We start from the raw sequence: 138556 nt of genomic DNA, 5'->3' as shown, positions 1-138556 counted from the left end.
TAACCTTATTTTCAATTTGCATAGTGAAAAATATTATGTCATTAATGAACAACTTTAATTTAAAAATTTACTTAGCTGGAGCTTAGTCAGTAAATTTTCGTTAGGAAAAGAAATTGTGTGAGGTTTTAGCTAGAAAAAATTGAACTTGAGGGAATGAAATCATATTTTCATTAAATATTACGACGTACCAACAAAAAACTGCATGCAATAAAATGTGGCACCATCAAAATGCAAACGTGATATAATTCGCTTCTCATATATGCATATCGGTCGGTCGGTGAACCGTGTGAGAAAAATACATGACAAAATGGTCAATCATCTTTTGAAATCACTGTACTAAAAATCCCCGTCTAGCATCTTCTAGGCCCTGTTTAGGCATTAGACGCTTGATCACCGTCTCAATTAATGTTTAGACATTTAAAAATTAAGAAATGACGTCTAAACCTACTGAGGCGCCCGCCTAGATCGCCTAGGCATCCGCCTAGCCTATCGAGACCCGCCTAGATTGTGACTCACTTAGACATAAAGTAAGCTTTTATTTTGCATTTAATTTTTTTAATAAATTGTAAGAGACTTGTTGAATATTTAAAGGAACATACATTATATACTTGTTCTCCATGTTTTCATTATATTTCAATATCTCATAATATATATGTTATTCCATTTTGTAGATGAAATTATATATATTTTAAGTATAAACAGATATTTATTTACACGAAATATAATAGATTTAATCAAATCCACCTAGTCCGTCTAGACGCCCGCGTAGACCCCGCCTAACTGCCTAGGTGCTAGACCTCAACCCGCCGTCTGCCTAGCGGCTAGCGTCTTTTAAATATAACAACTTTATATTACACACACATGTATACAGCTGACGTTAGACCAAGAATTATTGTTTTGAACCTACGACTTCATTTAAGAAAGTAAAAACTAACGTCACTAAATCTAGAGATTTGTCAGTGTATTCGAAACACGGGGTAGAACACTCTGTGCCATTATAATTTAGAGAATATTTTTTTATGTGTTCCTCCAATTATATATAATTACATGTGGTATTTTCGCCAGCGTGTTCGGTGACATTGATAAATATCTCCAATAAACCAAATAATCAAGACAATTACAATTATGATTAAATATACGGAGTTTGGAAGACACAAAAGTGCCGTCTTAATTGAAAAATGTTGGTCCAACCTAGGTGGCCGGTGGTGAATATGAATATATGACAGCTCCTTACAATTTGTGCGAGCTCAAGTCAGCATCAATCCATAGACAAAGAATTGAATTCTGGGTTCAAGAAAGGCTGTTAAGACGTTTAGTGATGGATACCCAGTGCTAACTTTGTGAAGATGGCAGGTTTTAATGCCAAATATAATGTTTGAATGGCTGGTGGGTTTAACAAGAATTATTATACACCAATTAGCCTTATAAGCTTATTGTGCTACTCGGTTAATTTACTTCATGGTTTTTTTTTTTTTTTGAATAAACGATATTATCTAGACTAAAGAGAATGAGATGAGCTTAGCCGCATAATAGACTAGTAATAATGTGATTCAAATTCACGATAATCAAATCTAAGACCTCTCACTTACAAGTGAAGAGAAATATCACTATATTATATTATTAAGTGGCAGTTACTTACATGGTTAGCCATTCACTAATAGCATTAGAAACTATTTAGAGCTCAGTACATAACACCACAAAACCCTTGCTACAAGCCTAAAACCGGCGCCGAACAAATCGATGTAAAAGGTCGCCATGAAACGGAGAGAGAGGGCTTGATTCCACTATTCATGAGTTCACCCTAATGAGACGATATCATTTACTATAAAATTTGCTCCTCGCATGACATACTTAAACATAGCTCAGCCGTCGAATTAGAAAACAATCAACTTTTCCTTTTGGTAATAATAATTGAATAGATTACAAATATCGAAAAGGGAATAGTGTTTTTTTTTTTTTTTAACAAACAATATTATCTACACTAAAAGAAGAGGATGTGATTAGCATCACAATGAGTTAGCAATAATGTGGTTCAAATTCGCCTTTGGCGAGAATCGAATCTAAGACATCTCACTTATAAATGAAGAATAATACCACTAAACTGTAGTACTTAGTGACCGAAAAGAAAATAGTTTGATCCTCTATTTGAAGTTCATTCTATATTAACCTCAATTGCTAACCTCTCTTTTTTTTTTTTTTTTTTTTTTGAAAACTATTGCTAACTTTTCTTGTATTACCCTCAATTGTTAACTTTTCAACACTTCACCTACAATCATTTTGAATTAATAGCACATAATAAAGCTACTTTAATTTAATTTAATTTTTTAAAACTATTGCTAACTTTTTTTGTATTACCGTCAATTGTTAACTTTTCAACGCTACACCTACAATTTTTGAATTAATAGCACATAATAAAGCTACTTTAATTTTCTTCTTTGGGATTTACTTTAATGATGCAGGCATCCTTGGTATTTTCTTCTCTGGGATTACTTTAATTATGCAGGCATCCTTGGTTGCATTGCCTTAAAAATGCATGCAATCCCGGACGCGTAACAAAGTTGCTCACTTTGATGAGCAATTTTCCCTAAAAAAAAAATTGAGTGCATCACAGTCAGAGATCATGGCCCAGAAATTATAAAATAGTTACGAAAAACTACAAAAGTAAGTGCCCCCACAGCGACATCCCACATGTGCATGCATGTCAGCTAGAAAGAAATTTGATCATCCTTCAACCTCAACTCTCAGCGGCTGGGGGCCATACCTTTCCCAATAAACAACAAAAGTTTTCTGGAAACTATGTCATCACCTTCATATCTGCAGAAAGCAGCCAACTTAGGTGATAAGTGCGGTTCCTGATATGTTCAACACAAAAAACAAACACAATTTTCTCATGGCACCCCAACCCATCGATTGTCAGTCCCTGTGGATTTCAGTTACATGCATTACATAACATGCCACTGTGTGCTACTGCTACCTAGTTAACATATATACCTATTTGTTTCTGTAAAGCAAGATTCGTATATGTATGAAATTAAAAAACATGTGGTTCTTATCCTACAATTCCTATTTCCTTTCTCTTAGTTATGAATTCCTCATTTCTAAGTATGTAAATATGCTATATATTGTGGTATGGTTACTTGTATGGAATGAGCAGTGGAAATTTATTCCGGTTCTTGATTTTCATCATTTTCTAAAATATATATGGGAGTCGTTTAAACTATGGACTCTGTCTATATTTAGAAACACATATAAAATAAAGTAAGGTGTGAATTCAGATTTTTTTTTTTTTTAAATTTGTAATTTAGGGATGGTTTGGTATTGCTGTGCTTTGAAAAAAAACAGTTTCTGCTGTGCTGTGAGAATAAGCAGTAGAGCGTTTGGTAAACTTTTTTGTAAAAGTGCTTTTGAAAAGAAAAAAAACAGTATTATAGTGTTTGATAAACTATTATGTAAAACAGATGTGAAAAAGCTGGTTTTTCAAAGCTGGGTTTTGCAGTTTTGTGTTTTTGACTTTTTTTTCACCCAAAACTGTGAAAAAAACCTGAAGCTGAATGTTTACTAAACATAAAAAAGCTCCCAGCTTTTTTTTATAGCTATTTTTTTTTTTCAGAATCACCTCAGTACTAAACTAAGGCTTAATATAACTGAAAAAATCATGAATCAGATCAACTAAATTTTGGGACGATTAAAGAATATTTGGGATGGTCAAAGCCTCAAACAGAAAGTAGTTAATCTTAAAATAAATATTTGAATATGCGCATGTTTAAAGAATATAACTGAAAAAAAATTCATGAATAAGATCAACTAAGGTTTCTCGCTCCATGACTTCTCATACTTAATATGTCACCAATGAAGGTGACGGAGGAGACGATCAAATAATATTTGGGAGGCTCAAATCTTCAAATCTTCAAATAGTTAATCTAAAATAAATATTTGAAATAGGCGCATGTTTAAAGAATATTTGGGGTGCTCAAAGCAAAGCTTCAAACTCAAAGTAGTAGTGAATCTTAGAATAAATATTGGATATTATTAAATACCCAGAAATTATCATCATGGCATATTAATAAATATTGGGATAAAGAATATTTGGGATGTTGAAACCCTCAAACTTAAGACTGTATTTTTACTCAATATCCTTAGGTGATGGTAATGTTCATCATCCTATTTTATCATTTGATGAGTTTAAATTTTGAGATTTAGATCTACCAACTACATTGATTTACAAAATTTAAACTCATATAATAGTGATAAATAAAATGATGAGCAACACCATCATCTAAGGGTGGTAAGCAAAAATATTTCCCGAACTGAAAGTAGTAAATCTTATAATGAATGTTTGAATAGGTGCACGATTAAAGAATATTTAGAGTGCTGAAAGCAAAAGCCTCAACTCAAAGTAGCAGTGAAGAAGATATTGGGGATATTAATAAAAACCCAAAAATATTATCATCATGGCATATTAATAAGGTGGAATGCTAATGAGACTTTCTTAAAATAAGACTCTTCATAGATTTTCTGTCACGTCATATTTTAACATCAATTTCAGTACCAACATTATAAAATATTGTACAAAAAACATAAGATGACAGAAAGTCCAAATAGAATCTCACTTTCGAGAAAATTTCCGTTAATAAATATTGGGCTAAAGAATATTTGGGATGCGCAAAGCCTAATACTAAAAGTAGTAAATCTTATCTGAATAGGTCCATGATTGATGAACATTAAACATTTGGGTGGTGAAAGCAAAGCCTTAAATTCAAAGTAGCAGTGGATCTTAGAATAAATAATGGGATATTACTAAAATCCCAGAAACATTATCATGATGGCATCAGAGTCACATTCAATATTCTGATCAGAAATCCGGTAATCCACCACAACCACCCATGAGACCCAACACCACCTAAAGAACTCACTATATGAAGTGCAAACAAACAAATCTCTCTCTCTCTCTCTCTCTCTCTCTCTCTCTCATTAACAAATGGAATGTCTATTCATAATCTAACGTTTCCTTGCCTGATGAGATCCCCATCATGATATCATCAATAACCACAAAACCATGTCAATAATAATGATAATAATATTCTTTTTATCAACAAACATATTCTTTATCTCAAATCACACACACATGACTCCACAAAACATGTACATTATTTCATATACAAATAATATAGTTTGAAAAACTAAAAACTAATATATATATGTATATATATATATATATATATAAATGGAGCGCACCAAAATAATGAAGCTTTCAATATCCCAAAGTATCCTTCCTTAATTAGAATTATTTTAATTCAAAAAAAAAAATCCAAACTAAAAGAAAATAAATATTATAAATAAATATTAAAAAATATGAGTAAAAGATCAATTGTCACACGTATGAACGTAATGCAAGAAACAAATAATAAATAAAGCATTGCACAAATTTTTTTTTTCGTCAAAGCATTACACAAGATGGATTTTGTCTAATTGGCTAGAATAATGTGTATTCCTCTTCACTCAAGTTTAAATTATTTTTATAATTGAAATGGATTTAAAAAGTAAATTATCGCTTCTATTAAAAAATAAACTAAATAAACACATTTTCTATTGTCATTTAGTACCACGGTCTAGTAACATTCATCTTTATATATAATTGAGAGATATTAAGTTCAATTCTTGTTAAAAATGAATTTAAACCATATTATTGTTAGCTCAATTTGAAACTTAGACCACTCCATAAATAATATTGTGCGCCCAAAAAAAAAAAAAAAAAACACATTTTCTGTTTTCGTAAAGGAGAAAGTACACAATTTAATTTGGTTATTTTTTTGCCCGACACTTCCTCATTTAATTTGGCAGCAATATAAAGCAATTTCTCTCATTTTGATCCCCCACTGCCATCCTTCTCCTTCTCCGTCCAGCTTTCTCAATCGACAGTATATAAAGACCATCTCCCTTGCTAAGTTGGCATGTAGTGTTTAAAAAACTATATAATATAAAAGAGACGAAAACAAAACCCCTTACGAAGACTCTTTTTCTTCTCTCTCGACTCCTACGCGTTAAAACCCTCAGCTTTCTCTCAATTCTCATCGCCATTAACGTCTTCTCTCTGAATTTCAGTGTAAAATCTTTGTGGGTTTTGTCCAATTTTGCGTTGAGAGAGAGAGAGAGAGAGAGAGAGAGAGAGAGAGAGAGAGGCGGAGCTTGTTGGGCGACCTCCATAGCAGGCTTGCCTCAGCACAAACCTTCATCGGTTCACGCCATTAAATCAAAATTTTCAGGCAAGTTTTCATTTTTTTTTTTGGTATTTTCCCATTGAAAGTTTTCGATTTTTCGTGCATCGTCTTTGTCCCCTTGTGTCTTTTTCTCTCTCTTTTCGAATTCTGTGTTGATAAAAATCTGTATCTGTTTGTTTCCACGTGCAATGTGTCTCTGCAGAAGTTTTATTTGAAAACCCAGATGGTGAAATGCCCTTCTCTGTCAAACGAATCCATCTCTTCTCCTCCTCTCACTTAGCAGCTCACCATCGACTCACTCTTTTCAATCGAATCCTGCACAGTTCCGCTACATCCAATTATGGGTCCCACTATCCTCCTCCATGGAGGCATCCCTTCGTCTTCTCCAGCAGCTCAGCAATCCTCAATTACCCTTTTGACAGCTCTGCAGGGTTTGCCTGTTTTGGAGCTCGCTTCAATTCTCATCAATTTGGTACTCTTTGTTGGGTTCCTCTGCATCCTCTTAGCTCGCCGAGTGTTTAGTTGTCTGAGTCGGATTAGAATCCTCAAGGATGATTCGGATTCGAATTCGAGCTCAATTCAGCGTAATAGTGCTGTGGATGGAGGAACTCATGAGGTTAGAGTTGGCAGAGACTTTAAATTTTCGGTCTTTTGTTGCTTCTATGTGTTGTTTGTGCAAGTTTTGGTGTTGGGTTTTGATGGGGTTGGTCTGATAAGGGAGAGAAGTAATGGAAATGTTGTGGATTGGTCTGTGATGGTCTTGCCTGCTGCACAAGCTTTGGCTTGGTTCGTGCTGAGCTTTTCGGCTCTGCATTGTAAGTTCAAGAAATGTGAGAAATTCCCACTGCTTTTGAGGGTCTGGTGGTCTGTGTCATTTCTGATTTGCTTGTGCACTTTATATGTTGATGGGAGAGCTTTTGCAATCGAAGGATCGAAACACATGAGTTCTCATGTTGTGGCAAATCTCGCTGTGACACCGGCCCTAGCGTTTCTTTGTTTCGTTGCATGTAGGGGTGTTACTGGTATTCAAGTTTCTGGACAATCTGATCTTCAAGAGCCATTGCTTGAAGAAGAAGCAGGGTGTCTTAAGGTTAGCCCTTATCATGATGCTGGGCTTTTCAGCTTAGCCACACTGTCTTGGATGAACCCGCTTCTTTCAATTGGGGCAAAGAGACCGCTTGAGATCAAGGACATTCCCCTTCTTGCACCACAAGATCGAGCCAAAACTAATTATAAGATCTTGAATTCAAATTGGGAGAAAGTGAAGGCTGAAAACCGTTCAGGACAGCCTTCTTTAGCCTGGGCAATTCTCCGGTCCTTTTGGAAGGAGGCAGCTTGTAATGCTGTATTTGCTGGATTAAATACTCTTGTTTCATATGTGGGTCCGTTTATGATTAGCTATTTTGTTGATTATTTGGGGGGGATAGAGACTTTCCCTCATGAAGGGTATATCCTTGCCGGTACTTTCTTTGCAGCAAAGCTTGTTGAGACCTTAACAACCCGGCAGTGGTATCTTGGGGTAGACATTTTGGGTATGCATGTAAGATCAGCTCTAACGGCAATGGTATACCGAAAGGGACTCAGACTTTCCAGCTCGGCCAAGCAAAGTCACACTAGTGGAGAGATTGTTAACTACATGGCTGTTGATGTGCAAAGGATAGGGGACTACTCTTGGTATCTCCAGGACATGTGGATGCTTCCTATGCAAATTATTCTCGCCCTTGCAATTTTGTACAAGAATGTTGGAATCGCTTCTGTTGCGACATTGATTGCCACCATTATCTCCATTGTTCTTACTGTTCCGGTGGCAAAGATACAAGAAGAATATCAAGACAAGTTGATGACTGCCAAGGATGAAAGAATGAGGAAGACTTCAGAGTGCCTGCGAAACATGAGGATTCTCAAGTTGCAAGCTTGGGAGGACCGGTACCGATTGCAGTTAGAGGAGATGCGTGGTGTGGAGTTCAAGTGGCTACGCAAAGCTCTCTACTCTCAAGCTTTTATTACATTCATGTTCTGGAGCTCTCCTATATTTGTTTCAGCCGTAACTTTTGGCACCTCTATATTCTTGGGTCACCAGCTGACTGCGGGTGGTGTTCTTTCTGCTCTAGCGACTTTCAGGATACTCCAAGAACCACTCAGGAATTTCCCTGACCTTGTATCAATGATGGCACAGACAAAAGTTTCCCTTGATCGAATTTCTGGATTCCTGCAGGAGGAAGAGTTGCAGGAGGACGCAACAATTGTCCTGCCACGAGGCATCTCAACCACGTCAATAGAAATTGAAGATGGTGTCTTTTGCTGGGACCCTTCCTCTCCCAGGCCAACATTATCAGGAATAAAGATGAAAGTGGAAAGAGGGATGCGTGTGGCTGTTTGTGGAATGGTTGGTGCTGGCAAGTCAAGCTTTCTCTCTTGCATCCTTGGTGAGATCCCGAAAATCTCCGGTGAAGTAAGTTGGTATTTTTGAACTTCGTTCTGTTTTACATCTCACGTTTCCTTTCCTTTCAAGGTTGTTTTTTTTTCCTAGGATGATTATTAAGTGATAATATTCCCAATACTTGTTTTTTGCCATATCATTTCAGGTAAGGCTATGTGGTACTGCTGCTTATGTTCCTCAGTCAGCATGGATACAGTCTGGAAATATTGAAGAAAATATTCTTTTTGGTAGCCCAATGGATAAACCAAAGTACAAGAAGGTTATCCATGCTTGTTCACTGAAAAAGGATTTGGAACTTTTCTCACATGGAGACCAGACCATAATCGGTGATAGGGGTATAAATCTGAGTGGTGGCCAGAAGCAACGTGTGCAGCTCGCAAGGGCACTGTATCAAGATGCTGACATTTATTTACTTGATGACCCCTTTAGTGCAGTTGATGCACACACTGGTTCAGAGTTGTTTAAGGTTAGTATTGCTGATAGTATCACTGATATCACAATTCAATTGAAGTGATACATATTTATTTTTGGTTGATGGCTAAGTATATTTTATGGGGGTGATGCAGGAATACATATTGACAGCATTAGAAGATAAAACTGTGGTCTTTGTGACCCATCAAGTTGAATTTCTGCCCGCTGCTGATTTGATACTGGTACAGTCTTTTAAAAAAACCTTTAATATATTATTTCTGAGATGAAAGGTCCATATTGGCATCTATAGTCTGTAGCTTATGTGTATAAGGCGAGTCACACATTAGCAGTTGCACCGTGACTGTTGGTCTTGGAGAATCTTTACTTATGTTGTTTCTTTTGTTTATTTCAACACTTCGTATTTTCTTTTACCTTCTCTCTTCCGCACTTTCTACTTCCCTTTCCATTTATTCCAAATTTAGTTTGCTATATTTGACTTTGTATGTTCTATTTTGTGTGCTTTTGAGAAGAAGTCTGTAACCTTCATTTTCTGTATCTGTAGGTTCTTAAAGGAGGGCGCATCATACAGGCAGGAAAATATGATGATCTTTTACAGGCAGGAACTGATTTCAAATCACTAGTCTCAGCTCACCATGAAGCAATTGAAGCTATGGATATTCCCAGTAACTCATCGGGAGATTCAAATCAAAGCTTGTGTCTGGATACTGGGCTCCGAAAAAATTGTGATAAACCTAGCAGTAGTGTTGACTGTTTGGCAAAGGAAGTGCAAGAAGGTGTGTCAGCTTCAGAGCAGAAAGCAATTAAAGAGAAAAAGAAAGCAAAGCGCTCAAGAAAAAAGCAGCTTGTCCAAGAAGAGGAAAGGGTAAGAGGAAGGGTCAGCATGAAAGTCTACTTTTCGTATATGGCTGCAGCGTATAAAGGATTGCTGATTCCACCCATAATCATTGCACAAACAGTATTTCAGTTTCTTCAAATTGCTAGTAGTTGGTGGATGGCTTGGGCAAATCCCCAAACAGAAGTAGACCAACCGAAAGTGAGTTCGATGGTCCTTCTTTGTGTTTACATGGCCCTTGCATTCGGAAGCTCTTGGTTTATATTTGTTAGGGCTGTTTTGGTAGCTACGTTTGGTCTAGCGGCTGCTCAGAAATTGTTTGTGAAGATGCTTAGAAGTGTGTTCCGGGCACCAATGTCTTTCTTTGACTCTACTCCTGCTGGACGGATCTTGAATCGTGTAAGTCTCTCATTTTCCGGAATTCAAGTGATTTTTTGTTTGTGAAAAATACCTAATTCACTACCTTCCGTTTGCATATATAATTATTGAATTGTTTGTTTTCTATAGGTATCAATTGATCAAAGTGTGGTGGATCTTGATATTCCTTTTAGACTTGGTGGGTTCGCTTCAACGACAATACAACTTATTGGTATTGTTGGTGTGATGACAACAGTTACCTGGCAAGTTTTGCTGCTTGTTATTCCTATGGCCATTGCTTGTTTGTGGATGCAGGTACTTAAATTTTTTGCTCTGAATTTGTTGTTTTAATAATTTAGAAAACTGAAGATAAAAATATAAAGGATGTTGCTCACTGTTAATTTCGCATACGATTACATATATATTTTTGTTTCAAATTCTGTAATATTTATATAACTATACATTAGCTGAGTACTATTTTCCATCTTTTGGTTGCTACTGGAAAAGCGTTTAAATCGTGGTGGTCAATTTCATCACTTTGAGAAACCTTATTGTTTGTCTTTTTGTCATGTTGTGTATATACATCTTTGAGCTAATTACTTTATGATATTAAACCTACTTTATTGTACCTGAATGTGAGCATTCTTTGATACAGAAATACTACATGGCTTCATCAAGGGAACTGGTCCGAATTGTTAGCATCCAGAAGTCTCCAATTATCCATCTTTTTGGCGAGTCAATTGCTGGAGCTGCCACTATAAGAGGATTTGGACAAGAAAAAAGGTTCATGAAGAGGAACCTTTATCTTCTTGATTGTTTTGCTCGCCCTTTCTTCTGCAGTATTGCAGCTATTGAATGGCTCTGTCTGCGCATGGAATTACTCTCAACTTTTGTATTCGCTTTCTGCATGATTCTACTTGTGAGCTTTCCACATGGGAGTATCGATCCAAGTAAGTTCGTGTCCTATACTATTATCTGTATGTTGTCATGAAATCTGAGTCCTGTTAAAACATGACTTGAATATGAAATAGCATTGCCATTCTTAAGGCAAGTCGTATATTTGCTTGGTCTGAATGATTGCTTCCATTTTGAAGCGTACAAAATATTTGAAAATTCTTTGACTTGGTTTATGTGGGAGTGGGAGTATCTATGACATGGTATCTCTTACATGTTAACCTGATTGAATCTCTGAGCTCATAATTTTCAACCATCATATGTTATACGATTTATTTTGGTTTCGCATTTAGCAGTGTGCTTTGATGTGCATAAAGCATTGTAATTTAAAAAAAAAAGAAAAAAGAAAAAAAAAAGTACCCTTTCTGCTAGCTTAAGAACATTAAGCAGGTCTGAGAACTGGATTAGTGTTGATGTAGTCTAAATTTTAGTCGCACAACATAATTTGGATGATTAAATGGCTTGATGGGACAATGACAAAGGAGTAGAATTTTCAGATTATGACAAAATGCCACATCTAATTGTAATTCGTTTTTCCATGTAGGCATGGCTGGCCTCGCTGTCACATATGGTCTGAATTTAAATGCACGCCTATCACGATGGATACTTAGCTTTTGCAAGCTTGAAAACAAAATTATTTCTATTGAAAGGATATATCAGTACAGTCAAATCCCAAGTGAAGCTCCATCCGTTATTGAGGATTCTCAACCTCCATCTACATGGCCAGAGAATGGAGCAATTGACATAATTGATTTAAAGGTATGTTGCCTGCAGTTCACAGGTTTTATTATGCTTATGCTTAATTTTGCGAACAATGTGCAAGTTCAATATAAATCAAGTATTGCAATTAGATTATGCAATGATAACAGTTTTGCTTCCTCCTTGTTTCCTTTGAAGGTTCGCTACAAGGAAAATCTTCCTGTTGTCCTTCATGGGGTTACTTGTAGTTTTCCCGGTGGAAAGAATATTGGAATTGTTGGGCGTACTGGAAGTGGTAAATCTACTTTGATCCAGGCATTATTTCGACTAATTGAACCATCAGCTGGGAGGATCCTTATAGACAATGTTGATATTTCGACAATTGGTCTTCATGATCTCCGAAGTCGTCTCAGTATCATTCCCCAGGATCCTACCTTATTTGAAGGGACCATTAGGCTCAATCTTGATCCCCTTGAAGAGCATTTGGATCATGAAATTTGGCAGGTTTGATTACGGTTGCATATCCTATCTTTTTCATTTTGGAATATGACTACATCCTCTGGGACTCAAACAATTTTTTTATTACCTAAGCCAGCGTTTTTCAAGAATTTGTACATGCGTGTATTATACACATAGTTCGTAACTAGGGTTACTTTATTTGGTACAGGCACTTGACAAGTCTCAGCTTGGAGACATAATCCGTGAAAAGGAGCAAAAGCTTGATGCACCAGGTATGAGTTAAATCTCTTACACATCCGACCCTCTAAACAAAGAAAACTAGAATGTCTTGGTTTGGGTATGGCTACCAATGAGTCGGATTTTTGTGTTAAAATTGCAGTACTGGAAAATGGAGATAATTGGAGTGTGGGTCAGCGGCAACTGGTTTCTCTCGGAAGAGCATTGCTTAAGCAGGCAAAAATATTGGTGCTTGATGAAGCGACAGCATCGGTTGATACAGCTACAGACAATCTTATCCAGAAAATTATTCGAACAGAGTTTAAGAACTGTACTGTGTGCACGATTGCACATCGTATCCCAACCGTCATTGATAGTGATCTAGTGCTGGTACTCAGTGATGGTAAGTAAAATGATTCGTTATGAATTCCATACACTCCTATTCATCAATAGAAGAAAAATGTTCGAGTTTTCATATGGTCCTTTGCATGTAACTGCATTGAACTAGATATTATGTGACATGATTCTGCTTTTCTTTTGGGAAAGGTTATGTTTGGTGCTTTTGGGAGGTTTTATGAGGACCCATAGAATGCTTATTAACCTAGATATTTGATGTTTTTGCAGGTCGAGTGGCAGAGTTTGATACTCCGATACGACTATTAGAAGATAAGTCATCCATGTTTCTAAAATTGGTAACAGAGTATTCATCTAGGTCGAGTGGCATACCAGAATTTTGATTCAGATGTCATGGCTGAGAACCTTTGATTCAAAGGCAGCAGCAAGAGCAGATGATACAAAACAAGACAGTTGATGCCGCGTTCCTTGCTGGTGCTGCTGCATTCGGAAAGTTTAAAGATAAATGGGAAAGGACAAAGGTGCGTGCCATTTTTATCAATCCAAACCCCCATTTGAGGAAAGCTGTTTCTGATTCATCCCCAAGCCAAAACGGGGAATTCTTTCACGGTCGTCAGACAAATAAGTTGGGTTGGTGAGAGCTGTAATAAAATACGCGGAAGAGGCAACGACACGAGTAGATTTGTGCTTAATCATGTTCAATAATGTAGTTAGGGAATAGGTGCAGCTGGGTTAGTCAATGTTTTTGGTCTCAAGGGAAGATGGGTCAATGTTTGTTCCACAATTTTTGATGTCAAAAGAGCAATCCTAATGCTAGAAACTTAATCCCACATTTTTGTTCTTGTTTCTTCACATACTACTCTGTTTTGATACATGACACTGTGACTATGGATCATGAAGATTACATGTTCAAATTAAATAAATTGTTGACATTATCAACTTGGTATGTTATGTTAAACTACCGTATGCTCCACCGGAAATTAAATCGCTTATTCAAATTAACAGTCTGACAATATAACATGTTAAACCATTACACGTGTACTTCCTTATGCTTTTTGAGTTGAAAATGCCAATTCTTAAATAGTCAAAGTAATGATGGAGTACATAGGTTTCATAGCACCAATATGTATGATCCTAACCATGTACCATTACCAGTAGAAAACCGATGCTGTGTTAAAATATAAACACAATTGAGCGAAAATTAAATCAGTTATTTAAATTGACAGTCTGACAACATAATATGTTAAAATTTTTACAAGAGAAATTCTATCGTGAAGTGATCGTGATTCCATGTTCAAACCGATGGATGTTTAACATTATCAAGTTGGTATGTTATGCAAAACTATTGTACACAGTAGTGAAAATTAAATCACTTGTCTAGATTAACAGTCTGACAACATAACATGTTTAAACTATTTGACAAAACAAAGTCCATTCGATTCAGTTATTCAAATTGACATCTTGACAACATATAATGGTAACGTGGGTGTATTTTCTTATGCTTTCGAGATTAAACCCGCTTCTATAGAATTCAAAGTATAATGTCACTTTTTAATTTAATTCAGAAAAACAAAATTTAAAAAAAAAAGAAAAAAGAAGAAGAAGAAGAAGAAGAAGTGGGCCATATGTAGAGAGCCCAAAGTTTATCATGGCCCAAACCAAAGTAAGCATATGCCCGACTCCCAACCGATCCTACCCATCTTCTTCATCCAACAGGTCTCTCTCTCTCTCCTTTCTCTCTCTAGCTCTCTCTGAAGAACCTGCAGCTGAGAGCACGATGCAGGCCGTCTCGAAGCGCGTTGGGCGCCAGTATCTGACCCAATCATCTTCCATCTCGTCGCTCAAGTCAATCTATCCCCTTTCCGATCACTGTAAAAATCCTCATTTCTCTCCATTTCTAGGGTTTGATTTTCAAATTCCCCCTAATTTGGTGGTCTCAATTTGTCAATTTTGTAGATTATGGAGCTGATCGTCCAAAATACGGATCTACCCTCGCCACCAAGGGAGTGGGGCACCTTGTGCGCAAGGGCACAGGTGGAAGATCATCTGTTAGGTAGCCCTCCAATTTTTCATTTCTCGTTACGCGTCAATCAGTCTGGAAAGTTGAAGCGTTTTGTTGTTACTCCATTTGTTTTCTTAGAAAATGTAGGAAAAGTTAGAACATTTTGTCGAAATTGATTTTACTGCATTGAATATTATTGAAAGAGTTAGAATGTTTAATTGTTGTTGTTACGTTAGTTTTCGGGGAAAATGTAGGAAAAGTAAACCTTTTGTCGAAGTTATTTCTTTTATCGAATGTATGAACTATTTGAGCCCATTAGGGTAGGATAGATTTCTTATATTTTTCTCAGTAAGTAAAGTTGTCATTGGAGATGGAATGCAACTTTTAAGAAGCTAATAACCAGCTGAATTCTTGAGAAAACAAAAATGTTTTATGAATGTGCCGCGTGAAGAGTGAAGGTAATGTGCTAATAATGCTTTAACTATACGGATAGAGAAAACCCAGCAAACATAGATATCGAAACTCGGTTGTACGTGTTTCACATGAATGTGTTGTTTATGTTATTTGGAAAATAATCTGTCTTTTTTCAGTGGCATTGTTGCTGCAGTCTTTGGATCTACGGGGTTCCTTGGGCGTTATCTTGTGCAACAACTTGGTGAGCCAACTGTCAAAAAATGCTTTTAATTGGAATTCCATTGAATTGCGTGTATGCATTGTTTCAGACTGTGATTGTTATGATTGAGAACATTTCTAGTAGGTGATTGTTGGACTGAACTTGATCTGGGGAAGTGTGATTTTGTATTTTATACTTGAAAAAATGACAGAAGTATAATGGGTTGTTTGGCATTTACCTTGAGGATAATTTATGGTTTTCAAAAATCGGATTCAAGAAGAATACCAAACATCCCTTAAGTGTTTATAGTATGTGTCATGCGTGCTCGTGCTGATTCTTTACTTCTCTTCCAGCCAAAATGGGAAGTCAGGTGTTAGTTCCTTTCCGTGGTTCTGAAGACTCCCATCGTCACCTCAAGTTAATGGGGGATTTGGGACAGGTAGGGTAATCTTTGCTGTTTCTTAGTTAATGTTCCTTCTTGACTGGGGAAGTAATTTTTCTCCATTCTTCAATTATTATGTTTCTGATGTTCTCACATTTCACTTACTCAGATTGTACCAATGAAATACAATCCGCGAGATGAAGATTCAATTAAGGCAGTCATGGCAAAAGCAAACGTGGTTATCAATCTCATAGGTATGCATTCTTGAGTCGTGACTTTATATATTAAAGATACTTTAATCTTTGGATTCAATGAAGGAACACTTTGTAGCTTGGCAGGGAGGGATTATGAGACAAGAAACTTTAGCTTTGAGGAAGTGAATCATTCCATGGCGCAACAACTGGCAACGGTAGGTATCCTGCATTGACATTCTTGACATTATTTTCATTCCTGTGCTGCTTCTGATCCTACTGCCATCTACTTCTCTTAAAAGTTGGTTCCCAAAGCATCATCCTTAACAAAAATAGTACCCTTAACAAAAATAGTAAAAAAGTGTTTATCAAGATTATTTTGCCACAGTTACGATAGTTTGTTGTGTATAATACACTTCTACACACAAGTTGCAGTCTACGATGCAGCTATTTAGCCTGCTTGCAATTGGACTTTTCTTTCAAGATAGATAGAAGTGTCTTTTGGGATCTGAAATTCTGTTCAATATCCAGTTAGTGGAGATATAAAAGTTGGATGTCATTTATTCAGGTTTTGTTGTTAGACACATATCAGTCTTCTTTTTAATCTCTATATTTCTGTAGATTTCCAAAGAACATGGGGGTATCATGAGATTTATTCAAGTTTCTTGCTTGGGGGCATCTTCCTCGTCTCCCTCCAGATTCCTAAGGACTAAAGCTGCTGCAGAGGAAGCTGTTTTAAGTGAATTGCCTGAGGTAGAGTTATTTCCTTTCCTTCTTGTATGTTGGCATGCTTATTTAAGGAGCAGTGTCTAACATTCACTTTCATCAATAGGCCACCATTTTGAGACCTGCTGTGATGGTTGGTACTGAGGATCGGATTTTGAATCGCTGGGCCTTTTTTGCAAAAAAATATGGCTTTCTTCCACTTGTTGGGGATGGATCTACTAAGTATGTCTTCAATCTATCAATTGAATGCCAATTTATTTTAATTTTTCAAATTTTGTAATTTAACAACGTTGCTCATGCGCATATCTTTTTCTTAACCTTCATTGGTGTTTTGTTTGCAATAACTTCCACGCAGATTCCAACCCGTGTATGTTGTTGATGTTGCTGGGGCAATCGTGGCAGCCTTGAAAGATGATGGTACCAGCATGGGAAAAATTTATGAACTTGGTGGGCCTGAGGTCTTTACAATGCATCAATTGGTAATTTCCCATCTGTAAGTTGTTTTGCATTGACATGAAATTTCTTTTACTAAGCACCCAAGGACTGCAGGCAGAGCTTATGTTTGATACAATCCGTGAATGGCCTCGCTACGTGAAGGTTCCCCTCCCAATTGCAAAGGTAAACAGTTAATCTTGATAATGCAAGTGTGTTTGGTTGCCAAGAGTAATCAGTAATCGGTCGTAAGAGCCCAGCCCAACCCTTCCCCCCACACCAAAATAAATGTGATGGAGTTACTTCATTGTTGTTTAATGATCATTTTTTGTGTATATGTTTATAACCACGTCAGTTGCCTGGTCTCAATATCCTAGGTGCATGCCTCTGTATGCCTTTATTATTTTATCAACTTGACCTCCAATGTTTATGATTTGATCGTTCCAGGCAATAGGTGCTCCACGAGAAATATTGCTTAACAAAGTTCCGTTTCCATTACCTAATCCTGAAATCTTCAACCGAGATCAAATCCTTGCCCAAGCTACAGATACACTCGTGTCAGAAAATGGTAAGTTCGATAAATTTTAGGATGTGGTAGTTCCTTCTTCCCCTTTTTTTTGACCTATGATTGGTAAGTTTTCTCATTTTCTCAATTTCGCAATTTTGTGGTGCGCCTTGTAGCTTTGACATTCAGTGATCTTGGACTTGTGCCCCATAAGCTGAAGGGTTACCCTATTGAGTTTCTTATCCAATTTCGCAAGGGTGGCCCAAATTACGGTTCTACAGTCAGTGAAAGAGTGTCTCCAGATGCTTGGCCATGAGTCTCTCAGGCTTTCTAATTTCCAAATGCTTTTCAAGTCCGCAGTGCAACCCACTTGCAAACTTGTAATCAGGTTAGGGTTGCAGGACGTATGCTTCATCTTTCTTTCTGTTTTTTCTCTCTTTCCCGATCCAAACTTCTGTTTCCTTTCGTTGTGGTATTCCAGTATAATTGTATTAATAGTACGATTGTCAACGATTTGTATGACAGGTTTTCAGAGTGGGTTGCTTCTTAGAGAAATAGTAGGAAGAAATAAAAGATATGGAGAGTTATTCTTTTCTAGCTTCGTATCTGTCACCATCGACCGAATTTCGACCATTTGTAATTCCAGCACATCTGGCATCATTTTGTTGTGCTTGTTCATAAGCCCTGAGCCATGAAGGGAATTTGATGCATCTTTTTATCTGTTTTCGCTTGACATGCGTCCTCAAGTAGTGGGATGGGGAAAATGATGAGGGTTTTGTTGTCTTTAAATATTACCCTTCATAATTTAAAATTTATAGATTCTGTTTCATAGTTTTCTTTGCATCTCAATTAATTAAATAAAACAATCGATGCATAATAAAACATGAGAAAATTATATAAAAATGAACTATGATGAAAGTATGCGGAATGCTTTATAATCTAATTTCGCAGAATTAGCGGTATTTTTGTGATCTATAACACTTTCTAATGAAAATTTGGGTTGCGGTTAGTTGGTCAGGTTCGTGTGCCTGCTCTCTTGCACTAAATACCAGATCTCGATTGAAATAAATATTGCATTGTAAAAGAAAATAGCACTATTTAGTGTGAAATGAAATGCAATTCGCTTCTTAAAATTCTAGTTAGGCTTAAAGTCGTTCAACAAGGAATAATTGGCTTTTCTTGGAAAGTCTATATACCAAACTCATAATGCAAGCAAAGGAAGCAAGAGCCAAGGAGCAGGATTTGGAATTATATAGTCTGGAAAATAGCTTGACGGAGCCACAAAACACGTTATGGAACCAGATGCAGACCGTGGCTTCTTCGAACGCATCAACTTGGAAGGGAAGAACACCGGCGCATCATTTTCCATACGTCCGGGCATCGGAGCTGAATCGCACTCGAGTGTCTGTTGCTGCATCAACATTTATATAAACAACAATGTTCAGGGAGCCAACAGTTCAGTTTTGCACGGGAGTTGTGTGAAAATGAAGGATCCGGGAGTTTACTTGTTCTTTGGGGACGTCAAGTTCTCTAAGTCGTTTCTATTAAGAACAAACAAGGCGAAGAGAAAGAGGAAGAAGAGAAAGGAAACCCTATCTGGTTCAAAGCAGCTAGGGTTTTGGCCCACGTTTTTATTTGTATTTATTCCATTCCTCTATTTCTTTCATTGTTTTGTCCATAACTGTTTGAGATTTTAGTGCTAATTCTTTTGTTTGTGGGAATTTAATCTTTTGCCGACATACAAATAATACGTCCAAAATTTAAAAGGCAAGAAAAAATATGCGGTAGTTCTCAAGTTGTGAAGGATACAGGAACTCGATAACTCAGTGATTGGTGCTCACTGAAGACTCCAGGATATTGCATGTAAAGTTCTACGTTAGTCGGCAAGCTAATATTGTAAAGTACTCCTGTGCAGATCGTACTTTTACTTGATTGCTTATTTGTGTGGTTGGAGCATGTGGATTCCTTTTTCCTCTTCACCGACGAATTTTTCGATTACTTTCACTCGGGTAAGTTTTTTTTTTTTTTTTTTTCAGAAATCCTCCTCTATGGACACTAAAATTTAATTCACTTTGTAGACTTACATGTTTATATATCTGTTGAAAGGTCATTTTCCTCGTCCAGATCATTCGATATTTTATTATAAAAGTCAAAATGTTAGACATCTGGAAACATTTGAGCTCAGAATATCTCACTTGTCCAGATCATTAGATCCATCGAGAATATAACAATCGATCAGTACACGGATACTAAGTCATAAAATGAATAAGAGCTTCCTTACATAGTGGGATGCAATTGCATATAGCTTTAGCCAGCTGCTTGAATAAACAATGCACCTCAACACTTACATATATAATAAAGGATATGAAGCATATTTCCCCACCAGTCTTTTTTTCTTTTTCTTTTTTTCCTGGTGAGAAAAATATGCAGTGAGTACTTGTCAATTTGCTCGATTAGTCCTTGTAGTTCTAGAATTGTCGAGCCCTCTTATTCATTGGAGGAAACAATAAGTTATCAAACCTAACAAAATATATCATGTTCATGTAAGGACATATCATGTGTGGTTTATAAATTAAAGAATGGACCACCATGCTTCATAGCATTCACATTGTTATGAGATTAAATTCGGATTGGATTCGTATAAATGAAGTTCCTCACAAATAAGCTTCTCAAAACGAATGCTAAAAAAATACTTCCAAGAGCCGTTTCGATTTAAAAAATAAAAAAAATAAAAAATAAAAAAATAAAAAACTTTGGAATTAACTTTTTTTATCACTGTTACTGCATTATAAGGATGAGCGAATTTACATAAAGACTTGGATGGTCCTGGAATGTGCATTATAAGGATGAGCGAATTTACATAGAGACTTGGATGGTCCTGGAATGTGACATCCCACATCGCCCAGGGGAGTGATCCTTAAATGTATATTCCCATCCCTACCTAGCACGAGGCCTTTTGGGAACTCATGAGCAACTTCCCAGTGGGTCACCCATCATGGGATTGCTCTAGCCCCCTTCTCGCTTAACTTCGGAGTTCCTACGGAACCTAAAGCCAGTGAGCTCCCAAAAGGCCTCGTGCTAGGTAGGGATGATAATATACATTTAAGGATCACTCCCCTGGGCGATGTGAGATGTCACAATCCACCCCCCTTAGGGGCCCGACGTCCTCGTCGGCACATCACGACCAGGGTTAGGCTCTGATACCAAATTGTCACATCTCGGCCCGGGGCGGATCACTTCCCGGGCCCGCTCCACCACCGTAGTACGTAAGTCTGCCAAAAGAGGAACACGACTAGCGTATAACGCATTGATACGACCTTGAGACTTCCTGCTAAGTGCATCAGCCACTACGTTTGCACGACCAGGGTGATAATCAATCGTGCAGTCGTAATCGCTGAGCAACTCCATCCATCTCTGTTGACGAAGATTAAGCTCCTTCTGAGTAAAAAGATACTGAAGACTCTTGTGATCTGTAAAGATCCTACATTTCTCTCCATAAAGGTAGTGTCTCCACAACTTCAACGCAAAGATAATGGCGGCCAACTCCAAATCATGTGTAGGGTAATTCAACTCATGAGGTTTCAACTGTCGCGAAGCATAAGCAATCACCCTACCATGCTGCATCAACACACATCCCAGACCATTCAAGGAAGCATCACTATAGACCTCGAAATCACCACTATCGTCCGGGAGTGCCAACACAGGTGCATGAGTGAGACAATGCTTCAACTGCTGGAAACTCTCTCTGGACTCAACTCTCTGCCACCACACACATACATATACACATGCTTGACCATCATCAAACTCGCCATCTCAACGGATACCAGCCGACATATGTGCTTCATCGAGAATTTCTTTCTTCAAATCCACATTATTAGGCACGAACATTCTACCATCTTGCATCAACATGCCATCCGAATCACTGGCTTTGGGTTCCGTAGGAACTCCGAAGTTAAGCGAGAAGGGGGCTAGAGCAATCCCATGATGGGTGACCCACTGGGAAGTTGCTCGTGAGTTCCCAAAAACAAAACCGTGAGTGAATGGTAAGCCCAAAGCGGACAATATCATGCTACGGTGGTGGAGCGGGCCCGGGAAGTGGTGCCGCCCGGGCCGGGATGTGACAATTTGGTATTAGAGCCTAACCCTGGTCGTGATGTGCCGACGAGGACGTCGGGCCCCTAAGGGGGGTGGATTGTGACATCCCACATCGCCCAGGGGAGTGATCCTTAAATGTATATTCCCATCCCTACCTAGCACGAGGCCTTTTGGGAGCTCACTGGCTTTGGGTTCCGTAGGAACTCCAAAGTTAAGCGAGAAGGGGGCTAGAGCAATCCCATGATGGGTGACCCACTGGGAAGTTGCTCGTGAGTTCCCAAAAACAAAATCGTGAGGGAATGGTAAGCCCAAAGCGGACAATATCGTGTTACGGTGGTGGAGTGGGCCCGGGAAGTGGTGCCGCCCGGGCCGGGATGTGACATGGAACCCTTCAAAAGTCGAAAAAATGCATGTAAAGGTCCTTCAAATGTTTGATACGAGACTTTTTGTGCCTATCAAGTATTTGATACACTCCATTCTATAATTCAGTAGCATTTGGCAAGACATGACGATAATAGTACTCGACATGAGGTCTTGACATTACTCACATATTACTTTGGCATTTGTTGATATAAACACGGATGACAATAGGTCCATCAAATACTTGATAAACCCTAAATGTTTTACAATCACCCCCAAAATTAGATTCTTGAATTCGTCACTGGCTATAAACAATGAATATCATGTTGTTTGATTTAGAGTATTTCTCACTAATATAATAAGTTTTCTTATGGTGACTACTAATTAAATAACAAATTAAAGGGGTTTCCTCAATAATCAAAAAAGGTATATTGCTAAAGGCACATTAGTGTAGGTAATCACATATTTTATTGTTTTAATAGAATAAAAAGGCTTCTGAGTAAATTATTATCCTTTCCTTGCTCCCATCAATTGTGCAACACTAAAGCTAAATTAATTAATTAAATATTGCTGCGTTTACTATAGTCATTGCACCAAACATGTGATGAGCATCTGAAAATCATTAAAAGAAAGATAATATTTGTATATTTTTACGAGGAATGTGCATGTTCTACTCTTTTGCTAATAACATATTTTCATTGTATAAATTCAACAATTAGAATCGTTCAAGTTCTTAATTACTCTTTGCAAATAACATATTTTCATTGTATAAATTCTACAATTAGAACCGTTCAAGTTCTTAATCTCCTTTTGAAAATCATCCTTACATAAAAATTTCAATTTTTTTGTCAAACATAAGATCCATTGATGGAAGGAAATGTTACAAGTGATAAACTTAAATAAACGCTACTAGTAGGCCTAGGGAAGAAAAAGTCCTAAGCAAAGCACATGAAGGTCCAATAAGACTTTGTTATTGATGCAAGTAGTCATCACCACAACCACCATGTACATCACCAATTCGCCATTCAGATCAGCTGATACACGGTCAGCACTACCAAAACACAAGGGACCAAAATACTAAAAAATGCACAATGAAAACATAAATTTGCCTCTAAAAAGCTTAACAAAAGATAAAATCAGTCAAAGCCAACAAAGCAAGAAGACTATTCACCATCAAAACCATAGAAAGAGGTGGCGCAGAGACCAAATCAGCTACAAAGCGGTTTTGCACACCTTCATTTGAGTGAGCGACTACTCGCTCTCGAGGTGGGTAGCAGCACCGTGGCCAGTAGAGGTTTCTCGACCAAAAGTAAGCATACTCGTAAAGCCGATTTGTTCCATATTTTTTTATGCATTCACGATCTTCGATTTAGATAATTTTTTTTCAGAGAAAATTGAACAATTCTAACAATAAAGTTTATATGATGAAGATACATTATTCATAAATGAGTGAGAAATGCAATTATCATCCTTAATAAATAATGTAGTACATAAATTCACTGTTTGGAAATGTGTCAAATTACCATGCATGATTCTTTTCTTTGATTGGGCAGTAGAGTGTGGAGCCAGCCATGATTTACTTTTGATAATCCAAAATTAAGCTTCCTGATTAGATGGATCCTGCTCCTCTCACATGCACATGCACATCAGGAGAGAAGCTTTGGGGTACAACCATATAAGATTTCAGTTCGATCCAACCTCGATTTAGACGGTGCCATCTTCTCCATATATATACCACTCTTTATTCAGATTTCTGTATTGATATAATATTAGAATTACATTGTTAAATCAGTTTCAATATGTTATGTTAAAACATTGTAGAAGTTTTAACGAAGCTGTAGGATAATTTAAATGATTATAATCATAATGCACATGTAAATTCAAGCAATTAGAATTAGATAATACCTAACTGCATTAAACACATGTATCCATAAATAAAGCAATAAAAAAAAAAGTGAAGACTAATCCGGCTTGTGATATCAAGAGAGGCGTGTGGTCATTGTCCTAAAGCCGTAGATGCGCGCCTCTCTACGTGTAGCTTATAACGGCTACCTACAACTCCAAGATACAACTCTTGAATATCAAAGAGTGTCTAATCCATATGCACGATTACGATAGACATGATGCCAAGACATTGATGATGGAGATAAGTAGGAGGATAATAGGGAATGTACAAAAATACAATAGTAGAAAGCGAAAGGAAATATTTGGACGTATATGTTCTGTTTTAGGAGTTCTCTGTCTATAAAACTCTATATACTTGATCTTAACCAAAAGGCCGAGAAAGATTAAAACTCTCTATACTCTTTAGTAAAAGACATGACCTATCCTTTTTTTTTTCTTTTTAAGAGACAATATTATCTACACTAAGGAGGTGGAGAAGGGAGCTATGCCTCATAATGGGCTAACAATAATGTGGTTTAAGTTGGCATTTGGTGAGAATCGAACCTAAAATCTTTCATTTACATGTGAAGAAGAATACCACAAAATCGTAATACTAAATGACATGACTTACCTTATTAAACATGGCTTTTCCTATTTATTAGAATAATATTATATAAAGTTTTAAATCTTTAATTAATAACTTTATATAAATCTTTAATTAATAAAATAAAGTAACTAACCAACATAAACATATACTCTTATGATATTTTCGTTTATATTTGAATCGACGGTTTTGATGATTTACATTATGGTTAGGTTGAATATGTACATCAAAATATATGGTAAACTGGGTTTCCTTATTTAGGGAATGCTAATTGGCTCTGTTCTCTCTCTCTCTCTCTCTCTCTCTCTCTCGCCCTCCCCTCATAAGAGATATTGATAGGCACGTTTAATTAACGTTTTTTATTCTTAATGGAAATCAGCTATATTTAGCAAATGAAATGGTTGATAGTTCTCATGATCCCCACTTTTCTTAGTTCTTTATGGGGTAAACGTTCAAAATCAAATTGATTTTTGATGAAATCTAAGACATCAAATTTGGAAACAATGATTTATGCTAAAATTTGCTCATATTCATTAATGTTAAGGGGAAAAAAAAAAAACAAGAACCTTTGGCAAATCTGATCACAATGACAAAAAGAGAAAACCTTTTTTTTGTTATTTTCCTTAAAAATAGTAGGGAGCCATTCGTTGTTTCGGTTTTTACCACCTTTGGATTAAGTCCCTATTTTGACATCATACAATTAACTCTAGTTTGCAGATTTGGTTACAATATTATTTACATATATTTAAAGCAAACACGATCTGTGTAGTCAGATAATGGTTGTATTAGATACATATTATTCACATGAATTATATCCGATTGTTAAATGGTAAGCCAAAATAAAAAATAACTCTAATTTTAACCCCATGTTTTGGGATACACCCAGCTCACAATGTTACCCACTCACTGATGTGTGCCCCTTAACATTATTCTCTTTTTGCAAGTGGTCTTCTACTACAATGGTGGAGACGAGTGTTGTCCTTACACTATGATATGGGTTCAAACCTCATCGGCTTCCCAATATAACATCTAATCTAATAAATCCATTGTCTGACAAAAAAAAAATTATTCTCTGTTTTCCTTTATCAAATCTAAACATCTTCATAGACACGTGGTCAAATTTGTTGAAACTGTATACTCTCTGAATGACACTTCAATAAAAGAGAAACCCTAAACTCCAAATCAACGAGAACATTCCTCACTCACAAATATGAGTTTTTTTTTTTTTTTGAACAAACGATATTATTTACACTAAAAAGTAAGAGAATGATCTAAACTTCAAAATAAGCTAGCAATACTATAGTTTAAATTTGCCTTTAGCGAGAATCAAACTTAATACATCTCACGTACAAATGAAAAAAAAATAGGGATTTTTGAACATTAGTCCTTGCAAAAGTTAAAATTTTAAAAAAAAATCTGGTGCTAGATTACATATTCATTTAAATCCTGTGAAGTGTACTTTTATCAAAATTTATCTTCAATATTTGTTATTTAACGTGTATTTTTATTTAACCTCTCCACATTAACTTTTAATTTTATTAATATGCACATATTTAGTTCTTTAATTATAAATGAACATAAATGAGAACATATTAAAAGAAATTTGTGATACAAAAATATAATATAAATACATAAGTGTGACATCCCACATCGCCCAGGGGAGTGATCCTTATATGTATATTCTCATATGTACCTAGCACGAGGCCTTTTGGGAGCTCACTGACTTCGGGTTCCATCGGAACTCTGAAGTTAAGCGTGTAGCGCGCGAGAGCATTCCCAGGATGGGAGACCCATCGGGAAGTTCTCGTGTGAGTTCCCAAAAACAAAACCGTGAGGGCGTGGTTGGGGGCCAAAGCGGACAATATCGTGCTACGATGCAGTCAGGTCTGGAAAGTGGTCCCGCCTGGGCCGGGATGTGACAATTTGGTATCAAAGCCTAACTCTGGTCGTGGTGTGCCGACAAGGACGTTGGGCCCCTAAGAGCAACTCTAGCGTTAGAGCCCTCCCCCCAGGCTATTCATTATTCAATCCACCTTATGAACAGTAACTGCCCTTAATGAACAGTAATAGCCCTGGCAATAGCCTTTGCATCTCCACCGTTACACTTCAATAGCCTTGGCAATAGGCAATAAAATATTAGTATTTTTTTTATTTATAAAATAATACAAAATAATTTTAATTGTAATTTCGAATAAGATTTTTAATCGTTCTCGTTGCGCCACGTGTCATATCCGAAGTATTATTAAATAATACAAAATAATTTTATTTGTAATTTCGGATAAGATTTTTAATCGTTCTCGTTGCGCCACTTGTCATAAAATCCGAAAAGACAATTATTGGCGATGGATTTCCGATAAATTTTTTAATCGTACTCGTTTATGCCACGTGTCATTATCCGAAAATACAATTATTGGTGATGGATAGAAAAGTAAGGTAGATGATAATGAGAAAATATGAAATTGTTGTGTAAGGTAGATAATAATGAGAAGGTATTTATAGAAAAGTAAAAACAATTTTTTTAAAAAAAATTTCAGATTTTTTTTTGAATTTTTTACAATTTTTTTTAAATTTTTATTCAACTAATTAATCTCTGCCGTTGGATATAAAAAAATTTGAATTCCAACACTCCAGATTGTGCCACGTGTCACAACGGTAACTTTTCTTAATTTTAAAACTATTTTTTCTTTTATTTTTTTATTTATAAAGCATATTAATATCCACGGTTGATCTCAGATCGAACGGTGGATATTAAATAAGACTTTTTTTTTTTACCGTTGAGATCGAACGGTCCAAATTAAAGATCCATTGAGATCGAACGGACCGTGGGAAGCCACGTGGCCTCCCAATGGTAACTGAAAAAGCACTTTTTTTTTCTTCTGATTTTGTGTCAGCGAGGTGCCCCCACGCGTGAGTGGGGTGCACACGCCTGACAAAAAAAAATTAAAAATGGCCTGACGTCAGCGTTGGCGTCACATCCACTCGAGCTCTCAGGCTGGCAATTCTCCACGGGCCCAGAGCTCGGGCCTCCACCTCCACTCGGGCTCTCCAAAGCTGGAGCCGGTCCACAGGGCCTCGGTCCCCTTTTCTCTGATCTGTCCCCCGAGCACCCAGCAACGCTGGGCTTGCTCTAAGAGGGTGGATTGTGACATCCCACATTGCCCAGGGGAGTGATCCTTATATGTATATTCCCATCTCTACCTAGCACGAGGCCTTTTGAGAGCTCACTGGCTTCAGGTTCCATCATAACTCCGAAGTTAAGCGAGTAGTGCGCGAGAGCATTTCCAGGATGGGTGACCCATCGGGAAGTTCTCGTGTGAGTTCCCAAAAACAAAATCGTGAGGGCGTGGTTGGGGCCCAAAAAGGACAATATCGTGCTACGGTGGAGTCAGGCTCGAGAAGTGGTCCTGCCCTGGCCGGGATGTGACAATAAGTGTATAGAAATGACTGTGCCGAAATATATAAAATTGATTTTTTTTTTGTACCGAAAGTTTTGTACCTACATGATTGTACCGAAATATATTATAATAAACCTAAATGTATGTACCGAAATATATTCTATTGAAACAATGTACCTAAATGTCAATATTGAAATGTATGTACCGAAATATAGTATATTGAATTAATGTACCTAAAATTCATTACTCAAATTGGTGTACCAAAATGTACATACCAAAATGCATTATATCGAATTAGTGTACATAGATGTTTGTATTGATGGATATACTGAAATATTCAAATGTATTAATGTACCTAAATGAAGAACATACAAAATTGTTGTCAAAATATATATTATAAAAAAAAAACTAGTTGCCTAAACGTAGATATTAAAATATATTATGATGAATTAAATAAAAATTAAATTTAAATATAATTTTATACATTAAAATAAAAATAAAATGATAACTAAAATATCAAAATATAACTAATAAATGAGATGATTAAATATATTAAGAACTAAAATTAGATTTTAATTTTACACAAAGTTATAATCTAAAACTCATCTTTTTAAAAAATTAAAATGAAATTTTTTAAAAAAAATTCTTCTTAAACTGTAATATTAAATGATACTCACAAATACTAGTTGGACTATGAACAAAAAGAGAGTGGGATTTTGTTTGGAGAGAAAATAGTGGGAATTTTTTAATTTATTTTTCGGTCACAAAAGGAAATGAGTGGGATTTTCAACTCTCATGCAACGTAATTTAAGGGAGTGGGGTGACATCACGCTCCTCAACAAGGCACGTCCTCCCTCATTCCACGCGGCAAGATCATATCGGCTACCGACACGAAACAACCGTCGGTTCACGTTGCTAACGTGCGCCCCCTTTCGCCTCCAACGCGCGCGAGCTCAGAGTCATATTATATTCACTTTCATTTCTCTTTCCTCTCTCTCTAAATCTCGGCACAAAATATAAAAATTCTCGAACTTTCTCGGCAAATCGAAACCTCTGTAAGTCTCTCTGTCTTCCTTCTTTCGATTCGTTCCTTGGTTTTAAAGTTTGCTAATTTTCTGTATTTTTAGCTGTTAACAGACTGTAAATTTCTGTATTTTTTATGTTCAGGTCCGAAGCAGGCGCAACTGGCGGAACCAACTCAGTCATTTCTTCTGAATCGTTGACTGGAGAACTGGTTTGTCCTAGATTTTTTCGATTTCAGTTTGTTAAGGTTGCATCTGTTTACTGTTTTCTTGTTCCTCAAACACTCTATCTTTCAGCTGAAAAAAAGTTCTCCGCTTTGCATTTTGTAGCTCAAAATATAAGCTTTAGAGTTACTTGTGTTGAAATTAGGGTTAGGTTTTTTGTTTTGCTATATTGTTTATTGGTTTAAGTATTGAGATTTGAGATTTGGGTTTTTGTGGGAAATTGGTGATTGATTGAGTTGATTTGGGATTTGGGTTTTTGTGGGAATTTGGTGATTGAGTTGATTTGGGATTTTTTGGGGTTTTGTGGGAAATTGGTGATTGATGGGGGGGATTTGGGGATTTGGGATTGTGTGAATTTGGTGAATGGTTATGGGTGCGGGGTTTTCGGTTCGGATAGGAAGGTTGCTTGATTGAGTGGATTATGAATCCAATGAGACGCCGCTCTCCGACGAGTGTACCTGTGGAGCCAATGGAGAAGGGGACAGGAAAGAATCAGAATACAAGGATTTGTTTCTTGGCCTCTTTGTCTGTGTTCTTCTGGATGTTGTTGTTGTACTTCCATTTCATTGTGCTGGGAGGTAGTACCGTGAATGAATCTTTCAATTTACAAGCTGGTCGTGTTTACTCCAAAGTGAAGCCTACCCTTGTAACTAATGATCTTCAGAGGGACAGCCAGAGCACTGAATCAACACCTAGCCCTGTAGCCCCTGCGAAAAACAACCAGATCAATGAAGCAGAGAAGTATCCATTCATGAGAGCATTGAGAACTGTCGAAAACAAGAGTGATCCATGTGGTGGGAAGTATATTTATGTGCATGATCTTCCCTCGAGGTTTAACGAGGATATGTTAAAGGAATGTAGGAGTTTAAGCCGTTGGACAAATATGTGCAAGTTCACAACTAATGCTGGGCTTGGGCCTCCACTTGAGAATGCAGAGGGTGTGTTTGGGGATACGGGTTGGTATGCCACGAATCAGTTTGCTGTGGATGTCATATTTAATAATCGGATGAAGCAATATGAGTGTTTGACAAATGATTCGTCTCTTGCTGCTGCTATTTTTGTTCCCTTTTATGCTGGGTTTGACATTGCCCGGTACCTTTGGGGTTTCAACATATCAAGGAGGGATGCGGCTTCACTCGATCTGGTTGATTGGCTTATGAAGAGGCCAGAATGGAGCATTATGGGTGGCAAAGACCACTTTCTTGTTGCAGGAAGGATAACTTGGGATTTCAGGAGACTTTCAGAGGAAGAATCGGATTGGGGTAACAAGCTTCTCTTTCTGCCAGCTGCTAAGAATATGTCTATGCTTGTGGTAGAATCAAGCCCGTGGAATGCTAATGATTTTGGTATTCCATATCCCACGTATTTCCATCCAGCAAAAGATGCCGATGTGTTCATTTGGCAGGAACGAATGAGAAGATTAAAGCGTGAGTTCCTTTTCTCTTTTGCTGGTGCCCCCCGTCCTGACAATCCCAAGTCAATCAGGGGGCAGATCATTGATCAGTGCCGGAGTTCAAAGGTTGGTAAGCTGTTGGAATGTGATTTTGGGGAAAGCAAGTGTCATTCTCCAAGCAGTATAATGCATATGTTTCAGAGATCTCTTTTCTGCCTGCAACCACAAGGCGATTCATACACACGAAGATCTGCTTTTGATTCAATGTTGGCTGGTTGCATACCTGTCTTCTTCCATCCTGGGTCAGCATACACGCAATATACTTGGCATTTACCAAAAGATTATACAAGGTATTCAGTGTTCATCCCAGAGGATGATATTCGCAAGAGGAACGTTAGCATAGAGGAAACACTTGGTCGAATTACTCCCAAGCAGGTGAAGAAAATGAGGGAGGAGGTCATAAGCCTTATTCCAAGTCTGATATATGCCGATCCCCGTTCTAAGTTGGGGATTTTTAGAGATGCCTTTGATGTTTCTGTACAGGCCGTCATTGACAAAGTTACAAAGTTGAGGAAGGACATAATCGAGGGTCATACAGATGATAACTTCATCGAAGAAAACAGTTGGAAGTATGCTTTGTTGGAGGAGGGACAACGTGAGGTAGGAGCTCACGAATGGGATCCTTTCTTCTCGAAGCCAAAGGATGGTAATGGTGATTCTGTTGATACATCTGCCGAAGCTGCGAAAAACTCGTGGCATAATGAACAACGACATCAATCATCGGTCAAATAACAGCACAACAATAAGGATTTCACCAGTAGCTAATGCATGAAGACAATGAGCGGCTGAGCGTTCCTGCATTGAGTTGCGGCAGGTATTGTCACGAACGCTCATCACAGAACTCACCTTGAAAATATCCAGGCTCAAATCCAAAACATAGACCCATATGTTCTGCTTGTAGTGCATGTTTTTCGAAAAGTTTTTGTTTCTGCATTATGTAATTTTGTCTAGTAATTCTTTGTCATGTAAGCTAGCTGAGTTTTTGGTGTTCTTATTTACTTACAGGAAATAAAAATGAGTAAATGATTAGTCCTCTACCATACAGACGCCTGTGTACGATGTTGCATACATACAATTTCCAGGAGCTATAGCTTCTGCTTCAGCACAAAATTAGCTTTTTCTTCTTTTGTTTTGTTGGCCGTGAATTTAGGGGTGTAATCAATTTGGATTTCAGAGGATTTTAATAGACATTTTTTAAGTGACAAATTTTAAAGGATTTTAATAGATTTTATAATTCTATGTGGATTTTGATAGATTTATATGGATTTCCATTATAGATTTTCATGGATTTGTATCGACTCCTTTCATAGACTTCTTAGGATTTTACCCTTGCAATGTATAAAGTGAATTTCTTTCCTAGTACGAAAGAAACATAAAAACTTAGCAGATGGAATCTCGGTGTGGAAATTGTAATTTCTAACGTAAGAGAATTTCTTGTTGGGGTTTTCTCACCAAATATCAATATGCTAAAAATTACATTTCAAAGAAGAGACCTGATTGGAGTAAAGCTCCAACCTTTGATCACCAATCAAAAGCTTCACAATGCCTCCTTACTCCTGAAACCAATATACACCACAAAGACTACACCGTGCATAAACTTCCAAAAGCCTAATCACTAGTGAGAGGAACTGACGTCTATGTGAGATAATATTACTTTCGCGTAATTACTAGTTAAAAGAAAGAGAGATTTATATGTAGTGCCAAATGCATGAAATAATTAATATGCCTTTCTGAGGGATGATTAGTAGGCCTAGCCTTAATCATAGACCGGGAGACATCAAATCTAAATAGGATTGCTATCTGGTACTTCATTCTCATAACAAAGTGTAAGAAGGTCACGCACTAATCTAGAATCAAATAACAATGAAACACAAATTCATTTGAGAAAAGAACGAAAAACACTGATATAGAAACCTAAGAAAAAGTGGAGTGTTCCACGAACACTACAATCAAGTAGAGTTCGGCTTTCCTCAATTGGGGGAAGCCGAGCAGCCTTTTCCTCTAACAACAACCAAAATTCAACAGAGCTAAATCCTACGTTCTCACATAATATCGTTAATTAAATTAAACACATCATTCATTAAAAATAATCCAACATAATCCAGTTAAAAAAAGTATGAATAAGCCAATTAAACATAATCCAAAATAAAACGAACAAATAAAAACTAATGTATCATAAGTCAAATCACATATCATTTCAAATTATAGCATATCCAATTTGACTGCTCTTTCGGTGACATCTTCAAAAATGCATCCTTTTTTGTTTTAGTATCGAGCAAAGCGACCGCTTGATAGCGAGCAGGTTCATCCAAATTTGGGGTTTCCTTGATGGCATCCCATATAGAATTTTGTCTCTCTATCCTTATCCATTTTCTCCAATATATTATGGACTCCTCGGAAGTCGGTGGCAATTGAATCGAGAGTAAGTGAAATATTTTCCATAATTCTAGCTTGATTAGTGGTCTCAGATGATCTAGTATTCCCTTGGTATTGGGTTCTATTTCGTTTCCTATGGTTGGTGATTGGTGGGGGAATCTCTGAGCTAGTGGCTTGAGTGGGTAAGAATGGGGATGATTGATTGAATGATGAAGTTTGATGTGATGCTTGGTTTTGATTGAGTACAAAGCCCCTATTTTCCTCATCGTAAAACAAGTTCTCTATTCCAACCTGTTCATCTTCCTCTATTCCACCTTGTCTATCTTTCACTACAAAAGTTCTTGCATCAGTTTCCTCACCCAATCCCAATGAGTGTTTTCCAATAGCAGTTGCATCCCCAAGTACGATTTGCAAATCTTCTAAGTCATCACAAGATTTTTTACGAATGCTTCTTTGGTCTGGGTGGGCCTACAAAATAAACAAGAAAATCATAATTGTTCAATAAACTATAAATATACACTCAAGTTACATAAACTATTTTAAATAAAAGCCAAAAAGCTCACCCTAAAGTATTCTTCCCAAACTTCGTCATCAGCAACAAATCTCTTTGTATTTGCATCCCACCCAAAGCCAGAGTTGCTTCCCATAAACTGACTATACTTTCCATATTCTTTCTTAAAATATATCATTCGACTTTTGTAATGCTTGCAAGTTTTATTACACTTCAGTCTTTCATTAAGTGCCGGAAGTATTCTTATCGTTACAATATCTTTGGTTAGCAAGCCATTAGCATCACACCATCCACGCAATGTAGCTTCAATGAGCAATTGTAACAACACTTTGCTCTCTTCCAAAATCCAAGCGCTATCATCACTCTTGGCCTTCACTTTTCCAATTTCTTGTTGTTTGTCTCCCATTTCTTATTACTAGTATGATGGAAGCAGTAGCAGTAACAAAATCAATCCAGAACATATTTAACAAAAACCATTCGAATCATATAATATGCAATGCATTAATAAAGCAACAAAGTGCCTTAATTAACCAAACAATGACAATGGAGAACTGAACAAAAATTAAGAACTAAACCCAAATATACTTCTAATAAAAAAGAACAATTCTTGAATTCTCACAGACCACATATATTGAAGAAATAATAAAAACCCATCAAATTTATCCAATCCCCTTTCAATTATTTGGAGTAAAATATCCAAAGTTCCTCTCAGCTGGTTAAAAAAGCATGCATATTAGCTAATCTATTGCATGTAGGTTTTCTCTTTTCATTGCATCAAATGTATGGGTATTTCAGCTATCAAATAGAAAAACAATACAACTGAAAAATAATCAACACAAAAAGCATGAATTCGGAGAAGCTAGGGATATGTGGTATTATACGTATAGATATATATGTATGAGAAGGAAATAAGGGAGTAATTGATAAGTACAAATGTAGCAATAATCTGTGAAACAATTCAACCATACAAGAATTATACAAGTTAGGAAGTGAAAAGCAATACCTTGAGGGGATAGATGAAGACGTGTGAGAGGAAGACTGTTCCACTTCTGTGATGAACGTGAAAAGAAATCACATGAGGAAGCGTTGGATTCTTGATGGAACTTTGTATTTATACCACCCACTCTCAAATTCCTCAAAATCCTTCAGCCATTAAAATCCTAATAAATCTTTGACATTCTCACTATGCCTAGATTTGAATGTATTCTTTAAACTCTTAATCGACTACCCCTTGATTTGGGTGTATTCTTCAAAATCCTCTTAAATCCTAATTTGATTACACCATGATTTCATAATCTTTTAAAATCCTCTTTTTAACTAAACTCTAATCGACTACACCCGTATTTTAAAGTCTATTAAAATCCTATCAAATCCTAATTTGACTACACCCCCTTATAGTAATGATCTTTCTACAATAATTTGGCCAGTTTATCGGGTCATAGGTTTTACCAAGTCTAAAGCAAATGTTGAATTTGACCAAAAAAAGAAAACAAGTGTCAAAAGAAGTAAGAAATGATACTTAGTAGTACGATCTAGTGACATTTTTTTTTCACTTAAAATGAAGAGGTCTTAGGTTCAATTCTCATCAAAGGAGAATTTGAACCACATTATTACTAGCCCATTGTGAGGTTTAGCTCACTCATCCACCCTCTTACTGTTGATAATATCGTTTGAAGAAAAAAAAAAAGTTAAGAACTGTGAAGAATGAAAAGAATGTGGGACAGAAGATGAGCAATTGCACTTCGCACACCATTTAAAAAAATTGTCCCTCTTTGTGCATCGCATTTGCAGGCTCTCTTTCTCGCTAAAGTCCACGCGTTAAGTTTCTTCAATTTGGGCTGAGCTGGGAGTTATATCTCTTGTCGCTTAACTTAGCGGGATTCTTGGCTGTCTCCGGATATATCCTCTTCTCTCTCTAAAGAAGAAGAAGAAGAAGAAGAAGAAGAAGAAGAATGAGGGGATGCATTTCTGGTAGGTCAAGTGATGTGAGATAAAAGAGGATATATTATTTCCGTTGGTTTCCAATAGACACCAACCTGTAAGTAGAGCTTTAGATGGTTAAATAAGCAAATGCTAAATACACAAAATTCTACTATATTCCTGTGTATGTCATGCATTGAACAATGGATGTTTAGGTGTGGCTTAAAAGGTCCAATGAATAAGGTTTCAGCAGCCAAGAATCTCTCAGTGTACTATAAGCCGAAGTGTTGCTAGAAAATCCCCAAAACTTATAACTTTCAATTATCTCCAAGGCACATAAACAAACAAACTAACTAACTAACTCCTGTTGTTTAGTCTCTAATTCTACCTGACGATCTAAAACGAGATGCTTATCGCCTTGATTTATTTTAATCATTTGCTCTATTATTCTTGCTTCTCGTTCGTTTTGGTACTTTGAATATCCATGCTACACTTCTTTCTCCTTTGTTTCTTCGTGTGTTCTCTTATAAAGTTGAAGTTTCTTTGCTTGCAATCCAAGTCACTTTGACTTTGCTTGCAAGCAACCCAACTAGCCCGATTTGGATTTCTTTCCCTGCAAGAAACTTTAATTGATTTCCCTTTTCCTTTTTTAACTGCAAACTAGCAATTTTCCCGTGAAAATTTATCAATGAGCGAATATAAATTAAAATCAATAATGTAATTAATAAGTGTATAACCGTTATAATAATTATAATAAAATATATAATATATTTCCTAAAAAATCAACGGCAAGGTTTTCTCCTCAAAAATCAACGGCTGGATTTTCTCTCAATGTCCTCGTAGGATTAGGAATACATCCCTAAACTGCCAAACCCTACCTAGAATCTCGACCTATAAATGCATGCTTTGCAGTTCAATAGAAAACCCTAGAAAAAGAGAGCCCTCAATTTCCGATACCTCGTCTCCCTCAATTCGGTAGAGAAATGATGTCGGCTTCAGAGCTTGCTTGCACCTACGCCACTCTGATCCTCCATGATGAAGGCATCCCCGTCACTGCCGAGAAGATTGCAACCTTGGTGAAAGCCGCTAACGTCCCTGTCGAGTCTTACTGGCCCAGCCTCTTCGCCAAACTTGCCGAGAAGAGAAACGTTGAAGATCTTGTCCTGAATGCTGGCTCTGGCGGTGCAGTTTCTGTCGCTGCCCCAGGTGTCGCCGAAGATGCCGCCCCTGCTGCTGCTCCTCCACCAGAGGATAAGAAGAAGAAGGAAGAACCCGAGGAAGAGAGTGACGACGACTGTCCAATTTTCGATTTGTTCACTTAGGATCTCCTTTGAAACAAGACATTGACGTCCAATTTTCAATTAGTTTGCTGGTTTTTACTACTTAGTTTGAGATTAGTTACCTAATGAATATTGTAGTAGGGCTTTCATAATTTCCTTTTTGCTTATGATACGTATTGCTATATGGACAAATTGTTGTTCTTTTTTGGTCAATATAAATATATAACGAAGAACTAAATAAGTGGCGTGATAAATTAAAAAAAAATCTTGTTAGGAATTATATAATTTGCATTGATGAGAGAAAATAATGGGATGATTTCATGTCATGATCACAAATATGAAAGGAAATCAAGGTTAATCCTTAAATTTTTGCTCATCATCCGATTAATGACGGGTTTGCATCTCTAGATTTCGCCTGCGTGCTTTTACCCTTACCTGAGTCAACTGAAATTGATTCAACAAATCTTTGTTATTAATTGACTGTTTATTCAATGCGCATTTCTTCGCTTGTTGTTACGTTTCCTTCTTTTATTCCAGTTTATTGGAATTTGTCAATGTCTGGACGGATTTAGGTAATTAAACATATGTGGTTCATGACTAATGGTCGAGCGGGTTTTGAGGGGATGTTTCATACAACTGCGGCACAAGTCCTTGGTGTTTTTGCTTCTATTAGTTTGTGAGTTTGGTGTCTGCAAAAATTCTAGCTTTTATTGAGGCGGTTCGTGTAGCTTGGGTCCGCGATGGGAACACATTTGGATTGAAAATAACCAATTCCACTTTGGTCACCATTTATACAAAGCTGGTGCTAAATAATTAGAATAATTGTTGATGATTTGAGGGGGTTAATCCTTCAAGAAGATTAAAATTTAATAAAATCTTGGTGTTAGATTGAATATTGATTTTAGTCCTTTAATGTGTACTTAATTCAAATTCATGTCATATTTTTGTTTTTATATTTAATAGATAACTTATTTAAAGTTATTACATTAAATTTTAAATTTATTATTATACATTTTAATTCACTCGTCCATATCATAATATATTTTACTAAATTAGTGTACCGAAATGCCTGTACCTAAATATATTATAATGAATTAGTGACACATAAGAACATATGTAAAAACATAAGTATACCAAAAATTCCGTACCTAACTATATGATACTAAACTAGTGTATGGAAATGTCCATACCTAAACATATTATACTAACCTAGTGTACCAAAATGTTCATACCTAAATATATTGTAACGAATTAGTGACAGATAAGAAAATATGCAAAAACATAAGTGTACCGAAAAATCTCTACGAAAATATTTTCTTATATAATTAAGATGCTTACCATAATGAGAATTAAAATTTATAATATTTTTATAAAATTTAAATTCATAAAATTATAAATAAATAAAAAAAAGAGAATTTTAATACATATGCTAGCATTGAATAGAATCTAGGGACTAAAATCAAATTTTAATCTTGTATAAGACATTTTCTATTCATCTTATATAGGGATTAAAATCTAGTTTTCTAATGATTTTATTTGAGTATTTATCAATTCTAACCAAAATTTACCATCTAAATTCACAAATATCAGTTTTTACAAATTCTTTCAAATATAGCCAAAAATCTGATTGAATTGACCTAAATATAACTTGTGTTAATGGGATGCTCCCTCGCCATCCCTTCTTCATCTTCTTCCTACGTGCAATAAACAAAGTCTTCAAGCCGAGCCCTATTTCTACCACTTTAAACATGCACACCAAAACCTAATTCGGTTTCTTCCTAATTTGCCGGTAGCCTAATGGGAACTTCCATCCTTTTGGGTTAAACAATTTTACAAAATAATAATACTTTATTATACTGTAGATCCTTAGGCCAAACAACCACTATGATTCCCTCACCAAAAATTGAAATTCAATAACGAAATAGCAATAAAAGAAAAGAAATTAGAACATAAAACTAAGGAAACCAAGCTGGAATATAACAATCGAATTGAAAAGACGATTTTTAACTCAAAAAAAGATGTAGTATATCTTAAAAGTTAAAACCTAATTGCAAGAAATTGACGCCAATATATATGAACTCATAACCGTATGGAACCAAAAAAAAATTATATGGAACTGAAAAAATTATAGACGTTAATCCTCTATTAATTTCTATCCAATTAACTCATGTAATTACCGGCGGAACTTGTAGAGGCGGAGCCTCTGCAGTCTCTGTCTATTTTCATTTTGTTTGACTCTAGTTTCCATCTTTGAACAAATGCAGAAGATCAAACTGGTTTTAACTTTTGTAAATTGGTTTTATTATAAGGGTATTTAGATCTGTTCAAGCTGGTTTTCTGCTATATTTGAAAGATATTATAAAAATTGATATTTTTAAAAGTAGAGACTAAATTTTGGCTATACCATCAAAACTCAGTTTATTCGCACACGTATATGTAAAGAAGGTAGCCGGGTTTGGGATTTGTTAGTGGTCTACGGACCTAGTATTTGGGGCTTCTACTGATGGTCGAGATTTGTCTTTTTAACTTAGTTCACCGACTGTCTTTAAATAAAATTTGGTAAAGAAGGGAGAGCAGGTGTTTCTGGTGGAATGATCCCTTCCTTCGGAGTTTCGGATCAATGCTCCGAACACAAAGAGCTATCCTCCTCTATCAAAAATAGATAATTTTTTAACTGGTTGAAACAGCTTAAACAAAAACGTAAACCAAATTTTTTGACTAGGGAGACCAAATGATACAAATTTTTTGAGGCGTATCAAGGACTTTGATAAAAAATTAAAAACTAATAAGGTTCCAATCAAAGAATATTGGAGGTTTATTGGTTTTTAATTAGTATGATTCGAGCAATGTTAATGGTATGTATCAAGATGGGTTGTGATGTGGTGGATATTGAGTCTAATTCTCAAGTGATAATTAGTATGATTAATGGGGTTATGCTATAGATGCTACTTTGGAGTGTTTTATCCATGATATTGGTCACTTGTCGTTTCAATTAGGAGGGGTGAGGTTTGTGTTTGCCAAGCGTAATGAAAATGTTGCTCATGTTGTAGCCTCATATGTTGCCTCGCATAGAGATACTTTCCCTTGGGATACTCTTGTTTTGAAGTTTTTATTTAATATTCTTGCTGAAGACGGTTACATTAAAATTTAATAAAAGTTATCCTTTGATAAAAAACACAAAAAAAAAAAAAAAACAAAAAACAAACAAACAAACTTGTTCCGTGACTGACAGTTTCCACAAATAATGGGTATCCCTACAGACTTGGTAACAAATAACGAAGTCCCATAAGAAAATGACAACGATTTATTCAACAATTAATAATCAGCAAAGTAAATAACGGCAACCTTTAACAATGTTTAACAATAAAAAAAAAAATCCCTAGACCTTCAAAGCTTTGATCTCCATCTATAAATACATGCATTTGCAGTTCAATAGAGATTTAGCGTGACAACCGTAGAAGAGACCCCTCAATCTCAGATATCTCTTCTCCCTCATTTCAGTAAAAACCGATGTCGGCTTCAGAGCTTGCTTGCAGTTACGCCATTCTAATCCTCCATGACGAAGGCATCCCAGTCACTGCTGAGAAGATTACAACATTAGCAAAAGCTGCCAATGTCTCTGTTGAGTCTTACTGGCCTGGCTTGTTCGCCAAGCTTGCTGAGAAGAGAGACATTGACGATCTTATCCTGAATGTTGGCGTTGGTGGCGGCGCTAGTGCAGTAGCCGCTGCTGCCCCAGGTGTCGGCGTGGCTGCCGCCCCAGCTGCTGCTGCTCCTCCACCAGAGGAGAAGAACGAAGAACCCAAGGAAGAAAGTGATGACGAGGGACTTTTCAATTTGTTCGATTAGGAGCTCCATTCAAACATGACATATACTAATTAGTCCATCTTTGCTGGTTTTTAGTACTTTGAGATTAGGTACCTCATCAATATTGTAGAAGGGCTTTGTTTATTTATTTTTGGCTTATGATATGTAGATTCCAGGTTTGATGTTGAGCGTCTAATTTTGAAGATCTTTTGTTTGGAGAAAGGCTCATGTGTAACAAGTTTAAATATGCTGGAGAACTAATAACAATATTAAATTTAGAGTTTGATATTTAATTCAATTTTATTAAATGAATGGAAATTAATTAGAGGAAATCAGTTTTCTTGCAAGGGGCTTTATGGAACGAGTTTATGTTGGAAAATTAATTCACGAGGCATATTGATTCATTCATGCAAAGGCATGACAATGCCTATATAAAGGACTTAATTTTCATACTTAGAAATTAGAATATCTACTGGGAGGGTTCTAAGCACAATTTGGTTCCGTCGTACTTTGTGGATCAAAGTACTACTTTCGTAAAGTGAAAGACATTGTTTCTTCTGCGAGACATTTGTCAAAGCAAATTTTGAGGCACCGGTGAGTGGCAATCTTATCTAAAGAACATAATATCAAATACTAGACTCAATCTCAAGTTTCAGGTGTTCCTAACCCATCCTCATGATTTAGTAATTAATGTGTTTGTTTAGATCATGGCCACCATACTCTAACTAAATTAATAATGATTTATTCAATATTTTAGTCCCAACATTTAGAGATTATATTGTAAGGTCTTTCTATTGGACACAATATTGGACTCGAATATTCTCTTAAAATTCCTAAATGAGTCCTCAAAAGTGGTGGTTAAGGACTTCTATTGAAGATACTCTTAGTACCTATCATTATGCTCTTTATTTTATTTTTTTAGTGTATTTATGACTGACCCAAAAGAACACTAAACCCAAAACGTAAACATATGTGTTTCGAATTCAAGGCGACAGAGTTCTTCAGAAATTGAACCATCCATATAAGATTTTTAGGCTTCTGGAGTCTAGATTCAAGCGAGAAAACACAAGTTTCGCCAAAACGAGAAAAGAAAATGTCAAGCAGCAACACATGATTAAGAATAGGAAAACAATAAACACACACTTCCATTATTATTTTTGGTTGATTTATTCAATCTGATTATCAAAAGTGTAAAAAAAGTGCATGACAAGCTAAAGAAAATCATCTCCGCTACAAATAACTACAAGTTATGCTAAAAAAAAATAAAAACAGAAACAAAATAAAAACCAATTATTACACACAAATAGTAACTTCTAATGTATGGCTTACATTACATATCTTTTCTGACACTACTGCAAAACCAAGGTTCCATACAATTAAAACTGGGGTGTGCTATCCACACATCCTATTTTACTTATCACATATCCTTTGATAATTTCTGTTCGTTGATCTTCTTCAATTCATCTGATCCGACCGCTGAAAATTAAAAAGGTATGTGAGAAGTAAAATGGGATGTGTGGATATCACACCCCTTAAAAATTAGTAAGCACTAAGCAGATGACCTTTGGTTTCGTTTAGCTGATCGGTACTGCGTGCACCTGAACGGTGACGGTGCCACCTGCCTTTGTTTCTCCAGCTGCTTCCATTTAATTAGCCTTACTCTTCCAAATTCTAACAAATAATAATTTCCATTCAACAATCACCTCTCCTCGTTGTCCTCGTCTTCTTTTCGCTGGACTCTCAACTCCCCTCTCAATCTCCTCATAATACTTATCCCTCCATAATAACTCATCAATAACATCATCAACCATCTTTTTCATCCCCTTACAAACGCGCTAGTTTGACAATGTCAACACCAGGCAGTGACTCCAAAACCTTCATTTTGAGCTCCGATGGAAGACCCATAATCCCCGTTGGAGACGCCGAACCCGGCTTTTGCCCAAACTCAATCGGAAAACCAGGATTTCTGCGTAGCTCAATCAGAAAAGGCAGTACAATCTCATCCTTGACAATCTTCCAAAACCCGAAGAGCAAATTTTCCACAGACCGATACAAACCCCTCCTTGAAGACCCACATTCTTGTTTTCCCAAAAAAATTCAACCGCGCTACCAAACCTTTCCTCATGCAAACATAAATGGCGTTGAGGCCGGTAAGTGGCAGACCGGTGGCCGATCAAACACCCGTAAACATTAAAATAATCCCTTTCCCTCCCCCCCCCCCCCCCCAAACTCTGAAACCTCAGCGCTATCCCTTTTACTGCTTGGATCACGTAAGAATTGTTAGTACTTTCTCTTCTAATATCATGCAAAATATGAGGCAAAGTATAAGGCACCCACATCGTCCGATGATCCAGCGCTGGCCATTTGTTCAAGAGATGAAATCGATCACTCGACTGCGTTCCTGAAATCGGATCGAATACAACAAAACCGGCCTCTAAGAGCATCGCATGGACTGCAATAACCAAGCGCTCTCGATTGCTTCGATCATCTGCAAACTCCTCCGTCAGTACACTCCTCAACCTCAAGTAAAAGAGCTCGAAGTCGGAGTACTTGTTAGCCACCGGCTCACGAATTTCCTTACTTTCTCAATCAGAAAACTTTGGGGTTCTAGAATTCAAATCCGTAGTAGATCCTTCGAAAATAAGGGTTTTTATTTTACGAGGACGGAACTGATAAAAACAACCCTAAAAACAATTCTTTTTTTATATGACACATGCACGTTGAGCAAATTTTAACGCATATTAGTTTTGGCGGTCAAAACAAACAAACCAGTTTGGGCTTTGTATTTTTTCTTGTTAAAATGAGCTTTTGTTTTGTAAAAATGAGCTTTGGAACTCTTTATTTTAACTTTACGTGTATCGGGGCTCTATTTCTTATGTCATGATTCATAATACTGTGGATACGCGTGTAGCGTACTCTCAATTGATAAGGCTAATTTAAAATCCTTTTTGTACCACTTTCGCCGGTTATCTCTTCAATAATATAAACTTCCGTCTTGGTTATGTGTTGTAGTCAATAAGAGCAATTTGCAAGGAATAAGTTTACCCGAATGCTCTGTAAAGTTCTGTTTTAATATGGTTATATAATATGTAAGTTTGTCTCCAAACACTATAACTTTTTTTTATTGGAACTCCACATGACATTAAATCAATTTCATATAAGTCCTTCTCGCAATGAAGACATCATCATCCTAGTGGGACCATTAGTGCCCCTTAGGACCGGGGTCGGCCCTGAGAATTTGGGACCCTAGGCGAACCTTTGTTATGGAGCATTAGAGTTCTTTGACCCTCACCCCTTTGTACATTAATATGTATAAAAATGAATTCGCCAAATACATGAAAAAGTCTACATCAAAGATCATTAAAAATTAACATCAAAAGAAAAAAGATATACAAACATCACTTAAATATTACGCGTCTCGCGTTTTTAGACGCAAATGCACTAATTAAGTTTACATAATCTAGTTTTTCAACCAATTCCTTTTCAATTGATAAAATAGTTAACTCATTCAATCTTTCTTGTGACATAATTGATCGAAGATAAGATTTGATGAACTCTAATTTTGAAAATCTTCCTTTTGCAGAGGCAACTGTAACTGGTATGGTTAACAAAATTTTATAAGCAACTCATGTATTCAGGAAACAACCATCCATTTGTCTCAACACTTCCATTGCCTAATTTATTTCCTTCGGTAAAGTTTCTCTCAAACTTTTTAGCTCTAGAAAACAAGTATCTCTCATCATTATCAGAATGCTCACCATGTGAAGACCAAGAGAGAAGAGAAATAGTTTTTATGAAAAAAGAGAGTGAAAGCGAGTGGGGTTGTATCGAGAAAAAAAGAACTAGCATTTTGAATTTTGAATTTTAATAGAGATGAAGGAGTAAAACTATAGTTACCTATGAGTGACGGAAAAAAAAAAGTAAAATTGTTTTTGTGGAAAGTAATAGTATTGCTTATGATTTTATTTTTTGAAATTTTTATTGAATTTAAATTGTAAAATTTATATACATATATATTTAAAAAATGGAGGCCCCTCCGAAGTGGGGGCCTAGCCCTAGGCAGGCACCTATTTTGACTACCCTTAGGGTTGGCCGTGCTTAGGACCTATTATGAGATTACTGCACTTTTGAAAGAGAAGTGCTTACATAAAACGAGTTCACACAACCACCTAAAATCCCCTATCCAATAATGCATGCAGCGTGCAAGTTTTTTTTTCACATGACAATGTATTGGACCAAGATACCATGTGATGGTGAACACGTTTCATATAAGTTGCTCTCCTTTAAAAGACCAGTAATGACTCTTTTGTATTTACTTTTGTGTCTTAGATCTTTCTGAATTTCGGACGTGTGGAAATCACTCATTGGATATGCTATGACAGAACTACTATGGTTTCTCACCCACCCCCCTCCATTTAGGATCTGTCACATCTCGATAAAATGATAAAAGTTTATGAGTTTGAAAAAACCACATTAATATGGATGGTTAAGAAACCTATGAGCTAGATTTACTGATTTGATCAGTGTTGTAGAGAAAGGATCGATGACGAGGGAGGAGAGAGGTTGGCGGAGAGAATTAATGGGGGCGGGCCCGTGAAGTCGACGGAGAAGCCATGCCCGATCTGCCATGGCATAGGAAAGAAGAGAGGAAAATAATAGGTGTTGACATACACAAGTGGTTATGGATTCAAAGAGAGAGATTGGTGTTTGGTTAGCAAGAGTTTGGGAGATAATTTAAATTGGCAATGTTATGATTTTAGGGGCTTTAATGAAAATTTTTCCACACAACGAAAAGCACTAAATGAATTTTTATTAATAATAAGAATAAAAACATGGAAGCACTAGCACAATTGTAAACATATTGAATTTTGTGATAATGACAGTATCGTAATTAAATTGAAGTTTGACGTGCTGACAGTATCATAAATAAGTTGATTTTTTATGGCACCGGCAAATATTTCTCCATAAAATCGGCAATTGTAATTTTTGAACTTTCAAACCCAGGACAAAGGGATATGTTTTTCACACAGCCGCTAGGCTCCAAAGGAACAATTAGTAGATTATTATTGTTACATACATTACCACATCCAAATCGATCTTTGGTAATACATTCATATTTTCGTATTTTTTACTGTGATGCTCGAGTTTCTAATCTAATGGTACTTCTCTTTCCAATATCCCTAAGTTCAAATTTCCGCCCTTGTTCAAACTAGTAGCAATGCACAAGCTGCATGTGGGGACGGAGGCAGGGAGACCAATCTAGAGGATAGAGAGCGTGTTGGTAAATGCAGAGCAGCATGAAGGGAGATCAGCATTAAATGACCAACTTCTATATTCTATGAAATCCAAACGCCAAATTGAGAAACAAAGATTCACAGAATTCTTTTACATTACTGCCTTCCATGGTAATAAATGAAATAAATCTTAAACCATTACATCCCGTGAAAGGCTTTTAGCTCAAGCTCTTCACTCTTGACCACTACTATGGATCCTCGTGATGCAGAGCTCTTATATTTCACGAGTTTCGTATTTCAACTCAGAGCTCTCTTTTTTTTTATGAAAGCTCCCCCAAACTCCTTCAAATACCCCCTCAGTTCTTCCACCAAATCATGCACATTCAGCAGCCTACGCTCCATTGTGTTCTTAACCTTCAACAATGGAACTCGTAACACTCAAAACCCGTCTTTTCATTTCCATTCTCTTCGTTGTCTTGGTTTCGGTTTGTGCAAACACTCTCCAGACTTACATTGTTCAGCTCAACCCGCAGGGTGTGACCAGCTCTTCTTTTGCTTCTAAGCTGAGTTGGCATCTCTCGTTTCTTGAACAAACAATGTCTTCCGAAGAAGACGCTTCTTCGCGACTTCTTTACTCTTACCATTCTGCCATGGAAGGGTTTGCCGCTCAGCTATCTGAATTGGAGCTCGAGTCCTTGAAAATGCTGCCTGATGTCATTTCAATTAGGCCTGACCATAGGCTCCAAATTCACACTACTTATTCTTACAAATTCTTGGGACTCAGCCTCAGTGCTTCGAGGGAAGGTGCGTGGTACAAGTCTGCCTTTGGTAGAGGCACAATCATTGGGGTGCTCGATACCGGAGTTTGGCCCGAGAGTCCGAGCTTCAATGATCGTGGAATGCCAGCAGTTCCCAAGAAATGGAGAGGGATTTGTCAAGAAGGGCAGAACTTCAATTCTTCAAATTGCAACCGGAAACTCATTGGTGCTAGGTTCTTCACTAAGGGCCATCGCGTAGCTACATACACACCAGATGGTGGTCGTGAGTATGTGTCACCGCGTGATTCCCATGGGCATGGAACTCACACATCATCAACAGCAGGGGGCGCCACTGTCCCAATGGCAAGTGTTTTAGGCAATGCAGCTGGTGTGGCTCAAGGAATGGCTCCCGGAGCACATATAGCGGTGTACAAAGTGTGCTGGCTCAATGGATGTTATAGCTCTGATATCCTTGCAGCGATGGATGTTGCAATTAGAGATGGAGTAGACATTCTCTCCCTCTCTCTAGGTGGCTTCCCCATTCCACTTTTCGATGACAACATTGCAATTGGCAGTTTTCGAGCAGTAGAGCATGGAATTTCAGTTGTGTGCGCAGCAGGCAACAATGGTCCCATCCAAAGCTCAGTTGCCAATGAAGCTCCTTGGATCACTACCATTGGTGCAAGTACACTAGACCGAAGATTTCCAGGAATAGTTCAAATGGGGAACGGAAAATATCTCTATGGAGAATCTTTGTACCCCGGAAACCATCTTAAGAGAGCAGGGAAAGAGCTTGAACTGGTTTACGTGACAAGTGAGAATAGTGGAAGTGAATATTGCTTCAAAGGGTCTCTTCCACGAGCAAAAGTCCGCGGAAAAATTGTGGTTTGTGACCGAGGTGTCAATGGAAGAGCAGAGAAAGGTGAAGTGGTGAAGGAAGCTGGGGGTGCTGCAATGATCTTGGCAAACACAGTGATAAACCAAGAGGAAAACTCAATTGATGTCCATGTCTTGCCTGCAACTCTTATTGGCTTCAAAGAATCAGTTCGCTTGAAAGCTTACATAAACTCTACAAGGAGACCGACAGCTAGAATTGTATTCGGAGGTACAGTTATAGGAAAATCCAGAGCACCAGCAGTAGCTCAGTTCTCTGCTAGAGGACCGAGTTATTCTAACCCTTCAATCCTCAAACCGGATGTGATTGCTCCCGGGGTCAACATAATTGCTGCTTGGCCTCAAAACTTAGGCCCCACCGGCCTTCCAGAAGATTCTAGAAGAGTGAATTTTACTATCATGTCGGGGACTTCAATGGCCTGTCCACATGGCAGTGGCATCGCTGCTCTGATACGCTCAGCTCATCCCAAATGGAGCCCTGCAGCCATTAAATCTGCCGTTATGACAACTGCTGAGGTAGTTGACCATTCAGGAAAACCGATAATGGATGGAGACAAACCAGCTGGTGTTTTTGCAATTGGTGCGGGACATGTCAACCCCGAAAGAGCCATTGATCCAGGGTTGATTTATGACATCAGGCCGGAGGATTATGTCACGCATTTATGCACTCTTGGATACACAAAATCAGAAATTCTTACCATCACTCACAGGAATGTTAGCTGCCGCGAAGTTTTGAAGATGAACAGGGGTTTCAGCCTCAATTACCCTTCCATTTCAGTTATATTCAAACATGGTACAAGAAGTAAAATGATCAAAAGACGAGTAACAAACGTGGGGAGTCCTAATTCCATTTACAAGGTGGAAGTAATGGCACCTAAGGAAGTAAATGTGAGAGTTAAACCCCAAAGGTTAATCTTCACACACATCAATCAGAGTTTGAGTTATAAGGTATGGTTTACATCAAGGAAGAGAACAGAAAAAGGGAAGATGAGCTTTGCACAAGGGCAGCTGACATGGGTGAATTCTAACAATAGCTTCAATCGGGTTAAAAGCCCCTTCTCGGTGACTTGGAAGTAAAAGGGCTGATAGCAATCACGGCATGAGAGTGGTCATGGTAGTTCTACTCTAGAAATCAAAAAATCCATTGTTATTGACTCATTGGATTCACATTTATAACCATTAGAGGGCGAATACCTTATCCTAGCTTTTCGAGGGAGAAAATTTTAGATGTAAACTGTCTTTTTATCATCTGATAAAGGCAGATGCTTTTATTGTATTAACTATTGGTCTCTTATGGTGTTGGGAATATTGAATTTACATATATAAATCTCGGTATCTAGTATAAGAATCCCTGTCTTCTATCATCTATATCATCAATTGAGCAGATGTTATAATATTTTGAATTAAAATATGAAATCCAAGGGAGACATAGAAACAAACTTACATGGTTTATCAATGCCTTAACAAGTCGTCTGCATTCTGCAACTACAAGATAAATGGTCGAACACATAGGCTGAATCGTTTAATTTGTCACCTTCATCGTATCATTTCTTCAAATTGCAAGAGCGTAGTTAAAAGAAGGCTTTGAAACATAAGCTTTCTCAACTCTATAACTCCAAATACAGAATACTCACATAATTCTCAATAAGAGCAGAAAAATTGGTTGAAGCGGAAGGACGATGCTGTACTTGCATTAAAATACATGTGTGGACTAATAAGATATTCAAGGAAGACAACAGATAATGATATACATTGCCTGATTTGCCTCATGTTTTGATGAAACTCAAGCCATTGTCATTTGCGTAGCGTTCCATGAATCTCATGAATCTGTCCCAATCTCTTGGAGTCCGCATTATGTACTTTGCTTCAATTCCTGCAGGCTTTCCGTTGACAAATTTGGCGTTAACATCAACTGACGAAAGGACCCCTTCTTCGTCAATCATGTAAAATCCAGTGATGTCACCAAACTCACCAGAGGAGTCAAACACAGAAGGTTGCTCAAACCTGAAAATAGCCACGCCATTTGTACCGTCTTTTGATTTGGTTAGCCTCACATCTGGTATTGTCTGTTCATCGGTTCCTTGGATGAACTGAATTTTCGGTTTGACCATCATTGTAATAGACCTAGACACTTGAGTACACCGTCTTAACGGCGCCCATTGGGGACGAGACACGCGCAAAGACTGCCCATTGAATGTGGATTCTGCACTTCTATGAACACCCCAACATAACAAGCCTACACAATCAGAACATAAATCATCATTTGCCAATTGCTAGTACCATGGCTATGCTCACAAGTCACAATCCATCACTTGGTCTTATCAATAATTATCATTAAGTACTAATTAGTTAAATTGATTGGTTCAGCAACATATAGTTACTTATAAAACCCAATTAACAAATTTAGTGTTTTAATTGATGGGCATCATGAGAAAATGATATCCGATCACATCAACTTGGAAACTGCTAAAACTGACACAAAGTTTGAAACTTTAACAAAACCCAACGAACAATTTCACCCCATTTGACCCTTCGCCTATAATTTCCCAAGAGCACAACACATAAACGTTAATGTACTGAGTTAAATTATGACCCCCAAGAAAATAAAAACATAAACCACAGTAAAGTTTACTGCTTGGAACTGAATTACAGAAAATGCAGTAAAAAGCCAAAAGAGCTACCTGAATGGAGGCGTGGTTGCTGCAGACACTGTGAGACTGGAGAGGAGAATGCAAGCGACTGCAGGGTTGCCATTACACAAGCAGAAAGAGAGAGAGAGAGAGAGAGAGAGAGAGAGAGAGAGAGAGAGTGTGTGTGAGTGTTAAAGAGGAGAAAGGACTAAGGAGTTGTGGTTTGGGGATAGAGTGGTGGGTAACAAGGACAGAGTGGCGTGTAACAAGCATAGCCATTCACTCTGAGTACATTCTGAGCTTTTCAAATGATTGGTGGATATACTGTGGAGAGAGAGGGAGAGAGAGAGAGAGAGATTAGCACTTTCAAGTTTTTAACTTGCTAGATTGAGTAAATTCTGGTATGTTGTGACTTTGCATCAGGGTCTATGAATGCGTGGCAAATCACTGCAATTGGACACGTCGCCTGCTATTCCGCTTTGGATCCAAGCCCAACAGCGGTTCACTCAAGTATTCATGGACCAAGATGCAAAGTCCAAGGTCAAACAGGCCAATATTGCTACTTATACAATCCATCTCAATTAATTCGGCCCTAGTGACAATTTTTCAATGCAAATTAAAAACGCACAAGTTATACGTCTGAATAAGAGCGGTTAAATTTTATTAGGTTAAATAATTTAACGATTCTGTTAGAAAAAGCCTTTAAACTTTAGAATATATACCGTTAACCAAACCTAGCATATTACCAATGATTTTTCCAAATTGTAACGAACTAAATAAGACAATTTTGGTTCAGTTCAGATAATCGAGCTTTTCAATTTGAATTGATGTTTGAGTTTTTATGATACAGTTTCTCATAACTCTGTTTTGGTTTTATGTAGATCGACCTCATGACAAAACAAAACAAAAAAAAAAAAAAAAAAACATCTCATATCTCAACAAGACAGTGATATTTGAGTAAGAAAATAAAGTATGTATTAAACTTTTGTTTTGGATCAGATTGGTACAAAATATAAAAGAAAATATAATGTGATTCATGCAGGACTTTTATGTGTTTTTCTATAATTTAAAATTAGCTAAACAAAAATAACCACGATAAAAATAAAAATAAAAGAAAAAAACATAGCAATCATCGTGTTCCTGACGTTGCCACCATGGGCATAGCAATCTTTCGGTCTTATTTTTAGCCACGTTTCTGAAATTTTATTTTGATCGCATTTTACCCCATGTAACTCAAAAATCTTCACTTTGCTCCCTGAAACTCAAAATTTATTTCATTTTGATTTGTGAACTCTCTCTTTTCCTTGAAATTTATAGGTGGCTTCCGAAAACATTTGTGAGAGTCAACGCCCAATAAGGTTGTCACATGTGCAATAAATTTGATTATAAATCTCTATTATATGTTAACATTCAACAATTAGAGAATATTAAGTTTAAAAGAAATTGAAGAGATGAAAAAAAAATGATAAGCATGACACACCCAAATCAAACACACATAAGAAATTAACAAATCTAAGAGTATTGTGGAGCAAATTTTGAGTTTTATAGAGACGACTTTCAAGTTTCAGGGGCAAAATGGAATCAATTTAAATTCTAGGGGGGAAATGGAGTGAACTTTGAGTTTCAGAGAGTAAAGTGATGATTTTTGAGTTACAGAGAGCAAAGTGAGATTAAAATCGAGTTCCAAGAAGCATAACTAGCTAGAAATAAGTCATTATTTCGCTATGTCCTACACCTGATTTACTGGCCTCAAATTTATCTTCTTAAGTTGGACTTTCGAAAAGTTGCGCTAGCTCTAGCTTAAGGATATTGACTGAATGAGCCCTCGAAAAGTTGTGTTAGTTCTAGTCCCTAAACGATGACCGAGTTCTTGACAAGTTGTGTTAGCTTTGACATCATAACTTGACCAATTCTCGATGTGGAAATTAGTTTTCCTTGTGACCCCATGTGGGGTCACTCGTGAGGACGCGTGTTGAAGATTAGGATCCTACAACGGTCCTAGGTCGTGTGGCATCCATTTCAATGTGTCAAGTTCTTTCATAAAAAAACTTGATTTGCTGCTATATACAAACACCCTTGATTATCATTATATAAAAGTGATGAACCTGAATGAGGTAACTGTAGGTCCTCCAAAAAAAATCGTAGCCAATTAATCTCATAACAAGTACCGCCATGGACACCTATATTCGGATTCAGCGGAGTATAATGAAATGGTTATTTTCCTCTTTTTCCACTAAGAGATCAATGAACTCCCCAAGAAAACAAAATATCCAATAGTAGAACAACGAATTACAGGACACTTAGCCCAATCCGAGTCTCAAAAAGCAACCAAGTTCAATTTATTGTTTGATGGAAAAAGCAAACCTTGGCCCAGAGTGGCCTTGAGATATCAAACAATCTGGAGGGCGACATCCATGTGAGGTAACCGCGGCTCATGCATAAATTGACTAAGAATATGCCCTGAATATGTGATGTTCGTACGAGTGATAGTAAGGTAAATTAATAGGAAAACTAATGAAAATGACTTGAAAATTTTGAGTTTTAACGATAATGACAAAATAAAGAGTAAGGTGAGTGAATAGTATCAGTATTGATTTTTTAGTGTAAAAATATGGTTTTTCGTTAAAATGAACAGTACCAGAAGTTTTTCGTTAAAATTCTCTAAATTAATCGACCTAGCTACTAAATGCCGGCAATTGTGCTGGATCCTTGAGCAACTCATCTTTGTCGGATAGTTTGGTTTCCTATATCAGGAATTCCACCGGCCTTGCACCAGGAAACCGTGGTCCTTGAGTATCTCAAGTGCATATTTCTTTTGCGAAATGTTGATACCTTGTCTTTTGAGCGTGAGACTTCATTTCCTAAAAAAAACTTCAAATTTCCCAAATCTTTAATGCGAAATGTTGAAATTGTAATGGCGGCCATGGCAAGTAAGTAGTGGGAGAGGTCGGGGAGGATATATGGGTTTGTTGCTAGGTCTCTCTCTTTTTTCATTTTTTTTCTTAAAATTTTTATTTTTTTTTCTTAATTTTGTTTTACTTCAAATTATAGAAAAATGATGTAAAATTGACACATGGCATTTAAAAAATGGTATGATAGACAGATGTTGTGGCATATTTGATACATACAAGAACTCGTAGTGTTCTAGCCTATTTTTTAACTTCGTAACTGACATATAAATGTTACCTCAGTTAATAAATTTTATTTCATTAAATATTTGGTTAAACATATTACATATCAGATTATATGGTAATAAGATGGGATAGAAATATGTGATAAGCTAACTCAAATGAATGAATACTAAATCAAATAAAATCGTGAGTAACAAATTTCTTTAGCTCAAACGCCGTCCCGTAAAAATGAAGATTTAGCTAAAGCATCAACTTAAAGTCCACAAATCAACCATCATAATACTATCATTAGCTTAATGATTGAAATCCCATCTAATTAGTGTTGAGTTTTATATAATTTTGGATAAATGCGATATGATATCATCCTATATGATATCATCACCCAAATCATGATTTACAAGCCTTGCCACTTGTTAAAGAGCTAATAAACGAATCATATATTTTGACAAAAAAAAAAAAGATGAATCATATATTCTGACAAAAAAAAAGAAGATGAATCATATATTTTGACAAACAACAATAAGACGAATCATATATAGCCAGCTTAATCATGATATATTGTGTGTCGTCTACGACTCTTTTTTCCAATCTCCCACGACTTTTGAATACTTTAGTTTCTGCAATAAGTGAAAACAAATTAAGGAAACTGAAAACGAAAGGACGTCTGTGGGGGTTTTCAACATGTAAATTGAGTCACGTTAATTTATATGTTTGTTGAACGTCTTGAACATGTACAGTGACAAAAGAATGTTCAGTTCCGTTCCAAATGGAGTGAACAATTTGGAATTCATATATTTGCAGCGTCAACAAAATGCAGAATACTAGAAGACTATGGGACGGACCTCCAGAAAGGCCTAAACGCGTTTAACACGTTGCCTTTTTTTCCAGAATGATAGGCCAATTTTAAGCCAAGTCCCGACAACATTATATTATTCATGTCATTATGCACGGTATACTCGTGTAGCAAGTTAGCAACTACTTCCTTGTTCCTTTTTCGTTATGTTTTTTCAGGCTTAAACATTGCTGATGCCCTCATGAATTCAAACTTTAGTTTCATTTTACTCCTAAAACCTAAAATATTAAATATGTCACTTAAGCCCTCAATCGTCTAACTTCATGTTCAATTTGGTCCATTTTTTTCCAAAAAATATGCTAAAAAGTCTTTTGATGTGGCACGGTGGGGTCACTTAAAAACTATGAAAAAGGATATTGGAAAGGGTCGCGGAAGGAAGGATGGAAAAATTAAGGGCGTATTATGTGTTTATCAATGAATGATAAAGTAGGTGAGCCTTATTAGTTTTTGGTACGCGATACTTAAAAAATAAGGTATGATAATTGAGGACGGTAATTTATTCATACTCATTCATTTTTATCCTCACTTCTTCTCATATCAAAAGAGATTACATTATCCTAAGGAGATCATGTATCTTGAAAGTGAAAATAAGGTTTCAAAAAATTCCTTCAATTTACGAGTTTTAGTTTTCATTTTAAATACCGTTCGATAGACATTTCTTAAGTATCCCTTCCACCATTCTATATCAATACAAACTAAAAATTAAAAACCAAAGTTACCAAACAAAGTAAGTTGATGACATTTTCATTTCTCACAACCATGACCATATGTAGCCGACTCTTCCAAAGTCAAATACCAACCAAATGATCGAGTCTCTCGGCAATAAGCCATAGTGCTCCCTCCAACTGTTGAAATTTAATGAAAAGATCAATTTTGATTTGTTCATCATGTGATCATGAACCATAACTTACTAATAGTAATAGGGTCTCTCCCGGTCTCTAAATTAGTTGAGTCCATTCCCCTTTTGGACTAGTCAAAGTCAGGTGGCAACGAGGAATACCGCGTATAGCTAGCAAAAGCATGTATACTGATTTTGCTTTTGGGAGACGAAATCTCGGCGTAACGAGCAAAAAGGAACCCAGCGGCGGTGCACTCTGAACTACATTAAAAAGCAAAATCCACCAACATTATGACTATAATATGCAGTTGAGTTGAAAGAAAAATATAAAGTATGCAGTTGGATTTGTTGTTGGATTGTCACCCCAACTTATGATCATGGAGAGCACTACTGCCTATACAAGTTGCAGCCTTTACAGTATTTATAGCCATATATAGTAACTTTAGGCTGCTTACGAAAAGCTTCACTATTACTGGTCGTACAAAATGGATAAATTATCTATGCCTATAATTTTTTTCTCTAGTATATACTGAAGCAGTACCTTTCTTTTAAGTTGTGACGAGATAATTGGTAAAGTTATCGTCTGCATATGAAAAATTTAGACCGTCAATCGATTCATTGATAAAGGGCAACACTAGTTAAATTAAATCATTTGTTGATGATACATCCGTTACCAGACGAAATAAATGAAATATTACACGCATCATAACTTGTGATCCAATAAAAGGGAAGACAAAAAAATCAGTACGACAGTCTAATCACGTAGTTGATAAGCCATCTTCAGAAAAGTATAACATTTTATGTATTTTGGTCTCATCCAGAATTATTCTAATTAAACAGTCATGTTAAAGTTTTCCTCAAAACTTAAAAAGTGTGACTTTTGTAAGGGATAACGACAGAAGGATGTTAGAAGGGGTGAGATGTAACTAGGTGGGTGGGAAAAAGGATCATGACGCAAGGGATGAAGCCAAGAAGGTGCATGTTTGTTGCTAAGTTGACCCGGCGGCTAAGACTCTGCCCCTGCATAGCTTATGTCCCCCGCAATATTGGACTGACGATGGACCCTATAAATATTACCAATATATCCACAAAGACAATCAAACTTCAACGATCGGACAACAATAACTCCAAAAATCCACCAAACCATTCTCTCTTTTTTTCTCCCTCCGTCTCTCTCCTTCGTCGTCTCTATTAATATTATTTGTTGCTCAGTCCAAATCGTACGTAGAAGAAGTCTTAGAAATATTGATTCCCTAACTCTCTATTGCCCTCGCTATTGCCGTTGGAGATTATGGCGGTGGACGAAGAAATAAGCCTAGCACGGCGTTTGTGGGCAAAGTTCAGAAAGGAATACTCCGTTTTCGCTTTGTACAGTCCTTTCTTTGTGCGGTTGGCCTCTTCTACTCTCCACTCTCCGACCACCTTCCGCCATTTCATCTCTCAAGACCTCCATTTTCTCAAAGCCTTCGCTCTCGCGTACGTCGGATATTCGATCAACTTCGATCATCCTCCTCCCTGATCTCTTTACACACATAGAAATATACATGCAGTGAATAATTGGTTTTTTGTTTTCTGTTTGTCAGGTATGAATTGGCGGAGGATTGTGCAGATGATGACGACGACAAAAATGGCATACGCGATTTGAGGAAACGTGTAATCCGCAGGCTTCAAACGCACGACACTTTTGTCCAAGTAAATATTCAAAGATTCCTTCCCCCTTTGTTTTTCTTTTTGTTAATTTACATGTCATCATGTAATGTGTATAATTATAATCCAGATAATTTTCTTAAAATCTGTTTGGATTCCGAGAAAACTGTCCTAATGACGGATATTATGGAAAAAAATTGGGATGGATTATTAATTAAGACTCTGTTTTGTTTCCGTAATTAGTGGACAATTAGTCTCTTCAGCCTTAGTTCATCATATCAATTTTGATTTTTCATCAAATAGTTATCACACTGGTTGATTACTTGATTCCAGAAATGGATAAAAAAAAAATTAAAAAAAAAGAATAATAATAATAATAAAAGGAAGACTTATTTTTAATATTATCCTGCAAATTGTGGCTGCGTGAATCATGATGTTCATCATTATATATTATCAGCTTAATCGATGGGAATAAATCAAGAGGGATAACTAATAGTAGTATTGCCTCCTTGCAATAATTAATCAAGAGGGATGACTCGAGTGCACGAGGTGCACACTCCTATCCAACTAGCCTAACCCACGACTGCATCGTATTCATGTAAACAATCTCCATAGCATCATTTAATATTCTGTGTATAATTGTCTCTTGGCACCAGTATACAATGTCTGACCTCTTTGAATTAGCTTCAACTTGTATTCATGTTAGTAGCGGTGTGACAAACATGCTAAAAAATTTATGCGTGTTAATTCTGGTTTCAGTACTTAAAAGTCCGAAATGAACATAATATGTAGGAATGTGGATTTGAGCCCGCGGATGAAGGCGCTTCTAACGACATTGCAATGAACAAATACACAGATTTCTTGCTTGCAACAGCATCAGGAAAAATTGAGGGAGAAAGATCGGCTCCGGGTAAAATTGCAACCCCTTTTGAAAAGACCAAAGTCGCTGCTTACACACTTGCTGCTCTGGCTCCTTGTATCAGACTCTATGCCTTCATTAGTGCTGAGATTCAGGGATTTCTAAGTTCTGATGATTATGAATCTCACATATACAAAACGTGGATAGACACCTATTCGTCTCAAATTCTCGAGGTTCGTCTTATTAAAATCAAATCTGTTTCTCATACCCTTTTGTTTTAAGTTTTTAATGACCAAGCTTTTATCTCAGGAAACAGCTTTGCAAAATGAAGACATGCTAGACAGACTTAGCATTTGCTTGACTAGTGAGGAGCTTGAAATTATAGAGAATCTCTATCACCAAGCAATGAAACTTCTAGTAGATAATGTTGTTAATCAACCAATTTCTGATCAGCAATCTGTAGTCCCTCTATCTCGGATGTATGAGTTCGACGAATGCCATCTTACGATCCTATGTGATTTTGATTTGGCATGCACTGCATTTGACTCTGCTGCCATACTGGCTGAGATTGCAATCATAACAGCACCAAAGGCTGATATTGATGGATCTGATCAAACGCAACTCGCTCGGATGTCTTCTGCAGACTTGAGGAGCACTTGGGATGTCCTATCCACCCAATATACTGAAGAATTTGAACAATCTGTCGAAAGCATTTTGGCCAGTAATAAAGGTTTGGTCTTAACTAATTATTTGGACTGCATTTTGATTTTATTCTCATCGTGAAATTTCAGTGTTCGTAAATTATTGTTTGAAAAAATAGCATGAAGTTAAACATTGTGTTCCTTAAATTTTGCAGTGGAAGAATTCGATTACGAAGGTCTATGTAACGCGCTTGAACAACTCGCGGCGTTTGAGAGAAAGGCAAACGAAAGGGTGGTTGAGTCCGGAGTACTGAAGGGTTTGAATGTGGAGGATATAAAAAGGGCTGGCCAGAGTCTCATTCAGGATGGTTGCAGAAGCTTCTTTCAAAAGATTGTGAAAAATGAAAATCTGAAAGCTGATGTTCATGTACTTTCATACTGCTGGTGCAATGACCTAATTGTATCAGCTTTTTCTTCAGGTATGTTACTTGGAATACATTGTATATTTCAAGTGTGTTAGGAATGTGCACATGTGGGTTAGGCCCCGTTTGCCAGGGCAATGCGTCCGCCAACCCTTACACCCAAGTTTAAGTTCCCTTCAACTTAAATTCGAGTAATTTAGAATAGAATATCATCTTGTCAAAAAAGTGTGTTAGGATTTACTAAATGTCGAAATTTTATTGTACAGGAGATTTGAATGTCTTGAATGTACATTCAAATGAGCTAGTCTATGAAGAATCTGTTACGACCGGCAAAATTGTGAAGAAGATGGAGTCTCCCACGGAAAAACTTCAAGCCTTCAACGACATCCTAATCGACCGAAAGAGTGAAGGCAAGCACTTGACAGTTTACATTGGAGGCTCAGTGGGTGACTTGCTTTGCCTTCTTGAGGCAGATATAGGTATTGTGATTGGATCAAGTTCATCCTTGAGGAGACTAGGTGATCACTTTGGTGTTTCCTTTGTCCCATTGTTTTCTGGCTTGGTGAAGAGGCAGAGAGAACTTGCTGAAGATTGTTCCTCTAACTGGAAACCAATGTCTGGAATTCTTTATACAGTGTCTAGTTGGGCTGAAATACAGGCTTTTATTTTAGGCACATAAGTACCTCTCTTCAGAAAAATTTAGGTGTAACCGAAGATACATCTCATTTTCTATCTTACTCATTCTCACATCTCACACATCACGTGACTAGTGAGATAGAAAAAGGAAAATATGTACAGGGTTACATTTAAGACCCTCCCTCTTACTCTTATGGGTAGCTTTAGAACAAACCCAAAGGAAGTTCATAATATACAGTAGACTATACCTATATATGTAGACAGTATCGGTGGCTAAGTTTTAGTTGAGTGCCACAGCCAGCCCCCTTTTTATCTTTAGGGACTTGCCGAGTAAAAGAATAATCTCTTAATTCAACTATTTATCTGTGTTCTCCTTCGGCTTTTCTTTAGATTTTTGTCGTTCAGGTTCAACTAAGTTGGTGTTGAGAAAGATTTCAGTGGCAACTTACTTGTTGGAGAAAGAAAATAGAGGATGGAATGTTGATTTGTTTGTCTATAAAATTTGTATATCATATTGATGCATTCTTTTTTACCCTTTGTATTATTGGTTTATTGACTCAGATTCTAGAGAAACGCTTTGGAAATATATATGAATTAAATTTTATAACCTTTTGTATTGGGTAAAGGAATTGTTATTAGCATTCTAAAAATCTCATTCTACACTCCAAACTTTCTATATTTGGAAAGAAAAATACACTTGTGAGAAGTGTAGAATGAGATTTTTGAAGTGTTAATAACACTTCCCCTAGTAATAGTTTCTGATAAAATCTCAGTTAAATAGTTTCTAATTATATCATTGGCACTACGGTTTATTGATATTTATCTTTGCTTAAAATTACAAAATCTCAGGTTTAACTCTCATTAATGATGAGTTATTGTCGGATACCTAATTGCGATTAATCTAACAACTTCAAAATTGTCTTATAACCTTTTGGTTGTTTTATGGGTGTTGAATCAAATTTAAGTCTACGCTTTGTGTATGGGTTGCCAAATGTGAAAGGACTTGTCACTGGTGTAAAATGGTCTTTCTTTAGGAATCGAAGTTTCTTTTCTTTTGGGCCTTAAATAAATGGAAATCTGGTATCCTCTGGGGAGCATCTCAACCTTATTTTTGTCTTCCTGCATCAACAGTAATCAGTATTAAGAAGCATACTATAGGAGGATGTTAACACTTTTTTATTTTGAACATTCTCGTTCTACTTTTTCAATTGTTTTTATTAATTTTGCAATATTATTCAACGATTAAAATCATATATTTCTAAGCATGTCTTTAAATTTCAACTTTACAAAAATCAACCAACTTAGAAATAATTTAACGAGTCAACTAACATAGTTAAAATTTCAATCAATAAATGAGAAGATTGTTAACATAGGCAGACGCAAATAAGAGAATAAATGTGGGGGCACTATATGCACCAATTTATATTAATTAAACTCATGGGGAAATTTCAACACCTTTAATTAGCCAAACTAATTGGAAGAGTTTAGCATTGACTCCCAGAGGAGAAGTTTCCGTCACGACTGAATACCCAAACGTAGGGATGCCCACTATTATAATTTTAATTGCCTCACCAGACTTGTACTAATAGTGAATTGCAAGTTTTACCCAACAAAATTCAACAATTAATAGTTATTGAAACGAGTAGAAGTCATGCAACTAAGATCCTAGGCTTCCTAAAAATTAAATTCAGGTATCCACACATCATTTTTTTACCTTTTATACATACTTTTTCATTTTCGATCATTAAATCAAATGAATTGAAAATGATTAGATAACATAAATTGATAGAGAGTGTGTGGCTTCCTATATTGCCGGTGAGCTCTCTCTCTCTCTCTCTCTCTCTCTCTCTCTCTCTCTCTCTCTCACAAAGGTGTTAAATAATTTATATAGGAAAAAGTTAGCACCTTACTTGAAAATGCATATTACTCTTAATAGATGTATCACCTGTTGACACACATACATAAAAAAGTTACTTATTATCTTAAGCAAATCATGACTGGAAAGGTAAAGAGCCAAGTAGTATTCTAATTTATACAAATATATAAAAAAAAGCTATTATTTGTAGTAAATCATGAATGGAAAGGAAAGGAGCCAAGCAGTATTATAATTTAGGGTAAAGTATAAAAAACTACCTCAACTATTGGTGTCACGACACTTTCATACCTCATCTTTTAAAATTGACAATGTCATACCTCATCTTACGAATTTGTGTCAATGTTATACCTTCTGTTAGCTTGGTCGTTTATTTCTCAGTTAAATGCTAATGTGTCTTGATCCGGAACCCATTTTTTATTAAAAATTTATTAAAAACTAAAAAAATCATTTAATATTTTTTAACTATTAAAATAATAAAGAAAAGTTATTAAAAAAAATACCAACAAACATCAGTTCGTCCCCTTCCCCCCCTTCTCTCTCTTCTCCCCATCTTCATCTTCTTCCCCCTTTCTGCAACTGCAACCCAAAAAAAAAAGAAGAAGAAAAAAAAAAAAAAAAAAACCAATTTGTTTTCCCCACTCCCCACCCCCTCTTCTCTCCGCACCCACTCTTTGCACCCAACCTCCCCACCTTCGCACCCACCCTCTGCACCCAACCTCGCACCCATTACCTGCAATTCAAAAAAAAAAAGAAAAAAAAAACCCAGATCCCGTTGAGGTGGAATCGGGAAACCTTCGCCAGGCCGATTCCAAAGGTTGAGAACCTGGGCGTAGAGAAAATGGGGGGGAATGGGTGTGGAGGGAAGAGGGTGGGTGCGGGTGGAACGGACGAACTGGGTTTTTTTTTTTTCTTCTTTCTTCTTCTTCTTGTTTTTTTTTTTCTTCTTCTTCCTCCTCCTTCTTTATGGGTTGCAGGAGGTTGGGTTTGTGGTGGGGGGAGGGGGGACGAACTGGGTTTGGTTTGGGGTGTGTTTTTTTTTTTTTTTTCCTCATCTTCTTCTTGTTCTTCCTCTTCTTCTTCCTCCTTCTTTCTGGGTTGCAGGAAGATGGGGAAGAGAGAGAGAAGGGAGGGACGAAAGGAGAGGTTTATTTTTTATTTTTTATGTACTTTTTATTATTAATTTAATACTTAAATAATATTAAATGATTTTTTTTTTGTTTTTATTAATTTTTTATTAATTTTTTAATAAAAAATGGGTTCCGGATCAAGCCACGTCAGTATTTAACTGAGAAATAAACGGCCAAGTTAACAGAAGGTATAACATTGACACAAATTCTAAAGATGAGGTATGACATTGTCGATTTTAAAAGATAAGGTATGAAAGTATCATGACACCAATAGTTAAGATAGTTTTTTGTACTTTACCCTATAATTTATATAGTATACGTATGCAGTGTAGATATCCATGTTGATACTTCGAAATAACAAGACAGTTCCACTTGTGGAAATAGGTGAACTCACGCCATAGGATTCTGAAACTTATAGCCCGCTTGATACTGCATTATAAAAGATGCACCTGTAATGAATGTGAAGTTGTTTCCGGCATATTTGGAAACGTATTTTGTCACGAAAACTTAAGTCCAACCGTGCACCAGTGGTTGAACAAGGAAAGCTCAACAAGGCCACCTCAGAAAGATATGTAAATCTGGTTTTATAGACAGCAAAGCAACTCCTACTTGATCCACCCAGAAAGAATGGCACTCCCAACACTATATATCGGGCGTTCGGTCTCTCCTTGTGACTCCTCATACATCTTTTCTTGCTCACAAATACATGAAGTTGCACCAGCCAGGGTTTAGACATGAAAGGGTAGTTGTGGTGGGTTTCGGGCATTCAAATTTGTTGATTGGAGAGAGTATTGCGAGAAGGTGTTTGCTCACATTTTATCTCATATACGATTAGCTGAGGAATAGAAATAATTAATACTGCGGTAAAGAGGCCTTGGATTCAGAAGCAGATCATTATCAATATGAAGAAGGATTCGGAGAATTTGGAACTAGGTTTTCTCCTTTTTAGTATGATCTTCTGCTGGCTTTTATATCCCTTTTGTTGTTGGTCCAATTATTTCTACTATAAGTTAACATTGGCTGGTTTATAGTTGTTTCCATCAAATTATAAGTTAAGTGAAAATTACTTTTTTCCTAGACAACCTTTATGTGATGGCTTTTGTAGAAATTCACGAAACCAAATAACTTTCTTTATTGGTCTAACATTTAAAATTTGAACGCTAAAAAGAAGAAAAAAGAAGAAGAAGGTGTATGAATGCTATTTCATTTGAATGTTAGTAATGTAACATAATCACGTGGAAGTATAATATGCTACATTTATAGTGTAATATAACTTCGACAAGCTAAGGTCAACCATGTTATAGTAATATCAACGTCATTTAGTCTAATTAAATATAATGTTAGTCTTATTATGTAATCTAGGAGTGTAAATTTCAAGGATTATAGTATAACATTATTTTTCTTGTAATTCACCATTGAATGTTATGTTGTAACATTGTTGTATATTAATGTAAGGAGACCATAAGTGAATTATGATGTTTTGTAATTTCATCATGTCCTTTTATATTAGATGTCCAAGGTGTCATAATCAACAGTGGTAGTGTAATGCAATCATGTGTAAGTATAATAACACACATTAATTGTGTAACAGGACGTTCACAACGTAATTACCAACCTTGTTATAGTAATAATAATGTTTGGTGTTATTTATTGTAACCTTATACCATAATCAAATTGTACTTGAATGTGATCACATTACAATATCAACATTCAAATTAAATAGTACCGATATTATTGTTTTATTAATTAAAAAGTACCTTGAATTTCCTTTGTCGTTATTGAATTTTTCCGAGCTTGAAAAGTAAACAAACAAATTCAATACTAACGAGCCCCATAACATAGTCAGAACGGAGTTCCGCGGATCAAGATAGCTCTTGTAGAATTTGCAAAATCCATTGAAACCGTGTATTGCTTACCGTTTTTGTCAAAGATGCATGCAATTATTTTGTTTTCACAAGAACTTTTGCTTCCCCTAATACATGTTAAATCTTAATGCCGCATCCGAATGGCTTGTACTATTTTCCTTATTGCACATTCAAAAAGATCTAGCATATACTCGAGGTTTAGTTTTCGTTCCCTTCTCCCTAATTTCGCTTCTAAAAACATAAAAGAACTAGAAAAAAAACATATAAGGGATGATAATATGTATCCTGTCATGTTGTTTCTCGAAGCCCTTGTTCTTATTCACCTCTAAACTTTATCAAAATATTGCTTCCCCCTGAATCAATAATCATGATTGAAACAATGAATCACAAATATTACAAAAATGAATGAGATAATGAGTGCAATGCACAGACCAGAAAACCGGCAGACTGGGTTTGTATTATTGGTATGCACTATGCACTCACTATGTCTTTCACTTCAGATTAGTGTACCAAATGTGGGTCCCAAAACATCGTGGACCCCAACTATACATGTGGAACATGTGCAGCCACAAGCACCATGAAAAGATTTTGGGGTGCCTCGGCATAAACCCACGTGAAAACACGTAGCCATCCATACCTTCTTCCCATGGGTTACTTCTTCCGTTCTGCAGATGAGGAGGGTTAGCAACAGATCCACAGATCAAATAATCCACCCAATAATTCTCTTAATCCACCCAGAAAATAAACTCTTTTCTCTCTCCAATAATACGGTTGAGGGACTTCCCAAGGAAGCTGCTGTTTCACATGGCCTTCCAATCTGTACTAATTGCAGAAATGGTACCTAATATTGTGAATTAATTAAAAAAAGTGCCACTACTATATATGATACTTTGACTATTTTAAATGGACTGCCTTGCATGTGTGCATGTGTGCATGTGAAAATTTGCAGTATAACAACAAAGAAGAGGGAAAAGGAAAAAAGGGAAGGAAAAAAGATTTTAATCTGAGAGAAATGGTAGTTGGTGAGGTTCAGACCACCGTTGATAATGTGCTCATCACTTTCTTCCATTTCCTCCTGTTTGCTCCTCCCTTTTTCTACTCCTTTTTTTTTTTTTTTTTTTTTTTTTTAATAATCTACGGAACTCCCTTTTGGGTCCTTCGAAAAGGGGAAAAAAAAACCGAAAGAACTAACTTTTTAATGCAGACTAGCAAAGGTCATACACAAAGAGAAATATTCTTTTTGCTTTTTTTATGAGAGTAGTGATTTGTTTTTAACGGGTTAGAATGTAAGGAGAGAGAGAGAGAGAGAGAGAGAGAGAGAGAGAGAGAGAGAGAGTAGAGGGACAAAAATGTGGAAGAAGGGCGGTGAGAGGAAAAATAGAGATTATCTGGCTGTGAGTAGAGAAAAAAACAACAAAATTGTTGTGATTCACCGTATTGCCTGTAATTAACTTTTAGTTTGGTTATCTTCTTTAATTTTGTTGATATGGTTAGAAAAGTTTTTTCAAACTTCTCGAGTTGACAAACAAAGTTCTATTAAATAGTAGAGATATACATAAATTAAACCAATCATAAACTTGTAATCATAAATAGAACTTAGGGGCACTAAGCAATACCTTAAGCCGTATACAAATCATAGTTTAGAGTCTTTTATTGTGTGTTTAGCGTCCATCCAATTATATTTTTAAACAAAATTTTCTAAGTTGATGTATATTTCCCGCAAGGGTGCGGTAGGTAATAGGAAGAGTTCCCTAGTTAATTATCATTTTATTAGCCAGGTATGGGCTGATATAAAATTGTATTATTAAACATGAGCAGAGTAGTTTTTGTCTTTGATTAATTGTTTGTTTCACCTTGTAACATGGCATGATTCCCTCGTTCAATCATGAGGAATAAATGGCATGTTCATTTGAGTTATTGACTCTAATTTAACCATATATAAAAACTATTAACTACATATATAATGGGTATGAACTCGCTGCGATTTTATATTATTTCAACTTTTAGACATACAGTGCTGAACGAAGGTTTATATACTCCTATAAACTTCTTATTTCTCATCATTTTTTGTGCTGTATAAAAAATGTTTATTAAGGTTAGAAATTATTTTAACTCGTAGTGAGCAGTGACTAACATGATTAGGGTTTGATATTGGCTAATACACACGCTTAGATCGATATTATCTTTTTCTTTTGATTATTCAATGATGGATCCACTTTGGGCATCATTTTCTGTATCTTTGTCATACTTAGAAGTTACTCTTTAAAAGCTGAAGAAGGGAAGGAAACCCTAAGATCGATGAAACCCAAATCATTCGAAGCATATGTAGCTTTGGGTTCCACATCCTTTGTGTATGCCTTAAGATAAAGTGGCTTTTAGTTAATCTGTTCCAAACTTCAATGTATTAGGTATAACTGTTTTAATTATTGCTTTTTTGACATAAACTTATGTGAAACATTTATTTTTGTAAGGATAAATCCATAAAAAGAGCAATGTTAAGGACAATCTACACATATTTGTATGAGTAACTTTTAATCATCAATGTCTTACAGGTAGAATCGTCCACGCATAATATAATGAAAGTTAATATTTTCAAAGATTTTTATAAAGAACAATATTAAGGAGAGCGTCCATAGGCATGTGAATGATCCTCACCCGTTAATACTTTTGGGTTTCACAATACTATGTATCAATAACTGAAAGTCATCCACTTGTACTTAAACATTTATCGCTAGCAAAATCCATTCATAAATAAACTGATTGAAAGGAAAGGCATGGGGTGAGCAAGAGTTAAGCTCAATTGGGTAAACAGTCCTACTAGAATCAAGGGGGAAAACAGTCCTACTGTTTAATCTCATTAGTTTTATTACGAAGTAATTACTTAGATCAGACAAAGAATCAAGGGGAAAGGAAACATTTTTATTGTGTGTGTATGATTAACTACTCTACTCTACTCTCTCAAGTTGACTAAATATGATATAACAGATAATAAGAAATAATGCTAGGGAGAACATAGACCAAATTTCATGAACTATATGACATGATCGTTGATGGTTGAATTATTATTTAAGTATTGATTAACATATTTTTATTAATGAGATATCAAATAATTTGCAAATTTGATCTCTACGTAGCATTATCCGAAAATAAGAGTAAAAACACTCGCACTGCATGAGAGAGAGAGAGAGAGAGAGAGAGGGGTAGGGGTAGGGGTAGGCGTAGGGGTATTCACCACATTCTCCATCCCATGTACGGCGTCGGAGAAACTTCCAATAAGTCCAAACCCTTCCCCGTCATTACTTGCAGTTAACAGCCTGTTGCAGTCCCCAAGATCTTACGAGCCCCTCATCTTATTACAAACTAATCCACCCCAATTATTCACTAATTATTCATTTGTTTATTATATACCATCACATATACATTAACCAATCTTCTTCTTCTTTCCACTACTCCCTCATACAACTACAGTTAGTTACACTCTCTCACCTTCTCTCTCTATCAGTTTCCGAGACTGAAAATGGTGGAAAGCGAGAGAGAATAGCATGGTTACAAGCGTTTACCCTTGCACTCGAGCTCCTGTCTTTGAATTCCGCCCTCCCCCGATACCACTCGTGGCAAAAGACAAAACCCAATAAGCAGAACAATATGCAGTTGAGCAAAACCCAACTGCTGATCTTCTTATTTTTGTGCTGTTCTTCATTTGGCATTGCAGCTGTGGCCAATGACGAAGTTTCTGCACTGCTTTCGATGAAAGCAGGCCTCGTTGATCCACTAAACAGCCTCAAAGACTGGAACTTACCGGAAAATGGAGCTCACTGCAATTGGACAGGCGTATGGTGCAACACTGAGGGGCATGTAGAGAAGCTTGATCTCTCCCACATGAACCTCAGCGGCCCGGTATCCGGAGACATCCAACGTCTCCGAAGCCTCACTTCTCTCAACCTCTGCTGCAGTGGCTTCTCCTCATCACTGCCAAAATCCATCTCAAATCTCACAGCATTGAAAACTTTTGATGTGAGTCAAAACTCACTTGTTGGTGAGTTTCCATGGGGATTCGGAAGAGCCGGAGGATTGACGGAACTCAACGCTTCGAGTAACAATTTTTCGGGGTTTCTTCCTGAGGATCTCGGCAATGCCACAATGCTGGAGACTCTGGATCTCAGAGGGAACTTTTTCGGGGGCTTGATTCCAAAGTCATTCAAGAACTTGCAGAAGCTCAAGTTTCTTGGGCTTTCCGGCAACAATCTCACCGGGGAAATCCCCGCTGAGCTTGGAGAGCTGTCCTCATTGGAAGCTATGATCCTTGGGTACAATGAGTTTGAAGGTGGGATTCCAATGGAGTTTGGGAATGTTACCAACCTCAAGTATCTTGATTTGGCACTTGGGAATCTTAGTGGTGAGATTCCAGCTGAGCTGGGGAGGCTTCAGTTTCTTGAGACTCTGTTCTTGTACAAGAACAATTTTGAAGGCAAAATTCCAGCTGAAATTGGCGCCATTTCTTCGTTGAAATTGCTGGATCTCTCTGATAATATGTTATCGGGGGAAATCCCAGCTGAGATTGGGGAGCTGAAGAATTTGCAGCTTTTGAATGTGATGTGTAATCAGCTGTCAGGTTCAGTTCCATTCGGAATTGGAAGTTTGAGTCAGTTAAGTGTTCTTGAGCTATGGAACAATTCGTTTTCAGGTCCTTTGCCTAGTGATCTTGGCAAAAATGCCCCATTGCAGTGGTTGGACATCTCATCCAACTCATTTTCCGGTGAGCTTCCATCCACATTGTGCAACAAGGGCAACCTAACCAAGCTCATCCTCTTCAACAATGCCTTTACAGGTCCAATTCCGGCGAGCCTATCCACGTGCCTTTCGCTTGTTCGTGTTAGAATGCAGAACAATTTTCTTTCCGGAACAATCCCAGTTGGGCTTGGTAAGCTTGAGAGGCTTCAGAGGTTAGAATTAGCAAACAACAATCTCACTGGTGCAATCCCAGATGATCTTTCCTCTTCTACTTCACTCTCTTTCATTGATGTCTCTCAAAACCGCCTCCATTCTTCTCTGCCTTCCACCATTCTCTCTGCTCCAAGCTTGCAAACCCTGATGGCCTCGAATAATGAATTGGTCGGCAAAATCCCGGATCAATTCCAGGACAGCCCTTCACTTTCAGTGCTTGATCTCTCATCAAACCATCTCTCAGGAAGCATCCCAGCAAGCATTGCTTCATGTGAGAGATTAGTAAGCTTGAATCTGAGGAACAACCTATTGACCGGAGACATCCCAAAATCAATTGCCATGATGCCCACATTGTCCATTCTTGATCTGTCCAACAACTCTCTCACTGGCGGCATACCCGAAAATTTCGGAATCTCACCAGCCTTGGAGACGCTCAATGTCTCATTCAACAAGCTAGAGGGTCCTGTCCCAGAAAATGGTGTGCTGAGAAGAATAAACCCGAGTGATCTTGTGGGCAATGCCGGACTCTGTGGCAGTGTCCTCCCTCCGTGCATGCGAAATCCAGTGCCGGCATCGAGGCATAGGAATGTGCACACAAGGAACATTGTTTCAGGATGGGTGATTGGGATCTCATCAGTTTTAGCAGTTGGACTCGCACTTTTCAGTGCTCGAACTCTATACAAGAGGTGGTACTCGAATGGGAGTTGCTTCGGAGACAGTTTCGAAGTTGGCAATGGAGAGTGGCCATGGAGACTGATGGCATTCCAGAGGCTTGGTTTCACAAGTACTGACATCCTGGCTTGTGTGAAGGAGTCAAATGTGATCGGAATGGGAGCCACCGGGGTTGTGTACAAGGCAGAGATATCAAGATCAAACACAGTTGTGGCAGTTAAAAAATTGTGGAGACCGGCAATAGACATCGAAACAGGAAGCAGTGACGATCTAGTTGGGGAAGTGAATCTGTTGGGAAGGCTAAGGCATCGAAACATAGTTCGATTGTTGGGATTTCTGAACAATGATACGAATTTGATGATCATATATGAGTTTATGCCCAATGGCAGCTTAGGAGAAACCTTGCATGGCAAGCAAGCAGGGAGATTGCTTGTAGATTGGGTTTCAAGGTACAACATAGCAGTTGGAGTTGCACAAGGTCTTTCCTATCTCCACCATGATTGTCACCCACCAGTCATCCATAGAGACATCAAGTCCAATAACATATTGCTTGATGCAAACCTCGACGCAAGGATTGCGGATTTTGGGTTGGCACGGATGATGGTTCGGAAAAACGAGACAATGTCAATGGTGGCTGGATCATACGGTTACATAGCCCCTGGTGAGTTTCTACCTTCTAGTTTCACATCTCAACTTCACATGTTAATCTGTAATTTTCTTGTCACTCACAAGTTGGTGACTTTGTCGTTCTTTGATCAGAATATGGATACACATTGAAGGTTGACGAAAAGATCGACATCTACAGCTACGGCGTGGTTCTATTGGAGCTTCTAACAGGAAAGAGGCCATTAGACCCCGAATTTGGTGAGTCAGTAGACGTCGTGGAATGGATTCGGAGGAAGATTAAGGACAACAAAAGTATAGAAGCAGCATTAGACCCCAGTGTAGGAAACTGCAAGCATGTTCAAGAAGAGATGCTCTTAGTCCTTAGAATAGCATTGCTTTGCACTGCCAAGCTTCCCAAGGACAGGCCTTCCATGAGGGATGTCATAACAATGCTCGGAGAGGCGAAGCCCCGGCGAAAAAGCAGCAGCAACAACAACGATGCATATGCAGCAGCTAACAAAGACCAGCCTGTGTTTAGCACCTCACCTGTACATGGCCTTCTCTAGGGACCGAATTTTGAGTTCCCCTTTTTGGCTGTCATTATTTTGATTTTTCCATTTTTCGTGTTGTATGTAAGATTGAGATTTATTTACTGTTTGCAATCAATGGTTCATACTGGTGTAAGAAGCATATACCCAAATAAAAAATTAAGTCGAGAGCTTATATTTTTTTAACTCGACTCCTACTGACAAATTGCAATTTGATATGTGCGCAAAAACTTGTGCTTTTTTTATGTTAAGGAGATATATTTCCGTAGGTGACGCAAATACAGAGGGATGTCTTCTTACGTGTAAAGAGCAAAGAAGGGGGAAACTGAAAATTGCTCGTCTGCTGAACAGACAAGCATTTGGGGGTGTTCCCATATATACAACTTAAACAACATTCACCAAAGTAAGCAAACGTATATATATAGCAGTATTACATTGAAAACTAAGATGGCTGTGGTTTTCAAAAGGTAGGGAGATCGCTCTCGGAGAAGGCGTAACAAAAATAAAACAAAATGGCATTCGACAGCACCAAAAATGAACCCGAAAACCAACGGTTTCTCCCTCTTCTTTCCAAAATGCTCCTACTATAGGTTTTGTCCCCTTTGTACACTTTCAAACATAGGTTGTCTCTTCTTGCTTGTGTTACGAGAAACGGATCTAGATTGGCTTACATCTTTGCCTCACATTCTTTTCCCGTAACAGCGGAGCTGCAAATCAAAATTAACAGAGAGTTAGCATCGGGTGAAACTGCAGCTTTCGGAGACCAAATTTGATTTTCAGAGACAAAATTAACAGCCACCCCTACATACCGAGTCCGTTATCCTCAGATGTCCTCATAATCCTTAACCTCTTCACGGTACCAAGAAACATCCTGAAAGCAAAATAAGTAAAAACGCATAAGCTGTAGGCAAAACCAACAACACGAAAACCATATATGTCGCTCAATATGGCTTTTAAAACTTTAGATACCGGATTCCACTAACACCGAACTACATATATAAGAACTAGTAGAACAAGCCAATAACTACTGAATTCAATTATAGTAATACACAGGCACAATACGCTTCATCGTTTATTGAAAAAAAATCTTACTCCCAAGGAACGTCTCCCACAAGCATCCAGTCTCCATCTTTATCTTCATAAGTGAGCGCAAACTCAAACGATCCATCCAGCAACTTTGAGGGTCTAGTTTCTCCTTCCATCTCCTGACCACCTGAACCTAAGTAATAGATATAATACCACCATCAGTCAAAAGGCAAATATTTACATCCTAATCGGCTAAGATAAATCAATTTGATCTTGTCCAAGTGAAAACCATGATTTCAAGTGATGGACTTTACACATTCAGAATATCAATAACTATTATATTTCATAAAGGGAAAAGTTTCGGCAAAATAAACTCAAATTTGGAATTTTTCTTGATTCAAATGACATTCCAAGAAAGCTTGGGAAGATAATTCTAGCTCCACAGAAGGACCATTGTGCACAACTAAAATTCAAGTTGCCTGGATTTGGGAACAATAAATGACTAACCATGTGTCGAGGGCCCATGGAACATATCCTCCAATTTTTGTGCTAGGGCTTCATACGAACTATGTGCATTTAGATTAACCTTTCGCCCAATAGGAATCCCGTCCATATTCACCTTCACAAACAGGGAACCCCTCTGCTGCCCTATCTCCTTAGCATTTCCATTGGTCTTGTGACCTCCATTGTTAACCTTCCCCACACCAGTCTTGCACTCGCTTCTCTCGTTTACCGAGTTAGATCCTTCGGCAGATGAAGATTTCGCTTGGTGAACCAAACTGTTCATTCTATAAGCTCTGATAGGAGGCCATCCCACAACCTGACTGCTTCAACAAACAAAAGATACAATCCCTCAGACGAAAGAAAAACCGAAAACTTTATAAAAAGCGGCAAGGTTACAATATTTCCACATAAATAACTCAACAACCGGACGCTATATAAGTCCTACTACCTCAAGCAACAATGAACAGCAGAAAATCTAATTTAATGTCTCCGGATAATTACACAATCATGTGTATAAATGTTTGTACACTATAGTTTTAATCTAGAACTATAATTGTGTGTAAACCAATGATCCAGCAAGGATATTTGTGCATTGAGCTAAACAAGCAGAAGAGGTTATTTGCATCCAGAACAACTGACAAATACAAACACAGGTTCTTAAATCCGACAACAACAGATGAAAAAATCAGATCAATGACAGAAAATAAGATTGCAACAGAACATCATGGTACAGAAAACTTGGAAATTCTACAATGGTAACAATAATTTGTGATGTGCAATAAGAGAACCCAATTAAATTCTGAAACTAGAGCCAACAACCAATCAATTGAACTCATTAATTAAAAACAAAAAAAAAAAAAAAATCCTTTTTTATTATCTTACCTGCCACCATTAGCAGCAGCCACAGAATCAGCACTTCTCTTGGTTCCAGCCGCAACATTAGCACTGCTCAACGAAGAAGTAGAAGACGACGACTTGGAAGCCGACGAAGAAGAAAAACCCACAGAAGGAAAATCCTTAGCAGTCAAGATCCTAGCAACTTGACCCCTTTGCCCTTGCTGACCCTTACCACCACCACCACCACCACCAAGGCTCAGCCCAAGACAGAGCTCGAGCCCAGACTCCTCAGGGGTAGAAGAGTCCTCAGAAGACATGGCAAAATTCTCCTCCCTGGACAGCGTTGACTTAGTCAACGACCCACTTGCAGAACCTCCACTCTCCATTGAACAAACAAAGCTTCCTCCTTTCCACCTCAAATCCAACAAAAAAGCTCACAGGATCAGAACCCAGATGGTGGATTTTATAAAAGTTGCAGGTGGAGTGATTGCATAAAAGGGGAGACAAGGGTTAGGCTTTAATTTGGTGATAAATTGAAGTTAGGGGAAATTGATTGAGACAGAAATTGGGAAAAGGGAGAAGTGGGTTTTGCTTGGGGCAGTGATCCTTTGCACATTTGACACAAAACCAAAGGTTTGTCGGGCAACTGTGCTCAATTTAGTTGAGCGAAGAAGAATCCTATATGCTTTTGTTTGATCGGTTTTGGGAAAGGGAGAGGAGCACGGGCAAGGTTAGGTTAATGGGGGTTTGCTTTTCAGGTTGGTTTTGGTGGTGGGTAGTAAATAGAACGAAGGAAAGAGATGGGGTCCACTCATACTCATTGTGGAGAGAGGACCCACTTTCTGTCTGCTGTCTGCCGTCTGCTTTATGCGTCTCCACCAATATCCTTGCTTGCTTCTACGCTATCTTTCAATTTCTCGTTCTCATTTTACAAAACATGAGCTATCATTCACTACTCGAGTCTGAGTTGTTTTAATTTATTCACTACGATTCTGAAAATTGAATAAAAATGAAGATATAATTGCTGTTCTATGGAGTTTTGAAAACGTCAAATATATCAAAAATAAAGAAATAAAAATTTATCAAAAAAATAAGGCGCACTTCTCCGTATATTGCAGGAGTAAAGGGGATGGCATAAATTTTCGCTCTATCTGACGAAAATTAGGAGAAGACATTAAGGAGCCGAGAGAGGAAATTCCCGTGCCCTTCAGGTAGGAAAGGTAAACAAGAAATGGAACCCACAACCCATACGCTCCAAACGACAAGCCGACAGGCCGGGTCCACCCCATCACAGGTCTCGAAACGTTTGGAATTAGGACCGCGTGGGGCCCGTCCTTGGTGTGCACGTATGTTGTGACACCTGGGACCAAGGAAACATCGGAGTGTATGTGGACGGCCCAGCGGCGGATTGGAGTGACACGATTCGCCAGGGCTTGAAGTCCGAAATTTTGCGAAACGTTGATAAGTCCGCCGGCTGTCACGTGGACTCCTCCGTGCTTTCTCGTTGACACGGTGGCATACAGGGAGGGATAGACCACAAGCGAATTGTGTTTGTTGTATTTATTTTATTTTCGTGTCAACTTGTTATTTTAACAAATCGTATCGTGAAACTTAAATTATCTTAACAGGTTTAAGAATTTAAAACCCAACTCAACAATTAAAATTCAGGAGTTAACTTACCAGACTCATTTGCACTTATAATGAAATAAAAAAATTATAAGAAATCCGTAAGGTTAATTTTAAGGTGATTAAATTTGTAAATTAAACAAGGTGTCACCAATAAAATTGAGCATGTTAATCAATGCTTAAGTAATAAACTAATCATCGATTTCCATGTCCTTTAGTTTCCAAAATCAATCTAAAAATTTAAACTCCTAACATTATCCAATTCCTATATAGTAATATATATATATATATATATTGGTAAGTTCTTTTTGATTCACCAATAAGACTACAATAATTTCATTAAGCACCACAAGTTTACATCTACATATTACATACATACGATTTTCAATACATCATATTCCTACAAAATATCAAATGTTTTTAGTTTAATGGGTTGAAACGGGTTACTCGCGTGTAGAGCTGAATCAACCCTTACTTAATGGGTTGACCCGATAACACTTGACTTGTTAAGCCTTGACTCGAAATTCGTTATTTTTCGTGTTGTTTCATTTCAGGTTAATAAGCAGTGCATTACCTTGAAGAGGAAAATGACTTTCATTACACGAGTTTATCACAAGTTCACCACGTTGCGTTTTGTATCAATAATATAAAGACATATGTTGATTCTTTTTTCAAGTGTACTTGTATTATTAGCATTAGACGCCATCATCGTAGTGAACTCGTGCAATACAAGTTGTTCTCCCAATAAAAATGTCAAAAAATATATGTCAAATATAAATTTGAATGCCTATATGGTAATGTCAAATTTACTTTTGCTTCAATCAATATGATTCTTATTCAAATTAATAATTGTAAGACTCACTCTTCAATCTAAATCAATCACAACTAATTTTCATGATTTATAATTGCAATATTAGGACCCACACAACAAAACATTCACAAAGTATAAGACATCACATTTTCTCATATGTCAAAATATAAACTTACATACTCACTAGTAATAGGGAGTACCCTATATACTCAATTTTTTATTTTGATCCAATAATATTCTAACACATGTTTTATGGTTTTAAAAAATAATGGACATGTTATTTAATTTTTCTTGGACTTTAAAAAAATGAAACTAGTGACATTTTGATTATGTGACATTCCATTTAGAATTTGGCATTGAATTATTTTAAAAAATAACCATTTTCACCCATTAGCAAATGACATTTTGTTTATGTTATTTAATTGGGAAAATTTGAAATAGGTCCAATTTTATAGACTACCTTTTGAAATAGGTTCAATTTTTAGTGACTTTTGACTTTTGAAATAGGTCCAATTTTAGTTATTTTGGACCCATTTCAAAAAACCCCTATTTAATTTTACTTAGTGAGTACCTAAGTAAATTTGTATGTCAAAATTGGCAGCACATAATTTTTATACCAATCCACGTAGGATTGACATATCAGTTGGAGCTTCTATCTACTTTCAAATTTTATTATGTGACATTCCCCTTAGAATTGAACATCGAGTAACATTACACTTATCACATATTTGTATCATCTCTCTAATAGAATTAGGGCCCATAACACACATGTGTCTCTCTCTCTATTAGAGAGATAATATAAATATACGATAAAAATAACATTTTTAATTTGGCATCCTCTTTTGAGATGCTCTTATTTAGAAATCTTTTTAAATATGGGGCACAATCAGGATGATGTGCAATTTTGCCGACCAAAATTAAATAATGGCAAATGAAGAAAAGAAGGTAAATGTAGGCATGTTTAATTCGATCCACTTCTCCACTAATCAATTGCATCAACTTAAAGATGGGTTAAGGAATGATTACGGACAATGATATATAATAATGTTGTAGTAATGCACAAAGACGTTGGCAAGTTCGAGATAATCGTTGATCTTATATTCGAAGATAGTATAGCTTTGTAATTATTATTACGTGAAGTTCTTTTTTTCTTTGATCGGGTTGAAATCAGGTCTATTTAATGCACTATACTCTCTATTTATACCGTCTATTTTATCGTATCAATAAATATCGTACTTATCTAAAATATATATATATATATATATTTTTTTTTTAAAAAAAAAACCTTTTTTATCAAATAATGTGTCAGGTCTTCATTTATTTAACATTAAATATAATACATACCTCAATACACATACGATTTTCTATTTATTTTCAACGAAAAATTTATGTTTACCGAAAACATTACACAGAAACATTTGTCCCGCGCTTCAAACGTGTTAATAATTTAATATAACTTAATACCTATAATTAATAAAAATAAAGGACACCAATTTTATTTTGTAAGTCCATGTCCACATCGTACATGTCAAGATTCAAGACGCAAATGTTTTGACTTTAAGTTTTGTTTTTCTATGAATGGACCACTCATCATTAATTTGTATTTTACTTCACGTTAATATTTGGCTTACTTGAACCTTATACACTCTCTACATTTTTAACATAAAAAATGGGTTCAACTACAACGACTCGTATTATTAAGACCATCTTCCGTAGTTGGGATAAAAATTAAAATTTAAACTTTAAATCCCTCCAAACCATCATTAATTATTGGGTTAAAATAAGCCTGGGGATAAAATAAATTTTTGGGCTACTATCCCCCACCCCCAAGAAAATAGTCTTGGCTTAAATCTTTCTAGACCTACCAAATTATCATATTTCAAACCTTTTTTTTAATTTTTTTATTATTATAATCCAACGAATGTGATCGAATCTAGCGGTATTAAAAAAAAAGATTAGAGTCATTAGACGACCCAAAATTAAATCAAAATCTAAAATAAATTAAATCAAATTTCATTCAATACCCATGTATTTGTGTGATTTTTATTATTTATCAAAATTTAAGCCTATGCATTAAAGAGCATTTTTTAGGTTATGACTTAAAATTTTCTGGCTTAAATTTTTAAACTTTATCCCACCATTAAAGTTGGTCTAAGTGATACAAATTTCATGCAAAATTAAGTTACAAGTATTCATCAGTTTCATATATGCAAGATTTAATCGTTGATTTCTACAACCAATCTGTAGTACATAAAGCAAAATTGCAAAAGTATGCCTTCTTGAAACTCGACATTTTATTCCACCAAATTACTTATTAAAGAAAAGGAAAAACAAATCTAGGGAAATGTTTATGGGCTTTTACAAGGAAACAACAGCCCAACTCTTCTCCACCGCTCCACTTTCTAAAACCCGGCCCAAGACTAAAAACCGAAAGCTTTGAGCTTTCCCACCAGTCACCCAAAAAACTGAAAAACTAAAAACTGGACAAAATACTCAGGTGAGAAGTCTCTTTGCTATTACAATTCTGTACCAAGTTTTGTATGAGATGGATAATTTAGAAGTGCAAACACTCTTGCATACTGATGCGTTTATTACTTCAGTTCTTCGGACTCGCCGATACTTGAGTGGGACAACCAGTGCATGCCGTACAAGCAAGACCGGGGGCACTGTCGGCAATACCAATTCGCACTGTTCGCTGCTTCTCTTCGTTTTCAGGAATATGGACGAGGGCATCCATGATTAGGATGTCCCAATCGCGAGGGATGAGATACGAAAGCCAGGTGTTATCTGCGAATGAGAAATCCGATCATTAAAGTACTAAAAGAGTAATCAAAACCCAAGATATATGTAAAATGTAGTTTAAAGCATCAAACACAAAAGTCTAGCTAGTTTTTCAGCATTCTTCACAAAACTTCTGATACACAAATTGGGATAGCCCGGTTGTTCCAAACAAACCAATTTGGAAAAGGTCTAACACTGACAACGAGTTTAAGTACACATCAACAAACAATGTTGATCAATTATATGTCGTTGGATGTAAAATCATGTACCATTATTATGGTTTTAAATGTATATTCAAGTAGCGACAATGTATGAAAGTGCGTGTAAGTATCCAAACACCAAAATAAGCAGGTGTGAGAGCACATGCACACAATGTATGTCTTTATGTGTATTTGCTTGTGTGTTTGCACATACAATTATATGTCTGTTTTTTGTATTTAAATCAATACAAACCTCCTTTACGTACAGCCTTCACCTCCAAGACTCCCGCGCCTCGTGGTCCAGACACAGGAAACGTGCAAGCTACAGAATGCCGCTTATGAGCTACTGCAAGCGAAGCATTGTACCATGGGCCCTTTGCAATAGGTTCCCCTATAGCCTCTATGATTGCTGGGTTCTTACTGGCTTTCTCCATGGCCTTGCTGCAAAGTTTACAAGAATTGATTACCGAAAAAAAGCCTTAGATTAAATATATATCAGGGACATTAAATGATTTGGGGTTGTTCCTTGAACTCTCTATTACCCCTTCCCACCTCTCCAAGAAAAGTGTCATTTTCCCTCTCCTTCCCTCATTCATCCTACAGATCACTACTGATCAACAACCAACTCTGCGAGTAAAACTGCCTAACTTCCACCTTCATACGTGAACATTATGACATGATCTGTAGTGCGAGGGAATAGAATACATCAAACAAGCAGGATACTGACACGCAAGTAATATTCCACGGCTGCATTGCATATGTACAAGATTAAGTCACACTATGGTGTAAATCACCTCGTGGTTAGTTTTCTGCGCCCTCTCTACAAATATACTTTAAATCTATATGCTTTCCATAAAGCTACATTACAAGGTATTGCTGTAAATACAATCTGTAAATTCATATAACCAAGACACTATCAAACGTGTGATCTAATTTATAGAACCAGTCATATAATAGATCCAAACGATTTCCAAACCTAAAAAATGGAAAAAAAAAACCGCCTTTTCAAGGACAATCATTAAGAAACCGAACTGCACAAAAAACAACGTTGTTCATAAACGCAAGTTCCAAATTTGAGTAAACTGATTAATCACATCAAATAAAACAGAAAAAAATGTCCCATATACTTGGAAGGAATACCTGCTGCAGCTTTGATAAATCACAAGATCATTAAGAGCACTTAAGGCAACACCGCCGGTAGTGGTAATCAGAATAAAAGACACCGCCTTTCGACGGAAAGACGAGCTCTTCCCTTCGTCCACTGTCTTCGCCGCCAAACTGCACAAAACCCATCTCATTAGTCACATCACACTCCATCAAATCCTAATCGGAACAACAAGAAATTGCATCCACTATTTCATATTTTATGATCTCAAAAACCCAAAACTACAACGACCCAGTTCATAATTTTTGTGCAAATTAAATCTGGTAATGCTGCAACAGCTGCTATTGAAAGTTATGGGAACTTGGTGAACCGATTACTCAACTTTTTGGCAAACTATGGGAATTAAAATTTGATCAGAAATTGAAGAGAAAATATAATAAAAGTTGAACCTGGAAAAGTGTGGCGCTGAGGAGCTCCTATTGAGGAACGAAACCAACCTCCTCGACAGCATTTTCTCTGCTCTCTCGTTCGCTCGCTCAGAGTCCTAGTCGTCTCTTTCGTATGTGCTGTGTGTTCGTTCTACTGCTCGCGTGGTGCCCTTTGCTTCCAAGTTTCAAGCACCCCACGACTGGACCGTTCGGTCCCTCTCAAATGTGGAGAATATGGGCCGGTGTTTATATGGACCTAAGGTCCATTTTGTCAAAAGGCCCGTGATTTATAGTTTGCTTTTTTGTTTTTAAACAAATCAATTGAGAGAAATATTAAAAATTTACGTCTTTGAGCACTACGAGAAAAAATAGAGCAAGTCACTAAGGGCTGGTTTGATATTGCTATGCTTTGAAAAAAAGCTGCTTCTGCTGTGCTGTGAGAATAAGCAGCTGTGAAATAAAGTGTTTGGTAAACTTTTTTGTAAAAGTGCTTTTGAAAAAAAAAAGCAGTATTAGAGTGTTTGGTAAACTTTTATGTAAAACAGATGTGAAAAAAAGCCGGTTTTTCAAAGCTAGGTTTTGCAGCTTCTTGTTTTTGGCTTTTTTTCATCCAAAACTGTGAAAAAAAGCTGAAGCTGAGTGTTTACCAAACACAAAAACAGCTCTCAGCTTTTTTTGATAGCAGCTTTTTTCATAATCACCTCAGTACCAAACCAGGTCTAAGACGTTATTACAAAATCAAGAGTTTGTCCGGATAAACCAAAAAAAGGGCTTGTGGATAAAAACTTCAATAGGGCATCAATTTATAGTTTTAATGGCATCATCTGGCCAGATAATATTTATCACATGTTCAAAACGTGAATCCCTTTTTTGGCCCTACTCTTTCTCACAAACACACACAAACCCTTCCTGGTTTTTGGATTATTCAGCGTGGTTTTTTTTGTAAATCCGGCCCCACTCGTGACAATGTCACAACCTTATAATGGGAATAGTATCCTCTCCGGATCCTTTTGTTGGGGTCTGAAGAATCAATCAATCGTGTTCGTTTATCGCACATTGCGCGGTTAGAAATTATTTTGAGTTTTATTTAAAATTGAATATAAATAGTACTTAACGAAAACTGACCGCACAATGTACAATGAACGAACACGATTGATTCCCAGATCTCCACAAAGAGGATCCTCATCCCTTATAATGTATCATCAAGTGCTCAAAAACCCAAATGCAAAAATGTTTCCCTCCATCACTAAAAACGTTCTCGAAAAGCCTTGTACCATACATTATATTGTATATATCTATACACAAAAATGGATACATTACATAGGGTTACAACTTAGGCTTACAACAAGTGATTCACGAAGGTAGGTATTTCTCTCACAAACCAAGCAAAACCCTAGCTTCTCTCATCTCCCACCCAATTGTTCTTCTCCTTTGGTCCAGTAGGACCTTCCTCCCCATAAAGCTCAACTGGAAGCTTATTAAATATGTTCTCCAATCTGTGCTTAAACACCACAGGCAAGACATTGATAACCTTATCAAGATCAGTTCTTGAATTGTACACTATTGTTGGACCCCACTCTCTCATAAACTGCAGCCAATCCGGATCACTCACAACCCCGTCTCCAAGATACTCGGCTGCAACAATCTCATACCGAATGCTTGAATCCACAGATAAGTTGCTGCGAGCAGCATCGTTCCTTATTCCGATGCCTAGCTTGTCTGACCCCTGAAGGTAAGTCCCGGGATAAGGGTAGCTCGCGTGTCCATTTTTGGATGAGTAGACAATGGCTTTGTTCCCGTCTGTGTACTCCAAATCATATGCATCCACCCATTTGCCACCGCTGTGCTCCGAGAAGTATATGCTCTGGAGCTCTCCAGAAAAGTTGCAGATGCGGAGTGTGAAATGCTCCCAGTCACCAACATGCTGTCCGATCTTGCTAAGAGGGAAGTCCAGAGGCCCAACTTTGAGAGTGGCTGGTCCATTGAAGGGACAAAACACCCACATTGCAATGTCAGTGAAAGTCCCACCAAGAGCCGGTTTCACATGAACATAAAGTTCTGCACTTTCCAAGTTTCCGCGTTTTATTATCTCTCTTCGTTCACCAGTCGGCAAGTCAATCCAAAACCCCCCATCATTTGACCCCCCGCCAGGCAAATTTGAGCCACTACCATCAATAGCCTCACCATCCGACGTGCCAGTTTTGTACAGAAGCGCTCCACTTTTGAAAAACCATGAAACAGAAGATGGCAAGTAAATCTCTTCTGGATGAAAAAATACGGTGGGTCCATAATGATGGATAAGCGAATGAATTTGATCAAGATTTGGCATTCCAGGTAGCTTCGGATTCAAATTCTTCAAGCATCCAATATGCACATCCTTTCCAACGTTGGAGTCGCTAGAGCAGAAAAATGTACCGGCAGAAACCCCTTTCCCCATCATTCCCCGATGATGGGGTCTTGTAGTCCAAACTTGGAAAGGAATATTTAGAGATTTTGTAATTGCATTAAGAACTGGGCGGTAAGTTTCACATCTGTCAGTCAAATCAGCTCGAACGCACCTCACTTCATCCAACCGAGGTTTATCAGGCCTGTTAGTCACTAAAAAGCCCATTGCTTTGTAACCTTCTGGTGGCTGAGGACGCCAAAAATAACCATATGCACCATGATTGTCCTCATTCCCGTCATCAGGGCTCCATACTAACGTGTAATCAAGTGGCTCTCTGAGAGCCGGCAACTTGACACTCTCCCCAACATCAACTGTTTCTGGAAACTCTGCCTCTTTAACCACAAGAACAAAACCGTGTAAAGGTTTATCCTTGGATTGGCAATAATGACCAATGCTATGGAATCCATCAGGTATTCCTGCTGGCTTATAAAACATAACACATTTTTTCTTGTCCTCTGATGGAATGCAGGCCCAGATAAACTCAAATCTGGTTATCTTGGAAACCTCTATTTCTCCGAGATTGATTCTTCCAGAAGCAAAACCTTCACCTGAGAAGAAAAATGCATCCCTGAATCATTTAGAAAAGTAGTCCAAATTGCCGTTCGAATAAATAAATGCATCCCTGAATCATTTACGAATCCTCAAGCATTCAGTTTTTCTCATTGATAATTTTTTAAATTTTTTGCGTTAATGCTTAGTCGTACTTGAAAAGATTCTTTCTGAATTTCCACAACCTCCAAAATTTTGCATGTTCGTAAATACTCAGCTGCAACATAGGTGAATGTGAAACTACAAAAAGAAACGAGCTACCTAAATTAAAGCGTTGATTCAGAAAACAAAGAAGAAATACACCATAATCCAGAAAACTCACAATTAACAACATCAAGCACACTAATCACCCGAAAAAAGATGAAACCATACAAACATAAGGTGAAGTTCAAAATATGTTGCGGCACAAACTAACAAGTGAATTTCTAACTCGTAATTCATTATTCAAGCAAGGAAGAACAGATAAACCCCAATTTCTGGAGCTTTGAAATCAGCAATCATGTGCTAAAAAAATAGAATAAGCATTCACTAACAATATAGGCAGAAACATATAACCAGAAACTTAATGAGCGAAAAGACTATCTTAAGCTGCTCATTAAGGGTTTAAGAGATCGTTTATAAAGGGAGAGAAGCTTCAAAAGGGAAATAAAGGAGAAAAAGAGTGTCCTAGTAGAATGACTAAACAACGGACATCGAGCTAAACCATGCTAACCAAAAGGTAGGTTCTTTTGCTGCCGTGCATCATATCGAGTTGAATACAACTTAACCGCAATCTAAAGCATATGGTCAATGAACAGGCTATTTGCACACAACATCCACACTTGCGCTAAAATACCGAGTAACCAATGCAACACAGTAGAACAAAACCATTTATGATCAAACCACAAAATCGCGAATATCAGCATGTTCACAAACTTACCAGAGCATACCAAATAACATATACAGACAGAAAACAGGTTGATGATGATGAACAATGGCCCTTGGAAACGCATAGATTATAAAATCACATTTTAGCTCTCCAGCTCAAATTCAAACAACCAGTGGAGGTTCATCATGATTCCGAAGACATGCTTAGTTCTGATAAGTGCAAGTACTTTGGCAGAGGAATCAAACTAACCATAAAAGTCTCTAATTCCCATAAAAATCACTGATCAATATTTGCAATAATAACATAATTTCAGCTTCTTTTCAGAAATTAACATAAGGAAAAGACTTTTTCTTTTCAAATTTAGAGACTTACAGTTTATCTAAAAATATAACGACTATAATGCGTGATCCATTAACCCAAAAAAAGCAAACTTTCATAGCCACATATGATAGCATTCAGCAGAATCCACAAACCCATCAACCCAAAATCCATAAAAACTCCAAATTCTAATCAGATAATCTAAAAAAACAAAAACCCAGATCATAATTTTCAAAAACAAAAAGAGAATCCGAAAAAGATCAAAGCTTTTGCAGTATAATTTTTCACACCTGGAGGCCATTGAGGAATGGGATGAGGCAGAGAGAAGGGTTCTTCAGGCTCGGGTGGTAATAAATCTGTGAGCTGATTCCAATGGAAGCACTTGCACCCGAACATCACTAACCCGAAACGGAAGCCGAAACTTTCTGCTTCTGTCTCGGCCTCTGATCTGAAACTCGGATTTTATTGTGCTCCGAGATGTGATTGCGACAATTCTGAAAGTGATGAATAGAATGCTTAATCATGTTGTGGGGCCGACTCCCACAATGCACACTACTTTTTATAAAGAGAAGTCGATGATGATGACGAAAAATTAATTTGTGTGCATGGCGGAAGGAGATTTTCTTCAAAGTATTGAATATTGTAATTAAAAAAGTTTAATTCGTTTTAATGACAGAAGGAAAATTTCTACAATATTTTGGAGTATTGAATATTTTCATTATATATTTTATTAAAAATATTAAATTTAATAATTAAAAAACTCAAAATATCTAAAACCAATCTAAAAATTCTGCATGGTGGAGACTACGAATAGAATTCTTTCTCCTTTTACCTTTTCATTTTTTGGTTAAAACCTTTTTCTTTTTCAGTTCTTTTTTTATTTTTATTTTTTTGTGTGTTAAAAGTAAAAGAGATTCTACAACGCAAAATAAAAGAATTAGCAATAATAAATTCACCACTCTTTTTCAATATGTTAAAATAACATTTCTATGAGTAAAAATCTTGGAATAAAAGAACATAATGATGATCAACAATAAAGAAAATAGAACTTTTTTTTTTGCAAACATAATTTTTGTTTAAGATGAGTCCCATTTGAGAGTCATCTTTGATCAAACCACTTTTTTTTTCTTTTAAGATAAGTCCCACTAGAAAGTGATCTTTGATCAAACCAATCCAATAAAAACATAAGTAATGGATTGTATGGTTAGGATTTTTTTTTCTTTAATTCACTGTATTTCGGATTTAAATCCTTTTTATTTCTCATAAAGATGAATTTAATATAAATCATATAGTTTTTTTTTAATAAACAAAAACGAAAAAGAAGTTAAATTGACCTTAAATTTTGGTTGTGTATTCATGTTTAAATTCTACTTAAGATACACAATTGCGAATTTAAAAGAAGGGGCATGAGAGGCTAAAAGGTACGTGTTTATAATTTTTTTAAAGAAAAATGGGAGATGGTATAGGCATTTCAAAAAATAAAAAAAATTATTGTGCATTCTTTGCAATTGGATTTTGTTTTCAAATACATAAAATTGTGCACAATGACTTTTTGGAGTGCCAATAACAACACCCTGAAGAAAATATGTATCATTTTTTTTTCCTTCCATGCAAAGATATTGAGAGAGACGAATTAATTATAATTAGTTAGGGAATTATCCTTGACACTTCAGAATTCTCATTTTGCACTCCAAACTTTATATATTTTGAAAGAAAATGCACTTTTGAGGAATGCATAATAAGATTTTTGGAGTGCCAATACCAGTTTCCATTCTTTATTGAACTCGAGACTTATATTCTATACAAGGTTTTAAAATACGTTAGGCGCTAGTCGGACGGCTAACAAGGGCCTAGCGCCTAGACGGCCTAGGCGGATTTATGTAAATTTATTATATATCTTGTAAATAAATGCCTATTTACACTTAAATAAAATAAAAAAATAAAAAAAAACTATACTTGTACGGATAATAGAATAATGATAAAATGTAAAAATAGAAGTAGAAGAATACACAAAGTACATCCATCCAACAAGTTCAATATTAAGCATATAATCATAATGAGGAGTATTCTTGGATGATAGACTAAATTCTTCTTGTTCATGATCCTTGCATTGGATTGGACATAGATTAAATTATTTAACGTTGTTGTTTCTAGTTTATTTCTTCTTCTTTTTTATGTATCCCCTCAAAAGTTCTCCAATTCATTTCATAATTGGATGAACTTGTAGTCAATCCATCCTTTGCAAATTATGTACACCATTTCCATAAGTATACCAACATGAAACTAAAAAAAAAAAAAAGCACACAATTAATTTAAAAAAAAAAAAAAAATCAAATCCGCCTAGGACTGACTAGAAGCCGCCTAGGATTGCCTAGGTGCGGCCTACCTCCTGACCGATTTTTTAAAACGATTTGCCCTAAATCCCGGCGGGTCTTCACCACCTAGGCCGATTTTTAGAACACTGATTTTATAAGAGTTGAACATTAGATCTTCCACTTATAAGAGCATCTCCAATGCATCGTAAAATTGAGACTTGAGTATGAGATTCTCCAATGCACCGAAGACTAAAAACTCATATATAAATCTTCGGCGAAGTTGAGACCCAAAATAGGGGTTACAATATTAGATTTGAGTCCAATCAAGAAAATGATATTTGAGTTTTGAGTCCAATCATCTCAATGCACATAACCAAATTATTAAAACTCAAATATGAGTTCTGAGCCCAGTGTTTTCTCCTATGATGCAAGGATTCAAATCTTAAGACTCAAAACGAGTCTTAAGATTTGAGTTTTTACATTGGGGCAGAAACCAAAATATATTAATCCACCACCTTTTTGTGATCCAAATAAATATAGATCTGAATCTTTGCACTAAAGATGCTTTAATAAAAAGAAAAATTAATAAAAAAACTTCCATACTTTGAAGTTTAACAAAAAAAAATCATGTACTAATTTTATTTAATGGTTATGACAAAATCGAATAACAAACCAGCCCAACAAGACTGGCATAAACAAAATAATTTATTAAGCATCCAATTTTACCCTTAACAATCTTCAGCCGATGGTGGTTCCTGCCGTTCATGGGACTTCCTCTCCTATTCCAGGTGGCTTAGAACCTATTGTCACGTGTTTGACTGCACTTTCTTTGCCAAATTGATCACCACTTGCGGATGGGGACCTACTAATCATTATCTTGCTTTCATCATATGCAATGATCTTCATTAAACTTTCATCAACTTTATGGTTTTTATTTATTTTATAGTTTTTTATTTGTGTGAGAACAAAAAATAGAATCAAGACAAATTTTAATTAATTCAAAAGTAAGCTTTTAGTTTTCATTTAAAAAAATTATCAACCCCAAACGAGAATTTAATAGGTGCATGAGAGAGTAACTGTTACTAGATCTACTAACACAAAAGATTAACGGTAGAAGAATTTAATTTTCATCTATTTCCATTGTAATTTGCAAAAGTACTTCCATTAAATTTGACTCTCTCTCTTCCTTGTCGTCTTCTTCGAAGAACTCAGAAGCAAAGTACTTGACTTTGTTGGAAATCAGTTCTTATGAAAATAATAGACTATTTTTGAAATTGAACCAAAATGACCCATTATTTCTAAAACTACAGAAAAATTACACATTATATCTGAAATAACTCATAGTATTTATTGAACGGAACAAAGTGAACATTATTTCAAGAACTACAACAAATACCTCAACTATTTCTGAAACATAACCAAACTACCTCACACTATTTCTGAACAAAATCAAAATAACCCACATTATTTCTGGAACCACAACAAATTAATTCACACTATTTATGAAACTGAACTATAATAACTCACACTATTTCTGGAAGGGAACAAAATAAACGTTATTTCTGAAACTACAGCAAAATAACCACCACTATATCTGAAATTGAACGAAAATAACCCACACACTATTTCTGAAACTACAACACAATTACAAACTATTTATAAATTAAAAAAAAACTGAATCAAAATAACCCACACTATTTATAAATAAAAAAAGAAAAGAATAAACATTATTTCTGAAATTACAGCAAACTTACGCTATTTATGAAACTTAACCAAAATAACTTACATTATTTCTGGAACTACAATAAAATAATCTACACTATTTCTGAAACTAAAACAAAATAACTCACACTATTTTTGGAACAATAACAAAATATACATCTATCTCATGGATGATACACTATATATATATTATTTTTTTCCATAGACTAAATACATATGTTTTGAATTAATTAATTAATTAATCTTTTTGCTCATGAAAAATCCGATGCTGCTGCCTTGAAGGCCAAAGGAAATTAAGCAACCTTTGAGCCTTAATTTCCAGGGGAAAGCTGTTCAAAAATAAATAAAAATAAAAAATAAAATCTAGGGGAAAGAAAAAGAAGATGAATGAGTCCATTTATCTCCAAATTTCAACACATGCAAAAATACTGTATTTGTCACACCTTAAAATTGAATACGGCCTGAAATTTGTTCCCAACCATTAGAAATCCCATGGTGGTTTACGTAGTGTACCATTTCATTGATGTTGAGTTTGTATATATACTTATTTATTCATAGTTACATATCATGACTTAAGTTACGAAATACCTGTTATATCATTAGTAGTCATTAATCATTTTCATCATAAGTAAACGAATAACACAATGTGACAATATAATTGATAAACCCTAAAAATTCTTATAAGATGTCCCTTAATTATATTAATCTTATTTTTGGATGCAAGACTATGTTAGCTTATGGACTACATGCATAATAACATACTCTACAAAAGGTGACTAGTAGTCTAATTGTATCAAAATGACGTTTTTTTTTTTTTTTTTTTTTTTTTTTTTTTTTTGTGAATAAATTTTTTAGCATTAATGGGCGAATCTCCCTCAAAATGATCTGACAATACAAACTCTATCATGCATTCCTGTTGCTTTGGGGAATACCAAGCAACAAGCTCGTCCACGCATATATTCCAGCATGTTAGGGGTAATTTATGGAACAAGAATTTTAGTGCAGGTTGGGCTTTAATTCAGCCCATGTTTTTAATGTTTATAGGGCTGGTAGATGAATAGTTTTGTCCTTATGGTTAAATCTTATGGAAAATTAATGAAAATGATTTGAAAATTTTGAGTTTTAATGATAAGAACAAAATAAAGGGTAAAGAGAATAGTACCAAGATTGACTTTTTAGTGTAAAAATATGGTTTTTCGTTAAGGTGAACAATACCAGGAGTTTTTCATTAAAATTCCCTAAATCTTAATTCCTTTTGGTTAAATAAAAGTTTATGGTAATTTTTTGTTAAGAAAAAGTTGGCCCAAACATTTTTCATTAGAGCTTTCTTAAATAAATGAATTAGGACTAGACCGTATCAACAATATTACATGAGCTCTCACTTAAAATTTTTAAAGAAAAAATTACCATTTGTAAATGAAAAGAAACACAACTAAATCGTAATACTAGTAGCGTATCAATCTCAAATTAAAATGTTCTAGAAAGCGCTATGATGCCTCGAGGCTCAAATGCATTTCAAAAGACAATACAATGCATCGAATGAATCTTGTTGTCACCATGAATATTGTTCGTTGACCATAAATTATGGAAGGCACGCCGTTAACCGCTGTGTCCGTCCAATCGCTGCCACGTGTACGGCTGTAAAGTTAATTGCACAACGAGGACAAAGCACAAGTGTTTATCAACTTTAAGTACTTTTCGTTACCTAGAGTAAAACTTGCGAGACTAAATTTAGAGATAAAATTTGTAAACCGAATGATGCGTCTCTAATAAAAATAAACATTTTTATAAACATTTAAGTAATAAATAAATCAATCATCAACTTCAATGTCATTTAATTTTCAAAATTCCGTCTATAATTTTAGTCCCTCTTACATTACCCTATTAGTTAACTGTAGCTAGCCGTCCTCTCCTCCTAGGCAGGCCAAGAAAAGAACCAAAACTTGTAATGGTCAAGTGTCATGTGATTTTTCTGAAGAAAGTTGGTGGAGAGAGAGAGAGCATTCGACGGTGGATATGCTGCACAGCAGGGCTTTCATTTCGCATCAGCTTCCAGAAAGATCCTTTACCTTTTCCAGCCTAGGAAAACAACCAAAACTTGATATTTTTCACCAAACAAAATACAACCATTCAAATATTATCATATTTTTATTATTTTCCAAGGAAAAAAGGAAGTCAAATTCAATAAGAACACACGTCTCCAGATTCCAGCCGCCCCTATATATATCAGAAGCAATGTCTGCAGAAAAACACAAAAGCTAATTAATATAATTCTTTTTCCTTTACGGCATTGGAATTTAGGAGTGTTTGGAATTGGAATCCCAAAAAGTGGTAATGCTTCTTTCTTCCTCGTTGTTATTCATTTTCTCATGTTTTCAAATGCTTTCATGGGACTGTTCTTCTTTTAGTCCCCCTTTTTTTCTTCTCTTTTTTCAAGATTCATTTTTTGAAAGAAAATGTTGTAGTTTCGTATGGGTTAGGATTAGAATAGGTTTAAAGATTTTCGTAATCGGAAAGTGTACATGGTCTACAACTGCATAATTCACTTCAAGCCTATTTAGACTATTTATGTAGGAAGTATTTATGCTCATAAGCTCACAAGAACGTTCATCAGAAATGTTTTTACTAGAAGATCTCAAAAGTTCACAAAATATCCCATCGCTTTAATGACCAAGAAGCACTTTTATGTTTCTTTACCAAACGTTCTCTGAAGTGTTTTTGGCTCTTCCAAAAGCACTTCCGAACAAACCTAACGATAGAAAATAAATATATTGAATTTTTGGCTGCATATTGTAATAATTGAGCTTCATAATACAACTTCACTAACTCATATATTATTATTGCCGACATTTACAGAATTTTGTCAGCATAACAGATCACAGAAAATCATCAGCAAAAGCTTTCAATCATGTTGCTAAGGAGCTCATCAACCCCAGTGATTGGATCTCTCCTTGCATCATACGCCTCAGAAAGCCCTAACATCATCAGCAATCATCACTCAGATCCCAAACCAAACACCTTCCACCAACATGCTCCCACCAAGTTCTCATTCCACCAACCTGGATATCTCAACATCTCACACAACTCCTCACCAATCTCTCAGTCCTCCCTTGATTTGGACCGGCATTCGCTAACCGGGTTCCGAAGGGCTCAGTCTGATGGGAACTTGGAGGGACTGGCCTATGCTTCTTGTGACACTGAGGATCAGTTCTTTGATTCAAAACTACTCAACATGTTCTCCGCAAGATCCAAGCGCACGATGCTGCAAACTATACCGTCTCCTTCGTTGCATAAGTCGGGTGGTTACGACGACGATGAGGACGATAGTGATGTGGAATACGAGGAAGAAGAAGAAGAAGAAGAGTTTGATGAGGAGAATGTGGAGAGAGTGGCGGCGATGGAACGCAAAAATGTTTGTTTAGAGGAGAAGGTGAAGAACATGAGCTTAACTCGGGATGTGAAGTTTTTGGACAAAATATGGAATATAGGGTTTGAGGAAAAAAGAGAGCTTGCGAGTCAAGAAATGTATCTTGCAAGGGGGCTAGGGTTTGGTGGTGGTAGTGGTGGTGGTGGTGGAAGCGGTAGCCGCGGTGGTGGAGATGTTAATTGGGATGGCTATGATGGTGATGGAGGAGATGACAACCATGGGGCTGAGACGCATCACAAGAAGCTGGTTGAGGAAAATCCAGGCAACCCTTTGTTCCTTAGAAATTATGCTCAATTTTTGTATAAGGTGAATCTCCACTGCTTCTATAACTTTGTGTCTTCAACTTTCAAAACTACTCTAGTATACGAAGATGAGAATCAAACTCGGGTGTAAGAGGGGACACACTGCCTTGGCTAAACTGACCTAACCCACGTCTGATGTGTTTTTGACTTTTAATTTCCGGTCTTTGTGAGTATACTAAAATCAAATGTTTGTTTTCAGACCAAGAGAGATCTTCATGGGGCAGAGGAGTACTACTATAGAGCTATCCTAGCAGATCCTAATGATGGTGAAGTTATGGCTCAATACGCTAAGCTAATATGGGAGCTACACCATGACCAAGAGAGAGCCTTAAGCTACTATGAACGAGCAGTCCAAGCTGCACCTCAAGACAGGTAGGTTGAATTTTAGGTCTAAATTAACGGAAATGATTTCCGCACACCCTTTATAACATGACTTCCCTTTTTTCAATTTCAGCTTTGTCCACGCAGCATACGCCGGTTTTCTCTGGGAAGTAGAGGACGACGAGGACGAAGCTGAAGCGGAGAACGATCCTCGTGCCATGCCATCTTATCTTCATGAGGGAATCATGGCATCCGCAAGTGCCTAAAAAATCTTTTGATAGCATTGTATGGTGACTAGGTTGTAAAGCATATACGGGGGCTGCATCTGTTATTGTAGTCATAATTTTGAAGCTGAAGAACAATAGCAAGCAATGACCAGAGGGCATTGTAGACGATGAGTACTCATGTAACATTTTTCTTAGACGAAATGGTATAAAGTTTTGCCAGATGATTTGTCCCCTCACTTTTTACCTCTTCCGTTAGTGACGATACTCGGAATGAGAACGGAAGTAAATCCGATCACCGGAAAAACAGAATAATAGGTCTTGAAGCAAAGGCACAACAAAACAGAAACACGAAAAATTAACGAAAACAGAATACCTTCATATAGAAAACTGGAAACAAACATCTTAACACATACCCTCACAACTAGGGGCGTCGAAGGCCCAAAATTCCCCGCTTGAATTGCATGATAAAAACTATCCAAGGGGTACGAAAACTTGTAATTGTAAACGGAAGTTCAAATAAAATTTCATGAGACACTCAAAAAGTACAAATACAATTTGATGAAACTATCTAGAGAGGAAAATACTCGATCGGGAATCTTCTGCATTCGAAAAGCTTTCAATCACCCCTCACGTAAATTTTCCTCCGATATTCTGTCCGTGTGGACTTGGAACTTCTAAAATCCTTGCTGGCTTATCGTGTGCCACGCTGATGGAAACCATTGCCTCTTGGTCTGTTGTAATCTCCATCCTGGTAACTACCCCTGCCTGAACCCCGGCCACCAAAACGCCCCCTTGTGGCGTCAGTTTGGTAACCGCCTCTGCCTCTGCCCCTTCCTCCTGGTTTAAAAATCAAAATGCACATAATGAGACCAAAAGTTGAGCGAATTAACCAGTTAACTCTAATGAAAACAGATGCTTCATAATTTGGTAGATCACATTCTAAATGCTGGCAATGCCAATAGACTCACTAAGCTCATGAACAGAAATGATGTGATTCCACGAAAAACCTTGACATGCACATCATACTGACAGATTATACGAGTAATGCAAAATTGATTCCGAGACTGATTGAGAAAAGGCATGTTCTCTATCCCTAACACAAAAAATTTCCACGATATATGAAGGCAACACCACTTCCTTGCAGCAGCTGCCAACATGAGGAGTTAGGACAAACACAACCATGAGGGGCATCTCCAGGACTCCACCCAACATCCCCGGTACATCCCCTAACAGTCAAGTTTTTCCAACAGATACAGTATTTAAAGAATGCAGGCATAGTCTGACAGCATTTAACTTTGCCACATCAAAGATTTTAATCATGTAAGGATAATGAAATTAAGCACTTACTTCCTCGAGCTGCCGCTCCAGCGCTGTTTGGTCTCCGCTCCTCAATGTAAACTTGCCTTCCAGCTAAATGAATTGGAGATGCCTACAGGGAAAAACACGCTTTCAGGCCATGCACAACATATACAGATCATCACAATAATACTTTGCATTTAACTCTCGATAAAGAATCCCATTGAGATTATCTAATAACTGACCATATCCCACAAGAAATCCAAATTACACTTTGCATTGAAAGATTGAACCATTCATCTGCAACCAATGACCTTAAGCGCCAAAACGCCACAACAACAAAGCCCACACATATTTAAGTATAGAGGTGTAAATTACAAGCACGCCCAAAAAATAAATAACAAAGCAAATACAAAGGCAGATAGATCATCAACGTTGACAAAAGTGCAAGTATGGGAACTCTTTAAACAATTGAACGCCCAAAGACAAATGCATCATGCCCTAAGAAACCGCAACAGATGCAGGACCACATATGAGGACTGAGAAGACTTTCATCAAATAAAAGGAAATTTGCCTTAATCCAATGAACATTTTGAAAGGTAAACAAAGAACTCAAATCCTTCTAACAAAAAAATCAAACCTTGAGTGCATTGTGAACGCTAGCAATGTCTTCATATTCAACAAAAGCGTAGCAGACTCCAATTTCCTGCATGCACCAATTTCTACTTTAGCTCCGATCCAGTTCATAGATACTGGCAGTAATTGTAGAGACACTCACCTTGCGAGCCCTAACAAAGACCCCATCAGGTCTAATTTGACCAAAGTTTTTAAACTCCTCCTCAATCTCATCTTCAGAAACCGTAGGAGGCAAATTTCTTACATAGACAGATTTCAGAAGTTCACCTGGAACAATAATTTAACACGAGGTTCAACTTACAAAAGCTTAAAATGTACTAAGTTAAATTAATAAAACTACATCTCGACATACCAAAGAAACTAAAATTTCAATCCTAAATTCCTCATACATGGAGCTCACCAACCAATTTCTCATTTTAAAAATCAAATTATGAATCTTTGTCATACAATTTAAAATACAAAAATTAATAGCATGGTCACTCATCAGTTTCATTCTGCAAAAGAAAATAATCTAATAAATTTATAATACAGTAGAATGCAATATAACCAGGTGTAACAACCAGCATGGTCAACAAAATAACAATGGATAATTTAGTTCACTGATGTCATAAAGCGTAAAATATGGCTCAAAAGCTACCTTCTTCCTCCAGTGCATAACCTTCCTCTGTTGCTTCTGCCCCAGACTCGGGCACAAATGACTGAGCAGAGTTGGATTGTTCAACAGCAGGCTGAGGTGTGTAACTCCACTCTGATGAAGTTTGAGCACTTCTATTATAAGGTTGTGGAGCTGCTACTGGTGCAGACGGTTCTTTAGCAACCCGCAACTATTATTTTTCAGTCATATACAACAAAATATATAGCACAAGTTACAAAAGCATATTCAACAAAATAGAGCTTAACAGAATGTAAGATTGTTGTGCAACAGCAGTATAGTCGAAGTAGTTTCCAGCTGATGCACAAAAGAAAAATTCACTCACGCAAAGATGCAGAGAAGGCCATAAAGACATGATCACACAACAATGGGTTTAGGCACATACTATAGAAGCGTAAGTTTTCTTTTGAGGCTCTCCCACCGGTTCCTCCACAGCAGCAGCAGGTTCGTCTTGCACATTGTTTACCACACTTTGAAACGAAGAATATGTCTCCTCTGCATGAGTTTCCTCCACCACAACTTCAGTCTCAAAATCTTGCTGCACCTGTTGCTCTGGGAGACTATACTTATCAACTGGATCATCTTCTACATCAACGGAGTTCACATACTCCCTGGGATCCTCCTCATAAACATAGTCAGAAACTGCAAGAAAACAAAAAAAACCTGAGTTATAGCCAATACATACAGACCAACTTTCTCCAGCAAAGTAATATCAGCAGTGTCACAGCACCTGGTGGTTCCGGAAGGGGGCTAGAAGCGCTAAGTTGCATATCAAATCTGCTTTCTGACTGTATGGGTTCAGGATGTTGGAAAGCAACTTCATCCTCAATGAACTGAAGCATATCATTGAGAACAAAATAACCTTTGTCCTGGGGAGCCAGAAAGAAAGTCTGGACAAATTTCCTCTTTCCGCTTGATTCCCTTGTTTTAACAAACCCTTTAACCATCACAAGAATACCTCCATCCCAAGAATCACTGGAATTGATTGTCTGGATCTCAATTGAGGTAACACCTAGAGATACTACGAGTGAATGAATTTGCTGCAGGGAAAAAAAAAAGCATCACATGAGCTAATGACATAACAGGGGCACAAAATAAACAACACACAGATCTAAAACTATCCAACCTACGAATACAAATGAGTCATCTGAAATGACAAACATGCTTGCATGAATGTAGAAGGTTGTGCATTAACATTCAACACCACTTGACAGAGGATCAAATAATGGACATACAAACCATAAGTTAAAAGTCTTAAAGCAGGGGTTACATATTAAATTTTCCCTCGGAATCAACAACACTAAACTTAAGGTGATAGTCAATTCCAACAACTTCCATACATCTAAAGTTCCCTTTTTATTTATTCTTGGTTCGTAATTGGGATGAACCTCATCAGCTACCACTTAAAGTTATCCATGACTAAAGGAAAGCATTGGGGGCCATAAACATCAGGAGCATGTAGTAGAGGTTGTTAACGGTACATATGCAGAGTAAGTCAATTCCAATCCCCGATAATTAGACTTTCACAAACATTTAATTGTAGCTTGACATAATAATAGAGATGTAGCTTTATATTCAAACTGAGGCACGCCTCTTGGTCTAGGAAACAGCATATAGTCCAAACAGTAAAAAATCAGAGCATGGCAATACAAAGTGACTATCATTTCTCAGAAACACACGTTGATTTATCATTGACCAAGAAACTCAAATCCATGCGAGTAACAAGGCAACAATTACCAGTATACCGGCAGCAGATTCCGTTGCATCGCCATCGATACGAATCATGGAGCTTCCATCAGAGTAGAACTGATGAACAACATCGGGTTTCTTTTGAAGAATCTGATAGTACTGGGTCACAAAGTACGAACCCACCTACAAAAACCCCCCAAACCATCCATTACACACAATACAAAACCACCTATACACACACACAATAGATATAAACACACAGCGGAAATAGTATAAAGATTGAATCTTGACCTGAACAGCACTAACAGCTCCCGGATAAGAACTCGCCATTGCCTCCTCTCTCAGAAGAAAAACATGCAGCGACGGCGAACTCTGTAAACCCCAACTCGCGGTTATGTCCTTCAACACTCTGATCGGCCGCAGATCCACACACACAGAGAGGCAACTACAAATCCGAAACCCTAAACCCCCAAAGGTTTTAGGGCAGCTCCGGATTCGTCTCCGTCTTAGCTTTCCGATGACCGGAAGTAAACGGAAGCTCAGAAATGGCGAGAAATCTTCGGAAGAAGAAATGATTCAGAGATTTTTAGAGAGAGAGTGGGGGGCTTTGTACCTTCCAAAGGGCTCTACTTCTGCTGCTTGCTTCCGGCTTCTGCTTGTGCGCCTCCGATTCGCTAATTTTAAAGGGTTTTGCGGCAAGAAAGCGTGGCCGTTCGATTGCTTCGAATCTTGGCCGTTCAACGAAACCCCAAGCAAAAGCTTGCGTAAAAGATATGCATTGGGGATATATTTACCGAATCAGGATCAGATCTTCGATTTCGGAAATCTTTCAATTAGTTCTGTTCATCATGTATCGGACAGTCAATTTTTGTCAGGTATTATTTATATTTAATTTTAAATAAAAAAATTTATAAATATTTCTGCCCGCATAATGTATGATGAATGGACATGATTGGGGGATCTTCGAAATCCTCACAAAGAGGATCCTCTTTCATATTTACCGAGCCACCCACAAGTTTATGATTTTCCTTATCGACTTTCAACTGGATTTTGAATCTCTAATCTTTTATAACGTGCCAATTTGCTAGTATCTACTACATGTATCACATTTCCTTAGTTTTTTTCCATTAAGATGAACTAATATAGGAAGTCCAATTCAGCAACACTTTTCACAAGTGGAAAATTTCAGTCTAATTTCATCAGGGTCGAGTCGATTGTGGGCTATAATATATAGGTTTTATGAGTTGAATTGTCAGAGAATATGACTTTCACAACTATTAAACTTAGACCATTATAAAAAAGTTTGATTAAAAACACATGAGTCTTACTTATGAGAATCAAATACACGTAATCATAATAGAAGAATAACACATTTTAAAAGATTAGACGTTGAGAACAAAATTGAAAGTTTAGGGGCCAGATGGGAATAAAGTTATGAAATGGACGGCTGAGATCGTAGCAAGGGGTGTGTTGGGAAAGTAGTAGTGGATGAGAGCGTGATCAAATGCGGTCCGCTTGATCTTTTGGTCGGGGGTTTGCAAACGTGCGATCGGGGGTTTGCAAACGTGTGGCTAAATCTCCTGATTCTGTGAGGCCGAGTGGAAAGGTACAGAGGAAAGATGGAGGGGTGGTTTTTGCCAATTCGGGTTAAAACCATGTGTTTGGATTGGCTTTTGTCAAACAAAGGAACGTGGCAAGGATTGTTAATTTCCGAAATGTCCAAAAGTCTGTCCGTCACCATAACGTGAGGGTTCGGCAACTGATTTTGCACCACCCAAATAAGGTAGGAATAATTACCCAATTAGGGTAAAAAGAACTTTGCTTTTTCGGACTTTACTGCCGTGAGTTGTGCGTTGGGACAAGAAGTCATGTAAATGCAGGTCGATATGACTATTAAGTCTCACATGGATTGACAATGAAGTTTTTCGTTTGTTTAGATTGTGTCAATGTAAGTTGTGCGTTGCGTCAGGAAGCTGCACGCAAATGCATGTGAATTCTGAAGTATTTATCAAATATAGCCAAAAATTAACTCTTGATTTCAAAAATGTCACTTTTTATACAAACATTCAAATATATCCAAAATTTCATATAAATAGACACAAATACCCTCAAATTTAACAATTAAATAAATTAAAGGCTTTTTAGCTACTGTCGCCTCAAGCTCCGGTCCAACTTCACCTTTGCTTCTACACTCCACCACCACAATCCTATCCCCTTCGACCCCCTCATCACCGACATTGAGCGTCGTCGCGGTTACCACAAGTGGGAGCAACACAATTTCAATCATGTCTTCAACGCCTTTTTTCTTACTAATATCATTTTTAGTTTTAAATATAAAAATAGTTTTTAAAATTAATCCACATGTCGTTATATGATTATATTTGTGAGACAGATATGGCGCCACATCGTCATCACACTAACAGAGCAATTGACAAATTTTTCACGAAAAAAATTAAAATGAGTGATGGACAAATTCAAAGAAAGACTAAAAGGATTCACGATAGACAAATTCAAGAACACTACTATTGTTATCATTTATTGTTAAGGACCAAATTAAGGAGTTATTCATGAATCATTTTGGTTAAAAAGCGTTTAATTTATTTGATTGTTAAATTTGAGAGTATTGTGTCTATTTAAGTAGAATTCTGGATGTATTTGTTATATTTTATAAAAAGCGACATTTTTGAAATTAAGAGTTAATTTTGACTATATTTGATAAATACTCCAATTATGTGACTCACGTGAATTGAGCATCTAGTTCTTATTTGTGTGGACTTTTGATAAGGTGAGTCATGCGTTGTATAAGAATTTGCGTAGATGTAAATCCCAACATGGGACTCACATTCATTGACAATCTCACTCTTGTTTGTCTAGTTCTTCATTGTAACTTGCATCGACGATCAATATTATTGTTTGTCCAATTATAAATAAGTCTCAATAATAAGTATATATCTTCTACCTTTCAGTCATATCTAAAGCCTGTTTAAAAGTACTTTTAAAATAATTAAAAATGTTTTCAGATCACCAAAAACGATTTTGATCATATTTAGCAAAACACTCGCATTTTTATTTCAAATTCCAAAGTGCTCCTATTAAAAGCCTTTTTACTGGAAGTGCTTCTGACAAATGATCCTCCAATGAGGAAAGAGATCTCTCCAGATCTTCCGACAACGATGATATAGTTGAATTTACAGTAAACAACAATTAAATATCATGTTAAAGATCGATAAATTTCTATACGAATACAATTTCCAGGAACGATTAAACTGATCACTAGATCTGTCTCCCCCAAAAATCTGTCAGCTACGAAGTACAAACCAACGTTTCCGAAAAACATAACTCAGCGTCGGTCAGGTTTTCAAAAGAAGAAAATTAAACTACAAAGGCTAACTATGCAGGCTATTCCAGCCGCGTCAGTAGTAACTCCCATAATACGCCTGAGGAGTTGAAGCAGGTTGCGGAGCCGGTGCTACTGCTGCCGCGGCTGGATGTGCGTAACTTTGAGGCGGGACGGCCTGCTGAGATTGCAACTAAACTATCAGCTCTCAGAAACTAAACGAAACGCCAGAATAAATGAGAGTAGTACTAATGCTCATCGATAACATACCTGAGGAGGATATGTAGAAGGATAAGCACCATAAGCAGCAGTTTGTGGCGCCACCGCGGGTGCTTGGGGATTAGTGTAGCCAGCTCCATAACCACTATATGCATTGTACGGCTATTGAAACAAAATTTGAACAAAAGAATCAGATAATCATTTCTTCTTTTAAGATTCAAAATAATGGGGCAAACGTAAAAATTCATCGTTGAACAACAAAAGATAACTCTATCAAATGAATCATGTCGGAAAACCACCTGTTGGGTATAACCAGCTGGCCACTGTTGTCCCTGTGTAGCTTGCGTAGCTGGTGGCCAAGCTTGAGGCTGCACACCGTAACCAGATGGCCATTGGTTCTGTGTATTTGGATATGCTCCCATGACCGACTGGACGGGGGATGGAACACCAGAGTAAGCTTTAGCTAGCTTCACTTTATCGGAAGATAAAAAGTCCTCCGCTTGACGTTTTTTCAACTCTGATGTGCTGCTCCGATGAGGTAAGAAGAGCTTAGCATGTCGGTCCTCAGCCTTCTTGATAGACTCTGCATCTCCAAAGAGATTAACAAACTGCAAAGTCATTTGTTAGAGTGTCAGAACTAGGAGGCCAAAATAAAATAAAATCTGAAAGAAACGGAACATTCTGGCATTTAAAAGGCCAAAGGGACACATGAAAATTAACTTTGGATGCAAACTTCTTCAAGAGCAGCATCCTTTACCGAAAACCATTTAAGTATTTCAACAGTGACAGAACATAAACATGCACTGAGGGTATTAATAAAGCAAGAACAAGACTTCAAAACAAAAAAATCACATAGCAGACCAAACCATAACTCTTCCTACTCCCAGAGGAAGTCCACTAGAAAGAAAAGTGATTCACTCCTCCAATTAACAAAAGATGATCAATATTACTCCCATACTCGACCAACATACAAATTCCCAGGCACATTACACCTTCTCTAAATTTTTTTTGGATACAACGATATTGGGGGGTGGCAGATTGGGTTAAGCCAAACATAATCTGGTATCAAACTCGCGATTAATGGTAGTTGGACCTAAGACCTCCCACTGACAAGTGGAGATGAATATTACTGGACTGTAGTGCTAGTGGCCACCTTTCAATAGTTAAATGTGTGTGTGTGTGTGAGAGAGAGAGAGAGAGAGTGAGACATTCAACATTCAACTCAACTGTATATATACTTCTCTGAAAAGTTAATCTTACAAGAAAACATAAACTCTATACCTCCAAATAGATGCCAGATAGCTCTTCCCTGTCAGTAACGCTAGCAAAATTGGGGCTTTCTGAGCTGGGCTCTATGAACTTCACAACTAACGAATCTATGTGATCGATTCGCTTTGGCAGTGGCTGTATTGTCTCGAAAACTATCATGGACTGCATGTGAAAATTAAGGGAATGCGGGAAATTAGGACATTGGCTACAAGGGAGGAGAAAATATCCATATGTGTGTGTAACTATGCAGAGAGAGAGAGAGAGAGAGAGAGAACCTCAAGAAATGCTCTTGACAATTGTATATGCTCGAGTGCCCCATCTAAAATTTCTCTAGCTTTTTCTTCATTCGAAGAAACCTGGGGACAAAAGAATTTCATGATATCAATTTCTCGTTCTGATTGTTGAAAAAAAAAATGTAAGTGATACGTAAGTGATACCAGATATAATTCAGAGGAAAAATGCACATATAAATATTAAAAGAACCACCAAATACAACTCTAGTATGATCCACAAGACTTAAAAAAAACAATCAATAGAAAAACCCAAGCTTTGACAGTCAAAAAACGAAAAATTGTTCTATTAAAAGAGCATAATTACGCTGCAGGGGTACAATCTAGAGAAGTAAAAAATGAACAGGGAAATACAAAAAATAAGTTAAAACTTCAACAGTATACCAAAATAAAAGACAGACATCAACTAATAACCTACCAGGTAAGTGAACCGAGAGTACTGAGCGTACAACATGGGTAACGTCTGTGAATGCTCTTTTCCTTTTTCAATGGCAATGGCCTGTTCGTACAAAGAGTAGGCCGCTTCCACATTTCCCTATGAAAAAATAAAGAAATGACTAGGTTTAAACATGCAATATGTGTAATGAAACTGGTACAGTTCAACTTGTTTACATCATCTTACCAAACGGTGTTCCATATTTGCATGCTTCACGATTGCTTCAAGAAGACCAGGTGAGAGTTCAGAATGTACAAGTTGATAGGCAGCTTGAGCACCAGGTATATCCCCACTCTGCTCTTTGAATCGAGCAGCAAAAAGGTGAATCTCCGGTTGTCTCTGTAATTTCAAGACAAACAGGTCAAACACACAACATTTACCAGATAAAAAAAAAAAAATTACTCAACAGAATGATGAAATTTGTTCATTTATGAGCAATATCTCCAGTCCAACACATGACCATAATTAATCAGCATATGTAATATACAACTAACTTCAATGTAAGTAACATGAGCGCATCCAGTATGAAAAGATGGTAGTAATGTCACATAAAAGGGTCTCTTGTTATCTATCTGTATCTAAATGTGGGGTAAAAAAGTAAAATAGAACCCTTTCTTCAACTGAAAGACGCAAGGCTTACAAACACAGGGAAAAAATAGAGAGAAGAAAAAGGGCATGGTTGATTGTTGATCATATTCTGTAACAGCCCAGCTCACTTTGAGGGTTCAATAGTCAACAATCTACAATAGTTTCAATACTTAAAATCTAAGTTCAGAGTCACGTGGTGACTAGTGTGACAGGTCACAAATACTGGATTCTAGACCAATCTTGGTAAATCCATGCACAACATTGTACTTCAATTCTCCACACAAACTCTCATTAACTGACATTCAATTTCAGTCCACTAACTACAACTTATGAGGATACAAGATGGATTAGAAAAAAGGAAGACATGGTTTTAATCATCCTTATCTTTCATAATAAAGAATCATAGAAGCTCATTCATCACAAAGATCTTGGTGTCTAAGTTGATAGCATACAAGTAAATAAATTACAAGGAAATACCTTCACAAAGACCTGGGTTGCACGAGCAAGAGCATTATTAGCAATGTCCACACTTCCACTGGCCTCCATGCATAGAACATATCGAATCCAGTATTCAGGATAATTAGCACAAGCAATTAGGCACCTTTCATATAACTTGACTACCTGATTCACAAAAAAGAAAAATTAATAACAAAAAAAGTGTATTCATTAACCATAAAAGAAACAAATAGATAAACAAAACACAAAAGAGATATGCCCAAGAAATACTCCATTAGTAGAACAGAGAGGCCCCTCAAATAGGAAAGGAGGGACCCTCCTTGCCTGACAGACAGATGGTTAGGAAGACAAGAAGATACCTGCATGCATAACATTGGAACTTTAAAAACAATAAAATTTACCAACACATCATGAACCTATCACACGCACTGACAAATGAGAGTTTGAAATACTTAGCCTCAAAGAAACCAAATTGAAGGCCCATGCTTTAGTCTCAGTTCAAATTCCTGTTTTAAAAGTTGCTTCATCCAACGGTTTAGCCAATAAAGCATATGTGCAGCAAATATTACTCGATTGTGAGTTAATGTATAACAAGCAGGGCAACTAAAAAGAGTCAAGCCATAAATCAAATTCACTGAAAATACCTTGTTCAAGTCGCCTTCCCTTTCTATATAGTCTAGGTAGCTGGTCCAATTTTCAAGCTCTACAGAATTGAGAGGCCGCACGTGAAAGTAGGGCCTCCTGATAGCTGTTTCAAAACTAATGATCTTAGAATCGAACTCTTTAGCTTTCTTATACACCTCTTCTCTAATGGTGATATACTTCTCCAACTCCTCTGCTTCTGTTAAACCAGCACTTACAGGTTTAGGAGATTGTTCTGCACCATCAGATTGAACCTCTTCCCCATTTACTTTGTCACTGCCCTCTGAATGTGCACCTGCTGCAGCTGCAGCTTCTTCGGCAGTCCTCAATTCTGAGAGTGGCCGACTTCCAGCTAACTCCTTAAAACTGTTAAAACCATTGGCACTAGGATTAATACAAGCAAATTTCAAAACTATGCAACTAATGGTGCACTATCCACATAAGTGTTCATGCCCATAGAGAAACATTCAAAATTGCATGTAAACGTACAAAATTGTAGATTTGGTATAATTTTATGAGAACCACAAATCCTAGACACGTATATATACTTATAAGTTATAACCAAATATTATGAGGGGCATTCTATACTTGATGACAAGTGGAATATATTTGTACTATATTTGAACACTTCAAAGGTACAGGGTTACCCGCATGCATGGTACGTCCATCAACTACAGCATACATTCCAGGACAAAAAATTGGAACCAGGCACCCCAAACGGAAATAAGACAATAAACATTTGAATTTCAAATGAGTAAATAATACTAGCCGAGCATGCAGTGATACACTTGTCCCTTGCCCTACCAAGTAAATAATTCAAAAACAGCAACAAGCATAGGCAATCACCGCTGACATTATCTTCAATGCCATACTATTGTGAGATATAAATGCATAAACTGAAAAACTAAAGCACTGTATCCAAAAAGAGAGAAGGAAAAAAAAAACCCAGAAAATAAATTTTAAATTAAACAAATATGTAAATCTGCAGCTGGTGATCACCTGTTCCAATACCGATCCAATTGCTGATTTGGGTTCTCTAATATTCGTGAATAGATCATGGCAAGGCGGCCCCACTCCTGCTGCATGTACTCATATTCTATGTACTTATCCCAAAGAGTAAATGATAGGTAATCTGTTCCAACATAAGCAAGTCCTCGCTCAAACAACCTGAAATGCCATTAACATGCAGTATTGTGGTGAGATGAGTACAAACATAAATACAGCTGAGGTAAACACATCCATGAAAGGGAGACACCGGCACAATTCATTCTAACACCATATGACACTTCTGAACGCTGCATTTACCTTCCTGAATAAAACCATACTATGTCCGTCAAATGGAGCAGTGATAGAGGCCATCTAAGCCCTTAACTGGACGAGATCTTCCCAGCAGCAATTTGCATAATGATGCACTTCAGAGTGTCAAAGTTAAATAGAGCCATAATTCATTGACTTCTAAATTACTAAGATGCAGGTCTTCATGGTACGGTAGAACATATATTTGAGGTCAAAAAATGGAATTAGATCGTTTAAAACAAAAAACAAAAAGCTACACTCATGCTGTAGCCTCAAAAGCAAGGGATTGCACATCAGAAAAGCATTTCAAAAGTGCATTCCCATCAAACCTTTCCGGAAATACATGTGAGGAATCACTGTTGCAATCATACTGAAATGACGTTAGAAAGCAAGAACACCAGTATGTTGCAACTGAGAAACCATGCGACCATGAACTACCAAAGCAAAGACCAGCACCAACAATGCATAAATGAAGATCTATTACCTTCTGACAGTGTCTGGATCTCCATATGTGTTTATAGCAAAAATGCAGTAATGCAACCAGATATCAACTGAATAGGTAACACCTTGAACTGCTCGTTCATAGACCTCCACAACTTTATCGATAGAACCTAGACGTGCCTCATGATCTGCATACTTTTTCCAATAACCATAACACAACGGAAACTCTGCTAAAAATGCATCATAAACTTTCCGAATTTTCAATATGTTATCCTGCATATAAACATAAAGCAATTTGTTAGTTCAAAAAAGAATTGCTACGTAAATGCATGAATCATATTCAAATAGTCAGTAGATAGATTCCAACAGCAAGAGTTGTGGCAAACACCAATTTGATTGCAAACACCAAGTAAAGATTTCGCTTATAAGAACAACAATATGATTGAGTTACCACAAAATTTATTGCATATTACCATTTCCATAATATAAAGGGGCAGACTGAGTTACTAACTTACTAGTTTGGAAATCCTCCTTTCCTCACTATCTCACTACTATTATTACCACTACATTTATTTCATTTTCCAATTGGTACTACTATCAATTTATTTTCTTGGTAAGAAAAATTAGTACTAAAACTTACCCTCTATCTTCTAAGGCCATTTATTGACTAAAGGTTAGATACCATCTGTCATGCCGCATAAAATAAAAAAATAAGATCTAAGATTACACAGATATATTGCAGCTATTTCAAAAGATTGTTAATTTCATATTTACCCACTAATGCAAAACCATGGGAACACCGTAGTATGCTAAGGCAGCTGACAATCACAGAAATATCTAAGAACATGTACAACGGTACAAGGTACAGTGAAATTCACAGTTTTGCAACCTCATATGATTCATATTTAAAAAACAACAATTTCTCCGCCAAAACCTTATCTTTTTCAACCTCAGATGATTCACACTCACCCAAAAGATTCATCTAATGACTAAAAAATCAGCAAACGTACCTCTGCAACCCTCTCTGTCTCTTCAATTAAAGCAGTCCAGGAATTGAAATCCAAGGAATTAGCCCTCACAATATTCCACAGTCTATCTTCTTCAACAGACATGGCTGCACCAAAAGAAAGGAAATAAATAAATATAAGAAAACACATAAATTGCTAAATGAAGTAAATCCAGACGCATAATCTACAAGGAATAACAAAATCGCAAACATGTGAAGATTTGTAGATACAACTACAAACTCCCTATTGAAATCCCAAAATTTAATATCCCTGTGTTTTGAAAAATGGTAGATTCGTTAAAGGAAAATAATGAACAAAACAACCAATCTGTTCCTGAGGGTACAGTTACTATCCGACGACACCGATACTGTCCCCACTTGCTCAATCCGTCAGGTGTGGAGTTTTTATCACAAAAGGCCTCGGTGTTAGTTAGAGTGGGGTAATTCTATTTAAAGGGCTTGTTCTCAAGCCTTATGGCCGATGTGGGACAGAGGATTCTAACACAAGCATCATAATGTATTTACTGTAACCTTAAAGCATATGATGACATGTTCAGAATTTTATCTGTAAATAGTACTCTCTATTGGCTTATTGACAGCTTATGGATTTACCAGAAATAAGACATTATCAATTCACACACCAAACGATAGGATTACCACACGTTTAAATCCCACTACCATGACAGCAACAAGATAACTTGGACGTTGTTAGAAACTTCTCTGGATGTGCTTACATGATGAGTGCATATCTTTTACTAAACTAATCCTTAATAATGTCCAATTCAGACAAGAACATGAGGTTTGTCTAACAAACTACTATTACATCATCACAAGCTAACTTTGAGATCAATTACTGAAAGGTATAGGTTTCATGTGGCTAAATAAAAGTCAATTAATCTCACCCAGATAACATGCAAGAAAACATACCAGAAGCATCCCCAAATTGTTGCGGATCAAGAGGTTTAGCATTATCTGAAGCATCTCCATTATCAACTGATGAAACAGTTCCCACTCCAGAAGCAATAACACCATTCATAGAAGAATCATAACTAGCAACTTGAGATGACTCCAAGACTTCATTTTCATTACTAGCAACATTCCCACTAGCATCTGTCACTCCAACAGCCGGTTTGGTCTCATATGTTGTGTAACTTTGTGATTCTTGCATGAGAGAATTGAGATCCGCAGAATATGCATTTCCATCGCCTATGCTAGAACCACCAGGCGTGGTAGAAAACTCTGGGGTAGCCTCAGAATGCAACGCACCCGTATCAGGAGCAATATTTGAGCTGGCATCAGCATATCCTGCTGATGTATACCCCATCACATCAGATGTTTGAGCAACAACTGTCTCACTGTCTGCCATACCTGACAATCAAATTATTGCCTTACTGCCGTACCAACTGCGAGAATATAAACAATGAACTTATAAACACTACAACCATTCGAGAGGAGCGAGACAGTGTCCCACTTACAATTAGGTATGCAATCCAATACTGTAATTAAGAACTAACCACTTTAAAAGGTAGAGTAAAATGTTCTCTACTTTTTTTTTTTGGCAAAACTGTAACCTCTGGGTGCTACTAGAGCTGTTATCATGGAACAGTAGGAAAAAAGTTAGGTATAAGCCTCTAAAAACAGGTCAGACACAGATGGACATTGACTAACGTTCTCAAGCATCCATCACACATATCTTCAATTAATAAAATTGTTCTTAAAAACACGTTTTAACATGCGTTAGTAAAGAAACTGATTAATTTCTAAATTCATAATATGTAGTGTAAAAATGTACTTAGGATCAAACTCATAAAACGGAATTACGACAACTAATTAACCATCAAAACTACAGCTTGGGCACTATTTGACAGAGCAACTGTGGAAAAACCCCTTCAAGATAAATGCATTCAAATCATCCCAGACACCGCTAACGAATGAATAAAAACGCAGGTTCGATAAAATTCTGATGTGTTTCAACTATTCATTACATCTGGGTGTAATTCCTACCTGTTTAATTTCAATGTCAAAATTCCAAATTTTCAAAAAAAATCTAAAAAAAAATTGCATCTAAATTTCTACATATTGCACTTCCAATCTGAATACTAACAACACAAAACAGAAGGGAAAACAACTCTCATTGAAAATTAAATAATACGTAGTCTAATATGTAGTCAAATTAAAGCAACAAAGAACAACCTAACCAGGAATAGGCCTAGGGTTTGGTACGATAAGATAAACGCTAACTGAAAAGCATAACAGTAAGAAACGGAAACGAAAGGCATTGGAAGTAGAAGAGGTACCTGAGGGAAAGATACGGCGGCGTTTCGAAGAGAGTTCTGGAACTGGAGCTTCGAGGGAGATGGGGAGAGAGAGAGAGAGAGAGAGAGAGAGTTTTATTTATTTTAAAGCCCTTTCAGTAAACGGCAATTCTGGTGGTAAAACGAGAAGCAGCGGAAAAAAGAGAGAATAGGGCATGTTTGCTCTCTTTTTATTTTTATTTTTATTTTCTTTCTTTATTCGTTTCTTTTTTTTTTTAAATGACGTGGAGCTCTTTTTGGAAGTTGATTTTGGATTTGGGCTATCCAAGTTTTGTGGATATTAGGTTTGGGCTTTCTGTGCATGACTAGCCCAATTGAACAAATGGACGACAAAATAAGGGTCGTTAGGATTTGTTTACGTAGAAAACACTTACGTTAATATGAGTTTTTGCTAGAAGTGTTTTAACTAGAAACATGATGAAATCTTTATTTTTTTCTAACGTCCTTTTTTCTGTTCTGAAACGAGCATTCCTCTTTGACGCCCTTCCTTAAATGGTCTCGAACATGTCTTACATTTCTCTTGTTCAATTAAATAGGATATGATAGACATGGATATATTCAAATTGGCTATAGCTTATTTTGTAGTTAATATAACTCGCTTGTTTAATTTTGAGGGTTAAAATCTAAAATTTAAGCGAGAAACTTACATTAATCAACCTACAATAATATAATTAGTACCAGAATAAAAGACCATACATTAACATTCAAATACAAGTGATTCAAAGGTTTTTTTTCTATAAATATTCAATTACTGGTATTAAGATCGGAACGTATTTCCGGCAAATTGAAAAATTTCTTCAATGTAAAAGTTGAATGAGTAACTCTGCAGCCAATAACAAAAGCGAGCAACGACACGTCGTTTGCATAAGTAAAATCGTCCACCACATCAACCAAACCACGCCCTCTTTCAGCCAGTCCTCCACTCTCAGTCTCCCACACCGAACTCGTATCTCTCTCCCTCTCCAATGGCGGCCCAAGCTCGAAAAGGCGGAATCTCCCTCCCCGAACGGAGGAACCCTAAGAAGGAAGACGACGGCGTGATCGTGAAGCTCTCGCAGTCCCAAATTTTCGTCCGGGGTAAGCAGGCCGCAAACGACGCCGCATTTGTCACGAAGAAGCTCATAAAGAGCACCGGAAAGGCCGCCTGGATCGCCGGCACCTCTTTCCTCATATTGGTGGTGCCGTTGATCATAGCCATGGACCGCGAGCAGCAACTGAACGAGCTAGAGCTCCAGCAGGCCAACATCCTCGGCGCTGCGCCGCCCCAGAAGTAAGTCGAGCCGGGTCGGGTCGAGTCTGAGACATCGGTACCTTTCCTCCTTTTCTTTTGACCTTTCTGTATCTCTAGGGTTCGAGATTGGTGAATCTTTTTTGGGGGAGGGGGTTTTCTGTGATGATTCCGTAATTTCTTAGGGTTTAGTAAAATTCGATTTGGGATAACAATAATCTTTAGGGGTGGTGTTTTGATTTTGAGGTATTGAAAGTAGATTGAATTATTGAAACTTCCGGCGGTGCGTTTGTATGAATCTTATTTGAGAATAACAAGTTTTAGAGCCGAATTTGTTTTCAGATTAGTAAATTTTGTGCTGCTTGATTCAGTATTGAGAGTTGATAATATTGATATTTGAAGTGGATTTACATGTGCCTTGTTCTATGTGCTCTGCTTTGTTCAATTCATAGCTTTTCGAACAATTTTGATGTGCAATGAGTTGGGAAATTCAATGAAAATTCAGTTGTCATGCTTGCAAAGTTTGAGTTTTCTTCGACATATGTTGTTCCTTGAGCGATGAGCTTTATGCCTAACTAAAGATCACGGTTTTGGTTTCGTGTTTTGGTGTAAACTTCCATATGGCAAGCGTCTTGGTGGGGTGGGGCTTCTAGTTTTATGGCAGCATTTTAGTGATAGAACTTTTGTTTGAGATGAGTATGGTAGGGGGTGAGGCATAATTAATCAGCGTTCTCTCTTTATGTAAAGATGTTTGCGGAGCAGGATTTTTTAGTTATTTGATGGCATGAGGCTCAATGAAACTCAGCATCAAATTGGCTCCATTTAGGGGGGTGTCATTTGCATTGGCACGGTCAACAAATCTAGGGTGTCTTTCATAGTGCAATACAGATGAGCGATATCCTTTTCTAGCACCAAGAACTTTTCTTTACTGTGTATCTGAACTGTACAATGCATGATCTAAGTGTACGTATTTTCACCAAATCCTTTCTGGGATTGGTCGAGGGGTCTTTCATTTGACTTGATTCAAGTACATGGTATGTTAAATGCCTGTTATCCATAGATGATGGATCGGTGACTGGTTTGGCTGAGTTAATTGGGCATCACTCTATTAGAATGTTCAGTTTAGTGCACAGACTTTTGATTTAGATATTCCTTTATCTGGCTACTCGGTTGTGAACATTGTGTCATAACCATTGCTCTATGCGTTTTGACCCTTATACTAGTCCATTGGTGATATGTTGGTTATGCACAATTCTATTGTACAAGCTACCTCCCCTTTCATTTCAACCCCTTTGATCAATGGTTGGCGTGTGTATTTGTGTTAGCTGGCCACGCTTGCTATTTTGAATGATGACATGATGAGGGATGTCACAAGAAGTGACTGGTTAGCATACGCATTACATGGTTTTGGTTTTTCAGTTTGGAAAAAGAATTATATGTGGTGAGATATGGTGTGGTAGTTGTATTGAAGATTGTGAATTTAGAACTTAAACCAACAATGTACAGTTTACTGATTGCATAGCTTTATGCCTGCGGACTCGTTGGAATGATAGAGCTGGGACTTAATGGCTAGAGTATGGTAGAACTATGTCCTAAGGCCTTGTTTGGTTGGGGGGATTGGATTGGAACGGAATAAATGACCATCTAAGTTCAAGGAATTTCGAAGGTGGAGCAGAATGATATTAGGGTTAGAGGATCAGACATGAAGATAGGACATGATGATAAACTTCTTCTTTCTAATGCTTCCATGGATGACTTTTTTTCTCGAGTAATCCTTCTTCTACCACCAAGTTGACCACAAATTTATCATTTCTTCTTTCAATATACCTTGAAAATTGTGACTTATCAATTCCGATCGAATCTTCCATGTCAAATGAATCCTCAAGTGTTCTCCCTTTGGGAATAGATCAGTGATTTACCGATGATTATTTTTTCAATCAGATGAATGATCTTGTGTAAAAGTTCTTCTTTTGTTAGGTGTCGGTTATGGTTCAACTAAAATCAAGGGGAGAAGATTTTCACACCAATTTTTTTTTTTTCGTTTGCACGCTTATGTTTATTTATGTTTCTTGATTCTTTTTGACTAATTCAACCCGAAATTAATGGTGTTTAGAGGGAGAAAAATGGTGTGAAAACTAGCTTCCAAACCAAATAAAACTCATCATCATGAGAAACCAAAAAGCATGAATCGAGCTTGTAATTTTCTTTTTGTTAATTGGATTTGTAAGTTTGTAACTAGTCATTCGTATGAAGAAGCTGCTGGCCCGGCCAACTTGCGTGGCAAAAACATCAAACGTTGGTGAAGTTGAGGATGTGATTGTGGCGCTATCCCAAAGCGCATTCGACACTTGCATATATAATAATTTTCACACATGACAATGACATTGTGTGACTCGCTTAAGATAATTGTTACAATCCAACTTATCGAATAATTCTCAACATTTGATAATAATTTAATTTTATGATTTTTTTTAAGGAAAATTAATGAAAAATGCTTGAAAACTTTGAATTTTAATGATAAGGACAAAATAAAGAGTAAAGTGAATAGTACCAGAATTGACTTTTTAGTGTAAAAATGTGATTTTTCGTTAAAGTGAACAATACTATAGGCTTTTCATTAAAACTCGTTTTCTTTTTAAGGATTGCTTGCCTGTTTATTTGATTATGATGAAATATTGAGTGCATTTTCGCTCCCTACTCTCAAATGGTGGTAATGCTCACCACCTTATTTCTTACCATTAGATAAGTTTAAATTTTGAGATTTGTGTCTACCCATTACACGAATTTTGAAATTCAAAATAAATAAAATGGTGAGTATACACCATAAGTTATGGTGATGAGCAAAAATACTTTCTGAAATATTTGAAGGAGGTTCAAGCTTGTAATTTTCGATGCATAAAGCTTGATTCATTCAGAACATTCATTCTTACATCTGAAGTTACTTGTTACTCTTGAGTCTTGATTACTTACTTTCAACCTTGATACCAACAAAGAGAGGACAAGTAAAAAGAACATATGTCCCATCTCATTGCTTAGTCTAGAAGTATATAACGGAAATGGATCGTCTCCGGATCTTTTTCGCTAAGTCCATCAAATCCATCCATCAGGATTTTTGAAATTTGATTAAACGACTATAAACAGAGAGGCCCGTTAAAAGTTATAATAATTTTAACTGTTTGATCAAATTTCTAGAGCCCAGATGGGTGAACTTGGTGAAAGAGATCCAGAGAGTATCCTTTTACGTATATAACCGTCTACATAATTGAAAACGAGCAAACGTCCAATCACAAAATGCCAACTAAGCATGCAAAAACACTGCTAAATTACTACAATGCCATGAAGTACTTTGCAACAATGTTCACGATCAGAATTAATGCATAAAATAAGCTTCAGCTGATTGGGAAAAAAAAAAGGCATGTAGCACTAGCACTTGTTAAATGGGTCCCAAATCTTGCATGATTAGGCAACTAGCTAGAGATTAAAGATATAGAACTCATTTAAAAATAATTTTAAAATGACTGAGAATGCTTTTATGAAAATATGTTTAAATTCTAAAAGCACTTAAAACTAATTCATGCAAAAAACATTAATTATGTGCTTCAAATGCTTTTTTGGGATTCATGCTTGTATTTTTACTAAATATTAGTTTTAAAAACATTTTCTTTAAAAATACGTTTAAATATTTTAAATTTTTTTTCCAAACGAGCCCATAAACAATGCTACTAAGATTAATTAAACCAAACTAATATTTCAACAACATACTTTTGAAAGCTGCATCATACCTTCTGTGGGCTGTGAGCACCACCTAATCCTGCACATGTGTTTTAATGTGCGTGATTAAGGAAACTGACTACTAAATGCTCCCACCTCACCATCCAACTTAGATTTTTTTTTTTTTTTTTTTTTTTTTTTAGAAAACTAATGAAAATAATTTAAAAATTTTGAGTTTTATCGATAAAGACAAAATAAAAGGTAAAATAAATAGTACCAGATTTAACTTTTTAATATAAAAATATGATTTTTCATTAAAATAAACATTACGACGAATTTTTCGTTAAATTTTTTTTTTTTTCCTGTGATTTTGGGCGCAAGCGTTTCGCAAAGGAAAATACTTACCTCCTCGTTCGGAAAGAGCTATTTTTCTTCGCGTACGACTCATAATTTTGACGTGTTTACGTGTAAGGAGCTAATCAATTTCCGCTTTTAAATGTCATTAAGCAAAAGAGCCAAATGGCAAAAATAGAAAAAAGAAGGAAAGTGGATCATGCCAACTTCTTTATCACGATGATTGATTCAAAACAAGTAAAATATTCAAACAAAATGAGAGAGCGAAATCAAAAGCCAAAAAGCATATCTTCAACCAAGAAAAATAATTTGAGGATCCCTATAAATCTGCATAAAACAAACAAAATCCCAACCAGAGTTAGCAAACTAGCTTTTCTTTTCTATCATATCAAAAGTTGATGAACCCTAACGCTCAAAGAAATTTTAACAAAAAATTTTCGATACTGATCATTTTAATAAAAATTTATATTTTTACACTAAGAAATCAATCCTGATACAATTCATTTTACCATTTATTTTTATCATTATCGTTAAAACAAAAAAATTTCAAATTTTTTTCATTAATTTTCCTAAAACTCAATGAGCATCCATCTCAGCGGTAGAGCCACACAAAGAGCAGCCTTTGATTTTCTGGCTCTGCTGCTGACCCATCTCTTAAAAAGCGTTTCAATCTTCGAACCCATCTCATGTCCTCGGTAATCTGCACTAAATTAATTAAACTTTTTTTCTCTAATATAATAGTAATAGCTGTACAAAACGCTTACTTGTCTTAATTAAAAAAGCACTAATTTAATCTTCAGCGGTAATCTCCATGCTTCCCACCATGTTTCTTCATAGACTTCATGAGTTGCTTGACAAACATCAAACAAACAACTAAAAACCCAAAAGCCGCTATCCCTCCCACTGCAATTGCCACTGTTCTCTGTGTATGGTGCCTAGACCCTGCAAGTTCATACACCAATTAAGCATTCGTTTCAAATCACATTACTTCATAAGCGCTGTTAATAGAAGTGATTTTATCAAACGCACGTCGAAACAGACACTAAATGTCAAAAGAAAAGGAAACTGCTGGAGTTTGTCTAAAACACCATACAATTGTCTCTCTCTCTCATCTATCGTCATACCAATTTATTATCATCTCCAACGGAAATTAAATAATTCAAAGAGATCCCACATCATATTTTGTCTTGCATCTCCAACAGAAATTAAATAATTCAAAGAGAAATTAAATAAAAAATTTAAGAACCCCACATAAAAACCAAAGTGTGTCCAGCCAAAAACAACTTGGAATTAAATGCTCAAAACAAATATCAACACAAAGCGTATAAACCCTTCCAGAGAATGACCCAAAAAAAATCCAAATGACGATGATTTTCACACATCGTTTTTATTTCCGGTTACTTTCTTGTTTTCGCCCTCGATTCTCTTTAATTTGTTCAATCCTACAATTAAATAAAAATAGAAAAATACACAGGAAAATAAGCATCACTTTTCAAAATTTATACTTCAAAGATAAAGAAAGTTTTTTTCTTTTGGTCTCAGACACTACCTGATGAAGAAGAAGAAGAAGAAGTTATGCCTGTCACACCATTGGGGTAAAATTTGTAGCTAATATAGCACTTCTGCAGATAAATCTGCGCAGAAATTGCACCATTGCAGTCACTTTTAGCCTTCTGATCAGCACTTTGCACACAATCCCCACAATCCTCGCTTCCCAAATCCCCCTCACACTGCCCCAAAATATACAGGGACTGATAAGTCCCAATATAAAACCCAGCGCTCCCATTTTTCACCCCATTTTCCACCATCCCAAAAGCTGTATCCCTCTTGTCCGCAAACCCAGCACTCGCCCCACTTGCCTGGTCTTTCCCACAATTTTTAAACAGAAACTCTGTCCCTGGAACCTGTTTATACCCAGCAACCTCATACCTCAGGTAACACCCACCCAGCTGGACTCTAGCTGCTACGACTTCCCCACAGAGTTTCTTGGCCAAAGGTGGAATCTTTTTCACACAGAGGTTGCAGTCGGATGTGCTGAGGTCTCCCCTGCATTGGTACACCCCCAAGATTGCGTTTTGGCCGTCGCCAAAGGTGGTGGAAAAGTAAGTCTTTTGCGACGACTGAGAAACCAGAGAATCGAACAGAGATTTGAGGTTTTGTTTGTAAACTCCATTCGGGTCTTGGAAGTTTTGGTTCGCACAGCCTTTGTAGATCAAGTTTGTGAGATCAGCAGAAATGGTGGAAAAAGGAAAGGAGGCGAAGAGGGTGACGAAAAACAGAGAAGAGAAGATGGAAGGGGAGGGCTTGGAAGTGTGAAGAACCATCTTTGGGTTGTGGGACATGAAATTTGTTCACACCATAGAAGGTTTAACAAGGGGTTTGGAGTTTCTTTGGCGAGGTGCTTTCCGAGAATTCTAGAGATTTGGGTTTAGTTGAAAAACAAGGAGCTTGGCTTTTTTTTGGAGGGGGTGCTTTTTGGGCCGGCTTTGTGTTTTTGTAGCTTTGCTAGCTTTTATTGCCCTTTTGGGCACAAAGGTTGTACGCTCCTTTGATTTAAACACACTAGAGAGGCATAGAGTTCAAAGTATTGCGTACCTTGATTTTGATTTTAGGGCCATAATTGAGCCAAAGTTCGATACCCCTCTTTAGAACAAATAGAGTAAGAGTAAACTTATTTAGGCACGTGTTTTTTGTATTTGTAGCCGTTTTGGCCGTGTTTGATCATCTATTTCTTTATGAGCGCATAAGGTGTCCGAAGTTGTCCGAAAAAAGTTAAATTTTAGAGAATACGAAGACATGTTTTGTCGTTAACATTGTTTGGTTAACCTCGGTAACCTTAGTTTTTACTAACTCCTTTGCTCGTACGAGTATCCCGCTTCGGCCCTCTTGTACCGTGAAACCAAATCCAAATCTAACTCGGTTTGGTCCCATAATTACTCTGATATGCCTCATTAATTTGATGTGTTTGAGATCATATCGTTGTTAGCAAAACTAAATTAAGCTGTTTATTCAATTCAAGTTACAGAATATTTATTCAAGTCAAATTACAAATTTCGTTTGGGTTCATGATCTGATTTGATTCTTTTGCTGCAAAACCTGGACTTTGGAGTACACTGATTGGATCATTTTTGACCCCGTGCTTTTGAATATATATTGGTTTGACATTCTGACTGCAATTAAGAACGCGTACATTTTTCAATATTTGATAAGCTGTACTCGCATGCCATGCATAGTGTGTGTGTGTGCAGCACAGCAGTGGCCTGATGGTTTGCAGCACAGCAGTGGCCTGAAAGAAGATCGTATCGACATGGGAATTAGGGTTTTAGTCTCTAAAGTGACTGTGTGAGCAACAAGATTGTTGCTGCCTCTACCCTTTTGCTTCACCAATTGAGATATAACACGCTTCTATATATAAAGCATAGACATAAAATTTAAGTTTTCCTTCAACTTTTCTGTATATTTAGCAGATTGAGTACTTAATTAATCCAACCACAATTTGCCAAATTTCAACGTGAATATAGCAAAACTTTAGACTGAATAGTGTGTTTTTTGTGTGCGTTGAATGGTAATTTGGAGTTTTCGAAGTTTGTTTGTGACCTAAGATACATTTTCGGAAAGGAAAGGATGTGACGAAATAAACTGTTACCTTGCCACCGCATAAGATGGATTTTAGGCATTTAAGCTTGTTTAAACTTTAACAGTTCAAATCATATTTTAATATTTTGAGTATTTTTATTCTCTATATGTATAAAAAGAGCACCTCAATTTGATAAATCATTCGAAATACCTAAGATTGTCTTTCTCTAATTAAGAACTAGCAATTGTACATATGCTACGTATGTGCTTATTAAAATTTTGAAAATAAAATTTCCAAAAAAAAAAATGAAATTGATGGGCATGTTAAAGAAGACATTGTGAGAATACGCGCAACACACGCAAAAAAAAAAAAAAAAAAAAAAAAAGACAGGCTGCAGCGGAAAGGTGGCACTCTAATCCGTTTGAAGGTTTTAACACACGAAGAAACTCATATGAAGAAAGTCGACAGGCTTCCCAGAAGAAGCAAAAGAGGAAATATTCAGAAGCATCAATGCATGGTTAACGATCGTACCCTTTAGTATTGTACAGATCGATTAATGATTCACTAAAGCTTACATCCTTTGCTCAGTCAACAAGAAACAGATTTTTGAGATTTTTTGTTTCCTTTTCTCCTTACTCTTTTTAAGGGATTACTAGCATATCCATGATTATGAACACAATCCGTCGCTGCTTTGACTAAAAGTTTGAGAAAATGCATCTTTGATACCATACAACGAGGGTTATATCAGTTTTCTTTTTATCTCTTTATGCACATCACGTAATTAGAGAGATAGAAAAACTCATTTACGCTATTTGCCTTTTGCTGACCAAATATTTGAGTTATAAAAGAGTGACAAGTACATCTCACCATAAACATTTTCTTTGTCTCAAAAAACTGAGCTCGTAATTAACAAGAGACGATGTTACTAGCACTATAGTTTAATAATATTATTTTTTCTTGTATGTCTCAAGTTTGACTTACATGATCCACGAATAGTGAATTCGATAGTTAATTATCAGGTATAAACTTTGAAGCATTAATCTTTATCTCAACCTGATTCCTTCAAATTTTCTATTTTTCCTTTTCTTGTTATCTCCGCCATGTTAAGTCATCTTTTCTTTTTTAAAATCCCAACTCACCATGAATTCTTTGATTTTTTTTCTCATTTTCTTCCAATGAATAATGATATTTGTTTTTGGTACTATAACAAATGTTGTTGTTTGTTATTGGTAACTTGTTGCCGAATGTATTGATGTCTACTTGATTTTTTTGCCCTCCAGTTGCAGAACCTGTTGGTGGTTTTTTTGGTGGCTTGACGTTTTCCCTTCAATCAAAGATGGAAAATATGGTATGACACCTCTCAATTTTAATTATTATATGCGCTTCTGTATTTATCAAAAAATCGAAAGATTTAGTAACGTTGGACTCTCAAGTGTCGACATTTGGCGAAAGCCATAAATTTCCTGTTAAGCTGCTATGTTTTGTTGTATGATGGCATGTTATTTCACAGAAATATAACTGTTATGCTCAAGGACAACCTTTATTAGCAATCTCCTCGGATCCAGATGAGTCTTCTGCTGATGAAGACATGGATGATAAATCTGATAACGGGTTCCTACAGCTACAAGAGGCAAATAACATCTGCCTTGCAGCTTGCGGAAAGGTTATGACAATGGCTATCAACGCAAAAGCTTGCAAGATGAGCCTTCCACCACTCGGTTCAATCGAGGATATCCAACAAATGTTCAAGATCACTCCACCCTTCACCCGGAATGAAAGTTGAATCTCCGCTGAGCGTGCCATTCTTCTTTTTTCTCCAAGGTTTTTGATAACTACTATGGTTGACGCGGTGAGATTTCCTAAGCTTGCCATGTCATTTAAGTTCTGCTTGAGATTGCTTATAGAAAGACTGAAAACGCTCGATAAATCCCACAAAAGAAAAAAAATTAAGTACTTTCTTTTTCATCACCTTCATGTCCATGCTTATGTTGTCGGTCCTCCTCCTTCTTTCCAGAACAAATGGGCTTCAACTGGTGTTTTGGGACGATTATCGGCAATGCACACACGACTAGGATCCGGCAATCGTATTTATTAACTACATTGGAAGAGGTATGAAACTATCCAAATTACAGAGAAGAAGAAGATGAAGGGTTTAGAAGGAAATTAAAGCTTGTATTGATAGTTGAACAGATTACGGAAAATGAGAGAAATTACAATTTATACTAGCTTACAAAGTAACTAACTCTAACCTTCAAACAAACTCTTCCTATCTGATTATTTTCTTATATAAAAGAGGATATAAAGTGCAAGGGTTATGACCATTCTGTACCATGCAATGTAGGGTAAATGGATTGAATATGTTGAAGTAAAAGATTGCAAAGTTGACGACGACGGCGACATTTAGTCAGGAACAATGAATTCACACCTAGAATTCAACGCGAAGCACTGGGTTAATATTTTGTCATCGATTTGCAGGAGAAGATGTGCCAACCGTAAAATTTCTTTTATATTCTTGTTTTGTTTTGTTTTTTTTTTTTTTTTTAAGAGGACTAGTTGGTGGCTTCGCCACAGCAATCCATCATTGTAAGGCAGAAAGATTTATAGAGGCATTTCAGGCTCTCGTGACCACCATCAGGCTATTCCCCAACGTCAGAAATCGATCCCAAGACGTATCGTGTGAAGTATGAGTGCGGAATTCGTCTCTAACCATCGAGTCATCCCCGTCTTTTATATTTGATCATGGTAATATATAGACTTCCATAAACTCGGCTTTAATATCTAAACATGGCATTACTAATTGGCCACAAATGGAATTTTGTGCGTTATTTTTAGAATTTGATGTTGTAGCACTCAATTGTTTTAGCGAGCAAACAAACAAGTAAAAGTATTTTTTATTTATCACTAAACTCTACACCTTTGTACAGTTGTTGTTTTTTCTTTTGTCTGAGAGATTGTTATGCCTGATAAGATGATATTTTGTAAAGTACTCTAATTTAAATTGGATGACATTCAAATTTGACTGCAAATAGAGTAGGCACACAACCTTAGGTTATTGGTCTAACCCACAACGTTGATATGTTGATATAAACGATCACCCGAATGCAATCATCAACAAAACTCCCGTTTGGAAAAGACTATTCTTTCTAATTAGAGATAAAATGTTTGATTTAGTTAGTAGTTAGTTACCTTCTAACCTGTTTTATTATGTATGAATCTACCATCTAAGAAATTGATGTATACCAAAAATAAGTACTACTCTTGCAGCACGGGATAAATTTAAATCTTATTAATTTTCTAATCTAATAAATTTATCGTCTAACAAAATTAAAAGAAATTTAGAATTTAAACATTCAGGGGCATGATAGCATATAGCTGCCACAACACATAAACTAAGTTACCAAATTCTGAACAAAATATTTCAGACGTTCGTGTACTCGCCCCCAGGACATGACAAGTGTTCACGCAGTTACACGTCCACTGAGAGTGAATAGTGGGTAAGCGACAGAGTGAATAGTGGATAAAATCGGATCAAATTTCAAAAACCCTAATTCTAAACACTCTCACTCCCCCCAATTTCTTCAGAAATGCTGGTAAGCTCGCTACCCATATTTCAAATTTTTGGTTTTCAAAAACAATTTCGATCCTTGAAACCTCTCCGTTTTCCAATTTCGCGTTTCTTTTTGGGGGTTTTCCGAAACATTTTTCTGCTCTGTACAGTACTTTCCGGAAACATTTTCAAGTTCTGGGTTCTGGGTTTTCATTTCGCTATTTTCTGGGTACATTGATTGAAGCTTGCTTGCGCTTTTGGTTTTGGGAGTATATTTGTGGAAATTCTGTTTGATTACTGAGAAAATGTAGGTCAAAGAAAATATCTTGTGGTTTCTTACACTTGTTGTTTTTGGGTGATTTTCAGGTGTTGGTAGACTGAATCAAGCTCCAAAGCGGTTTTCTTGGTAAGATTTTTGTTATTATTAGTGCTGTACTTTGCATGCATGTAGATTTTGTTGCTTCAAGTTCTGTTTTTGTGAGCTCTCGCGTTCTCTCTCTCCCCCCGTATGGGAGAGAGAGGAGGGAGAGTTTTCTGTGTTCATTCTATAGATACCTGAACTAATGTTAGTCTTTTGACCCTTTTGATGGATGTGTATGTACGATTCGGTTTCATATTGACTTCCTCTGGTGCTTTTCTAGTAGAAACATAATATTGTTTTCGAATTTCCAAATTGGGGCTTTTTAGTTTATGCTGGAAGGGTGCGAAGTGAAAGATGAAATTAGCATATACACAACTAGGAACTATCAGTTAAATCTGTTATCGTCTGTATGGATTTTGAAAGACTGTTGCTTGTGTAGTGTTTTAAAGATATTGGAACATCTGATTGTTGTTGAGTGTCACATTGAAACCTCTAATACTTTTATGTCGATTGCATTTTTGGTTTCAAGGGTTTCATGGTGGTGGCCTTTCTATTGTGTAATGAACTAGCAAATATATTTTTTTAAACTCCTATTTGGGCATCATTTCTCATTTTTGTTGGAAAATGTAGGTACATTTTGCATTGGGAAGCTCACAGTTGAAATAAGTGGTGAGCGGACAGTGATGGCGCCGAATCCAAGAGTGAGCGCAGCCTTTAAAGCAATGGCAGAGCTTGGTATTAATGAAAAACAGGTCAAACCAGTGTTGAAAAATCTCTTAAGATTATTTGACAGAAACTGGGAGCTGATTGAAGAAGAAAATTATAGAGTTCTTCTAGATGCTATATTTGACGCGGAGGATACTCAGGTGTATTTCTTTTCTCTTTGGTCAGGCATTCTTTATTCCATTTCCATTCTCTTTATCTGTTTGCCCTCTCTCTGTCTCTCTATTTATGTCTTTTTGATTTTGATTTATTCTGTTAGGGGGTGGAAGAGAAGGAGGAGAAGAAGAAAAGCAAGAACTATGATGTATGTAATTTGAATTACGTTGGTTCTGTCGCTCCATTTCTTGTTTTTCTCAACCTTGTGGCTATAGTTTCTGACATATCTGTTGCTGCATTTCCTGACATATTATGTCCTGTTACCTATCAGGAGGAAGATATGGAAGAAGAGCCTCAGCTGCGTCGTGAACCTGCTCGTCCCTTGAAAAGAATACATTCAAGTGGTGATGAGGGTTCATCACAGAAGAAGAAATCTACAAATGCTGATGTATGTACACTTAACTCCCTTGCTTGTGTTTCACACATTCTCACCCTTTTACCTATATCTGCTAACTTACCTTTTGGTCTATTATATTCTAGCCAGAGGATAATATGGGGGAAGCATTGACACAGCCTCATCAACCTGAACGCCCCCTGAAAAGGTTGCGAAAAACTCATGGGGGTCTACTTTCACCATCCCCAAGTACCTGCAACTCTATGTTGCCACGGGATATTACACGGTCACCTGACTCAAGGGCTGAATTGCAGCAACCAGTTTCACCCCTTCTGGGTAACAAAAATAAGGGCAAGCAACCAGTTGTGTCTAATCCCTTGGCACAGCGTGGAAAGCGAAGTACTGAGTCAGGCATCGTTTTTTTGCCGAAACAGAGGGTTGATTCTCATCAATTAATGAAGCCTAAAGATGAGCCCTTCACTGATGACATGGCACAAGATGAGGTTCCTATAGCAGTCATCCTTCCAGGTACTTTGTTCGCCTTATAGTATGCTGTCATTGATATCTCACGTGATGGATAGTTGGACCCAGGAACCAAAATAAACCACTTTAACCATGAATTAAATATATCTATGAATGCCAATTTTAACATAAAAAATAATACATTGTGGAATAAACTTTTTTGGGTATTATAACACTGGCATAAACTTTTATGGGTAATTATTATTACCTTCAATGATCTTTTTGTACAATAATTTTTGTTTTGGTCTTTTGCAGATCCCTCAAGTAAAGAAAACCCTCCAATCCAAAATGGTGCAACTCGGGAACAAAATAATCAAGAACCTGTGGCAGCCCAGGAGAGAGAAAGTACAAGAAGTGATATCATAGCTTCAAGTAATGAAAGGAATACGAACTTTGAGTTTGCAACCGTTGAAGAGGAATCTTCTAACTTAGAAGTTGCGTCTTCACCCCTGGGAGAGGTAAAGCTTTCATTCAGTTGCAACTCAGCTGTTGGACGACCAGATTTTCATATGCCTAAGCTAGATGCCGTCATAAAATTGACGGAGGAAAAATATCTGCATTCATACAAAATCATTGACCCAAACTTTTCTCTAAAGAATCTGTTGGGGCACATGTGTGAGAGCTTCTTGGAACTGGGAACTAATTCCAATGGTGAATCACAGGATGGATCTATAAGTGTATCACCAAATCTTGATGCATTGAAAAAAACTACTGCTTGCGATTCTGTGCATGGAACTAAGGAATCTTTGAATGGGCCTGTTAGTATTGAATGCCCTACTGCCGTTACTGCTTCTCAAGTTCCAAGACTACCCTTGTCTTTGAATGGTGTTGGTGAATCCAGACAAGCAGGTGAGAGAGCTGATTCTAATGGTTTTGCTGAGGTTGATAAGGAAGGTGAACTGGAAGACTCTCGTGGTCTGGTTGTTGTACAACATTGTGATCTACCTTCTGATGATTTAAGGAGTTATCATGACATAAATGACATAACCAAAGGAGAAGAAAGAGTCAAAATACCATGGGTAAATGAAAAAAACAATGAATATCCACCATCCTTCTTCTATATCTCCCAGAGCCTTGTTTTCCAAGATGCTGCTATTAACTTCCGCCTTTCTGGTATTGGGGACGCAAATTGCTGCCCAACTTGCTTTGGTGATTGCCTATTGGCGTCTGTACCTTGTGTTTGTGCATCTCAGACTGAGGGGGATTTTGCTTACACGCGAGAAGGCCTTCTAAACGATGATTTCTTGGAAGAGTGTATCTCTATGACTCGCAACCCTCAACAACACCGTCCTTTCTATTGTAAAAGCTGCCCACTTGAAAGAGTCAAGAATGATGATTGTTTAGAACCATGCAAGGGCCACTTAAGGAGGCAATTTATTAAAGAATGCTGGAGCAAGTGTGGCTGCCATAGACAGTGTGGAAATCGAGTAGTCCAGAGAGGCTTAAATTGCAAGTTGCAGGTTAGAATCTATTCAAAATGCTCTTTCTGATTATTGTTAGTTGATGGAGTGGGGTATTTGTTTTCTTATTGATGTAAATCTTGTGCATAAACTGTTCATGGGTTTTAGTGGTTATATTCTCGAAAGATAACATGTCAATACAAGATTTTTGTCTATAATACTTTTTGTAACACTTTGTTTGATTTGCGCTGTATTCCAGGTATTTTTCACTTCTGAAGGAAAAGGATGGGGTCTCCAAACCTTGGAGGACCTGCCGAAAGGTGCCTTTGTGTGCGAGTACGTTGGAGAAGTTTTAACCAGCAAAGAGTTACATGAGAGGAACATTAAAAGCTCCAGAAGTGGCAAGCGTCCCTATCCAGTGCTACTGGATGCAAATTGGGCTTCCAAAGCAGATTTGAGGGATGAAGAAGCTCTCTGTTTGGATGCTACAAACTATGGAAATGTTGCCAGGTTTATTAATCACAGGTAATGCCACTTCGTTGTTTGCCTGTACTTTTGGTTTAGTCATGCCCTCCATTCATGTGATACTTTATGCTTCTTTTACTAAGATATTTACTACCGTGGGATCTCTTTTGCATATTATGCTAGATGTCTGGATGCAAACTTGGCTGAAATTCCAGTTGAAGTGGAGACCCCAGATCATTGCTATTATCATGTATGGAACCTTTGATCCTTCGTTTGCATAATTATAGCTATCTACTTCGTTGCACACATAATTCTTCAAGGTACCAAGTATAAATATTGTTATGTCGTCTTGTGCAGCTTGCCTTCTTCACAACAAGAAAAGTAAATGCCTTGGAAGAGCTTACTTGGGTGAGAAATTTTATCTTATAAGTTTTAGCATAATCTGAATGAATTTTTTATGAATCATTTTAAACACGAATGAATCATCAATGAAAGAGTTATTTATTTATTTATTTTATTCTGTGGCAAGTTAAAATGCTGAAACTCTTAGGCGGCTTTGGAAGTTTATTTCTTGGTTTAGTCTTGTATTTATTGAGCCAAGTCTTACCATGATCTTTTATCAAGATAAAACCCACTGTAATTCCATTTCAATCAAATGTTTTCATTTTAAATTTCACCAAATTGATGAGTTGTAAAAGTATTTTTCTGATTTTGGTTTCATAACTAATTTTGGTAAGGGTGCTCGATTGGTTATGGGAATATGTACGTTAAATGCCATATCTACAAGTGATCTTCATTACTACTTTTTATAGTTCAATTGACTTCACGAAGCCAGTTCTACTTCTTAGAAGTTGTACGGTGAATTGATTTTCGGTAGAACCATTTATCTATTGATTGTGAAAGGCCTCATTCTCATCGAAATAAAAATGCATAAAGGAGAACGGTTGATTGATATGGTTTAGTTAAACATACCTGATGCGCGAGTACCTACTTTGAACTTACCACCACACAACAGATCGATGCATCCAAATATGGTCTGCTGACTTGAGCTTATCCCGAAGACAACACTTAGCTTCATCCTTTAAAAATGTTCAAGCACAAAATGATACCTTAGTACGTCCAGATCAGTTTCCTATTTAGGCTGCATTACGTGATATTTTTGGTGACGGCTCTGGATATAGATATAGTATTGTATAAATGACTCTTTTGGATTTGTGTGCCCCTCTTAACTGCACTATTCGGGATGCTTTTGCAGGATTATGGCATTGACTTCGACGACCATGATCATCCTGTTAAGGTGTTCCAGTGCCTATGTGGCAGCAAATTCTGCAGGAACATGAAACGTTCAAATAGTAAGTGTATTTTCCATTTGCGCCCCTTGCACCAAAGATGCACATCCCTTGTTTGCCTGCGATGATCATTTTCTAGCCCAACTTATCTCTATACATGGTTGATATTTATTAGTCCGAGTTCAAAGTTTCATCCGATTTCATCAATAATTGGGGCACTCTTTGATTGTTCTTGTAATCAGATGTTGCTTCTGATGCTAACCTTTTCTCTTCTACTCGCAATAGGATCTAGGTCTGCATCAATTGCAAGGTGAACGCCGGGAATGTACCTCAAGTAATTTATGTCGGGGGTCAGTGCATCGACAGTTGGTGGTATCCCAACCGTAGGTGCAGAATGAAGCCGAGGGTAGATCTTTTGGATTTTTTGTACAGGGGTTTATACATATATGTCCCATTTGGTGCCTTTGTGCCATTGATGGTACATTTTTGGTCAGACACTGCCCGCGTGCGGTGTTTGCAGAGGCTAGCGGTACTGCTTAAATGACTAGTTCTATATGGCTGCCAATATGGCGATGCTATATAATGCATTTTCCTCGGTTGCGTTTTGCGTTGTGTAAATAGAAAAATATGTACTCGGAAATGCCTATATGCTATCTTTATTATCCTGTCTGGTTCACCAAAATATACAAAATACACATCTGAACTGAGTTGTTGTATGGCTCAAGAAACATAGAGCGCCGCTGCGCTTTTGCCTTGAAGCAACAGCGAGTCCCTGTTGTGAGGTCTTAAGAGGGCTTCATGCTCGGATCCGGCGGGCATGACGGGTTGAATGCTGCCCGGATTAAGTGGAAAAAGGGTTTTGTAGTACCCTTCCATAATTGCAGTAAAATTGCAAGTTTCTGCGACCTCCGGAATCTGCAGAAAAACACCGAACTCTCATCAGTGCTCGATAAAACAAAACCAGTAACTTCGTCGGAGTGAAGGTTCAGAAGGCAGCGGTACCTGATAAATCTCACGCGTGTAAGCATGAAGGTTGGGATACTCGATGAGCTTCTTCTTGGTGCATTTGAACAACACGTTGTAGACGAGATCGAACCGGATTAACGTGGTGAACAAGCAAACGTCTGCAAGTGTGAGTTCGCCTCCGCACAAGTATCTCGAACTGCTTAAATGATCCTCGATCGTGTCCAGTGTATCGAACAACTCGTTCACCGCCGTGTCGTATGCTTGTTGAGACTGAGCAAACCCACATCTGCGAAAATCGGCACATACTGTAAGAGCAAAAACGGATGCAAACGCAAATAGAACTGTTTCAAACTTTCAATAAAAAATAGAACTTAACGACACTAAACAATTGATAATCGGTTCAATTCGTGCATATTCCCCTACTCAAAAGTGAATTAAATGCAGACGTGAGTTAAGTAAGTCGTTTTTTATTTTCACCAAATTCGAATCACCATATACGATCACAGTAGTTTAGAAGAGTAGTTTATAGTCGAAACAACAAAGAATTAGAGGATTAACTAGTAACTAATTACCTATAAACTCCGTTGTTGACGTTGGGGTAGATTATGCTATTCCACTTCTCAATCTTCTGCTTCAATGGAGCTGGCGAAAGATCCAAACCCGGATTACGAGCCAACTCATTGAGTCCCGAGTTGAACAATTGGATTATATCATAGCTCTCGTTGCAGACCACTTCTTTCCTCTTCGAGTCCCAAAGCATCGGCACGGTGGACCTTCCGTCGTACCCGCCCGCCCTGGATTTATACACCTCCTTCAGAGTTTTGCATCCGTTTGCTTTATCCGGGCCGGGGGTAATGGTATTCGGGTCGGAAATAGCGGAGTTGCTGAATTGCCAAGAGCCGTCGAGACCCGGGGCGGCGATCGAGACCGGAACGGCGTCGTCGAGGCCCTTGAGTGCCCGGACAATGAGGGTCCGGTGGGCCCAGGGGCAGGGGAGGCCCACGTAGAGGTGGAGGGAGGTTTGGGACTGGCGGGGGATTTGGTTGGGTAAGGCGCGGAATTTGGAGGGTGGTCTGGTGTAGCCTAGGGTGGGGTCGGAGGGGGCGAGCTGGGACATCATGATGCGCCACGTGGAGTGCCAGGTGGTTCGGACGGCGGAGATGAGGAGGCCGGGCGGGAGGGACGGACCCCACAGGAGCTTGGTGACGGAGGAGAGGAGGGAAGTCGGGTCCGGCGGTTGGTTGTTGCTGGACATTTTAGCGGTGACGTGGCAGATGCTGGGTTTGTGTTTGGTCCATCTGGAGGTGCTGGTTTTGTGGAGCGGCGGAGTTGGGAGGTGGGGGGTGCTGAGCAGGGACATCTTCTGACTGCTGGGTTTCCAGTTCGGCTGATCGAGGATAAGTCCCCTCTATACGACACGTCGTTTGGACATCAACGTCAATGTCCGCGCGTGAACTGGGTAAAACGGCGTCGTGCCCGTCACATTGAGAAAAATTGACATTTAGAGGGCGGGAAAATCAGAAACCCAAACAGCCAGACGCCGCCGCTCCGCCTCTTTGATGAAATTGACAATCGTATCCTCCAATTCGTATTTTCCATTGAACATTTACATTGAAAGAGCTTGGGCAGTTGAGTCTTTTGGACTTCAGAGGCGGAAGGAAGAAGACCATGGGCTGGAGGCACCCACAAATCTCCATGGAAGAAGTCGTGAATCTGATCAAAGGGTTCGTAGATATACTGATTCTGCTTTCTGGGTACCAATCGTCTGGTCGAATTGCCCACTGGGACTCTCACAACGTCAAGAAAGCATTTCAATGGGGTCTCTTCTTTGAGCAGGTCAAATTTTCACTACTTTTTCGCAATTTATTTCATTTAAGTAACAAGGGTATCTCTGAATTCCATTGTTCTTTCATTTGGGTACCGAAAGATGAGATCTTGTTTCGGTGTTATTATCAGGTTTTTGGAAGTTTTAGCTCAGATGATTATACGAATTCTGTGGAGGAACTTGATGCAGCTCTATCTGAAATGACATCAGCTGCTTCTTTCCCTAAGGTTTAGTTTTGTAAATTTGTGAAGATTTTTGTTTTGACACCTTGAATTTTTTAAGTGAACTTGTTTGTTAAGTCATAGTTATTTGTGATAAACCAGGGTCTTGCTCATCTGTCGTCTGCTAGTCTTGCTAAGGCACGGCGCTTTGTATTAGAACATCTCATTCATACATTGCCTTTGAGGGATGTACATCTAAGAGCTTTGCTGACGGCAACTGTGGAGATGGATCTCGAGGAGCTATCGGAAACTGAGCATGACTCTCTGAATGCGTACTTCAACAAGTTGAAATTGCAGAACACATCGCTTGATCAAAGAATTGCACCAGCTACAACGACTGAAAATTGTGGCAGTGATGGTTTCACAAGGTATGTGGTCCAAGAGATCTTGAGGAGGTGGTATACTGTGTCTTTCATAACATCGGTTGAAGCAGGCTTAGATGTTCTTTCTCAAAGTGTCAGACATAGCAGTTGGAGCGAGTTTGATGATAACTTGCTTAAGGGACAACTAAAGCATGAAAATGCTCCAGAGTAAGTGGGATATGTGTGTGCACAAACTTGTATTTTGTGGAAGAGTTAGTAATGTGTGTGAGTGAAGTGAATTGTTCCCTATGCGTACCGCATGGTGCGAGGAGTTATAGTAGAGTCGTTTACTATATGTGTCTGGTTTAAGGAGTAAGTGGCTAGTTTCTTGGTAAAGGTAGTATGTCTGCCATAAATTCGTTTTCTAAGATGCAATTAGTTGAGTTACGTGTTTTTTCTTTTATATTTCTAGAAAAGTTTGCATGCAAAATCAAAATATTACTGTTGGATTCTCAATGCTGGTGCCTGAACTGAATATCTTGTGGCTCCTATTCAGGATTGTAGAGTGGTTGCTTGGTTCTATGACATGGAACCGATGGAAATCAAAGAATCTCTCTTATTTTCTTGATAAGAGAACTATTCGGTTGGTGTCAGGTGCCAGTATGATATTTTCAGCCCCGAAGATTCAGTGGGTACAGATTTTTGAACGGTTAAATTTGAATATTTCAGCAGGAAGCAGTGATGACGGTCTGTGCGAGACAATTGTAAGTTCAGTTCAAGAAAGAAATTACCAACTTAGACTGAATTCTTATTTTTACTTTGATAAATCCCTTGAACGATTGATTCTCTCCGACAATAAATATTCCTTATTTTCAAGGTTGCCTGGTTATGTGCCCTAAGCTTTTATACAATTAACATCTCCCCTGCATGTGCACAGATGCATACTATGCAGTTCTTTCATAAGAGAGTTTTAGGTGCCTAATAATATAGTCAATTTCTATCTTAGGAATAAACTGTACTCTTGTTTCTTATCCTAGAAATTTTTGCCCCTTGCACATCCTACAAGACGATGTCAAACTATGAAACTGGATATGTTACCTGACTTTACTCACAATAATAACTGAATGCTTTTCCTCTCTTGAATCAGGAGCTCTTGTTACTAGGGTGTATTACAAGCAGATGGACTTCTCTAATTGAACATTTGATGTCAATTTCTCATGACTACAAAAATATTTTAGAGCAATATAATGAAGTATGCAACTTACTTCATGGAAGATCTACAGATCTTAAATCTAAACAGGAAGCAACATGTACAAAGGTACAATATTAAATACATACAAGTATACGTATGTGTGCGTGTGTGTGGTGTACACTTGTACATGTAAAATTTGCTATGCATGCCATTATTAATTACTTTCTTTTCGTGTCCTTTTTGCCCGCTTGCCTGAGTGTCTGCTACTCTGCAGCTTTGGGATTTCTCTGTTCTTCATTGCTGGTTCATGTTTTGTCTTCCTTGCATTTCTAATCATGGGTGTCTTATATGTGTGAAAATAGGGAAGTGACATTCTCGAGTATTTGAGTGGATTTCTGGGAAATCAGATGCATCAGTTGTGGAAAGTATTCCCAGTTCTTGCAGCTGTTGCAATTCCTTCCTGGTATATTCTTATACATTCTCTGAAATGCTTGAATGTGCTGTGGACTTTGAATTAATTTTGGAATATGAACCGAACTGAGTCATAGGTTTTGAATGGTTTTAATTTCCCCCCTTTACATTTGTTTAGTTTAAGCGCCTTTTTTATTTTTTATTGAAATAGTTTTAATAAGTACATATCCATTAATAAGAATGACTGATCGTGATATCTTATATGACATCGTAAACTAGTTTAGTTTTATGGAATTTTTATCACTTGTTTTCAAGTGTGTTTTGTAATTGAATTATGCAATACTTTTTACCGCAGGTCACCCTTGTTTAGACTTTACTTGAGCGAAATTCAGATTCAGTTTCAAGGAGATTTTTCAACAATGAGGTTTTTCTATTTTAACTCTTCCTACTGATAATATTTGCCCAGATGTATGATTGTCGCGAGACAATAATTCGTTACAGTCAGAAATTCACACACTTTGTTTTGCAGATGCTGCAACTGTGCTAATGATAAGAAGGAGCACAATGACTGTAAGTATATTAAATTAATTGAACAGTCGTCCCCTCCCCTTTTCTCTTAAAATAATGCTTAAAGGAAGTTCTAGAATTAACTCGTAACTTAATTCCAGGTGAACTTGCCGAGAGAATTTGGTGCCTTTACATTTTTCATGTCAATGGCTCTCACGTAGCCTGAAGTCGCCGATAACTGTTTTGAAATATTTGCTAGTCATCTGTAAGCATATTTATCCTCCATGCAAATCTGAATAATTTCTACTCCATTAATCATTTATTGCTCGTTATATGAAGTGTTAGACAGATTAATTTATGTAGGCTTAGATTTATGGAACTAAATATATAAGTTGAAATCTAATAAATCCTTTGAAGTTGGAACGAAAGAAAATTCGAAACGAGTATTTTCTTTTTTGGTTTGGGGAACTTGTGACTATTCTAAATGCAGTAGTGTAACTGTGTAAGTGTTATATTTTGCTCAGATATATGCTTTGTATGTAAGCACAATTTTGCTTAATTATTTGTTTTAATCATCTTGGTATCGAAGATCTACACGACACAATTTTTGGTGACCTTTGTGGGGCCTTTTGTGACCAACCATGTGATGAAAACACTATATGAAGTTCACAGAAAATGATTAATAAGTTTACTCTATTGTTCTTGTAGGTATGATATGGCCGGTGTGATACTTTGGGCAAAAGAGTCGATCTGATTCCACTTATATGCTTCCAGGAACTTTCGCCATCAAGCTTCCTTTGAATCAGAAGCAAAAAAACAACAGATAAGAAAAATCAACTTTTTTCAAAAAGTGCTTTTCTCCCTTTACTGACATTACATCACTTGAGGCAAGTCATCAATTCCTTCTCAAATCTGGGTCCTATAGGACCTGGAATAGTGTCAAAAAAAGTTTATTTGATTGTTGATTGTAACGTTTATCCGCTCCGACCAATGAGAATGCGACATGTTGTTGATGATGCCTGCTAGTGGGAATTGTTACTTGAAAGCTTCATCTGTGGCTTTACCTGTTTCTAGTTACACCATCATTCTTGCTGCTTCCTTTTGCTTCCAGCCATCTCTCTATAAAATGGCACACGGTCCAGGTGGAGGAGGAACTAAAAACATGAAAGTTTCTAGCATCTCTGTCTGTTGGAAAATCCAGTGTTCGAAGCCATTGAAGGGAATCACAAGCGCTGGGTCTGAGGTCAAGCTTGTTGGCAATCAAAGCAGTGCATCCTCAATGGGTTATTGCCGCGGTTCATATCTTTTGAGGCAGTTGTTTTGGAAGCTGAAGTCACAATGGAAACAAGGTTTGGGATGGCAAAAGAGCTACAACCGGTACAGCTATGATCTTCAGAGCTACTCTCTCAACTTCGACAACGGGTTTGATGACCATCGCTCATAGTTTCCGTTACCGTCCACTTGACGGAGTAAATTTTACCGAAACCATTATAGTACATGGACACTTTTTTTCCTTTTAAGATGGATATATTTTCGATTTACTCGATTCTATATATTCATGCAACATAGATTTACCATGAGAGTTGGCAAATAACAGCATGAACATTTTGTTTCATTTTCGATCTATTTTGCTTCTCTTCAGCGAGATGAATGTTGGAGAAATAATTTCCGCACACTATAAAAATTGCGATTTCTTATCATTTTATGAGTGGAGCAAATATTATTATTCTTGCAATCTTTCTACTTTTGATTGTCAAAAAGATAAAGTGAATTCCACAGATAGGGTTTGGTGTCCACTGTTCGTTGCCATGTTCGTTTTGTATTCAATTCCAAGATCACTGCCATAAACAAACTCGACCTAATTTTTGTTTCCATTTGGAAAAAGTGACCTAAAATTGTGAGGATCGTTATGTGTTTATCCACATTTTGTTTCGCTTAACTTCTTTCTACCAAAACTTCATGTTTTGGCATCCGTTGATTTTTATAGATGTCGAGTAACTAAGGGTGAGACTTTAGCATCCGATCAGAATCTCAATTCGACTTGGGGAGAAATCTTATCCTATCATCGGGACAAGTTACATCAAACGTAATAAGTGAAACACTCAGATAAAGATATATCACCGATTACACTCAAATTGTTTCCAAACTTGGAACAATGATAAGGTAGAAGAACCTTTAACTTGAGGAACTCGCATAATTATATAATACTTTTCCATTGTGCCATTGGACGTTTTGTTTTCCACTTACCTTGTCCCAAATTTGTAATATTTCCTTGGAAATTCATGAACTATGATGAGCCTGCTCACAAAGCCCAAATGACATTTAAATCGATGGCTAAGATTCATTGATCAAGAACTATGATGGGCATGCATGAAATGCTAATTAAGCTAAATTACTAGAATTTTATTTATTTTTCATTATGTAAGTGATATTATGGGAGAGAAATCGAACTCAGAACTTTTGAGTATAGTGCAAAATAAATGATTACAAACTAAAAAACAAATTTATGAGTTGTAAAGCATAAATTAGCCTTTTTGTCCAGTTGTCCATTACATATATTCATTAATCCACAAATCAGTTTGCTAGCCATCAAACTTAATTGATTACACCATGTGATCTTGGAGCAAAAGGCCATGCCAATCCATGGCCCCACACCCCATGCCACCCCTAAATTATGTGCCCTAAATTCTTGAGACTATTTTTCGCTCACCACTCTCAAGTGACGGTGATGCTCACTACTTAAATTTTGACATGTATGTAGTGGATAGACACAAATCTCAAAATTTAAACTCATCAAACAGTAATAAATAAAGTGATGAACATTATCACCACTAGTGGGCAACGAGAAAAAAAATGCACCCCTTAATTCTTTACTTACCCCCTTCCCTATCGATCCTCACCCATTTTCTCTCCATCTCCACCTGCTTTCTTTCCACCACATCCAAATGGGAAACTCATAGGATTTCTAATTTTTCTCTCAGGCTTGGTGGTTGCAGCAACAGCATATTGGAACATTTTGAAAACCCGAAAAGCTGATAGCGTTGAATTGGGAGACGAGTTGAAGAAGTACTGTGAGAGTTGGAGGATCAATGTTTAAGTGAACAGCATTAGAGGGTTTGATGTTGCACCCCAAGGATGTGTTGGGTACATTAAGAAATACATGACGTCTTCTCAGTACAAGGCTGACTCACAGAGGCCCTTGGAGGAGATGTCACTCTCTACTTAGCAGCAGCTGCTGCACATTGGAGAGTGATGGCAAGGATGCTTGGATTTTTGATGTCGATGACACACTTTTCTCCACCATTCCTTACTTCAAGAAACACGGTTTCGGGTAAGTCACATTTCAAGAACCGTTCGTGAGATTTGAACTCTGGGAACTCTTTTAACGAGGTGGAGACTGGATGTCACTGACGTACTTTTGCTTTCGGAAAATTCAAACTAGGGGAGAGAAGCTGAATGGGACTTGTTTGGAGGCATGGTTGAGAGAAGGCAAGGCACCAGCTCTTGAGCACACACTGAAGCTCTTCCATGAGATCAAAGATAGTGGATCAAGATCTTTTTAATCTCTTCAAGAGGGGCAAAATTGAAGCTCATCAAGTGTGGATAATCTCGTTGGATACCATGGATGGACTGGTCTCATATTAAGGCATATATGGAAATATCATCACGGTTTCAAATCCATATTTTTCGTAGTTATTTTATTCTTAAAGAGAAAAAAAGGATGAAAGGTTTCAAATCCATATTTTTATAGTTATTTTATTCTTAAAGAAAAAAGATGGATGAATCAATTAGCGTTTCTGTACGAAGCACTTTTACTCATAAGCGTTTTTGTTACAAGTGCTTTTGTTATAAACATGTACAAGGTGTAAAGTGCTTCACGAAGAAGCACAGAGCAAATGCTTAAGTAGAAATTAAATGCTTTAACGACCTAAAAGCACTCTTAGTTTTCTTCGCCAAACATTATTAAAAGCACTTTTAGGGCTTTCATAAGCAGTACCTTGCTTGATAAAAGAGATCTGGTTTCAATTTCATGCACTTGTGTGCAATGCAGGGGTCTTATTATTGTGTGCAATGCAGATGTAACCCTTGAACTCACTTGATAAGAGTTCAAGGAAGTGCAAACATACAAGTCTGAGGCAAGGCATAGACTGATCGATGAAGGTTACCGCATATTGGGCATCATTGGAGGCCAGTGGAGCAGTTTTGAGGGACTTCCCATGGTAAAAAGGACATTCAAATTACCCAATAACTCCATGTACTATGTATAGCATGAGAAATTTCAGTGCATGCATTGCTGTGAAAATTCTACAATATACCGGCGTATGAATGCAATGGTGCAGTTGAGGACTGAATTTGTGTTCCTTAACCTAAACATTCCAATCTAGCTATTTAAAAATACGGTGCATCGCATACACTGGTGTAATGTAGAAAGACTCATATTGTTGTTCCTTTTTCTTTGTGTATTTTTGAAGTGGCCAAACATATGATGCTCTAAGTTTCAGTGCTTTCTAATCCTCTGCATAAAAGACCCGTGATTTCAGTGAATCCTGCCACCTTCTACAAGTTAATTTTTTCCGAGACATGTAGCTCGAGTGGTTGAGGACAATTTATCTCGCATCGGAGGTCTTCCACACAAATCTCTGCCCCTTAGTATCACTTGAATGAAAAATATATCCACATTGTTCCCTAAAACAAAACAAGTTTTCCTTTGTGCTAATCATAGCATTAGGGTATAATTACTTGTTGGAATTGGATTCATGATAGCTTAATCAGGTACGTACACGTAATTGTATATACACAGTCCTACTTCTTCAAGAAATTGTTTCCAAAACGGCAAAGAAAATGAAAAGCCCATGGATATTCATATTCTCATTACCAACTTAGGCATATATTTATTTTGAAGGTTTTTTTTATTGAAATTGATAGAAGTGATCTTGAATTTTTTCATCATCAATTATTTTGGTCATTCTGTGAAAAATTTTCGTTAAATAATAAATCAATTTAATAAATAATGAGCCAAAATGATATAACAAAAATTAAAGGTATTTTTGTTATTTTAATTTTTATTTAACATACATTTTCACTAAATCTCATGGACCGAATAAAAACTTATGCCAATTTCAAAGATCATTTGACTAAAAAAAACCTCTTTTCGTCGAATTTTAACTATAATTGTTATTAGAATCCGAGTTGTCCGATGCGTAAACTAATTGCTCATCACTTACAACTTTCATATGCTAAGACAAAATCTTACTAAACATCTGGGAGGTTTTGATTAAGACGTTATTAACATTGAAAATCTTCATATTAACAACAAAAACCCAATTTTATTATTGAAATGTACCATTTTATTTGGCTCAAGCAGTTTGACCTTTTCATTGCTGACTGTGTCCAGCATTTTAATTATCCTTATCCATCTAGTTTCTAACACGTTTACCAAAATTAAAAAATCTGGTTTCTTACACGTTTCTACTCAAAATTTTAAGGACCAGGTTTGGGTCCGAGGAGCAAAGACGCAATACAAGGAATAAAGTATCTGATCGACGGCCGGACAATAAAAAAGTATGTAAGAAGCAAAAAAACATGTGTGGATTTTACATTTCATAAATAATTCCCCACTCGGTGTGCCCTAATAGGCCATAGGCACCTCTTATGAGAGTGAGATCTGGTGAGATTTAAGTATCTATGTTCTTGTAAAAGAAGTTTTATGAAAATTGCACGTGGTTGGACATTTTTATGTAAGTTTTTTGCGAGAAGCGCCCTAAATACATAAGCACAATAATGTTAGATGGTGTTTTCGTCTTTATATTTGCCCCAATATTTTGTTTGGGTCTGTGTGTTTCAAATTTGATCAATTTGGTCTTTATATTTTGCCACTTTAATGTACTTCAATGTTTCAAAGAGTTACGTGTACACAGTAACGTTTACACTAAACATGAATTCCAAACAATTAAAAGGTGAAAACACATGAATCAAACAAATCAACTAGCAAGGTCGAGTGAGTTGGTACCACACCCCTTCGCTATTGCACCCAAATTTAAATTCTATTGTCCCATAAATTACAATTGATTAAAAGGAAAACTAATGAAAAAAGTTTGAAAACTTTGAGATTTAACGAAAAAGATAAAATAAAGGGTAAAGTGAATAATATTAAGATTG

At 37.0% G+C, this 138556-nt stretch overlaps 19 protein-coding genes and 1 pseudogene across 35 annotated transcripts; 12 read left to right on the top strand and 8 right to left on the bottom strand.

Moving 5' to 3' along the window:
- Window positions 1–5875: 5875 nt before the first annotated feature.
- On the top strand, window positions 5876–13900 carry LOC137726678 (ABC transporter C family member 5). Its single transcript, XM_068465618.2, has 12 exons — window positions 5876–6263; window positions 6421–8670; window positions 8804–9124; window positions 9225–9311; window positions 9632–10321; window positions 10430–10594; window positions 10935–11229; window positions 11778–11992; window positions 12131–12436; window positions 12600–12663; window positions 12771–13010; window positions 13232–13900. The coding sequence occupies exons 2-12, from the start codon at window positions 6559–6561 to the stop codon at window positions 13342–13344; spliced, it is 4608 nt and encodes a 1535-aa protein (XP_068321719.2). The 5' UTR covers window positions 5876–6263; window positions 6421–6558; the 3' UTR covers window positions 13345–13900.
- A 721-nt stretch (window positions 13901–14621) lies between these two features.
- LOC137726677 (NADH dehydrogenase [ubiquinone] 1 alpha subcomplex subunit 9, mitochondrial) lies at window positions 14622–18643 on the top strand. Its single transcript, XM_068465617.2, has 13 exons — window positions 14622–14832; window positions 14918–15014; window positions 15554–15618; window positions 15930–16015; window positions 16128–16212; window positions 16297–16367; window positions 16771–16902; window positions 16982–17097; window positions 17231–17354; window positions 17425–17493; window positions 17755–17875; window positions 17989–18200; window positions 18338–18643. The coding sequence occupies exons 1-12, from the start codon at window positions 14739–14741 to the stop codon at window positions 18126–18128; spliced, it is 1200 nt and encodes a 399-aa protein (XP_068321718.2). The 5' UTR covers window positions 14622–14738; the 3' UTR covers window positions 18129–18200; window positions 18338–18643.
- A 10282-nt stretch (window positions 18644–28925) lies between these two features.
- LOC137725335 (xyloglucan galactosyltransferase MUR3) lies at window positions 28926–31890 on the top strand. 2 transcript variants are annotated; one of them, XR_011067517.2, is made up of 3 exons: window positions 28926–29205; window positions 29318–31664; window positions 31856–31890. XR_011067517.2 is itself a non-coding variant. In XM_068463982.2 (2 exons), the coding sequence occupies exon 2, from the start codon at window positions 29819–29821 to the stop codon at window positions 31580–31582; it is 1764 nt and encodes a 587-aa protein (XP_068320083.2). In that variant the 5' UTR covers window positions 28926–29205; window positions 29318–29818; the 3' UTR covers window positions 31583–31890. The 2 variants fall into 2 exon arrangements, 1 of the variants encoding a protein (XP_068320083.2); XM_068463982.2 differs by having other exon boundaries at window positions 29318–31890.
- Window positions 31891–36566: 4676 nt separating this feature from the next.
- LOC137727061 (large ribosomal subunit protein P1) lies at window positions 36567–37138 on the top strand. The gene has a single exon (XM_068466001.2). The coding sequence runs from the start codon at window positions 36641–36643 to the stop codon at window positions 36977–36979; it is 339 nt and encodes a 112-aa protein (XP_068322102.1). The 5' UTR covers window positions 36567–36640; the 3' UTR covers window positions 36980–37138.
- A 3260-nt stretch (window positions 37139–40398) lies between these two features.
- On the top strand, window positions 40399–40875 carry LOC137721720 (large ribosomal subunit protein P1 pseudogene; annotated as a pseudogene).
- Window positions 40876–46048: 5173 nt separating this feature from the next.
- On the top strand, window positions 46049–48994 carry LOC137726518 (subtilisin-like protease SBT1.2). Its single transcript, XM_068465451.2, has one exon. It carries the CDS (start codon window positions 46401–46403, stop codon window positions 48705–48707), a length of 2307 nt encoding a protein of 768 aa, XP_068321552.2. The 5' UTR covers window positions 46049–46400; the 3' UTR covers window positions 48708–48994.
- Window positions 48995–49144: 150 nt separating this feature from the next.
- On the bottom strand, window positions 49145–50647 carry LOC137726519 (photosystem II reaction center PSB28 protein, chloroplastic). Its single transcript, XM_068465452.2, has 2 exons — window positions 50312–50647; window positions 49145–49866 (listed from the first exon to the last, which is right to left on the bottom strand). The coding sequence occupies exons 1-2, from the start codon at window positions 50382–50384 to the stop codon at window positions 49397–49399; spliced, it is 543 nt and encodes a 180-aa protein (XP_068321553.1). The 5' UTR covers window positions 50385–50647; the 3' UTR covers window positions 49145–49396.
- Window positions 50648–56177: 5530 nt separating this feature from the next.
- Window positions 56178–59894, top strand: LOC137726180 (bifunctional TH2 protein, mitochondrial). The gene is made up of 6 exons (XM_068465062.2): window positions 56178–56558; window positions 56666–56774; window positions 57522–57821; window positions 57898–58318; window positions 58445–58708; window positions 58918–59894. Exons 1-6 carry the CDS (start codon window positions 56374–56376, stop codon window positions 59328–59330), a joined length of 1692 nt encoding a protein of 563 aa, XP_068321163.2. The 5' UTR covers window positions 56178–56373; the 3' UTR covers window positions 59331–59894.
- Window positions 59895–67463: 7569 nt separating this feature from the next.
- On the top strand, window positions 67464–71130 carry LOC137723296 (uncharacterized). Its single transcript, XM_068462455.2, has 2 exons — window positions 67464–70432; window positions 70531–71130. Exons 1-2 carry the CDS (start codon window positions 67801–67803, stop codon window positions 70941–70943), a joined length of 3045 nt encoding a protein of 1014 aa, XP_068318556.2. The 5' UTR covers window positions 67464–67800; the 3' UTR covers window positions 70944–71130.
- A 118-nt stretch (window positions 71131–71248) lies between these two features.
- On the bottom strand, window positions 71249–74468 carry LOC137726239 (auxin-responsive protein IAA11). Of its 2 annotated transcripts, none has more exons than XM_068465131.2 (5): window positions 73338–74468; window positions 72459–72775; window positions 72018–72144; window positions 71735–71796; window positions 71249–71632 (listed from the first exon to the last, which is right to left on the bottom strand). In XM_068465131.2, the coding sequence occupies exons 1-5, from the start codon at window positions 73676–73678 to the stop codon at window positions 71583–71585; spliced, it is 897 nt and encodes a 298-aa protein (XP_068321232.2). In that variant the 5' UTR covers window positions 73679–74468; the 3' UTR covers window positions 71249–71582. The 2 variants fall into 2 exon arrangements, with proteins under 2 accessions (XP_068321232.2, XP_068321231.2); XM_068465130.2 differs by having other exon boundaries at window positions 72459–72778; window positions 73338–73828.
- A 3537-nt stretch (window positions 74469–78005) lies between these two features.
- On the bottom strand, window positions 78006–80525 carry LOC137726494 (uncharacterized). Its single transcript, XM_068465427.2, has 4 exons — window positions 80265–80525; window positions 79851–79988; window positions 78964–79151; window positions 78006–78516 (listed from the first exon to the last, which is right to left on the bottom strand). The coding sequence occupies exons 1-4, from the start codon at window positions 80324–80326 to the stop codon at window positions 78326–78328; spliced, it is 579 nt and encodes a 192-aa protein (XP_068321528.2). The 5' UTR covers window positions 80327–80525; the 3' UTR covers window positions 78006–78325.
- A 973-nt stretch (window positions 80526–81498) lies between these two features.
- Window positions 81499–85118, bottom strand: LOC137725939 (vacuolar protein sorting-associated protein (DUF946)). Of its 2 annotated transcripts, XM_088694284.1 has the most exons (3): window positions 84715–84853; window positions 83394–83478; window positions 81499–83237 (listed from the first exon to the last, which is right to left on the bottom strand). In XM_088694284.1, the coding sequence occupies exons 2-3, from the start codon at window positions 83437–83439 to the stop codon at window positions 81637–81639; spliced, it is 1647 nt and encodes a 548-aa protein (XP_088550410.1). In that variant the 5' UTR covers window positions 83440–83478; window positions 84715–84853; the 3' UTR covers window positions 81499–81636. The 2 variants fall into 2 exon arrangements, with proteins under 2 accessions (XP_088550410.1, XP_068320886.2); XM_068464785.2 differs by lacking the exon at window positions 83394–83478 and having other exon boundaries at window positions 84715–85118.
- A 5471-nt stretch (window positions 85119–90589) lies between these two features.
- On the top strand, window positions 90590–92957 carry LOC137725727 (uncharacterized). Its single transcript, XM_068464495.2, has 4 exons — window positions 90590–90792; window positions 91318–92194; window positions 92390–92562; window positions 92645–92957. Exons 2-4 carry the CDS (start codon window positions 91370–91372, stop codon window positions 92775–92777), a joined length of 1131 nt encoding a protein of 376 aa, XP_068320596.2. The 5' UTR covers window positions 90590–90792; window positions 91318–91369; the 3' UTR covers window positions 92778–92957.
- Window positions 92958–93093: 136 nt separating this feature from the next.
- On the bottom strand, window positions 93094–97771 carry LOC137725726 (Nuclear transport factor 2 (NTF2) family protein with RNA binding (RRM-RBD-RNP motifs) domain-containing protein). The gene is made up of 9 exons (XM_068464494.2): window positions 97303–97771; window positions 97060–97194; window positions 96053–96362; window positions 95708–95964; window positions 95308–95494; window positions 94813–94937; window positions 94675–94740; window positions 94086–94167; window positions 93094–93575 (listed from the first exon to the last, which is right to left on the bottom strand). The coding sequence occupies exons 1-9, from the start codon at window positions 97339–97341 to the stop codon at window positions 93430–93432; spliced, it is 1347 nt and encodes a 448-aa protein (XP_068320595.2). The 5' UTR covers window positions 97342–97771; the 3' UTR covers window positions 93094–93429.
- A 2427-nt stretch (window positions 97772–100198) lies between these two features.
- Window positions 100199–109461, bottom strand: LOC137725499 (pre-mRNA-processing factor 39-1). Of its 9 annotated transcripts, none has more exons than XM_068464207.2 (15): window positions 109289–109461; window positions 108506–108580; window positions 107919–108394; window positions 106996–107099; window positions 106029–106258; window positions 105248–105415; window positions 104251–104614; window positions 103628–103771; window positions 102749–102901; window positions 102545–102661; window positions 102112–102192; window positions 101849–101998; window positions 100867–101175; window positions 100619–100729; window positions 100199–100529 (listed from the first exon to the last, which is right to left on the bottom strand). In XM_068464207.2, exons 3-15 carry the CDS (start codon window positions 108355–108357, stop codon window positions 100425–100427), a joined length of 2475 nt encoding a protein of 824 aa, XP_068320308.2. In that variant the 5' UTR covers window positions 108358–108394; window positions 108506–108580; window positions 109289–109461; the 3' UTR covers window positions 100199–100424. The 9 variants fall into 9 exon arrangements, with proteins under 9 accessions (XP_068320308.2, XP_068320312.2, XP_068320311.2 ...); XM_068464211.2 differs by having other exon boundaries at window positions 100199–100526; window positions 109289–109437; XM_068464210.2 differs by having other exon boundaries at window positions 107919–108359; window positions 109289–109426.
- Window positions 109462–110205: 744 nt separating this feature from the next.
- TOM22-V (translocase of outer membrane 22-V) lies at window positions 110206–110875 on the top strand. The gene has a single exon (XM_068465417.2). The coding sequence runs from the start codon at window positions 110272–110274 to the stop codon at window positions 110578–110580; it is 309 nt and encodes a 102-aa protein (XP_068321518.2). The 5' UTR covers window positions 110206–110271; the 3' UTR covers window positions 110581–110875.
- A 3924-nt stretch (window positions 110876–114799) lies between these two features.
- On the bottom strand, window positions 114800–117084 carry PDLP1 (plasmodesmata-located protein 1). 2 transcript variants are annotated; one of them, XM_088694278.1, is made up of 2 exons: window positions 116149–117084; window positions 114800–116041 (listed from the first exon to the last, which is right to left on the bottom strand). In XM_088694278.1, the coding sequence occupies exons 1-2, from the start codon at window positions 116939–116941 to the stop codon at window positions 115974–115976; spliced, it is 861 nt and encodes a 286-aa protein (XP_088550404.1). In that variant the 5' UTR covers window positions 116942–117084; the 3' UTR covers window positions 114800–115973. The 2 variants fall into 2 exon arrangements, with proteins under 2 accessions (XP_088550404.1, XP_068316404.2); XM_068460303.2 differs by having other exon boundaries at window positions 114800–115541.
- Window positions 117085–121546: 4462 nt separating this feature from the next.
- On the top strand, window positions 121547–127655 carry SUVR2 (SET-domain containing protein lysine methyltransferase family protein). Of its 3 annotated transcripts, XM_068465877.2 has the most exons (13): window positions 121573–121766; window positions 122090–122129; window positions 122715–122950; window positions 123067–123111; window positions 123235–123351; window positions 123444–123825; window positions 124075–124277; window positions 124482–125279; window positions 125479–125744; window positions 125868–125934; window positions 126042–126092; window positions 126940–127036; window positions 127259–127655. In XM_068465877.2, exons 3-13 carry the CDS (start codon window positions 122768–122770, stop codon window positions 127285–127287), a joined length of 2238 nt encoding a protein of 745 aa, XP_068321978.2. In that variant the 5' UTR covers window positions 121573–121766; window positions 122090–122129; window positions 122715–122767; the 3' UTR covers window positions 127288–127655. The 3 variants fall into 3 exon arrangements, with proteins under 3 accessions (XP_068321977.2, XP_068321978.2, XP_088550396.1); XM_068465876.2 differs by having other exon boundaries at window positions 121547–121766; window positions 124075–125279; XM_088694270.1 differs by lacking the exon at window positions 121573–121766 and adding an exon at window positions 121778–121952 and having other exon boundaries at window positions 124075–125279.
- Window positions 127604–129333, bottom strand: LOC137726927 (Glutathione S-transferase family protein). The gene is made up of 3 exons (XM_068465882.2): window positions 128512–129333; window positions 127976–128225; window positions 127604–127888 (listed from the first exon to the last, which is right to left on the bottom strand). Exons 1-3 carry the CDS (start codon window positions 129297–129299, stop codon window positions 127694–127696), a joined length of 1233 nt encoding a protein of 410 aa, XP_068321983.2. The 5' UTR covers window positions 129300–129333; the 3' UTR covers window positions 127604–127693.
- Window positions 129334–129435: 102 nt separating this feature from the next.
- On the top strand, window positions 129436–134097 carry LOC137724760 (fanconi anemia group F protein (FANCF)). Of its 3 annotated transcripts, none has more exons than XM_088694275.1 (10): window positions 129438–129775; window positions 129896–129991; window positions 130088–130515; window positions 130844–131051; window positions 131435–131605; window positions 131842–131942; window positions 132246–132314; window positions 132420–132460; window positions 132559–132662; window positions 133106–134097. In XM_088694275.1, the coding sequence occupies exons 1-9, from the start codon at window positions 129608–129610 to the stop codon at window positions 132621–132623; spliced, it is 1347 nt and encodes a 448-aa protein (XP_088550401.1). In that variant the 5' UTR covers window positions 129438–129607; the 3' UTR covers window positions 132624–132662; window positions 133106–134097. The 3 variants fall into 3 exon arrangements, with proteins under 3 accessions (XP_088550402.1, XP_088550401.1, XP_088550403.1); XM_088694277.1 differs by having other exon boundaries at window positions 129466–129775; window positions 130088–130353; XM_088694276.1 differs by lacking the exon at window positions 132559–132662 and having other exon boundaries at window positions 129436–129775; window positions 133106–133276.
- Window positions 134098–138556: the final 4459 nt, after the last annotated feature.

This window comes from Pyrus communis, chromosome 5, assembly GCF_041283825.1.
Source record: "Pyrus communis isolate YQ-2024b chromosome 5, ASM4128382v1, whole genome shotgun sequence".
Taxonomy (NCBI): Eukaryota; Viridiplantae; Streptophyta; class Magnoliopsida; order Rosales; family Rosaceae; genus Pyrus; species Pyrus communis.
Note: the sequence above shows the minus strand (reverse complement) of the source record. Positions and strands in the feature narration are given on the sequence as shown.

Excerpts from the sequence above, each read along its gene's own strand:
- LOC137726678 (XM_068465618.2), top strand. The coding sequence starts at position 6,559 with ATGGGTCCCACTATCCTCCTCCATGGAGGCATCCCTTCGTCTTCTCCA. Across the intron at positions 9,125-9,224 it reads CTGGTTCAGAGTTGTTTAAG|GAATACATATTGACAGCATT; the intron begins GTTAGTATTGCT and ends GGGGTGATGCAG. Across the intron at positions 10,322-10,429 it reads CTGGACGGATCTTGAATCGT|GTATCAATTGATCAAAGTGT; the intron begins GTAAGTCTCTCA and ends TGTTTTCTATAG.
- LOC137726677 (XM_068465617.2), top strand. The coding sequence starts at position 14,739 with ATGCAGGCCGTCTCGAAGCGCGTTGGGCGCCAGTATCTGACCCAATCA. Across the intron at positions 14,833-14,917 it reads CTATCCCCTTTCCGATCACT|ATTATGGAGCTGATCGTCCA; the intron begins GTAAAAATCCTC and ends TCAATTTTGTAG. Across the intron at positions 16,016-16,127 it reads TAATGGGGGATTTGGGACAG|ATTGTACCAATGAAATACAA; the intron begins GTAGGGTAATCT and ends TCACTTACTCAG.
- LOC137725335 (XM_068463982.2), top strand. The coding sequence starts at position 29,819 with ATGAATCCAATGAGACGCCGCTCTCCGACGAGTGTACCTGTGGAGCCA.
- LOC137727061 (XM_068466001.2), top strand. The coding sequence starts at position 36,641 with ATGATGTCGGCTTCAGAGCTTGCTTGCACCTACGCCACTCTGATCCTC.
- LOC137726518 (XM_068465451.2), top strand. The coding sequence starts at position 46,401 with ATGGAACTCGTAACACTCAAAACCCGTCTTTTCATTTCCATTCTCTTC.
- LOC137726519 (XM_068465452.2), bottom strand. The coding sequence starts at position 50,384 with ATGGCAACCCTGCAGTCGCTTGCATTCTCCTCTCCAGTCTCACAGTGT. Across the intron at positions 49,867-50,311 it reads GCAACCACGCCTCCATTCAG|GCTTGTTATGTTGGGGTGTT; the intron begins GTAGCTCTTTTG and ends CTGATTGTGTAG.
- LOC137726180 (XM_068465062.2), top strand. The coding sequence starts at position 56,374 with ATGGCGGTGGACGAAGAAATAAGCCTAGCACGGCGTTTGTGGGCAAAG. Across the intron at positions 56,775-57,521 it reads CGCACGACACTTTTGTCCAA|GAATGTGGATTTGAGCCCGC; the intron begins GTAAATATTCAA and ends CATAATATGTAG. Across the intron at positions 58,319-58,444 it reads CATTTTGGCCAGTAATAAAG|TGGAAGAATTCGATTACGAA; the intron begins GTTTGGTCTTAA and ends TAAATTTTGCAG.
- LOC137723296 (XM_068462455.2), top strand. The coding sequence starts at position 67,801 with ATGCAGTTGAGCAAAACCCAACTGCTGATCTTCTTATTTTTGTGCTGT. Across the intron at positions 70,433-70,530 it reads ATACGGTTACATAGCCCCTG|AATATGGATACACATTGAAG; the intron begins GTGAGTTTCTAC and ends TTCTTTGATCAG.
- LOC137726239 (XM_068465130.2), bottom strand. The coding sequence starts at position 73,678 with ATGGAGAGTGGAGGTTCTGCAAGTGGGTCGTTGACTAAGTCAACGCTG. Across the intron at positions 72,779-73,337 it reads GCTGCTGCTAATGGTGGCAG|CAGTCAGGTTGTGGGATGGC; the intron begins GTAAGATAATAA and ends TGTTTGTTGAAG. Across the intron at positions 71,797-72,017 it reads GTGGGAGACGTTCCTTGGGA|GATGTTTCTTGGTACCGTGA; the intron begins GTAAGATTTTTT and ends TTTTGCTTTCAG.
- LOC137726494 (XM_068465427.2), bottom strand. The coding sequence starts at position 80,326 with ATGCTGTCGAGGAGGTTGGTTTCGTTCCTCAATAGGAGCTCCTCAGCG. Across the intron at positions 79,152-79,850 it reads ATTTATCAAAGCTGCAGCAG|CAAGGCCATGGAGAAAGCCA; the intron begins GTATTCCTTCCA and ends TAAACTTTGCAG. Across the intron at positions 78,517-78,963 it reads GAAGGCTGTACGTAAAGGAG|ATAACACCTGGCTTTCGTAT; the intron begins GTTTGTATTGAT and ends TCTCATTCGCAG.
- LOC137725939 (XM_068464785.2), bottom strand. The coding sequence starts at position 84,820 with ATGTTCGGGTGCAAGTGCTTCCATTGGAATCAGCTCACAGATTTATTA. Across the intron at positions 83,238-84,714 it reads CATTCCTCAATGGCCTCCAG|GTGAAGGTTTTGCTTCTGGA; the intron begins GTGTGAAAAATT and ends TTTTCTTCTCAG.
- LOC137725727 (XM_068464495.2), top strand. The coding sequence starts at position 91,370 with ATGTTGCTAAGGAGCTCATCAACCCCAGTGATTGGATCTCTCCTTGCA. Across the intron at positions 92,195-92,389 it reads ATGCTCAATTTTTGTATAAG|ACCAAGAGAGATCTTCATGG; the intron begins GTGAATCTCCAC and ends GTTTGTTTTCAG. Across the intron at positions 92,563-92,644 it reads CAAGCTGCACCTCAAGACAG|CTTTGTCCACGCAGCATACG; the intron begins GTAGGTTGAATT and ends TTTCAATTTCAG.
- LOC137725726 (XM_068464494.2), bottom strand. The coding sequence starts at position 97,341 with ATGGCGAGTTCTTATCCGGGAGCTGTTAGTGCTGTTCAG. Across the intron at positions 97,195-97,302 it reads GAGCTGTTAGTGCTGTTCAG|GTGGGTTCGTACTTTGTGAC; the intron begins GTCAAGATTCAA and ends GGGTTTTTGTAG. Across the intron at positions 94,741-94,812 it reads TCTTTGTTAGGGCTCGCAAG|GAAATTGGAGTCTGCTACGC; the intron begins GTGAGTGTCTCT and ends TGGTGCATGCAG.
- LOC137725499 (XM_068464207.2), bottom strand. The coding sequence starts at position 108,357 with ATGGCAGACAGTGAGACAGTTGTTGCTCAAACATCTGATGTGATGGGG. Across the intron at positions 104,615-105,247 it reads TTGGATCGGTATTGGAACAG|TTTTAAGGAGTTAGCTGGAA; the intron begins GTGATCACCAGC and ends TGGTTTTAACAG. Across the intron at positions 100,530-100,618 it reads CTTCTACATATCCTCCTCAG|CAGGCCGTCCCGCCTCAAAG; the intron begins GTATGTTATCGA and ends TTGCAATCTCAG.
- TOM22-V (XM_068465417.2), top strand. The coding sequence starts at position 110,272 with ATGGCGGCCCAAGCTCGAAAAGGCGGAATCTCCCTCCCCGAACGGAGG.
- PDLP1 (XM_068460303.2), bottom strand. The coding sequence starts at position 116,941 with ATGTCCCACAACCCAAAGATGGTTCTTCACACTTCCAAGCCCTCCCCT. Across the intron at positions 115,542-116,148 it reads TTCTTCTTCTTCTTCATCAG|GGTCTAGGCACCATACACAG; the intron begins GTAGTGTCTGAG and ends ATGAACTTGCAG.
- SUVR2 (XM_068465876.2), top strand. The coding sequence starts at position 122,768 with ATGGCGCCGAATCCAAGAGTGAGCGCAGCCTTTAAAGCAATGGCAGAG. Across the intron at positions 123,352-123,443 it reads AGAAATCTACAAATGCTGAT|CCAGAGGATAATATGGGGGA; the intron begins GTATGTACACTT and ends ATTATATTCTAG. Across the intron at positions 123,826-124,074 it reads TATAGCAGTCATCCTTCCAG|ATCCCTCAAGTAAAGAAAAC; the intron begins GTACTTTGTTCG and ends GGTCTTTTGCAG.
- LOC137726927 (XM_068465882.2), bottom strand. The coding sequence starts at position 129,299 with ATGTCCCTGCTCAGCACCCCCCACCTCCCAACTCCGCCGCTCCACAAA. Across the intron at positions 128,226-128,511 it reads GTCAACAACGGAGTTTATAG|ATGTGGGTTTGCTCAGTCTC; the intron begins GTAATTAGTTAC and ends CGATTTTCGCAG. Across the intron at positions 127,889-127,975 it reads ACACGCGTGAGATTTATCAG|ATTCCGGAGGTCGCAGAAAC; the intron begins GTACCGCTGCCT and ends GTTTTTCTGCAG.
- LOC137724760 (XM_088694275.1), top strand. The coding sequence starts at position 129,608 with ATGGGCTGGAGGCACCCACAAATCTCCATGGAAGAAGTCGTGAATCTG. Across the intron at positions 130,516-130,843 it reads AAGCATGAAAATGCTCCAGA|GATTGTAGAGTGGTTGCTTG; the intron begins GTAAGTGGGATA and ends GCTCCTATTCAG. Across the intron at positions 131,606-131,841 it reads AGGAAGCAACATGTACAAAG|GGAAGTGACATTCTCGAGTA; the intron begins GTACAATATTAA and ends GTGTGAAAATAG.